This window comes from Rana temporaria, chromosome 12 (assembly GCF_905171775.1).
Source record: "Rana temporaria chromosome 12, aRanTem1.1, whole genome shotgun sequence".
Taxonomy (NCBI): Eukaryota; Metazoa; Chordata; class Amphibia; order Anura; family Ranidae; genus Rana; species Rana temporaria.
The window spans coordinates 129755564-129899742 of NC_053500.1; the positions used below are offsets into that span (position 1 = coordinate 129755564).

The 144179-nt window shown below is 42.5% G+C and overlaps 2 protein-coding genes across 2 annotated transcripts; one reads left to right on the plus strand and one right to left on the minus strand.

The window, feature by feature from the left end:
• Positions 1 to 3021: 3021 nt before the first annotated feature.
• On the minus strand, positions 3022 to 61781 carry TMEM100 (transmembrane protein 100). The gene is made up of 3 exons (XM_040330687.1): positions 61487 to 61781; positions 13470 to 13651; positions 3022 to 3904 (listed from the first exon to the last, which is right to left on the minus strand). The coding sequence occupies exon 3, from the start codon at positions 3835 to 3837 to the stop codon at positions 3439 to 3441; it is 399 nt and encodes a 132-aa protein (XP_040186621.1). The 5' UTR covers positions 3838 to 3904; positions 13470 to 13651; positions 61487 to 61781; the 3' UTR covers positions 3022 to 3438.
• Positions 61782 to 84407: 22626 nt separating this feature from the next.
• Positions 84408 to 114004, plus strand: LOC120918846 (phosphatidylcholine transfer protein). The gene is made up of 6 exons (XM_040330688.1): positions 84408 to 84614; positions 97928 to 98045; positions 102403 to 102482; positions 105634 to 105805; positions 108484 to 108548; positions 113143 to 114004. Exons 1-6 carry the CDS (start codon positions 84417 to 84419, stop codon positions 113212 to 113214), a joined length of 705 nt encoding a protein of 234 aa, XP_040186622.1. The 5' UTR covers positions 84408 to 84416; the 3' UTR covers positions 113215 to 114004.
• Positions 114005 to 144179: the final 30175 nt, after the last annotated feature.

Below are 144179 nucleotides of genomic sequence, written 5' to 3' on the forward strand. Positions count from 1 at the left end.
GAAATCAGATGGAATCAGATGAAAGGTTTAGCACTGGGAAACACTTTTTGATAGATAAAAAGTGCATTTTATATACATCTATATAGATCAGACCAAAATGAGGAACAAATGAGGAGAATGAGGGACAGAGGGACACTGCACTATCATAGTCCTGTTATAAGTTGCTGATCGCCGCCATTAGTAGTATTAAAAAAATATATATACTATACTTTTTTGGCCGCTATAACGCAAACCAATCAACATACACTTATCGTTTTTTTTATCAAAATCATAAAGCAGAATACATTTTGGCCAAACTTTATGAAAACATTAAATTTTTTTATTGGATATGCTTTATGGAAGAAAGTAAAAAATCTAGTTTTTTTTCCCCCAAATGTTTGGTCTTTTTTCGTTTATATCATAAAAAATAAAAAACACAGTGGTGATCGAACAAGAGAAAGCTCTATTTGTTTAAAAAAAAAAATTATATAAAATTTAATTTGGGTACATGAATTGTCAGTTAAAGGGGTTGTAAAGGTTTGTTTTTTATTTTCTAAATAGGTTCCTTTAAGCTAGTGCATTGTTGGTTCACTTACCTTTTCCTTCTAAGGGCTAGATTTAGGTAGATTCGCGCATTGTTACGGAGGCGTAGCGAATCATATTTACGCTACACCGCCGTAAGTAAGTGAGGCAAGTGCTGTATTCACAAAGCACTTGCCTCCTAAGTTACGGCGGCGTAGCGTAAATGGGGCCGGCGTAAGCGCGCCTAATTCAAATGAGGATGAGGGGGGCATGTTTTATGTAAATGATTGGTGACCCGACGTGATTGACGTTTTTTTACGAACGGCGCATGTGCCGTCCGTGTACATATCCCAGTGTGCATTGCTCCAAAGTACGCCGCAAGGACGTATTGGTTTCGACGTGAACGTAAATTACGTCCAGCCCCATTCACGGACGACTTACGCAAACGACGTAAAATTTTCACATTTCGAGGCGGGAACGACGGCCATACTTAACATTGGCTACGCCACCTAGGGGCAGCTTTATCTTTACGCGGCGTATCTCTTACGGAAACGGCGTATCTTTACTGCGACGGGCAAGCATACGTTCGTGAATCGGCGTATCTAGTCATTTACATATTCTACGCCGAAATCAACGGAAGCGCCACCTAGCGGCCAGCGGAAAAATTGCACCCTAAGATACGACGGCGCAGGCCGTCGTATCTTAGCTAGGTTTAAGTGTATCTCAGTTTGAGCATACACTTAAACTTACGACGGGCTTAGATTCCGAGTTACGTCGGCGTATCTACTGATACGCCGGCGTAACTCTTTGTGAATCTAGCCCTAAATGTTTATTTACTTTGTCTGGATTTCTCACTTCCTGTTTCTCCTCAGTAAACTTCACACCATCATTCGAGCGGTGTTTAGTCAGCCGGAGCAGCTTACTGAACAGCTTACTGAGGAGGAACAGGAAGTGAGAAATTCAAGGGAAATCGAAGGAAAAGGTAAGTGAACCAACAATGCACTAGCTTAAAGGAACCAATTTAGAAAACAAAAAACAAACCTTTACAACCCCTTTAAAGTAGCGTAATGCCATATTGAAAAAAAAAAAAGGCCTGGTCATGAAGGTGGTAAAATCTTTAGGGGTTGAAGGACAGGGGCTACCTACATTTCTTGAGTTTCCCTTCTAGGAACTATCAGCAGCAGCAAAGAACAATGTATAAAGAGGCAGGGAGGCTGCAGGCCACAGTAGACAAAACACACTGAAATTTTCAAGTAGAGTCCCATTTGTCATTCGATAAAGCATGCAGAGGCAATGACACTGATATCCTTTACGTTACCAATGCACATGCACTAAATAGGAGTTTAGACTTGTGGACTGTATATGCACATTAAAATAACAGATCGGAGCACAATAACTAGATTAACGACCAATCACACTACATTTTGTACACTAAAGATCCTTCACAATTTGAAATGTCAGGCATCAGTTTTTAGTACATTAGCTTGTGACTTAAAAGGAAAGCCTTTAAAATGTATGGTCACCCATTGAGGACGGCCTTCCCAGAAGACTTGAAGCTGTTATAGCTGCAAAGGGTTGGCCAACTCAATACTAAACCCTATGGAATAAGACTAGGATCTAATTTCCTCAGTGATTGGGTACTGTGATGTCCTGTACACACAATCGGAATTTCCGATGGGATAAAATCCGATGGAATTTTCCGTCGGAATTCCGTTCAAGCTGTCTTGCATACACACTGTCAGGCCCCGTACACACGACCGAGTTTCTCGGCAGAATTCAGCCAGAAACTCGATCGGATCCGTATTCTGCCGAGAAACCCGGTGGTGTGTACACTTTTGGCCGAGGAAGCCGACGAGGATCTCGTCGGGCCAAATAAAGAACATGTTCTCTATTTCCTCGTTAGTCAATGAGGAAACTTGGCTCGCCGAGATCCTCGGCGGCTTCACAAGGAACTCGACGAGCAAAACGATGTGTTTTGCCCGTCGAGTTCCTCGGACGTGTGTACGGGGCCTCAGACCAAATTTCGACCGTCCAAAACGCGGTGGCGAGAAAAATGAAGTTCAATGCTTCCGAGCATGCGTCGACTTGATTCTGAGCATGCTTGCTTTTTTCTCTGTCGGAGTTCCACACAGACGATCAGAATTTCCGATTTAATAAAACATGTTCTATTTCTAAACTCAGACGGAAAAAAGTTTGATGGGGCGCACACACGTCTGACTTTTTTCGTCGGAAATTCCGATCGTGTGTACAAGGCATGAGGGTACTCACTCACGTAGAATACGTGAAACCTCTTTCTTCCTCATTTGCAACACTTAGATTTCAGGGTAAGAAGCAGTTGTCCACAAGGTGTAAATCTAATGCCATGATACAAGTCCAAAGGAGATCGAAGATTTGCAGTCCAGGGACCTCGCCTGTGGAATGCACTACCAACCACCATCCGACTGGAGTCGGACCACTTGGCCTTCAGGAGAAAGATTAAAACCCATCTCTTCTGAGGTCAAGGGGTTCCTTACCCATGAAATGGATACAGCGCCCAGAGGCGATTCAGTTTGCATGTGTTGCGCTTTACAAGTCTCTCACTCACTCACTCACTCATGATGTATCCAAAACCTCCGTCCGCATACAGAGCACAATGGCCTTAGGCAAAGTAGCTGACTATCACTATCTATTGCAAGAACATATTACACAGGAAGGACAATTTATGGGATAAAAACTAAAATACTGACTGTCTGAATTCTGTTGAACCTCACTCATACCAAATATTACGACAATATTCTCCATTACATAAGCCTCCTCAGTCGTTTTACACTCTTGAACACGTCTGTCTCATAAGAGCAAAATCCCAAGAAGATGGAGGTTTCCAAGACCCCCCCTCCAGCTGGTCCAAATGACTAAAGCACATTCAGTCTCACCAATGTTCTCGCTGTCCTCCAACGCTCAAGCAAATAAACTCCTTTGATTTGCCACCAGCGCTGTCTGGCTCTCTCTCCTTTTTGCCCTTTTATTCCGTTGTCGAATTTTCCAGCATAGAGCGCTCGAGCAGACCAGCAGAAATCCAAAAGATAGTAAGACCAGCCCAAAAACAGAGATTATTGATCCGTGAGAGTTGAAGCTATAAGCCACTGCTGTGACAACAACGCCCACTATAAGAATAACCACTCCAAAGGGTATTGTGCAGCGATAGCAAGAGAGTTCAGCTCCACCCGTCGCTGCAGTTAGCTGGTTTTCATTGACTCTCGGAACCGTTATAATTACACAGTCATTGCGTTTCTCCATCATCATGGGATCTGAAGCCTTCGGAGGGCCCAAGATGTCTTTAATTGGCTGTTCCACCATTTTGTTGTAGGAAAAGTCTTAAATGATCTCTTAGAAAGCTTCGGTATTGGGTCCAAATTGTCTACAGCTGCATAAATACATGAAAGGTGTTTAGAAACAAGATGCAAATACATTTTTGCAATAAACAGATTAGTATAAAAAACTAAGACACAAACAGACCTTAAAAAAAAAAAGGGATTGCATTGCAAAATCCTGCGATGTCCCCCCGCTGTGTCTGTGGGATGTGTCCTCCGCCCTATGCCTCTGTGTGCCAGGCTCCGTTCCCTGCGAGTGTCGCAGCACATGGGGCGGAGCCCGGGGGGAAAATTCAAGTACAAAAAACATAACACATAGGGCCAGATTCTTGTATCCTGGCGTAAAACTATGCGGGCGTAACGTATCTCGTTTACGCTACGCGGCCGCAAGTTTTACGGGCAAGTGCTTGATTCACAAAGCACTTGCCTGTAAAGTTGCGGCGGCGTAGCGTAAATCCTCCGGCGCAAGCCCGCCTAATTCAAATGATCCAGGTAGTGGGCGTGGATCATTTAAATTAGGCGCGTTCCCGCGCCGATCGTACTGCGCATGCGCCGTCCCTAAAATTTCCCGACGTGCTTTGCGCTTAATGACATCGCAAGGACGTCATTGGTTTCGACGTTAACGTAAATGGCGTCCAGCGCCGTTCACGGACGACTTACGCAAACGACGTACATTTTTAAATTTCGATGTGGGAACGACGGCCATACTTAACATTGGTTGCCCCTCATATAGCAGGGGCAACTTTACGCGTCGCAAAAGCTACGGAAACGTCGTAAATTCACTGCGTCGACCGCGCGTACGTTTGGGAATCTCGCGTAAATAGCTAATTTGCATAGACGACGGGGAAAACAACGTCGGCGACACCTAGCGGCGGGAAAAAAAATGCATCTAAGATCTGACAGCGTAAGAGCCTTACGCCTGTCAGATCTAATGGATATCTATGCGTAACTGATTCTAAGAATCAGTCGCATAGATACGCCGAGCCAGATTAGGACTTACGACGGCGCAAATGGCGTTGCGCCGTCGTAAGCCCTTTGAGAATCTGGCCCATACAGTAAACTATAATCTTATAGATTACATTACTGTATAAAGTAATTTCCCCTCCCTTTTGTCCCTAGTGCTTTGTCCAGTGCCCTGAATGCAATTTTATATTATAAATACTGTTCTTTCTGCCTGGAAACTTGAAATTGTCCATGGCAAAAGTGTCCCTTTACGTCAAAAGTGGTTTTAGACCAGCTAGAAATTAAATTAGAATCCCTTGCAGAATTGTGGGGAAATTCATTTTATTATTATTATATTATTATTTTTTATAATTATTTATAGTCATTTATTATATTATAATTTTTGATTTTGTGTTTCAATTTTTATCATACCCGGATGCCAACTAGACTCTTTTTTGGACAGATCTAAGTGTGTTATTACTAAGAGTTATAGGCCTACAATATAATATGCCAGATTTATATGCAAAACAATGAACCACTTTGAGACGCAAAAATCTGACATAATCATACCGCTAGGGTAGCTACGGAGTTAAAGAGGAAGTAAACCCTTCCATTTAAAAAAAAAAGAGAAAGGCATAATAAGCTAGTATGCGCTAGTATGCGCGGAAATACGGCATTAACCCCGTTAATGCCATTAAGAAAAACAGCACGTTCAGTGCGCCTGCGTCGATGTCGACACTCGTCTCAATTGTAAATATCTCCTAAACCGTGCAGGTTTAGGAGATATTTCTTGTACCTACAGGTAAGCCTTAATCTAGGCTTACCTGTATGTCCAAAAGCTGTGCTTGGGTTTACAACCACTTTAATCCTGTGCATTGTGTAAAAAGGCCATTTTATCCTGTATGCATAGATCCTTCCCTACTGCACTGTCTATCTGGGGAAGGCCAGCTAACACAGGCAGGGTAGCCGACCTGCACATGCTCAGTTGTGTATTTTATGCTGGAGAGAACAGTTACTTGGAGCTAGCCAGGTCACATGATATTGACATCACACCTGTGGGCGTGTATACAGGCTGTAGTGGAAATCTCCTCCTATCGGAACTCTCAGCACTGGATAAACTGTGCAGTTTATGATGTAACCGTGGCATGCAGATCATCCAATAGAGTGGCAGTATTTTATTGTAAAAAGAAGATTTATAAGCTGTGGCCAATTTGGGGGGGGGGTGCAAATTAACTATTTTTCATATTACTGGGTTTAGTAACACTTTCAACTCTGTTTTAATATCCAAGCCAAAAACCTTTTTCAGTTTTGTAAATTACAGCTGGCCGTAGATGTATCAAAATTCAGCCAGTTCACCAAGGACCTGCTGAATTTCGATCCATGTATGGCCGCCCCAGTTCAGCAGAGCAGGAATGTTGGAAAAACTTTGTTAACGAGTGGCTGCATCTAATTGGCTGCAACCACTGATCAGTGTATTTTGACTGCGGAAAGTCACACTGCCAGAATACAATGTCCCAGCTTCAAGGTTTTCTTCCACCTATCTCACTTGGGTGGATAGAGAAAACTGTTGTTTTTCTTTCGATCAGCCTGCTAGCTGACTGATTAAAAAAAAGGGTGGGAGGGGTCATCTATGGACAGCTTAAATCTGTATCCCAAGTGGGCAGAATTACCTTTACTTCCTGTCTCATAGTCACAAGATGAGAGGAAACCCTTCTCCTAGACAATTATCGCCACATAAAGCAATACCATTGTACGATTTACCCCTATCCCTGTTCTGATAACAACTTTACGTGCCAGATTCACGTAGATCAGCGGATCTTTAGATCCGCTCGATCTACCTGATTTAAAGGGGCGGTTCACCCTAAAAACTACTTTTTCTTATTCCACTGCCCCCCCACATTACAATCCGATTAAGGCTCTTATTATTTTTTTCATGCTGTACATACTTTAGTACAGCATATTCACCCGTGCATCCGGGTTGCGAGTCCCGCGGGAGTGGGCGTTCCTCACATGCTGGTGATTGACGTTTTGCCCAAAAACGAGCTCCCCCCGTCGCGTAAGCCGCGTCACGGTTGGCGAAAGGAGCCGAACGGTGAGTCGGCGCTATACTGCGCATGCGCATCGCCGTTCGGCTCCTTTCGCCAATCGTGACGCGGCTTACGCGACGGGGGGAGCTCGTTTTTGGGCAAAACGTCAATCACACACATATGAGGAACGCCCACTCCCGCGGGACTCGCAACCCGGATGCACTAGGACGTCAGTGGTTTCGACGTGAGCGTAACTAGCGACGCGCGGGTTTCTGAATCGGCGTACTCAAACGACGTAAAAAAAATTAAAAGCGGCGCGGGAACGACGGCTATACTTAACATTGGCTGCGCCTCATAGAAGCAGGGGTAAGTATACGCCGGGAAAGCCGCTACGGAAACGTCGTAAGAACACTGCGTCGGGTCTGCGTACGTTCGTGAATTTGCGTATCTCGCTGATTTACATATTATTCAACGTAAATCAGCGGGAACGCCCCCAGCGCCATTTTCAAATTGAAAATAAGATCCGACAGTGTAACACAGTGTAACACTGTCGGATCTTAGCCATATCTATGCGTAACTGATTCGATGAATCAGACACATAGATAGGACCAGTTTAAGTCAGAGATACGACGGCGTATCAGGAAATACACCGTCGTATCTCTTTGTGAATCTGGCCCTATGTTTTTAGAATTCCCTTCACTTTCCATTATGATGACCGTGGTCCAGTAGTGTATTTAGGATTTGTGTTGCTCTAGGCCTGACTAAACTTGTGCACCCCCTAATTTAAATATGACCCATCCCTTCCTGTCAAGGCCACACCCCTATCTGTTTAAGACCCACCCTGAAATTTTTGAGTGGGGACACTAGTACTTAGGGCCAATGGATTCCCTTAATTTGCATAGACTTCCCCTCATTTCCTGTTTGGCTATAGGGCAGGAAGTGAAGGGAAATCTCTGCAATGGGACAGGGATGGTAAAAAAAATAAACCTCCCTTACTCTATCCAAAAGTAGCTGCCGATATGATTGTGAATATGCAAAAATATAACCACAACATTACTCAGCAATTGAACATGATCTACTTAAAAGCCTCCTTTGTTTCATATGCATTAAAAAATTGCTTAAAAACGATATATAAAAAAAAATTCTCCAATGTAGTGGGGCTGTGCCCGCACTGCATGGGTTAACTGCTCGTTTTGTCCAGGGGTGCACCAACAGGCTATACTTACCCGATCCTTTGATCCTCCCGAAAACTGCGCCCCTCCCGAAGTCCAGCAGTGGACTATTCCTGCCACCCTCATGTCTACAGCCGGTTTATGAGCGTGATGATGTCAGGAACAGTCCATTCACAAGATCGCTAGGGCCGAGGAGCAGGAGCAGTGGGTACCAGTCTTGCGCTCAGAGGATCGTGGATTAGGTAAGTATATCTCCGCTCAGAAATCCCCTAAACAAAAACAAGCAGTTAAAGTGGTTGTAAAGCCTTAACCACCCTGGCGGTATGATTATGTCCGATTTTTGAACCTCAAAGCAGTACATTGTTTTGCATAGAAATTTGCATAGAAATTTGGCTCGGGGGTTACCGCTAATGCTAGTGCTGAAATTTAACCCCGGGCCTTCGGGATTACTGCCAGGGAGGTTAAGGTTTTTCACCTTAATGCATTCTATGCACCTTCTGTGCTGCAGCTCCCCCCCCCCCCCCCCAGGTCCCCTCTTTTTCTTACCTGAGACCAATCTGAAACAGTGATGTGCACGAACGCAGCGGCTCCAGACGCTATCTCTCTCCTCCCTGGACAGATTGATAGCAGCAGGAGCCATTGGCTCCCGCTGCTGTCAATCAAAAGCTGTGATACAGGAACAGGGGGCAGGGCTGAGTCCCACTGTCTGTGTCAATGGACGCAGTTCTGGATAGATAGAGATAATATTGATAAAATTCCAATTCGTTAATTTTTTTGTAGTTGCTCCAGAGCTTAATAAATGAGGTAAACCTTCACTTTGCAAAGAATACCCAATCACATGCCAGCAAAGTGTAAAAAAAAATTAACAGAAAAGTTCTGGAGCATAGTTACCTTTAGTACCTTTAGTAAATCCACCCCAAAGGGATCAGAAATGTCTATAAAGAGAGTGGTATTTTCCTCTTATGCCCTGTACACAGATAAAATCTGATGGAATTTTCCGTCGGAATTCCGTTCAAGCTGTCTTGCATACACACTGTCAGACCAAATTCCTACCGTTTTACGGTGACGTAAAAGACTACGACGAGCCGAGAAAAATGTTCGATGCGTCGACTTGATTCTGAGCATGCGTGTTTTTTTTGCGAGTTCCACACAGACGATCAGAAAAAAATAAAACATGTTTTATTTCTAAACTCCGACGGAAAAAATTCCGATGGGGCCCACACACGGTCGGAATATCTGATGAAAAAATTCCGTCTGGCTTTTTTTCATCGAAAATTCCGATCATGTGTACAAGGCATTAGTCACCAGAACAGGTGCCCCTATTGGAAGATTTATTATCACCTACTTGTTCTAGTGATACCTTGGACTTATTATCACTTTCTGTCTTGGCAATAATCGTCATAATGGATTTGATTTATTGCATTTTTCATATCCTGTGCGCCAGGGGCCAAACCTTCAAATTACAGTTCCATTCTGGTATAGTGGAGCTGATAGACTTTTAAAACTATTAACTATTTAAATAGCGTTTTCTCTCACTTAGACTTATTATCCCTTAGGCTTCATTTCCATGGACGTTTTTACAGCCACTTTTTTTAGCCTTTTTTACAGCTTAAAAACGCCTGTCCATGTTTATTTCTTAAAATTTTTTGGAGCTGGAGCTCAAAAACACTGCGGTAGTGTTTCTGCGCGTTTTTGAGCGTTTTTAGGCATTTTTTTTGCGTTTTTTTAGCGTTTTTATTAACGTCTGGCGTTTTTACAGCTCTAAAGCTGGAGCTTCAGAACGCACTGGTCCTGGTTTTTTTTTGCAGCTTAAAAACAGCTCAGCCATCTACAGCTCAAAAACGTCATGGTGGGCATGAGGCCATAGACTAAGCTGCAAAAAACGCGCAGAAAAGTGCCTGTAAAAACGTCCAAAAACGTCCATGAAAATTAAGCCTTAAAATTTAGGATAGCAGTATGTTGCATTCCTGGAAGCTAAAAAGTAAAAGAGATCATTGGAATTCTTTCTTCTTCATCATATTCCTAATATTCAACCAACCAGTAAAACCTTGGTTTGAGAGTAACTTGGTTTGAGAGCGTTTTGCAAGACAAGCAAAATGTTTTAATACATTTTGCCTTGATAAACAAGCGATGTCTTGATATAAGAGTAGCGTCATGTCACAACTGAGTATAAAAGAGAAGAGAGGAGCCTCTAAGTGTAGCAATATGGTTACATTTAATGAAGGTACAACATTTAGCAACTTATTGCTACACTTAGAGGTGCCTCTCTTCTCTTTTATACCCTGTAAAAAAATGCTTTGATATACAAGTGCTTTGGATTACAAGCATGTTTCTGGAACGAATTATACTCGCAAACCAAGGTTTTATTGTATTTAGAATAGCTGCAGGTCACAGAAATGAAGATTGGAAAAAAGTTCAATTTAAAAGAAATAAAATGTATTATTTTTTTTATATGTTATAACAGAAATCGGAAATATAAAGCATATTTTATAATATTTTATAATTAGGTATTTTAGGTCACTTTAGTTTTCTAATACAGTGTTTTTTCAACGCCAGTCCTCAAGGTGCCCCAACAGGTCATGTTTTCAGGATTTCCCTCAGATGAAACGGCTGTGGTAATTACCAAGGCAGTGAAACTGATCAAATCCCACCTGTGCAAAGTAATGGAAAGTCTGAAAACATGACCTGTTTGGGGCGCCTTGAGGACTGGAGTTGAGAAACACTGATCTAATATAAGACAGGAGAAACATAAGAGATAGATAAATAGATGGATGGATGGTTGGATAGATAGATAGATAGATAGATAGATAGATAGATAGATAGATAGATACTGTAGATAGATACTCTGATAGATAGATAGATAGATAGATAGATAGATAGATAGATAGATAGATAGATAGATAGATAGATAGATAGATAGATAGATAGACATTAATATTTTGACACACACATATTAGCTGAAAGTAGTATTATAGCATAAAATGTTATAACAGAAATATAGAGTACTCCTTTATAATATTTTTAGGTCACTTTAGTTATCTAATACAGTGTTTTCTCAACGCCAGTCCTCAAGGCGCCCCAACAGGTCATGTTTTCAGGATTTCCATCAGATGAAACGGCTGTGGTAATTACTAAGGCAGTGAAACTGATCAAATCACCTTTGCAAAGTAATGGAAATCCTGAAAACGTGACCTGTTGGGGCGCCTTGAAGACGCGAGTTGAGAAACACTGATCTAATATAAGACAGGAGAAACATAAGAGATAGATAGATAGATAGATAGATAGATAGACAGACAGACAGACAGACAGACAGACAGACAGACAGATAGATAGATAGATAGATAGATAGATAGATAGATAGATAGATAGATAGGCAATATATCTACCTGTCTGTCTATCTATCTATCTATCTATCTATCTATCTATCTATCTATCTATCTATCAGACAGATAGATAGATAGATAGACAGACAGACAGACAGACAAACAGATAGATAGATAAATAGATAGATAGATAGATAGATAGATAGATACATGGATAAATAGATAGATAAATAGATAGATAGATAGATAGATAGATAGATAGATACATGGATAAATAGATAGATAGATAGATAGATAGATAGATAGATAAATAGATAGATAGATAGATAGATAGATAGATAGATAGATAGATAGATAGATAGATAGATAGATAGATAGATAGATAGACAGATAGACAGGTAGACAGATAGATAGACATACAGACAGATAGATAGATAGATAGATAGATAGATAGATAGATAGATAGATAGATAGATAGATAGATAGATAGATAGATGGATGGATAGATGGATAAATATATAAATAGATAGATAGGCATACAGATAGATAGATAGATAGATAGATAGATAGATAGATAGATAGATAGATAGATAGATAGATAGATAGATACATGGATAGATAGATAGATAGATAGATAGATAGATAGATAGATAGATAGATAGATAGATAGATACATGGATAACTAGATAGATATATAGATAGATAGATAGATAGATAGATAGATAGATAGATAGATAGATAGATAGATAGATAGATAGATAGATAGATAGATAGATAGATAGAATAGATAGATAGAATAGATAGATAGATAGATAGATAGATAGATAGATAGATAGATAGATAGATAGATACATGGATAAATAGATAGATAGATAGATAGATAGATACATGGATAAATAGATAGATAGATAGATAGATAGATAGATAGATAATTAGATAGATAGATAGATAGATAGGCATACAGACAGATACATTATTAGACAGATAGATAGATAGATAGATAGATAGATAGATAGATAGATAGATAGATACACGGATAGATAGATAGATAGATAGATAGATAGATAGATAGATAGATAGATAGATAGATAGATAGATAGATAGATAGATACATGGATAACTAGATAGATAGATAGATAGATAGATAGATAGATAAATAGATAGATAGATAGATAGATAGATAGATACATGGATAAATAGATAGATAAATAGATAGATAGATAGATAGATAGATAGATAGATAGATAGATAGATAGATAGATACATGGATAAATAGATAGATAGATAGATAGATAGATAGATAGATAGATAGATAAATAGATAGATAGATAGATAGATAGATAGATAGATAGATAGATACATGGATAAATAGATAGATAGATAGATAGATAGATAGATAGATAGATAGATAGATAGATAAATAGATAGATAGATAGATAGATAGATAGATACATGGATAAATAGATAGATAGATAGATAGATAGATAGATAGATAGATAGATAGATAGATAGATAGATAGATAGATAGATAGATAGATAGACATGAATATTTTGACACACACATATTAGCTGAAAGTAGTATTATAGCATAAAATGTTAGCTCTGTGATTCATCCCCTCTTGGCTGACTACTACTTATTTTTCTTGCAGCCATGAGTCATGTAATTATATTATTATTATTATTATTACAGGTATATAGCGCCGTCAATGTACGCAGTGCTTTACATATATATATATATATATTGTACATTCACATCTAAAGTAATTATTATTGTCACTTGTATATAACGATAAGATTTAATAAACTACTTAGGAAAAGTAATATAGAAAATCACATTTATGCAACGAAAACTGAAAAAGATAATAAAGATCTTTGATTAAATAAAAATATATCCGCTGAAATCATTACCAAACGTTAAAAAATAAAGCTAGAAGCATACTTTAACCTCACAATAAACTGCAGGTTTTAAAAAGATATCTATTTGTATTTTTATTTTTTTTAATGCAATCGTCTTCTTTAATATACAATGAAAAACAACATCATTTCAGCATTTTTTTATTTCCTCGAACTCTCTGCACGGAAGATGCCAGCAGTCTTTCAATACCAAGTGCAACAATTCTGAATTTACAAGCAAGCATTAAAATTTGAACCTACCGTGAAAATCTATAATCCATGGTATGACAAGTCCCCAGAGTGTTCAATCAACAAAACATGGGTTTTGACTCAGTCCGGTTTGTGTTTAGCAGGAAATATTCGGAGAGCGCCTGCTGGCTTTGAATAGCAGTGTGCGGCTCGGAGCCGAGTTACAGATGACACATCGTTAGCTCCAAGGTTTTCTATGGAAAGAAAAAAATTGGGAGGCAAATCAGAAGAGAGAGAATAGGCGTCTGTTTGCAGTTAGAACTGGGCTGTACAGAGGAGAAAGGGGCCAGGCTTTGGGGGGGGGATCTGCCTTCACAACTCTTTTAAGACCTAATTTCTTAGAAATAATGATGTGTTTTCCAGCTACATTGTCACCTGGTAGCACAATAAATTGTTCTGCATTTAAAGGCCATATCCTTTATAGTTTTTCCTAGGTATTTCCTAAGAAGCTCAACTCCAGCCAAACCCTAAAGCAGAACTTAAAGTGGTTCTTTTTTTTTTTTTAATCTTTTTTTTTAAGTGTATTTTGTGTGTGTATTCGAGAGAGGAGCCGGACTGCAGGAGTTGGGAGTAGGCAGGCCCAGGGCTGGACTGGGACAAAAATTTTGCCCTGGACTTCATCCAGACTGGCCCACTATGACAGGTCTCTCCCTCAGCGGCCGGACAACTCCCCCCCGGCCACCCAAGCACCCTCTCCCCCTTCACTAGCCACTCTTTATTAGAGTAGAACGGCTGGTACTGGTACTCTTATAGGCAGTACCAGTGGGGAAGCTAGACATTTAGGGGCAAAGAATCATTTTGGTGCCCCCCCCCCCCCTCATGGGACAAAATTAGGCAAAAGTGAGAAACTCCCAGGCCGCTGTCACTGAAACCGGCCCACTGAGCCATCGGCCCACCGGGAAACTCCCTGTAGTCCCAATGGCCAGTCCATCCCTGGGCAGGCCTCCCCCAGAGGCAATCTGCCACCTTTCTCCATGCCCCGAGTGGCAATGGTGGGTGGGTGAGGGGGTCCTCCCACACAGCCCGCCCTACCTGCTCCGCTTTGAAGACCAACTTGGCAGAGGGACTCCCTATAAGGGAGTGAGAGGATCTAGCCCGCTCAACCAGCCCCGTTAGTCCTTCGCCTCTCTTTTTAGAGACTGCGTGGTCAAAGTGCGTGCATGTTAACCCAATTTCGAGTGCGTGTAAGTGTGGTGGTTTTTGTGGGAGGGGGGTGGGCGTACTAAGCGCAGGCTTACCTCGCATAGCACACCCACCGGGAGCCGGGCTGAGACCACCAAACTCAATTCACATGTAGCCGAGATCGGGATCCAAACCCCTAGCTGCAGAGGTGAATGGCTTGTCAGCGCAGTGCCAATCGCGTTGAGCCACCGCAGCTCCAACTTAAAGTGGTTCTAAAGTCAGAAGTTTTTTTTTATCTTAATGCATTCTATGCATTAACCTCTTGCCGATCAGCCGCCATCATTACACTGCGTCGGTGTACGTCAGTCTGTGCAAGGAGGATAGCGGGTGCGTGTGCGCCCTCCGCGGGCCGTGGGAGCGTGCCCGCAAGTCCCGCAGACTTGATGTCAGCTGGCGACTAGGGTGACCACGTGTCCCGGGTTGCCTGGGACAGTCCCGCATTTTGCAGGTCTGTCCCGGGCACATTCATTCCAGGACAATACAGTGTCCCGGAATGAAACTGACCCAGCCACCCCTCGGGCCAATCTGATGCCCCCAAAAAAGGCCGCCACATCACCGCTTTACTCACTGACAGTACTTGTCCTGGCCGGGAATGCCTGGAGGAGCACAATCCCGCCCCCTGCTTGTGATTGGAGAAATCATAAATCCCACCTCTTGTGTTCAATCACTGTGCTGTGATTCGTTACAGCACAAGCTGATTTTTGGGAAGGTTGGTGTCCCTGAATGGTAGTTTGGAAATGTGGTCACCACGATTGTGTTGTACAGAGGCAGAACGGGGAACTGCCTATGTAAACAAGGTGATTCCCCGTTCTGCCTAATGAAACGACAGAGATCTTCTGTTCCCAGTGATCCCATCCACCCTACAGTTAGAACACACCCAGGGAACACACTTAAGCCCTTGATCGCCCCCCTAGTGTTAACCCCTTCCCTGACAGTGTCATTTTTACATTCATCAGTGCATTTTTTTATAGCACTGATCACTGTAATAATGTCACTGGCCCCAAAAAGTGTCATTTGGGTTTAGATTTGTCCGGCGCAATGTCGCTGTCCCATTAAAAATCGCATATCGCCGCCATTACCAGTAAAAACAAATACAAATAAATAAAAGTGCTGAAGGGTGGGCAAAGGGCGGGCACTGTGCGCCATTAGAAGCTGGCTACTTGCACCAGCTGAAGAGAGCCAAGATGAAGGTGTGAGACCCAGTACATGTCACTCAAACAGTGGATTACAGCGGGTCAGGACGCTCTCTACGTTGCAGATAGAGAAAGGAGCTGTGTGTTAGTGGGCGCCCTGACTCTCCTGTAGTCCAAGGGAGGGGACGAGCACGACACTCCACACCAGGGAGAAAGCCTCGCATTACGGTGTGGAGTTACAGACAAAAGAACAGGAAGTGAGGATTTCTCAGAAGAAATAAGGACATTTAAAAGCAAAATGGAAGGATGAGGTAAGTGAAGGAGGACTGCACTAAGGTAAAGGAAGCTATTTAGTAAAAGAAAAGTACCTTTACAACCCTTTTAATCCATCTATGTACTTCACTCTACGACATTGGGATTAAAATATTCCAGTAACCTGATTTCCTCAGGCCTCGTACACACGACCGAGTTTCTCGGCAAAAACCAGCAAGAAACTTGCTGTTTTTTGTTTTTTGTTTGCCGAGGAAACCGGTCGTGTGTACATTTTTCGACGAGGAAACTGTTGAGGAACTCGTCGAGCCAAAAATAGAGCATGTTCTCTATTTCCTTGACGGGAATGGAGAAAATTGGCTTGTCGAGTTCCTCGACAGCCTAACAAGGAACTCGACGAGGAAAACGATGTGTTTCGCCCGTCGAGTTCCTCGGTCGTGTGTACGAGGCTTGACACTTAACTTTAGTAAGAATTCTGCATAAACCCACATTTTTTCCTGCCTATGAAAATCCATTGGCTTTTCGGTGGTGGCAAACAAAAAGGTGTTAATTTTATCTATGATCTCCTTACAATTGATAGTATATAATATCTCAAAAAGAATTAGAAGCTGCCTGATTTTCAAACATTTTACTACACTCAAATAATATAATACATCAACGATCTTATTACCTATGGCACCGATTCCCCGATTCGAGTAACACTTTTTAAAAATCTTTGTCTAAAAAAAAAAACTCACTCCATGGGCCTAATCTCAACCATATATGCAGCCCTTACTGACACAACGATGCAGCCCTTACTGACACAATGATGCAGCCCTTACTAACACAACCGGCCCAGCAAAACTCCCCTACATAGATAAATGGGGAAAAAAAGACTCTTGATCAAACAGATTAGAACTATGCTAAGTGCCAACCTAATTCGCAATCCTTGGCATTACTACTTGGACCAGATTCAGATCTTCGCAAACACAAAAGAAAACTAGTGGAATTTGTAATCCCGGTGGCCAGGAAAACATTGGCTAAGGCATCGAAGCAACCAATCATTGATTTTTCTGAAAAAAACTGGGGTCATTGGTGCACAAGATGTTCACTGCTATGCTAAATGATACTCATCCCAAATTCTTGAAGATATGGACTCCATGGCTAGATTATAACAGTCATTTGAAGTTAAAGTGTTACTTAACGCACAACAGTAAAATCAGTCTGTGCCGTATTTGCCAGCGTATAAGACGACCCCCTAATTTTCCAGCTAAAATTTTGGTTTTGGGATATACTCGCCGACAGGTGATCCAATTTTGAAGGCGATTTCCATTTAAATCAATGGGTCCAAGTCGCCTAGAAGTCAGATTGAAGTAGTACAGGAATCTTTTCTGAAGTCGGAGCGACTTAAGTAGTGTACATAAAGAAGGCTCCCATTCACTTCAATGTAATTAGACATGTCGCGCGCCTTGGGGCGATTTCAAGTCGCCCCTGTGTGAACCAGCTCTTAAAGCGGAGGTTCACCGGTACAATATACCTTTTCCCCTTAGCTTCATGCTCGTTTTGTCTAGGGGAATCGGCTAGTTGTTTTAAAATATGATCCGTACTTACCCGTTTACGAGATGCATCCTCTCCGTCGCTTCCGGGTATGGGCTGCGGGAATGGGCGTTCCTATTTTGATTGACAGTCTTCCAAGAGGCTTCCGACGGTCGCATCCATCGCGTCACGATTTTCCGAAAGAAGCCGAACGTCGGTGCGCAGGCGCAGTATAGAGCCGCACCGACGTTCGGCTTCTTTCGGCTACTAGTGACGCGATGGATGCGACCGTCGGAAGCCTCTCGGAAGACTGTCAATCAAGAAGGAATGCCCGCTCCCGAAGACCCATACCCGGAAGCGACGGAAGAAGATGCATCTCGAAAACGGTAAGTACAGCGCATATTTTAAAACAACTAGCCGATTCCCCTAGACAAAACGAGCATGAAGCTAAGGGGATTGTTTAAAAAAATATATTAATGGGTGAACTCCCGCTTTAATGAATGAAGAAAATTATGTTTTTTTTTAAAGTTCTCAAAATAAATAAATAAGCAGCTCAGCCTGCAATACTCACCTTCAATCCAGGCTGCCCCCTGCAGTACCTCTTCTTCGCCACAACATGTCCTCAGTCTTCCAGTCTGAATGACACCCTGTAATTGGAGATTGGTGAAGGCAGGGAGCTGAGCCCACAGTTGGTCTTCAAAAATATTTCAGGAATGGAAGCTTTAATATATATATTTCTCTACTTCCCCTAAACATTAACTGACATAAATGGCATATTTTCTTTAAGAATGATCGAATAAAAGCTGCTCGTAAAATTGCTACATTTTAACAACTGTGCTTTTGTGACAGTAAATACCACAATGTACTATCTACAGCTTTTTATGGCGCTAGTCTTCTTTCAATATCTGAGGACAATAAACCCACACTGACTGATAGTAGATGGCAGTAGAATGTCCGCTGAAGGACAAAACTAGGCTTGTCAAATGATTTTCGTAATATGTAAAAGCATTTGCTCCCCCGGCTTTACATGTATACTGGTGGAATACTAAAGGAATATAGGCTGTGTCCAATCCCCCCTATAAGAAGCAGTATAAACCAAGGGGCATATCCACTGAGCGAGTACGCCGGCGTATCTACTGATACGCCGGCGTACTTTCAAATTTCCCGCGTCGTATCTTTGGTTTGAATCCTCAAACCAAGATACGACGGCATCTGGGTTAGATCCGACAGGCGTATGGCTTCGTACGCCTTCGGATCTTAGATGCTATACTTCGGCGTCCGCACGGCCGTCGCATTCTCTTATGTCGTCTCTAGTCGGCTTTTTCAGGCGTATAGTTAAAGCTTCTGTTTTGCGGCGTATAGTTACTAGACTTGCCATGTTAAGTATGGCCGTCGTTCCCGCGTTTATTTTGAATTTTTTAATTTTTTTTGCGTAAGTCGTCCGTGAATCGGGATGGACGTAATTCACGTCTATGTTAAAAAAAATGACGTCCTTGCGCAATGCACGGCGGGAAATTTAGGGACGGCACATGCACAGTTCATTCGGCGCGGGGACGCGCTTCATTTAAATGAAACACGCCCCCTAATCGCCGATTTGAATTACGCACCGTTACGCCGCCAGAGATAGACTACGCCGCCGTAACTTACGCCGGAAAATCTTTAAGGATTCGAACTAAAGCCAGGTAAGGTACGGCGGCGTAGCGTATCTCTGATACGCTGCGCGGGTGCAGATCTCTGTGGATCTGCCCCCAAATGTCTCTGAATCCTGTGCCCCTCAATGAAAGAAGAATAAATAAAAAGAAGCTCAGCCTGCAATACTCACTTTTAATCCTGGGCTGACCCGTGCAGTATCTCTTTTTTGCCACAACATGTCCCCAGTCTTTCAGACTGAATGACACCCTGTGATGGGTGAAGACGGGGAGCTGAGCCCACAGTTGGTCCCCAAAAATAATTCAGGAATGGAAGCTTCTATATATATATATATATATTTTTTTTTTTTTCCTCTACTTCCCCTAAACATTAGCTGACATAAATGGTATTTTTTTCTAGAAATGATTGAAAAAAGCTGCTCATACAATTGCTACAATTTAAAGGGGTTGTAAAGGTACATTTTTTTTCCTAAATAGCTTCCTTTACCTTAGTGCAGTCCTCCTTCACTTACCTCATCCTTCCATTTTGCTTTTAAATGTCCTTATTTCTTCTGAGAAATCCTCACTTCCTGTTCTTCTGTCTGTAACTCCACACAGTAATGCAAGGCTTTCTCCCTGGTGTGGAGTGTCGTGCTCGCCCCCTCCCTTGCACTACAGGAGAGTCTGCGACATTATGGCAGACACTTCGGACACATTTTTGGGACCATTGGCATTTTTATAGCGATCAGTGCTATAAAAATGCATTGGATTACTATAAAAATGCCACTGGCAGGGAAGGGGTTAACACTAGGCGGCGGGGAAGGGGTTAAGTATGTTCCCTGGGTGTGTTCTAACTGTAGGGGGGTGAACTCACTAGGGTAAATGACTGATCGCTGTTCATACATTGTAACTAGCGATCGCGGGTGCCCTCCGGCGGCGCGCGCGTGCCCCTATTGGCTACTGGGCGAGGTGACGTATAGCTACGTGCTCTCGTCCAGCAGAGCCGACCTGCCGCCGTATAACTGCGGCGGCTGGTCGGCAAGCAGTTAAGGTGACAACACTTCACTACTGTATCTAATATCTAGGGAGGGGGTATTCAGGTAACATCGTCACTTTAGGCTCCTCTATTGGTTTGCACTACAAACACCTCTATCTTTCTTCATCTCCATTACATAGGGAGCAGGTGTCTTGTCAATAATTAATGATAGGTAACTATTTAGATACTATTATAGCTAACTAAAGATATTGAATGAACTGCACTGCCACAGCACACACAGCTATGGCAACTACGGCATGCTATATCAATGTAAAAAAAAAATTGGGATGAAAGAAAAGGTGTTCAGGAAGTAGCGGTATCACCTCCTGAAGCACGGTGGTGGGAGTGTCATGGTCTGGGGCTGCATGAGTGCTGCCGGCACTGGGGAGCTACAGTTCATTGAGGGAACCATGAATGCCAACATGTACTGTGACATACTGAAGCAGAGCATGATCCCCTCCCTTCAGAGACTGGGCTGCAGGGCAGTATTCCAACATGATAACGACCCCAAACACACCTCCAAGACCACCACTGCCTTGCAAAAGAAGCTGAGGGTAAAGGTGATGGACTGGCCAAGCATGTCTCCAGACCTTAACCCTATTGATCATCTGTGGGGCTCCTCAAACGGAAGGTGGAGGAGCACAAGGGGGGTTATCTACAAAAGGCAAGGGGTAGATCTGAATGAGGGGGAAGGTCTGCTGATTTTATCATCCAATCATGTGCAAGCTAAAATGCTGTTTTTTATTTTCCTTGCATGTCCCCCTCGGATCTAAGGCGGCTGCTCTTCCAAGTGCACTTTCAGTGCAATTTCACCAGCTCTGTGATGTTGACATGGAAGCAACCTGTGAAGCTCTGGTGAACTCCATGCCCAAGAGGGTTAAAGGCAGTGCTGGAAAATAACGGTGGCCACACAAAATATTGACACTTTGGGCCCAATTTGGACATTTTCACTTAGGGGGGTACTCACTTTTGTTGCCAGCGGTTTAGACATTAATGGAGTTATTTTGAGGGGACAGCAAATTTACACTGTTATACAAGCTGTACACTTACTATGTTACATTGTAGTAAAGTGTAATTTCTTCAGTGTTGTCACATAAAAAAATGTAATAAAACATTTGCAAAAATGTGAGGGGTGTACTCACTTTTGTGAGATACTATATATATATACACAAACACACACAGTTCTTTAACCAAAAACAGGCTCTAAGCAGGGAAGGACAAATCCAAGTTAAAGTGGGAAAAAGGAAAAAAGAAAAAAAGAACGATGTAGATAAAATGGAATAAACTAAGACATTTCCCTGGCAGGAAGATCCGTAACTGGAGATCTCCATTAGGGAACAATGGTGTATTTCATCCAGGCAAAATGCTTGCTGAGCCAGAACTGAGGTCTGCTATCCAGATGTGCCCAGGTACCTCTTACAATTCATGGCTTCATGTAGTTCGGGTAAATACAAAACTAAGATAAAGGAATTTTCATGTATCCAATCACAATGTGATCAATCAAAATATAGCAGCGTATTTACTACCATAAATTACAGACTTTTTCCGCAACTTTCGTTTTTTAGTATAAACATCATGTGCCAGATTCACAAACGAGATACGACGGCGTATCTACTGATACACCGTCGTATCTCTGTTTCTAACTATGCGGCTGATTCTTAGAATCAGTTACGCATAGTTAGCCCTAAGATCTGACAGGTGTAATTGAATTACACTGTCGGATCTTAAGGATGCAATTCTAGGCCGGCCGCTAGGTGGCGAGGCCATTGCGGCCGGCGTAGAATATGCATATGAATACTTACGGCGATCCCCGAACGTCCGAACGGCCCGACGATCTTAATCTACGTCGTTTCCGTCAAATTCCGCCGCGTAAAACTAGGGCTGAGCCCTAGTTGTCCTAAGCCATGTTAAGTATGGCCGTCGTTCCCGCGTCAAAATTTCAAAATCAACGTCGTTTGCGTAAGACGTCCGTGAATAGCGCTGGACGCCATTTACGTTAACGTCTAAGCAAATGACGTCGGTGCGACGTCATTTAGCGCAATGCACGTCGGGTAATTTACCCGACGGAGCATGCGCAGCACGTCCGGCGCGGGAGCGCGCCTAATTTAAATGGGACTCGCCCCATTTGAATTGGCCCGCCTTGCGCCGGACGGATTTAGGATACACCGCCGCAAATTTCCAGGTAAGTGCTTTGTGGATCGGGCACTAACTTGGGAAATTTGCGGCGGTGTAACTTAAATCGTTTAAGTTACGTTGCGCCCGGGCTACGTGAATCTGGCCCCATGTAAATAACCTTATTAAGAAAAATATAGCAGCGCAAACCAAATTTTTTTATTATGTACAGTAAAAAATCATGAAATATCGAATCAAATGGTGTATCATACAATCCTGTCCAAATTGAACAATCCGCTCCTATACTCTGTATATGAATTCATATGTGACATCAAAGGAACATTTTTATAGATATGAAAGCCCAAAGTGTATCAAAGTTCAGTATTGATAGAAGAAAGCCTTGTTACCCCAAAAGATCACCAAGGTGTGCAAGCTGCATCCAGTACAGAGGTACAAATGCGCTTAAGTGGTGTACACACTATAAGAAAATCAGGCGAACGTTCATCCAATTTTTCTCGATGTTCCACAGCAAATCGGAACCGATGAAAGAGAATTCGTACAAAAATTCTTACGAATATTCTCGTACAACAAAGGCTTTTTTTGTTGTTTATTTTTTCTGACCATCCGCAGTCTTTCTTTTAAAAAATTTCTTGTAAGAAAACGGTACACATGAAATGAAAATCGTTGGGAATTTTCGTACGAACATTCGGAATTGGCTGTCGAAAGTTGTGTACGAACATTCTTTAGACGAACACATTTGTATGACTACAAGCAGTCGTGCCAATATGCAGTGGGCTGGCATGTCATATCCTGCTGTGGTCACTTGAGAAAAATTCGGAGGATCATCTGCTGCTGCTGGAAAGTGCACATATCCTATAAAGAGTCTAAAGGTAGGGGAAACTTTTTTATTTATTTTATTTTTTTCTTTTGTACAAAACATAGCACAATCCTGCTTTTCTTACAATTGTCTATATAACTAAATATTCTTTTTTTGAGAGTTTAGTTCTACTTTAATACATCACAGTTTTGACTACCTATTTTTTTTATGCCTTTTGGTGATTTCTTACATCACCATTTTAGCATTTAGAATTAATTCTTCTCCTAGTCTGTCATTAGTTTTCTTTTTTTAACTGCGTAAGATTTTCCCCCCTTTCTCTGTGGAGTGTAAATTATGGGACAATGAGGTCATGAGATAAATACAGCATGAATTTGAGTGAAAATAACTCATGCAATATTTATCTCAAACGTAATCAATTCACAAAAAAAAACATGCGTTATTTAAAGAATGGGACAATAAATTATGTTTTGCGATATTTATCACTTAAATTTTGCATTATCTTTGGCGTTTTTCTTCACAATTAGTTATTTTTTACATGCTAGCACTGCTCCAGAGGAAGAAATAATGCACACAGAAATACTATGAAATTGTGAAAACATTCTAGCATGCTTTTATTCCCAGAATAAGGTGAAATGTTACAATTTCTTTTCATTCCTGAGCTCAGGGCAAAACATTTCCACACATTACAAAAGGCAAATCCACTTTGCACTACACGTGCAAACTACAAGTGCAAATTGCACTTGAAAGTGCACTGAAAGTGCAAGGAAAATAAAAAAACAGCATTTTAGCTTGCACATGATTGGATGATATAATCAGCAGAGCTTCCCCTCATTTCAGATCTACTCCTCAGATTTACAGTGACTGCAATTGCAAGTGCACTTTGCACTTGTAGTTTGCACTTGTAGTGCAAAGTGGATTTGGTTTTAGTAAATAACCCCCTATATGTAATTTCCTGCTTGTGTGATTGGCTTACTGATTTTCACAGGGGTCTACGCTACAAAGCCTAAGACCCCTTTCACACTGAAGCGTTTTTACAGCGTTTTAGCGTTAAAAACAGCGCTATTAAAACGCTCATAAAACGCTCTCCATGCATCTCAATGGACCCTTTCACACTGAGTCCTGCACGCAGCATCTTTGGAGCAGCTTTTGGGCGCTGAAAAAAACGCTCAAAAAACGTCCCTCTCCATTGAAATGAATTTAAAGTGCTGTAAAAACGCCTTGCTCTTTTACACTGAGGCACTGCAAAAACGTCCTAAGGCCCCTTTCACATTGAGGAGTTTTTCAGGCCGGTACAGCGCTAAAAATAGCTAAAAATAACTCCTTCACTGCAGACTCAATGTGAAAGCCCGAGGGCTTTCACACTGAGGCGATGCGCTGGCGGGAGACAAAAAAATCTCCTGTCAGCAGCATCTTTGGAGCGGTGAGAGGAGCGGCATGTATACCGCTCCTTCACCGCTCCTTCCCATTGAAAACAATGGGAAACTGCGGCAATACCGCCCGCAATGCGCCTCTATAGAGGCCCATTGCGGGCGGTATTAACCCTTTATCGGTTAATACCGCACCACTAGCGGCTGATTCTCGCGGCAATCCCGGCGGTATAGCGCCGCTATTTTTAGCGGCGTTATACCGCCACCGCGTCTCCCACCCCAGTCTGAAAGGGGCCTAAAACGTTAGGGTCTTAGCGGTGCTTTACCAGCACATTGGGATTGCAGATGAGGCTTCGCTCGAATAACGCTCGAAAAACGCTCGAAAAACGCCCCAGTGTGAAAGGGGCCTTAATGGTGGAATTCCCTCGAGTACAAAAAGTTAATAATATAGTGACCAATGAAGAAATAATGTAAAAATAGAAAATGTTGGTGCTCTCCGAAAAAGTTACATTTCACAAGAGCTCCAGGCCTTGATCAGACTTGTAACAAAATACCGAATCCTACGAGTGGAATATGAATATCATATATACATTAATAGGACACAATTAATGAGTCCCCCATGTGCGGCAGCAAGATGTATAACAGCTTGATCAAAGCTCTTCTAGGGCTAATGCAAAGCAGACATACAATATTTCCAGCTGTGATTTCAGAGGATTTTACTGCATATTCCCTGAACATTGGAACCGGTCTGTCTGAGACAATATATTGAGAAATATACATTCCAGCTGTATAATCCCTGGAGTGCTCTATTTTCTAGCACTGTGATAACTTACATATATGCCTATCTGTTAGAACTTGAAGAATGCTTCTAAGCACCAGGCCTAGACCCCTATTATGTCAACTCTGGCAAATGCTACAAGGCAGGGGGCTCAAAACATTGTAAACAAAGGGCCAGTTACTGTTACTTCAGACTTTAGGGAGGGGGTCTTGACTGTGGTCAGTAGAAGTGGCCACCAGACTAAATAATGCCTCAGACTGGGTGGTCAGTGGGATAAAATAAAACAATATGGCGCCTGAGGCCAGTAGGAGGAGTAGAAGTGCCTTCATTGGTGTTGGTGGAAAGAATAATGCCCCATCGTTGGTGTTAGTGGGAGGAATAGTGACCCATCGTTGGTGTTAGTGGGAGGAATAGTGACCCATCATTGGTGTTACTGGGAGGAATAGTGTCCCATTGTTGGTGTTAGTGGGAGGAATAGTGACCCATCATTGGTGTTAGTGGGAGGAATAGTGACCCATCGTTGGTGTTAGTGGGGGGAATAGTGACCCATCATTGGCGTTAGTGGGGGGAATAGTGACCCATCGTTGGTGTTAGTGGGAGGAATAGTGACCCATCATTGGTGTTAGTGGGAGGAATAGTGACCCATCATTGGTGTTAGTGGGAGGAATAGTGTCCCATCATTGGTGTTAACCCCCACTATGCGGGCGAAAAAGGGTTAATACCGCCGGCAATGCGCCTACAAAATAGGGGATAGATTTATGACTAGTGTTGCTCACGAATATTCGCATTGCGAATATTCGGCTCGAATATAGCATATTCGAGAAATCGCGCTATATTTCGAATTTCGCGGTGAATATTCGCAATTCCGAATATTCGCATTTTTTCAATTTGATTTTTAAAACAGATCACATCCTATCGACGTCTAAAAGCATTGCTGGTATGATTAGAGACCCTGGGCAGAGTAGCTAAGCTGAGGCGATCCTTTTATGTTGCCAAATTGAAAAAAAAAATATTGCGATTTTTCGCTATTGCGAATGCGAAAATAATTGCGAATTTTCGATAACTGTGGTAGGAGAACTCTGATTGTCTCTGATGCAAAAGGGGGGGGCTTTGTGTATGTGTATGTTATGAATATTTGTATGTTTGATATTATTATTTTTTGTAAGAAGGAAAAAATTGCGCATACCTTAAAAAAGGGGAGAATACAGCAGCAACTCAAAAATGTTATACAACATAAATTAATACAAGACAGAAAATGGAGTCGCTCTACAAGAATAAAAAATATGTCTAGTGACAAGACATGTGGGCAAATTATAAAATAAGCAAGCGCAAATAACTTGTGAAATACACAGTGAAACAAATATATAAAGAAATATAGTCCCAATAATAGAAAAATAATCTTTCATAAAAATGTCTTTGATATGTGAAGTGAAAAAAAGTCCAAAGCATGCAGCATGAACGTGTTCAATCTTTAAGGTGTTTGATTGACAAACGGCTGTGACAGATGGATAGAGTAAAGAATCACCACCAATGCAAAACACTTTTTATTTTCTATTGTAAAATATCAAGAATATTCTGAGCCAATCAGAGTGCTCCTTCTGCATTTGCCGAATATTCGCAATTATTTTGTATTGTAAAATATCAAGAATATTCTGAGCCAATCAGAGTGCTCCTTCTGCATTTGCCGAATATTCGCAATTATTTTGTATTGTAAAATATCAAGAATATTCTGAGCCAATCAGAGTGCTCCTTCTGCATTTGCCGAATATTCGCAATTATTTTGTATTGTAAAATATCAAGAATATTCTGAGCCAATCAGAGTGCTCCTTCTGCATTTGCCGAATATTCGCAATTATTTTGTATTGTAAAATATCACGAATATTCTGAGCCAATCAGAGTGCTCCTACAGCATTTGTCGAAATTGCGCAATAAATATCGCATTCGCATGTTGCGATATTTCGATAAAATATCACGAATATTCTGAGCCAATCAGAGCGCTCCTCCAGCATTTCTCGAAATTGCGCAATAAATATCGCATTCGCATGTTGCGATATTTCGATAAAATATCACGAATATTCTGAGCCAATCAGAGTGCTCCTACCGCAGTTATCAAAAAATCGCAATTATTTTCGCATTCGCAATAGCGAAAAATCGCAATAATTTCATTTCGATAAAATATCACGAATATTCGAATTTAGCGAATATATCTCGAATATTCGAATATATATTCGAGATATATCGCGAAATCGAATATGGCATATTCTGCTCAACACTATTTATGACAGGGAACTGACTGGGGAGGTGACTGATCGGTGTCCCTATGTACAAGGGACACACTATCGGTCTCCTCTCCCTGACAGGACGTGGATCTCTGTGTTTACACACAGAGATCCACGTCCCTGGCTCTGTAACTGCCTATCACGGGTACTCGTCGGAAATCGCGGCCACCAGGCACGTGCATCATCACCCGTGGGACCATGGATGGCAGAGCCACCTTGTGGACGTCACGACAATACGCTGATATTGAAGTGGTGGGAGAATCGTACACAAAAAAAAAACAAGATTGGTTAACCTCACAAGTGCATTTTTTACCACTACTATACCTTTATATGCAGCAAATCTTTAATGCAGCAATTTAGAAACCAGATGAAAGGTTTAGTGCTGGAAAATACTTTTTGATAGATAAAAAGTGCATTTTATATACATCTATATAGATCAGACCAAAATGAGGGACACATGAGGAGGAAAGAGGGACATTGTTCCAAATCAGGGACAAACCCTTGAAATCAGGGACAGTTGGTAGCTATGCTAAAGTTCATTTCACGTTAATGACTTTTTTAAACCAATGTGTTTCAGGATAAAAAGCTTCCAGCTTCTTCAGGGCTTGAGCAGTCGATGTTAATAAAATCACAACAGCGTGAACTAAGAGGCCCGTGTTAAGGCTTGATGTAGACTAGGGTCTCCTAATAGCAATATAGACAGCCAGCTAAATCGGCAAAATTGGCAATATCCAATGCTCTTATCCAATAAATGTTTCAAAAAGGGAGACAAACTTTTGTACCAGGTGCTTCTCCAAACACAAAGAGTTTACTGTCTGAGGCCTCGTACACACGACCGTTTTCCCTGACAGAATCCATCAAGAAACTTGGTGGCAGAGCTTTTTTGCCGAGGAAAGCGGTCATGTGTGTATGTTTTTCATCGAGGAAAAACTGTCGAGGAACTCGACGAGAAAAAAAGAGAACAAGTTCTCTTTTTCCTCGACGGGAGTCTCAATTTCCTCGTCGTGTTCCTCGTCGGGCTGGTTTTCGACGAGAAACACGTTCGTGTGTATGCTTAGAAACCCGCGCATGCTCAGAATAAAGTATGAGACGGGAGCGCGCCTTCGGTAAAAGTAGCGTTTGTAATGGAGATAGCACATTTGTCACGCTGTAACAGACTGAAAAGTGCAAATCATCTCCTACCAAACTTTTACTTAACACGCAGTAACATGAGATTAGCAAAAGCAGCCCCAAAGGTGGCGCCAGTGGAATTGAACTTCCCCTGACGTCGTACGTGGTGTACGTCACCGCGTTTGAGAACGAGGAGATTTGGTCTTGACAGTGTGTACGCAAAGAAAGCTTGTCAAGTTTCTCCACAAGCCTAACAAGGAACTCGTCGAGGAAAACGATGTTTCATTTACGGCGAGTTCCTCGGTCGTGCGTACGAGGCCTGACACATTAAAATCTGCACACTTAAGCCGCGTACACACGACCATTTTTCATGTCATGGAAAAAAACAAAGTTTTTCTCAACATGATTCTTGTCAAGACTGCCTTGCATACACACGATTGTGAAAAGAAAAAGGTCGAGCAAAGCGCGGTGACGTACAACACGTACGACGGCACTATAAAGGGGAAGTTCCATTCGGATGGCGGCGCCTTTTGGGCTGATTTCGTGTTAGTAAAAGTTAGTAAAAGTTTGGTGAGAGACGATTTGCGCTTTTCAGTCATCTCCATTACGAACGCTAGTTTTACCAGAACAAGTGCTCCCGTCGCATAACTTGCTTCTGAGCATGCACGTTTTTTTTCCCGTCGTTAAAGCCTACACACGACCGTTTTTCACAAAAGGGAAAAACGACGAGAAAAATTATAGCATGTTCTAAATTTTTAATGCCCATTTTTCACGTTGAGGAAAATGCTCTGGACCCTACATATGACCAATTAAAAAAATGGCATTTTTCTCGTCGCGAAAAACGGTCGTGTGAACGCGGCATAATACAGGTGTCATGGTGACACCCTCTCAGGGCAGACCCATGATGCAATGCACTCACATTTTTCTCAGTAACCCTTAGTCAACGATCCTGGATGCCTGAGGGCATCTTGTGGAGAAAAGGGAGTGCTGCAGGGGACAGCTGCAGGTTGAACTTGAATATTGAAGAAAAAAAGTTCACAACGTTGTAGTATCAAAGTAAGAAATGGCTGCACCTCACGTGAGTTCCAAATGTCATTTATTGAAGTATCCAAAGTGACACCATAGGACACCAGCAGTGGTCTATGTAGACGGGTTTCACACAACAAAGATGTACTTATTTATTACCAGTGCATTATAGTGTTCTATAGCACAAGTCCGCTTTTTTTTTCTCCACTGTACACGTTTGCTGGATGCCATTCAATATAAATGGCAGCTTACATAATCCATGCATTATCATCCCATTGTGTTATATTTTTGAGTGCTTTATTGCATTTAAAGCCATCAACCTACAAAACAGTGTCCTTGTACATCGCACATAAACAAGCTGTATATAGGCAGCATAGTGGTTTGGGGTCAGCACTCCCGCTTTGCAACAATAGGGTCCTCATTTGCAATCCTACCAAGGACACCTGTTGATTTCCTTGCGCTGCTCTGGTTTCTTTCTATACTCCAAAGACTTTCTGGTAAGATAATGGGCTTCTGTCTAAATTGGTCCTAGTATGTGTATATATTTTTACACACTACAGTGGAACCTCAGATTGCGAGTAACGCGGTTAACGAGCGTTTCGCAATACGAGTACTGTATTTAAAAAAATACTAACTCAGTTTGTGAGTGTTGTCTCGCAAAACTAGCACGATTCAGGCCAAAGCGGTGTGCAGTACTGCATTTGGCCTGAGGTGGGGGGGGGGCGCCGGAAGCCGAGTGGACCCGAACGGCGCTGATCACAGACGATCGGCGCCGTTCGGAAATGCATGGAAAGGCCAGAGGACAGCTCGGCAAACCTCGGCACGGGAACGGAGTCTTTCCGAGGTTTGCCAAGGTCAGCCGAGGAGTCTTCAGGCCTTTCCGGCCGTTTCCGAGGCTCTCCGGAGCCCCCCACGTCTGGCCGCTTGCGGTATTGCATGCCATTAAAGTCAATGTGAGTGCGAGGCCTTAGGCGACCGCCTAATTTGCCTAATTAGAGAGCCGCCTCTGCTTAGATTGTAAGCTCCTCGAGGGCGGCGACCGATGTGAACGCACAATATGTAAAGCGCTGTGTAAATTGTTGCTGCTACATGAAATACCTGTAATAATATAGACTGCTGAAGTCAATGGGCCAGATTCAGAAAGAAGTTACGCTGGCGTATCTATTGATACGCCGCGTAACTTCTAGGATGCTCCGGCGTATCTTTTTTCTGTATTCAGAAAACAAGATATGCCGTAATTTTGCTTAGATCCGACTGGAGTAAGTCTCTTACGCCGTTGTATCTTAGATGCATATTTACGCTGGCCGCTAGGTGGCGCTTCCATAGATTTACGCGAGGAATATGCAAATTAGGTAGATACGCCGATTCAGAAACGTACGTCTGCCCGGCGCATTTTTGTATGTCGTTTACGTAAGGCTTTTTCCGACGTAAAGTTACCCCTGCTATATGAGGCGTATCCTATGTTAAGTATGGACGTCGGGCCAGCGTAGAATTTTCCGTCGATTACGTCGTTTGCGTAAGTCGTTAGCGAACAGGGCTGTACATAAGTTACGTTCACGTCGAAAGCATTGACTATTTGCGGCGTAATTTGGAGCATGCGCACAGGGATACGTTCACGGACGGCGCATGCGGCGTTAGTCAAAAACGTCATTTACGTGGGGTCAGCCTTCATTACCATACAACACGCCCACTGCATTGATAATTTGAATTCCGCGGGCTTACGCCGGACCACATACGCTAGGCCGCCTTAACTTAGGGCGCAGGTTCTTTCTGAATACAGAACCTGCCTCACTAAGTTACGGCGGCGTAGCGTATCTGAGATACGCTACGCCCGCACAAATTTACGCCAGGCTTTTTAAAATCCGGCCCAATAACCGCAAACTGTGCAGGAAAAATGTTAGGTCTTTCTCAGTGCCTACTACGTCCATTCCAAAATTGTACTCTCTCCATTACAATAAAGACATGCGTAAAGATATAATAAAACCGGAAAGCAGTGCCAGCCATTCATCATGTTAAGAATCAAAAGAATTTAGGGCAAATAAATAAAGCAGCCATTTATTAAGCCATCCCTACAGGAAAACATTATCTCACCAAGAAGAATTTCAGTTGACGGAGACGGCAGCTACAGAGGCATCCCATAGAGAAGAACAAGAGCTGGAGACTCGGATGACTTAGCAATAAAATGCATCTGTGCAAAACAACCTACCACCAAAAAACAAAAAAAACAAAAAAAAAACCTATACAGCGTGACCAGAGGAATATAAATCTGTTTATGACCCCTACAACTTTTTCTTGGAAAATAATAGTACATAACACTGCCTCAGTGCCTCTTATCTTTACAGCCTTGAAAAAAATATAGCATAAAACATCTATGAAAAAAAGGATATAAACTGCATGTTGCCATATAAAACCCAAACTATTCTCAGCAAGCCTATCAAAGCTAACCTCGTAGGAATCGAGGGATAATCTTTATAGGACCCAAACAGCTCTTCTACAAGGGAACACTGCTATCACCATAAGTGAAAGAATAAATACAAAGGCTTGTTTATGAAAGCCATTCACAGAGCAGCAATGTGGTTACCCATGGCAGCCAAGGTTCACCTATCCTCGGTAGTAAGAAAACAGTAAAGCCTCGGACACACAATCGGATATCTGATGGAATCTAATCCGATGGATTTTTTCGTCGGATATCCGATGAAGCTGACTTTCATCAGTCTTGCCTACACACCATCGGTCAAAAATCCGACCGTGCCAAAACGCGGTGATGTACAACACTACGACGAGCCGAAAAAAATGAAGTTCGAGGCTTCCGAGCATGAGTCGACTTGATCCTGAGCATGCGTGGATTTTTTCTCCGAGTTCCACACAGGTGATCGGATTTTCCTATCGGTTTTTTATCCATAGGAAAAATTTAAAACATGTTCTATTTTTTTTTCACCGATGGAAAAAAGACCACACACGATCGGTTAGTCCGGTGAAAAAGGTCCATTGGTCTGTTTTCATCGGACAAACCGATCATGTGTACACGGCTTAAAATAGTAAAAAAAACATCTGTGATTGGCTGCTATGGCTAAGGCCCCGTACACACGTCCGAGAAACTCGACGGGCAAAACACATCGTTTTGCTCGTCGAGTTCCTTGTGAAGCCGCCAAGGATCTCGGCGAGCCAACTTTCCCCATTGACTAACGAAGAAATAGAGAACATGTTCTCTTTTTGGCCCGACGAGATCCTCGTCGGTTTTCTCGGCGAAAAGTGTACACACGACCGGTTTTCTCGGCAGAATACGTCTCCCATCAAGTTTCTGGCTGAATTCTGCCTAGAAACTCGTTTGTGTGTACGGGGCCTAACTGTGCTTTTTTGACTTATGCTGCGTACACACGATCATTTTTCGGCATGAAAAAAAAACGTTGTTTTTAAAAACGTCATTTAAAATGATCGTGTGTGTGGGCTGCACATTGTTTTTCAGTTTCTGAAAAACGAAAAAAAAAAATTGCATTTTTTAACGTCATTTTAAAAAACGACGTTTTTCGGGTAGTAAAAAATGATCGTGTGTGGGCTAAAACGACATTTTAAACCCGCGCATGCTCAGAAGCAAGTTATGAGACGGGAGCCCTCGTTCAGGTAAAACTACCGTTCATAATGGAGTAAGCACATTCATCACGCTGTAACAGACAGAAAAGGGCGAATCGTCTTTTACTAACACGGAATCAGCTAAGAGCAGCCCAAAGGCGAACAGAATTTCCCCTTTAGAGTGCGGTCGTACGTGTTGTACGTCACCGCGCTTTGCTAGATCATTTTTTAAAAACGATGGTGTGTGGGCAATGTCATTTTTAATGATGAAGTTGGAAAAACATCGTTTTTTGGACATGCTGAAAAACGACTTTTTCTTTCATGCCGAAAAACGATCACGTGTACGCGGCATTACAGTAAAACCTTGGTTTGCGAGCATAATTCGTTCCAGAAATATGCTTGTAATCCAAAGCACTTGTATATCAAAGCATTTTTTTTACAGGGTATAAAAGAGAAGAGAGGCACCTCCTAAGTGTAGCAATAATTTACTAAATGTTGTACCTTCATTAAATGTAACCATATTGCTACACTTAGAGGCTCCTCTCTTCTTTTTTATACTGACATGACGCTACTCTTATATCAAGACATCGCTTGTATATCAAGGCAAAATTTATTAAAACATTTAGCTTGTCCTGCAAAAAGCTCTCAAACCAAGTTACTCTCAAACCAAGGTTTTACTGTATTTAAAAAGGACAGCATTTAATGAAGCCTAACATTTAAACGTGGACATTCCACTGTGACTGCCTAGCAACCAAACTGTTTACACATATTTGAACTCATTAAGGGCGCGTTGACATCAGATGCAGTTAGGTGCGTTTTTTTTTTAAATGCATCCTAAATGCATGCATGGTTAAATCAATGTTTTCTAATCATCCTGGTTCATACCGTTGCATTAAAAAAAAAAAAAAAAAAAAGCAGCATGCGTTCTTTTTTTACACTAAAATACACATAAACACATGTAAACTCAATAGACATAAAACAAGGTTAGCAAAATATAGATTTTTTAGTTAAGAAAAAAAAAAGAAAAAAAAAAAACTCAACGCAAACACATCACAACGCTATATAAAAGCACATGCACAACAACACACTGAAAGCAGGGATTGTGGTGTAAACAAGCCCAATAAGTAGGTTTACGCTTATTGTGCTTTGTATATTATGTACTTCATAAAAAAAAAAAATAGTAATAAAAATAATGAATTACATTTCTTTATAATACTAGGTAGCAAAAATAAATTAAAATAGGATTTAATTTAATTTTTAACTTCATAAAAAATAATAATAATAATAATAATAATAATAATAATAATAATAATAATAATAATAATAATGAATTACATTTCTTTATAATACTAGGTAGCAAAAATAAATTAAAATAGGATTTAATTTAATTTTTAACTTCATAAAAAATAATAATAATAATAATAATAATAATAATAATAATAATAATAATAATAATAATAATAATGAATTACATTTCTTTATAATACTAGGTAGCAAAAATAAATTAAAATAGGATTTAATTTAATTTTTAACTTCATAAAATATAATAATAATAATGAATTACATTTCTTTATAATATTAGGTAGCAAAAATAAATTAAAATAGGATTTAATTTGTTTAATGCTACGTATCCAAAATAAAATTAAACAGAGGAAATTAGTATAATGCTAAAGTAGCCAAAATAAAATAATTAGAAATATGTATAATGCTAAGTAGGCAAAAAAAAAAGAAAACAAAAGTAGGAATCTGTGTAATGCTAAACAGGCAAAAAAATAAAAAGTAAAAAACAGTGGACATCAATATAATATTAAGTATCCAAAATATATAAAAAAATAAGTTGAAATCTGCATAATACTAAGTATCCAAAATATAAATAAAATACATTGAAATCTGCATAATACTAAGTATCCAAAATATAAATAAAATAAGTTGAAATCTGCATAATACTAAGCATCCAAAATATAAATAAAATAAGTTGAAATCTGCATAATACCAAGTATCCAAAATATAAATAAAATAAGTTGAAATCTGCATAATACCAAGTATCCAAAATATAAATAAAATAAGTTGAAATCTGCATAATACTAAGCATCCAAAATATAAATAAACACGTCACATAACACAGTATTATGTAAGTAGCTACAATAGCGTATTTCCAATATTTGCAGCATTTGTTACATATTTTACTATGTGACATTGCAGAATTCAGCAACACATAAAAAATAAAATAAACTTACTTTTTTTATCTCTCAGTAAGTATCAGATGCACTTATAAATTTTTCAGCAAGCTTTTGATATTTTATATATTTTATGAATCCAAAAGAAATAATAAAAAAAAAATCCTTTGCAGAAATAATCTAACAGCAGGACATGCAAGTAGCTCTGCATCCTATATAGGGACAAATACAATAAGGCAAAACTGGCTGCAAAATTTAAAGCGCCTGTGCGACTTTTTTTTTTTTAAGTACTGCTTGAGAGAGCCTAGAATCGCTCCAGTCAACAACATGAGATCCTTACCTTTCCATAGCCAGACTGCAACTGAACTGAGTCAGACACATGTACAAAAAAAAAAAAAACTGCCAGTGGATGCAAATCACACACACTGCAAGGGGCTGTCTATAAATTGCAGGCTGGTCTGCAGGGGAAATCAGTAAGGGACGGCGTGTAAATGTACGATTAATAAGAAATCTGACTCGTTACGTACATCAGCAGATACAGTAAATCATTAAATTGTACTTGCTTATTATATTTAATGCCTGTGTACTTATATTTTTGTAACCAAAGAATTTTTTTTTTGTGAGGTTGAAAAATATATAAAATTTAGTATTTAGATTTACTTTTTTTTTTTTTTTTAAAGTGTATTTTTTGTGCGTGTATTTGAGAGAGGAGCCGGACTGCAGGCATTGGGAGTAGGCAGGCCTCCCCCAGAGGCAATCTGCCACCTTTCTCCATGCCCCGGGTGGCAATGCTGGGTGTGTGAGGGGGTCCTCCCACACAGTCCGCCCTACCTGCTCCGCTATGAAGCCCAACGGGGCAGAGGGACTCCCTATAAGGGAGTGAGAGGATTTGCCCGCTCAACCAGCCCCGTTAGTCCTTCGCCTCTCTTTTTTAGAGACCGCGTGGTCAAAGTGCGTGCATGTTAACCCAATTTCGAGTGCGTGTAAGTGTGGTGGTTTTTGTGGGAGGGGGGTGGGCGTACTAAGCGCAGGCTTACCTCGCATAGCACACCCACCGGGAGCCGGGCTGAGACCACCAAACTCAATTCACATGTAGCCGAGACCGGGATCCCAACCCCTAGCTGCAGAGGTGAATGGCTTGTCAGCGCGGTGCCAATCGCGTTGTGTGTTGCGGGGGATCATAGGGTCCACTGGAATCATTCCATACCTTGGCAGGCGATTTAAGGCACCGACAATTAAAAATCCCTTTTTTTACAGCTGCATTTGTTTTTCTATTTTTTGTTTTTTTTATTTAATTTATTTTCACCTGGTAATCCTGCACATAACACACTTATAAAAATGTTTCCAAGTTATTTATCCCACGAAACTGCATGTAAATTTGTTTTGTGCAAATATCAGCAAAATCAAATGTTTCTAGGCTTTCTTCTCTCCAGGTCGAATGTTCGTTCTTAAGAATATCAAGAAACAGGAAAATACTGCATTATCATCACTAGGTGGAGCTGACGATCTTAGTAAATAAGTATTTATTTGCTAAGATTATCAGCTCCATCTAGGGTCCATGATGTGGTATTTTCCTCATTCATGCTAACATTTGATTTTGCCCGTATTCACACAAACCAAATGAGCACTCAGTTTTGCAGGGCGAATAGCTCAGCAAATGTTTTACAAATACACCCTTTTCTGTCTTAGGGTGACAACACTCACTTATACCACTGTATCTTTGGAACCATGGTTATCACATTAACCACTTGAAGACCAGGCTTTTTCTGCTACTTTTTGTTTAAAAGTTTAAATCATTTGTTTTTGCTATAAAATGACTAATAACCCCTAAACATTATATATATATATATTAGCAGAGTCACTAGGGAATAAAATGGCGATCATTGCAATTTTGATGTCACACAGTATTTTTACAGCCATTTTTCAAACGCAATTTGTTTGGAAAAAATACATTTTAACCACTTCCCATAGTCAAATGACGTCCACAGATGGGATCATCCCATCCTGGGTAGACGTCATATGACGTCCTGGGCTTCCTGGCCGTCTAAGGGGCGTGCGCGGGACCCGGTGCGATGTCCGCCGGACACCGCGATTGCCCGTGATTACAGCAGGACGAGTGGATCTGTGTATGTAAACACACACATCCACGTCCTGTCAGAGACTGATGGGCTTTCCCAGTACAGAAGAACACAGATCAGTCTCCTCCCCTTGTGAGTCCCCTCTCCCTACAGTTAGAATCACTCCCTAGGGAACATATTTAACCCCTTGATCGCCCCCTAGTGTTAAGGGGACTGCTTCCCTGGCAGTCACATTTATACAGTAATCAGTGCAGTTTTATGGCACTAATTGCTGTATAAATGTAATTTTTCCCAAAAATGTGTCAAAAGTGTCATCGCAATGTCACGGTCACAATAAAAATCACAGATGGCCGCCATTACTAGTAAAAAAATAAAAATGCAATAAATCTATCCCCTAATTTGTAGACGCTATAACTTTTGTGCAAACCAATCAATATATGCTTGTTGCGATTTTTTTTACCAAAAATATGGAGAATACATAACGACCTAAACTGAGGAAAAAAAATGTTTAAAAAAAATTGATATTTATTAAATCACAAAGTAAAAAATATTGTGTTTTTTTCAAAATTGTTGCTCTTCTTTTGTTTATAGCGCAAAAAATAAAAACCACAGAGGTGATCAAATACCACCAAACGAAATTTCTATTTGTGGGAAAAAAAGGACGTCAATTTTGTTTGGGAGCCACGTCGCACGACCGCGCAATTGTCATTCAAAGTGCGACAGCACTGAAAACTAAAAATTGGTCTGGGCAGGAAGGGGGTAAAAGATGATGTTACACCGAGTAAATAGATATCTAACATGTCACGCTTTAAAATTGCACACGTTCGTGGAATGGCGACAAACTACAGTACCTTAAAAAAAATCTCCTTAGGTGAAGTTTTAAATGCCTTTTAAGGCTACCTGTTTAGAGATACAGAAAAGGTCTAGCACTAGACTTATTGCTCTCACTCTAACATTTGTGGCATTACCTCACATGTGCGGTACGAACACAGTTTGTATATGCGTGCATGACTTACGTATGCGTTCGCTTCTGCACGCGAGCACGGAGGGATGGGGGCACTTTACTTTTTTAAGTGTGCCTACGGATGTGTTCTAACTGTGGGGGGGCTGGGTTATGTGTGACACGACAGTAATCGCAGCTTTCGATTACAGGAAGCTGTGTACACTGTCCTGTCACTAGGAAGACTTGGGAAATGCTTGTTTACACTTCTTCCTCACCGTGACACGATCGCGGCTATGCCCGAGGAGATCGAATCCGCAGAACCCGCGATCGGAGTCACGGAGCTCACGGGCGGGCGCGCACGCCGTCCACAATGCCGCTTCTTAAAGGGGACGTATATATACATCCTTTTACCTGCCCATGCAGAATTCTGCTGACGTATATCTGTGTGCGGCGGTCGGCATGTGGTTGAAATAACAAAGAAATAAGACATTCAAACTGAAGCTGACAGGTGTTTTGGATAGAGTGGAGAAGGAACCCCCGTGTCACAGTCAGCTATAGCATTGAAGGTTCACACAGAAACCGGCAGGATAATGTACAAGCAGGTCCCCTCAGTGGGAGACGTGGGCTCACCTGAGGAGCAGGGTTCAAGCACTAGCTCCTCTTCACCAAGGCTCCTGATGGTAAAGATGAGCTGCATGCTAATACCAGGTCACGGTCCTCAGGATTGCACCAGCAGGAGGTAAGCAACCCGAGGCACGGTAGCAGATGTAGTAAGTAGAGTTCAAGGAGGAGCATAGTCAATAAACAAGCCAAAGGTCGGTAACACATGGTTGCAGCTTGGGTTCATGCAGAAGCACAGTCAAGAAACAAGCCAAAAATCAGTAACGAGTGGTGATGAATATACGGGCCGGCAGCAGAAGGTAAGGAAAACGATATTGCTGGAGAAAAGCATAACAATCTGGCAAAAAAGGAAGTGCAAAGGCATGGCTTAAATAGGAAGTTCATGGGAGGAGCAAGAAGTTTAAAGTTCACCAGAAACAAGATAGAAAGTAAGGGCCAGATTCACAAATGAGATACGACGGCGTTTCTCCTGATACGCCGTCGTATCCCTGTTTCTATCTATGCGACTGATTCATAGAACCAGTTACGCATAGATATCCCTAAGATCCGACAGGTGTAATTGTTTTACACTGTCGGATCTTAGGATGCCGCTGGGGGGAGTTTGCATCGTAAACCAGCGTCAGGTATGCAAATTAGGAGTTACGGCGGATCCACGACGGTTTTACGCGTTCGCTACGTCGCCGCTAGTCAAGTTTCCCGTCGCAAAGTTACACTTTTTTTTTGGTGCCTTTACTTTAGTCAGCAAGTGTATTGCTGTCTAAAGTATGGCCGTCGTTCCCGCGTCGAAATTTAAAAATCAACGTCGTTTGCGTAAGCCGCCCGGGAATACGGAAGTACGCTACGCGCGTCGCCGTTCAAGAAAATTAAGTCACGGCGCGCAAAGCACGGCGGGAGTTCGGAAACGGAGCATGCTCGGTAGGTCCGGCGCGGGAGCGCGCCTAATTTAAATGGCACACGCCCATTTAAATTGGCCCGCCTTACGCCGGAGGCCGCGGGCGTAATTTTCATTGCAAGTGCTTGGTGAATCAGGCACTTGCGATGAAAAATTGCGGCGGTGTAACTTATCTAGGATACGTTACGCCACCGCGATTCTACGTGAATCTGGCCCTATGTTTGTTTGTTCAAGAGATCAGGCAGGGAGCTGTCCAGCATCTCAGGTGGCAAAGTAAGATGAGCTACTACCAGACGCAACAAAGGTCCTGGATTCAGATCTGGGTCCTGATACCCTATCTGTTTTATTTGCTGCTGATGAGGGAAAGCCTCTTCAACAGAGCCCCAGGGAAAAAACCCACTCTATCACTGTTCACTTCCTGGATTTACACAGACACACAGAGGCACACCTCCAGCTCTGCAACCCTGCAGCTTTCATTGGCCCTCTTATGCCTCATCCTCCCTCCCTTCCTGGAAAACTCTCACAAGAGTGAGAATGAGAGCTGTGGCCTAGGCTAATGACCAGACAAGAAACAGGAAGTAGACCGTATAAGGGATTTACTGGCAGAAAAAACATATTTTACTATCCATAGTTAAAACAACAAGGACATAAGATTTAATACATGGAAAGTAAAGAAAAATGAGGTCTGCTTTAAGTGCATTTTATAGGAAACACAGTATGAAAGTGATGTGTAGGCTACTATTGCTGACCAAAACAATCATGCAGCCAGTGAAACTGGAGTGAAACCAGAACTCTGCACATCTGCTCTGAGACACTGACTCAGAAAGTAAGAAAGACATGGAAAAAGTAAATTGTAACTAGCATTGTCAAAGAGAGAGGTTGACAATGTCAACCTCCACGTTTCTCCGACTGCCCTATATTAGAAAGAAAATTGCCAAAGAACAAATAAGCTGAGATATTATCTTAATTGTTTTTTATTTAGTGATGAAATTCTATAGATTAGAGCAGCCAAAAACTGAATGCATTATAGTATTTTTGTTTTCTTCAATTTTTATGTTCAGGAAAAAAATACTTTTAAAAACATTATCTTTTTTGAAAGGGAAATAAAAATATTGCACATTAAAATTACGCAGCAGCAGCAGGTGGAACTAATAGCTCAAGCTGAAAATTTCACACGCAAGTAAATGGGCAGTGATTTCAGTAAACCCTGATGGATGTTACTTCCTCTTTGTTTCCCTGCAAAGGTAAAGCATAATGGGCTACTATGCATCACATAGTAGCCCATTATGTGACACTTACCTGCAGGAGAAGCCCACGATATTCCCGTCTTTCTCGTGAGTAGCGAGTATCCATTCTTCATGCGCGGGAGCCTCCACTCACGGCATGACCCGAGTTAGAAACAGCACAGCGTATGACGATTTTCATATATCTCCTAGACCGCGCAGGTCTGGGAGATGCACACCTCTATCTGTAGTCTTAATCAAAGAGTAATAGCCAGATTCAGGAACGTTTACGCCGGTGTATCAGTAGATACGCCGTCGTAACTCTGAATCTACTCCGGCGTTAATTTAAGCGTATTCTGGAAACCAGATACGCTTAAATTAGGCTAAGATACGAGCGGCGTAAGTCTCCTACGACGTCGTATCTTAGGGTGCAATTTTCGCGCTGGTCGCTAGGTGGCGCTTCCGTTAAGTTTGGCGTAGAATATGTAAATGACTAGATATGCCGATTCACGGACGTACGTGCGCCCGGCGCATTTTTTTTACATCGTTTACGTATGGCTTTTTCCGGCGTAAAGTTATTCCAACAAATAGCTGGCCTAGCCAATGTTAAGTATGGCCGTCGTTCCCGCGTCGAAATTTGAAAATTTTACGTTGTTTGCGTAAGTCGTCCGTGAATGGGGCTGGACGTAATTAACGTTCACGTCGAAACCAATACGTCCTTGCGGCGTACTTTGGAGCAATGCACACTGGGATATGTACACGGACGGCGCATGCGCCGTTCGTAAAAAATGGCAATCACGTCGGGTCACAAAACATTAACATAAAATACGCCCCCCCATCCTCATTTGAATTAGGCGCGCTTACGCCGGTCCCGTTTACGCTACGCCGCCGTAAGTTAGGAGGCAAGTGCTTTGTGAATACAGTACTTGCCTCTCTGACTTAAGGCGGCGTAGCGTAAATACGCTACGCTACGCCGCCTTAAAGATACGCGCCCCTACCTGAATCTAGCTATTAGAGTCTTAAAGGAAACTGTGGTTGCTGTGATATCACATACTGCTCTGGGAAGCTAGCGGTTTAGGTATAACAAAAGTATAAAAAATAAGATTGACCCAAAACTATTAGGCCCCGTACACACGACCAAACATGTATGCTGAAACAGGTCCGCGGGCCAGTTTCAGCATACATGTTCGGTCGTGTCTAGGCGCGAGCGGGCCGAATTCCAGCAAACATTTGCCCGCCGGGCCTTTTCCCAGCAGACAAATATTCCTGGACGTGTTTTAAAACCGTCCGCTGGAATCCTGCCCGCTCGGACATGTACCGTCGTCAGTACAGACCTACCGTACATGTCCGAGCGCCCGCCGTCCCTCGCATGCGTCGAATGACTTCGACGCATGCGTGGAAGCCTTTAAATGGCAGGCCCGCCCACGTCGCCGCGTCATCGCCGCGTCATCGTCGCGGCGACGACGCGGACACGCCCCTCGTATTGTTTACGCGCGGACTTCTGTACGATGGTTAGTACAACCATCGTACAGAAGCCCTCTGGCAGGCATGTACGGTGAAAACGGTCCGACGGACCGGTTTCATCGTACATGTTTGCTCGTGTGTACCGGGCCTTAGAGTTAAGAAAAAGTATTTTTTATTTTTTTTGTGGCCGAAAACAGCTGGGGAATTTTTGTATTCGCTATATACCAGAAGTAAAAACTGAAGTCTTGCCACAAAAATGCCTTTGCAGACCCAATTATTACTTTGTAAAAGTAGACATCATTACTATACATTGCCTCTGCAGAGTGCAGAGCATTGTGAGGGACTCAGGAAAGCATAGAGGAACCCTGTTCCCCATGATTTCCTCTCTCTTCTGCATTGCTGCTGCGGTTGAGCGCCACCTGCAGTGGAGACAGCAGACTGCACATACCTACAGGTCTTTTTTAGAGAGGCCCAGAAGTTCCACACTGGGTTACTGCACAAATCTGGAAGATATACACAGAGCACATCGAGATTCAAGGGAGAATACACATGCTTTGTGTATTTAAAAGACAAGTATGGGGAGGGGGGGGGTTTCCCCATCGTACTTACCTAGGTGGATGCAGCATCGGTCGCGGGGAGGGGGTCAGGGGGGCCCTTCATCGGTCGAAGCTGCATCTGTCCCCCACCGCCTCTACACTGAGAATGGAGCGATCGAACACCTGACCCCTCCCCACTACCATCCAAAGGGGAGGGAGGAGAGGGGCTGGAGGAAAAGGAGCAGATCGGCTCTCTCCTCTTCCATCCATTCCAGGGAGGAGGGAGGGGGTACTGTCAGTGTAGGCTCTAGGCTGTATGAAAGAGAGACGCTCTCAGCTCAGAGCCCTGCGGCCAGCAACCCCCAGTGGCGGAATGCCAGGGCCCAGTCGCAAGTGTGAACCTTCTGACCCTGGTAGTTCCACCACTGACAAGAGCCAATTATGCCAGAAAAAGTGGCGAAGCAGCTTTATTGAATTCTCCCCAATATGCTTAAAGGACATTTGTGAGTGGCACCTTCTAAGCCCTATGTATAATTATTTTTTTCTTGTAAAGCAGGCATGGAAAAAAAAAAAACTCTTTAGAATCTACCTGTCTCATTAACATTCCCCTAATTTCTTGTCTCTGTGACATGGGGATGGACAGATGAGTGGGAATCTCTACAATGGTATCACCAACAGCAATACAATGCCGATAGATTTTCGAACTTTCTCTGTAGTCTATAGTAGACCTCTGAGACAAATACATCTTGTAGTAAAAAAAAATTATAGACCTATTACCCTCTTGCAGTTTCAAAATGCAAGCAGTGCTATCCACATCCAGAAAGACTAGAACACAACAAATTAAACCTGGGAACATTATATTTTCTCAGAAAATTGAAAGAACTACCAAAATCTGCTGCCAATTTATTTTTTATTTTTTTCTCATTATGTTCACGGATATGCAAGCCAAGTCTTGGGACTGAGCATGAGGAAAGCTGAAAATAGAGGTTGTTATCATACAACATAACATTTTCATTAAGGCACTCATTCTGTACCAATTCTCTGTGCATGTAGTAATAATTCTCTTTCATAAACATGAAGATTTTTCTAAGAACAGTTAAGCTACATTACTAGGCACAGGCCCAGCCTTGAAAAGCCTTAAAGGGTTTGTAAAGAATTTTTTTTTTTTTTATCTTAATAGCTTCCTTTACCTTAATGCAGTGCTGTTTTCATGTCCTTATTGTTCGTTTTTGCTCTCAAGTTGCTGTAATTCTTCTCTGATCTCCACACTTCCTTGTTGTCTGTTTCCTGATGACCACAGTACTGGGAGCTTTCTCTCTGTGGCCACTAAACAAGGAGGTGTGATTACTGTGGCCCAGATTCTCAAAGGGCTTACGACGGCGCAACGCCATGTACGCCGTTGTAAGTCCTAATCTGGGCCGTCGTATCTATGCGACTGATTCTTAGAATCAGTTATGCATAGATATCCATTAGATCGGACAGGCGTAAGGCTCTTACACTGTCGGATCTTAAATGCAAATTTTTTTTTGCCGCTAGGTGTCGCCTCCGTCGTTTTCCCCGTTGAGTATGCAAATTAGCTAGATACGCGAATTCCCGAACGTACGCGCGGTCGACGCAGTGAAGTTACGACGTTTACGTTAGGTTTGCGCGGCGTAAAGTTGCCCCTGCTATATGAGGGGCAACCAATGTCAAGTATGGCCGTCGTTCCCACGTCGAAATTTATACATTTACGTTGTTTGCGTAAGTCGTCCGTGAATGGGGCTGGACGCCATTTACGTTCACGTCGAAACCAATGACGTCCTTGCGACGTCATTTGGAGCAATGCACCCTGGGATATTTTCCGGACGGCGCATGCGCAGTACGTTCGGCGCGTGAACGCGCTTAATTTAAATGCTCCACGCCCCCTACCTGGCTAATTTGAATTAGGAGGGCTTGCGCCGGGTGATTTACGCTACGCCGCCGCAACTTTACAGGCAAGTTCTTTGTGAATAAAGCACTTGCCTGTAAAACTTGCGGCGGCGTAACGTAAATGAGATACGTTACGCCCGCAGAGTTTTACGCCCATCTACGAGAATCTGGGCCTGTGTGTCTAAAACCTCTCAGCACCAATCAGTTTCGTTTCCAAACCATCACTGCCCTGTATTGGCTCTATATGCTCTGTACAGCAGAGAAGCAGGAAACATGCAAAAACGAAACTAGAAATTACAGGTACATTATATGATTGATTTTTATCTATTTTTAATCTTGTTTTTAAAAGGAATCAGTTAACTATTATGTCTCTATACCCTGTAAACAGTCATTTCAGCAAAAAAAATTTTTTTTTATTTACAACTCCTTTAACTTTGCTAATTTCCCATACACAGAACATGGCTCTGATTATTTCTGACCATTAAAGTAGATGTAACTGAAAGACATTTAGGTTTTGTTCATACATGCGGTCTTGGGATGGTAAAACCAGGTGGCGGTTGCACTGCCCTTCGACCATCCACCTGAATACTAACATGCAGCTGCTCAAAGCCGAACTTGACTCCCAAAAGGGAGGTACTCCTGCTTTAACACACCTTCCTCTTTTTTCTATTTTTAATATTATTTTAAATTTTAGCAGAGCAGTGTTAGCAGCTAATGCACATGCTCAGTTTTCAGTGTATTTCTACCCTGAGCATTTCCTTCCAATCACATCTGAGCAGCCCATGTGACTATAGAGTCACGCATGTGGTCATATATAAAGTGGTAATTGACAGCTCATTCCTCCCATATCCCCACTAACCAGCTAAACACAATGGGGGCAGGATATTACATCTTGATTGATGGAGGTTTCACCTCCATGTTGTTCTAATGCTGCGTACACACGATAGGTTAGTCTGATGAAAACGGTCTGATGGACCGTTTTCATCAGACCAAACCGATCGTGTTTGGGCCCCATCGGTTATTTATCCATAGGTTAAAAAAATAGGAACTTGTTTTAAAATTATCTGATGGATAAAAAACCTATAGAAAAAAAACGATTGTCTGTGGGTACGTCCATCTGTTAAAAATCCACGCATGCTCAGAATCAAGTCGACGCATGCTTGGAAGCATTGAACTTCATTTTTTTCAGTACGTCGTTGTGTTTTACGTCACCGCGTTCTGACACGATCGTTTTTTTAACTGATGGTGTGTAGGCACGACGGATCATCCGTCAGCTTCATCAGATAACTAATGGAAAAATCCATCAGACCGTTTTCATCAGACTAACCTATCGTGTGTACAGGGCATAAGACACAGACAGCCTGTGACACAGGCTGTGACTGGCATAAATCTGCCCACACCATGTTATTGCGAAAATGTATCAAGATGAGCTTTCAAAAATATATATGGTAGGATAATTTTAAAGAGTTTATTGATATTAATTATTTATTTTTACTCTGTATTCCAAAGGCTGTTTTTTTTTAACATGTCACCAGCAGCAGAGGACTAGAAGCTCCTCCTGCTTATGTTTCCCTGCAGCCAGGCTGGAAAAGAGCTGGGTCATGTCACAACTGTATATTGATTAGGAAAGAATATACTTAGATTTTTTTTATTAAAGCGGAGGTCTGGTGAAAAAAAAGTCAGCAGCTACTAACACTGTAGCTGCTGACCTTTACTAAGGAGACTTACCTGTCTAGGGTGCCCGCGATGACGGTAGCCGAAGCCGAGCAAACGCTTGGGTCTCGGCTGCCCTGCCGCCATCCTCGGTCAGGGAATCAGGAAGTGAAGCCTTTGCGGCTTCACCGCCCGATTCCCTACTGCGCATGCGCGAGCCACGCGGCACGCCGTGAATGGATGATGTCTCCTTGGACACACACAATGTCCCAGAAGATATCGCTCCACCATTCCACAGGAGGCAGTCGAGGAACAGAAGAATGAAGACGGACCGTGGATCGGGAAGTGGCAGATTAAGACGATCTGCCTAGCAACAGGCACTCAGGTATATATAAAAAAAAAAGAATTTTTTTTTTCAGCATTTAAAAAAAAAAAGTTTTCATTGGTGGAGCTCCGCTTTAACATGTAGTACCCTCTAGTGTGCTAAAAGTTATGTTGACTCATTCTTACCTTGTGAGTCTTAATTGGGTCATGTGTATACTTTAGGTTAAAGCGGTTCTCCACCCTAAAGTGGAGTCCCGCTGATCGGAACCCTCCCCCCCTCCGGTGTCACATTTGACACCTTTCAGGGGGGAGGGGGGTGCAGATACCTGTCTAAAGACAGGTATCGGGCAAAAGACGGGCATCCCGTCTGTCGCCCGTTGTGTGCTGGGAACACTCGGCTCCCAGCACACAGCGTGTGAGCCAATCGGCGGGCGCAGCGCGACTCGCGCATGCGCCGTAGGGAACCGGGCAGTGAAGCCGCAGCGCTTCACTTCCTGGTTCCCTCAGCGTGGATGGCGGGGGGAGCAGCAGAGTGACGAGCGATCGCTCATGCTCTGCTGCGATCGGCGCTGGACTCCAGGACAGGTAAGTGTCCTAATATTAAAAGTCAGCAGCTGCAGTATTTGTAGCTGCTGGCTTTTAATATTTTGTTCCCATGGCACATCCGCTTTAAGGCTGGGTGACTCAAACAGGCAGCTCCCTGGTCCCTCCCCCTGGATCTGGTAAGTTGGAGAATGTTCTGGAAACTGGAGGGTGGAGGCTAGGAAGGTTGTTCTGCATACTCAGGGGAACTTGGCCAATCTGCAGGCAGTGGGCCTGGCATGATGGGGTTAAGCCCTTAAAGGGGTTGTAAAGCTTTGTGTTTTTTCACCTTAATGCACCTAGGCATTAAGGTGAAAAAACACCTTGCACTCTCGGGCCCCCCAGCCTGAGCCACAAAACTCAGTGGGCGCGATCCCGTGATGCTTTACCCCAGCGTGAGGTGACTCTTCATTGGAGATTGATAGCAGCCAGCAGCCATTGGCTCCCGCTGCTGTCAATTAAATCAATGACGCGGCGCGCCGGCAGAGTGATACACTTGGCGGCTATGGGCATCACTGTTTTACACCAGAGCGCGCCCCCAGGCTAATCCCCTTGGGAGAGCGCTTCCAAGAAGGGGGTTAACTCTTGCGGGGAGGAGCCGAGACAGCTGCCGAGGGACCCCAGAAGATAGGGATCGGGGTAACTCTGTGCAAAATGAACTACACAGTGGAGGTAAGTATGACATGTTTGTTATTTAACAAAAACTTTTTTTAACCCTTACAACCCCTTTAAGTATAGATGAGTCATGCTGGCCAGGGGAGTCGGGTGGAAGATGGAGATGAAGTGTTGAGGGGACTGTTGGTGGCCCTTGAGGTGAACCCCTTAGTCTGGCAGGGTACTCTGCCTCGGGCTGGAGCTCGGGTGCTGGCCTGGGAGGATTTTGTTGCTATCAAGTTGGGCATTCCAGTTCAAGTTATTACCCCTAATAAAACATAAAAAAACAAGCTTAAAGGCTGCTCCTTGTTTTTGGATAAAAGCTGGAAAATGCTATTTGCTTGGCTCTGTAGGAGTGGGGAACCAAGTCATCTGCAACCCCCACAGGGGTATTTCTACAACCTTAATTACGGTCTCATCATCCATATACAGATAGATAATGGATAATGTAAATGAAACAGTGTGTGCTTAGTATCTAAAATTCAACAAAATACAAATGTTCTCCGTTTTTGTTTTATCCTTTGGACATAGAGAAATTGGTTCTGAGGTCCCCAAACCAGAGAGCCAAAAAAAAGGGGGGGTGGGCCATTGTTGGACTATCGCGGTACTGGTAACATACATATAAAATGTACAAAAACAATTATAAATATAATTTTTTTTATATTAAATACAGCATCAGTAAAGAAACGCAACACCAGTATGGTAATGCCCAGGAGGGGGAGAAGGATAGTGGGTTGGGAGTCATGACAATATCTTGACTAGTTTCGCGGCTTTAGCCGCTTCATCAGAAGCATGTCTAAAATTAAAATGACAAACAGTCAAACAGTTATACATTGAAAAACTTTTACAGAGCATAAGTTGGGGAACAAAGGGCTCAGCTGCTCACCTAGAAAACCCCACAGACGAATGAGGCGGGTGCCACCACACAGGGTCCCGTATGGCGACCATGGGGCACGCGTGAGTATGGATGGACCTACTTGTCGGGTAAAAAGGGTAAGTATGGTAATTAGTATAATAAACCCAGGCCTTAGATAAGGGGGGGGGGGGTTAGTGCAAAATGTGTGATGTCAACCGGTGCTGAATAATGTGATGTGAGGATGGGGACATCTCAATGTAGTAATCTCCCGGAGTCACTTCCACTCTACATGCACTCCAACAATGTCCTCATGGCATTTCTCAGGGTGAATTTTCTATGACTATGTCTGTGTAATGTGCGTAGTGTCTTTTATGCCTTGTACACACGGTCGGACTTTTGCCTGTGCAAAAGTCCGCCGTGAGTCCGTCGGAAGTCCGACGGAAAGAAAGAGAACAGGTTCTCTATCTAAGGTCCGTCGGACTTCCAACAAAAAAAGTCCGCTGGAGGCTACACACGGCCGGACTTTCCGAGCCTGTCGGACGCTTTTTCTCGGAAAGTCTGGCCGTGTGGACAAGGCATTAGAAGCACGTGTGGGAAGGTGACAAGACGGGAACGCATTTCGGTAGAGCTGCACGATTAATCGTCAAGAATTGTAATCGCGATCTTTTTCCCGTTGCGATTCTTGACACAGGGTTTCACGATCTTTGACATGGAATGAATTTTCTCTCTGCACTTTGGTATGCAAAGAATTTCCTGTCTGCTCTCAGCCAAAAGTCAAAGTCTGGGCAGCCTGCCAAGTTTTGAAAACATTCTTTATCAGTGGAAAGTTAAGTCTAAACATTGTATCACATTGACTTGTACATCAAAGGAATAAACTTCTGTATGTAAGTTAGGAACGTTTAACCACTTAAACACCAAACCTTTTTCTGACAGCTCTTTTCAAGTTAAAATCATTATTTTTTTGCTAGAAAATTACTTAGAACCCCCAAACATTATATAATTAATTAGTAGAGACCCTAGAGAATAAAATGGCGATTGCTGCAATATTTTATGTTGCACTGTATTTGCGCAGCAGTCTTTTTAAATGCATTTTTTTTTTAATTCTAAAAAAAAACTAGCCAGTAAAGTTAACCCATTTTTTTTTTTTGTATAAAAGTAAAAGATTTTACGCCGTGAGAATCGTGAGAGAATCGTGATCTACATTCTAAGCAAAAAAATCATGATTCTCATTTTGGCCAGAATCGTGCAGATCTACATTTCGGAGACAGGGGCACAGCGTTGCCACCCTATAACAGGCAGTGTCTGAAGACCTTCTTGGCAGGATTACCAAGTATTTTTTTTATTGAAAGCTGAAAATTTATAAACATTGAGAATCTTTTAAAATTACATTATCGTGTTAAAACGTACATGAGATTTTAATCATCAGGCGTGTGTATACTTAAAAAAAAAAATCATTCTGTACCTATTTTTGTTTATTTATAAATATTTCTCTTTAAAGATCATGAACATTTTTGTTAGAACAGCTAAGCTTTGTCACCAGGCACAAGCTGAGGGCTGTACAATGCGTTCCTTCTCCTCGCTAGGTTCTCAGACACAGAACATGGCTCTGATCGTTCCTGGCTATGAAGCACTTTGGGATCATCGGGTCATCCTCTGATCTTGGTGTTTTTGAGATGTGTTTATTTTTAACTCAGGAAATATAAATTGCCTTTAATCATGCCTCATGCCGATGTTGTGATGTTGATATTTCATTTTTGCTTCTACAGCTGTGTAAAGTCCTGCGTTGCTTGTAACAGGACAGATCGGCTTTTTGTGTTCTCTTTTTTTATGCTGATTTCAAGGAACACAGGGGTTGCACTTGACAACAGCATATTAAATGAGAAGTACAGCCAAAGCTGGTTTGTGGGTCACAGGAGTGCAGTTCGTTCAGTGACCCGTTTTCAGCAGCCGCTAGTTGGGTCCTTTGTTGATGGCCTTGACCTTCCCAAATACCTCAACCCCTCTGACGCACCAGGAGTACTCAAACCCACAATTTCACTGTGAAGTAGACATGTGCGTTCCTGTTCGTAACAAATGGATTTTCGTATGAATTTGTTAGTATTCGTACATTCGATTCAAATCGAACATCCGAAAAGCTGAAAGAACCAAAATACGAAGATTACGAATAAGCAAAATAACGAACGTATGATTGGACAATCTTACTGAAAAACTAAACACCGAAACAGCAAAAGAACAAAAATGACATCTATAACGAACGATTTGCATTCCGTATTTTAAATCCTTTGTCTGTTCGTATTTTCATTTGTATGTTCGTATTTTCATGTGTGTGTTTTGTAAATCCGTTTCTTTGTCTGTTTGTAAATTTGTGTACTCATATCATTCGGACTCCCAAAATACCAAATCACTCGTCTGCAAGTCGTTCAAAATACGGCCGCTCGACTCGTGACTGGGCAAAAAACATGGGAATCCATCTCACCTTCACTGAGATCCCTTCATTGGTTGCCAGTAAAAGACAGAATCACTTTTAAGGCACTCTTTCTGACACATAAGTTCAAGGAAATGCCCCCCAATATCTATGCGAAAAATTAAAATGTCACAACCCCAATCACATTCTGCGATCCACCAACCAAAATCTACTCTAGATACCCAAAGCCAGATACAAGTCCAAAGGAGAACGAAGATTTGGGATCCAAGGACCTAGACTATGGAACGCTCTACCAACCAGCATCCGGTTGGAGGTGAATCACCTGGCCTTCAGAAAAAAACTCAAAACCCATCTTTTCTGAGGGCAAAAGTACAGTAGGGAAAGGATACTAAGCGCCCAGAGGCAATTCAGTTGGCATGTGTTGCGCTATATAAGTTTCTCTCTCACTCACTCATTCTTTCGATTGGACACTGGGCAGTGTAGTTAGTGAGTGATTACTTAATATCTTAGCCAATCAGCTTATCTCTTTTGTGCTGAGTCACAGTGTAAAGCCTCGTACACACGATCGGACTTCAAACAAACTTTTCCGTGGATTTTTGTCCGAAGGGAGTTGGCCGGACTTTTGAAACCGAAAAAGTTTGTCCGATAGAGCGTACACACGGTCGGATTCTTTGGAAAACGCTCATTTTGAAGTTTGTTGGCAAAAAGTCCGACTGTGTGTACGGGGCTTAAGAGAAAGTCTATCTTAATATGGATTAGCCGCGCGTTGCGATGTATTTACGAAAGTACAAAATTACAAATCCATTGAACGAAAATTATTATCTAACAAAATTACGAATTTCTAATCAACGAAAATAAATTAGACAGAATTACGAATCATTCAGTATAAACGAAAACAAAACTGTTACGAAAATACGAACGGGTCCGAATAGGAAAAGTTGCGTCTTATGAATCTACGGAACGAGACGAAACGAAACAAAAAAAAGTGTAATTTTTTGTTGTGCACATGTCTACTGAGAAGTCTCTGACAGTGACATCATTACCCAGCTATAATGCTATTTTGAAAAACGTAAGCACTATACAGTACCATTTAGTAAAACAAACTAAATATTAGACACGTGCGGTTCGTTTTGTTCAGAATTTAAATTCGGACACATTTTTTTGTTATTCGGGAATTCGGATTTCTGAATTACAATAGTAATGAGTTTAAACAAATCCAAAATAACGTAAGTAACTTTTCAAATCGAATTCAAATACTTTTTTGAATTCAAATAGTTTTCACATTGAATTCGAATTTCTAAAGAGAATAGAATAGAATAGAAAATAAAGGAATAGAATAGGAAAAAATAGAAAAATAAAATAAAGGAATAGAATATAAAATAGCGTAAAACAGAAGAGAATAGGAAATAAAATAATAGAATAGAAAATTAAAGAATAGAAAAAATATAAAGAATATAACTATCATCTAATATTCAAATTTCAATAGAAAATAATAGAATAAAAAATTGAATATAATATAAAAGAATAGAATAGAATAGAAAAAAACAATACAATAGAATACAATTCAAAGAATAGAATAGAATTTAAAGTTAGCAAAGAAAAAGCGATACTGAAAAGTGGGCAAAGTGCTGCACACCCCCAAATTGTTGCAGAAGAGAAAGGAAATTTACCCCGGGGGGCTTTCTATTGCAGCAAAAAATAGATATTATTTAGTTAATACAACATTTTTAATGTAGTTTTGTATGTCTCACAAGGAAACGTATCTGATATATTTTTTAACCAAAACACAGTCAAGTAATGGCAATAAAAACATGTACATACATTTAAAATCTGTAGAATAGAATAGAAATAATATAACCATTTCCCAAAATTTGAATAGAATACATTTGAAATGTAATAGAATAGAATAGAAAAGAACAAAATAGAATATAAAATAATAGAATAGACTAGAATAGAATAGAATAGAAAAACAATATAATAGACTATAAAGAATACAACCATCTTCTGAAATTCCAAATTTGAAATAGAATAAATTTGAATAGAATAGAAAATAATAGAAAATAATAGAATAGAAAATAATAGAACAGAAAATAAGAGAATATAATAGAAAAGAATAGAACAGAACAAACAATAGAATTGAAAGAATATAACAATATAACCAAATCATTTGGTGGAGGGGGGATTATGGTGTGGGGGTTGTTTTTCAGGGGTTGGGCTTGGCCCCTTAGTTCCAGTGAAGGGAACTCTTAAGACGTCAGTATACCAAGACATTTTGGACAATTTCATGCTCCCAACTTTGTGGGAACAGTTTGGGGATGGCCCCTTCCTGTTCCAACATGACTGCGCACCAGTGCACAAAGCAAGGTGAAAAAAGACAAAGATGAGTGAGTTTGGGGTGGAGGAACTTGACTGACCTCAACCGGATTGAACACCTTTGAAATCAATTAGAGTGGAGACTGTGAGCCAGGCCTTCTCTTCCACATCAGTGCCTGACCTCACAAACGCTCTTCTGGAAGAATGGTCAAACATTCCCATAGACACTCCTAAACCTTGTGGACGGCCTTCCCAGAAGAGTTGAAGCTGTTATAGCAGCAAAGGGAGAGCCAACTCAATATTGAACCCCAAGGACTAAGACTGGGGTGCCATTAACCTCTTGCCGACCAGCTGCCGCAGTTTTACGGCGGCAGGTCGGCTCCCCTGCGCAAGAGCATGTAATATAAGCATGTAATATATTGTCGGCTCTCGCAGCCGCGCACACGCGATCGCTCGTTACAGAGCGGGGACCGGGAGCTGTGTGTGTAAACACACAGCTCTCGGTCCTGTCAGGGAGAGAAAAGCTGATCTTCTGTTCATACAATGTATGAACAGAAGATCAGTGTTTCCCCTAGTGAGGCCACCCCCCCTTACAGTTAGAACACACCCAGGGAACATACTTAACCCCTTCCCCGCCCCCTAGTGTTAACCCCTTCACTGCCAGTGGCATTTTTTATAGTAATCCAATGCATTTTTATAGCACTGATCGCTATAAAAATGCCAATGGTCCCAAAAATTTGTCAAAAGTGTCCGAAGTGTCCGCCATAATGTCGCAGTACCGAAAAAAAAACGCTGATCTCCGCCATTACTAGTAAAAAAAAATATTAATAAAAATGCCATAAAAATACCCCCTATATTGTAAACGCTATAACTTTTGCGCAAACCAATCAATAAACGCTTATTGCGATTTTTTTAATGAAAAATATGTAGAAGAATACGTCTCGGCCTAAACTGAGGAAAAAACATTTTTTTATATATTTTTGGGGGATATTTATTATAGCAAAAAGTAAAAAATATTAATTGTTTTCAAAATTGTCGCTCTATTTTTGTTTATAGCGCAAAAACAAAAAAACGCAGAGGTGATCAAATACCACCAAAAGAAAGCTCTATTTGTGGGGGAAAAAGGACGCCAATTTTGTTTGGGAGCCACGTCGCACGACCGCGCAATTGTCAGTTAAAGCGATGCAGTCCCAAATCGCAAAAAGTGCTCTGGTCTTTGACCAGCAATATGGTCCGGGGGTTAAGTGGTTAATGTTCATGTGCGCGTAAAGGCAGGCGTCCCAATACTTTTGGTATTCTAGTGTATATATAAATGCTACACAAGCCAGGGAGGGGTGTGAAATTAACCTTATTAAAGGAAAATATTTTTTTGCCATCTTTTATTATCTCTACATCATGCGAAATGATTATTACTGTAAAAACACTTAACGCTATTAGTCTGCTTCAATACCCTTCTTATGGACACTAATAAGAAGATACATTTATAATGCTTGAATTACATCTTTAAAAGCTTTTCTTTCCTTTTATTCGTCTGAACAATGTAGGAAGCTGGCTGACTCATTCACGGGCTTTGTGGTCTAATAGCTGGAAGAATTTATTCCATGATACGTGACATGAAATAAGCATTATTTAGTGGAAATGTGATTTTACCAAGGAAATAATCATACTTTCTGAAAGGAAAATTATAGCCCGTTGTTTGTGCCAAAATACAGCTATTGTTTATGTAGAAATGAGAAAGGCTGAACTGACTCAGTGGCGTTGGTGAAAGGGAAGAGACGGGTGGCTTTAGGTCATTACCAGTGAAAGAGTCCTGCATTTGCTATGAGGTGTATGTGGATAGTCATTTGGGTATCACTGTGTTACAACCTGCAGTGTAACCGGCGTTGGGGTGGGCCGGTTAAAAGTCCTCCGCGGGCCGTAGTTTGAGGACTCCTGTTCTACAGGGTAGTTAGGATAGAAGTTGGTTGGGAGGTGGGAGCAGGTTTAGGCATAATTAGGAATAGCCTGGACTTCTACCTTAACCCCCCTGGCGGTATTCCCGAGTCTGACTCGGGGTTAGATTTTCCTGCTGCGAGCGGTAACCCCGAGTCAGACTCGGGCTCGCCTCGCTGGATCCACAGGGAGTGTTTACTTACCTTGTCCCTGGATCTAGCGATGCCACCGCGCTGTGTGAGCGAGCGGGACCTCGCTCGATTCACACAGTGCCTCTGTGTGACGCCGATCTCCGTTCCCTGCGACGTTACGACGCACGGGAGCGGAGAACGGCGCCAAATTCAAAAAGGTAAACAAACACATTACATACAGTATACTGTAATCTTATAGATTACAGTACTGTATGTAAAAAATACACACCCCCCCTTGTCCCTAGTGGTCTGCCCAGTGCCCTACATGTACTTTTATATAATAAAAACTGTTCTTTCTGCCTGCAAACTGTAGATTGTCCATAGCAGCCAAAAGTGTCCCTTTATGTCAAAAATAGTTTTAGAGCAGCTAGAAAACAGCGATAATAAATTATAATCACTTGCAGAATTGTGCGGTAGTGATTTGTGGGGAAATTCGTCATAAAAAAATAAAAAAATGACAGCGACAATTCTGCAACTGAGCAAATTTCAGTGATTTTGATTTGATTACATTATTGAATCATTTTTATTATAATTATATTATTACTTGTTATAATTATTTATAATTATTTATTATATTATAATTTATAATTTTGTTTTTAAAAAAATGTCATACCCGGGATGCCTATTAGAATCTTGTTTGGTCAGATTTAAAGGGTCACTAAAGGAATTTTTTTTTTTAGCTAAATAGCTTCCTTTACCTTGCTGCAGTCCTGGTTTCATGTCCTCATTGTTCGTTTTTGCTTTCATGTTGCTGTAAATCCTCTCTGTTCTGGACACTTCCTGGTTGCCTGTTTCCTGATGACCACAGTACTGGGAGATTTCTCACGGTGGTCACTAATCAAGGAGGTGTGAGTAAAACTAAACTGGATTGGTGCTGAGGAGTTTTAGACAAAGTATCACTGCTCTCTATTGGCTGACTGCCCTCTAGTGGCTCTCTGTACATCAGAGAACCAGGAAACAACAGCAAAAACGAAACTACACTGCAGGCACATTATATGATTGTTTTTTTTATCTATTTTTAATCATTTTTAAAAGGAATCAGTTAACTATTATGTCTCTATGCCCTGTAAACAGTCATTTCAGCAAAAAAAAAAAATTCCTTTAGTGACCCTTTAAGTGAGTTATTTCTAAAAATTACAGACCTACAATATAAAACGCCAAATTTCCTTGCAAATAATGGCACCGCTTTCAGCACCTTTTTTCTGAAAGAATCATACCGCCAGGGAGGTTAACCATTAATAAAATGTAAACAATTAACTTCTAATAAGAAGTGGTTGGCTGCCCATCAATTTAAAAAATCAATTTTAGAAAGGGTGTTGTAGACAAAAAAAAAAAAAAAAAAACAATTTCAACAGAACAGAAAATATAAATTGGCAGTTTACTAAAAGCTTTGAAAACCATACTGTTTATCAAGAGGGGATTGCGTTTTGTTTTAAATTGACATCAAATCTAAATTTTAAGAACTGTTTATACATATAAGGTCATCTTTAAGGCGTCACAAAGCACACATTATTTCCTAAAACGCCCATCTATGTAGCTAGATTGGCCAAACATCTACAGCAACCTTTTTACTCACAACAAGACAAAGGGTGTAACCCGTTTAGGTTCCAGCCAGCATATTAGAAAATGTCATCTAACATTAATGCTTTTCAGGCTCAAAGTATGTTGAAAGACTTAACATGACAGATACAAAGAGACTGAGGTTGAGATCCCAGGTGGCTGTTGATCATTTCCTGGATTATAAGACTACTCCATGTGTTACACATATAGGGCCATATCCTCAAAAGAGATACGCCGTCGTATCCCTGTTTCTATCTATGGAACTGATCCACAGAATCAGTTTCCAAGAGATAGACAGAAGATCCGACATGTGTAATTGAATTACACTGTCAGATCTTAAGGATGCAATTCTAGGCCGGCCGCTAGGTGGCGAGGCCATTGCGGCCGGCGTAGAATATGCAAATGAACACTTACGGCGATCCACAAACGCTCCGACGGGCCCGTCACTCTAAATCTACGTCGTTTACGTCGAGTTACGCCGTGTAAAAATAGGGCTATTTGACTAAGTCCTATTTGACTAAGCCCTATTAAGTATGGCCGTCGTTTCCGCGTCGAAAATTCAAACTCTACGTCGTTTGCGTAAGACGTCTGTGAATGGCGCTGGACGCCATTTACGTTACCGTCTAAGCAAATGACGTCGGAGCGACGTCTGTTAGCACAATGCACGTCGGGTAAGTTACCCGACGGAGCATGCGCAGTACGTCCGGCGTGGGAGCGCGCCTAATTTAAATGGGACTCGCCCCATTAGATTCGGCACGCCTTGCGCCGGACACATTTAAGTTACACCGCCGCAAATTTCAAGGTAAGTGCTTTGTGGATCGGGCACTAACTTGGACAATTTGCGGCAGTGTAACTTAAAGCGGTGGTTCCCCCTAAAACTAATTTCTAACAATAGATTCCTAAGACCCGTTACACTGCGGGTAGGCTGGCTTTTTTTTTTTTTTTTTTTAGTACATACCGATATCTCCCCGTCTCGTTCCTTGTCGGTGGGCGTTCCTAGTTGATTGACGTTCCTCGGAGGGGCGCGTACGTGACGTCACGACTTTCCGAAAGAAGCCGAACGTCGCTGCGCATGCGCCGTATAGAGTCGGCTCTATACGGCGCATGCGCAGCGACGTTCGGCTTCTTTCGGAAAGTCGTGACGTCACGTACGCGCCCCTCCGAGGAACGTCAATCAACTAGGAACGCCCACCGACAAGGAACGAGACGGGGAGATATCGGTATGTACTAAAAAAAAAAAAAAAAAAAGCCAGCCTACCCGCAGTGTAACGGGTCTTAGGAATCTATTGTTAGCAATGTGTTTTAGGGGGAACCACCCCTTTAAATGGGAAAAGTTAAGTTACGCCCGATATTTGTGGATCTGCCCCATAGTCATCCTACCCACAAAATGTATTTCTTTTCATTTTCAAAGTCATAAAATAGGACAGCTAGATTTAAAAACATTGGCTCGGATTCACAAAGCACTTGCGCCGACGTATCTCGAGATACGCCGCGTAAGTGCAACTATGCGCCGTCGCATCTGTGCGCTGGGCCCACAAAACTAAGATACGCCTAAAAACAGGCTTCATTCCACCGACGTAACTTGCCTACGCCGGCGTAGAGTGGGCGCATATTTACGCTGGACGCATTTGGCGCTCCCATTGATTTTCTATTAAAATATGCAAATGAGGGAGATACGGCGATTTACGATCATACGTGCGCCCGATGCAGGCTACGCGATGTGCGCGTAAGTCGTACGTCTGGCGTAAAGTTAAGCCCCATAAAGGAGGTGTAACTCAGCAGCAGACATGCAAAGGTCTGCACCAGGGAACACAAGCCGACGTATTTTACGTAGTTTACGTTGGCCGTGAATATGACTAGGCGTAGGTTACGTTCACGCCGTAGGCAGTGATCTGGCGTATCTTAGGCAGTTGTTCCGACGTATTTGTGAGCATGCGCACTGGGATGCGTCCATGGGACGGCGCATGCGTCGTTCATAATACGTATCTGTCTGGCACTTGGCCCATCATTTGCATGGGGTCACGCCTCATTTGCATGACTCACGCCCACTTCCACCTACGCCGGCTTACGCCTAGGAAACCTAGCACAGTTTTGGGAGCAAGTGCTTTGTGAATTCCATGCTTGCCTCTCTGCGCTGCATCAGCGTAGCGTACAGGAGATACGCTACGGCGGCATAAATGTGCGCCGCTGTCTGTGAATCCGGGCCATTAACTTTAGAGATTCCCAAAAACAATAAGACCTCTTTGCATAAATGTTTGTTGCTCCTTATGGGCACTTATACAGAGAATATTCAACACAAATGCTTCTCTGTTGGCCGACGGCCGTTGAGGTGCTCAGACTGGAGTGTAAAGTTGGCCATGCAAGGTTAGATTGGTGCTCAAACATTTCTACAAAATTCTAAAAAAAAATCTCCATTAGAGCACTGGATGATACCATCATGGAGTCAACTTTTTTTTTCCCCGAAGGTCTTTGCGATAAGTTATTTATTGAATAGAAATTGAAAAGCAAAAGAACAAACACATGTCTTCTCCAATTACAGTATGCATTTGAGCCTTCCATAAAGGACGGGTATACAAAAAAAGTAACATAAGAGAAATAAAAAGTAACAAGAGATCGCAATACAGCAAGGACTTTCAAGTAGTAATGAATTAAAAGTAACATAAGAGAAATAAAAAGTAACAAGAGATCGCAATACAGCAAGGACTTTCAAGTAGTAATGAATTAATCGATGTGATGTAAGAAGGGGGAAGTTATACCCACATTAATCATGGCAGTGACAGAATTGCAAATCAGCCAAGGCCAAAGGTCCGTAAAAAATGTATTTAAATCTGCTACTTGAATGGATTCCCAGACGTATTAATCAGTTTTATTTTATTGCTTAACGAACAATGCAAAGCAAAGCTTACTAAAAATGGCCAAGAAATCATAAATTCTGCCAGGGTATGTAAACTCATGAGCACAACTGTATATACAGTATATAGTTTTATATCACAGAGAATGTAGGAGATGGAGTAGAAACCTCCTAATCTGTATGTAAATCCATAAAACTCTAAGCTGAGGCCATAATGGATCATAGGAATAGGATCAAATATATTGGAACGCATAAATGGGATCAAAGGGAATGGATCACAGGCAGATCCCTTAGCTTGGAGTCCTGAACATTAAGAAGCTATCACTGACTGACCGAGCCCAATACATTTCACCAATAATAAAAATATTAATTTTGGGTACAAAACAATCACTGTGTTCACTCTGGGGGTTATTTATGGAAGCAAATCCACTTTGCACTACAAGTGCACTTGAAATTGCACTTGAAAGTGCACTTGGAAGTGCAGTCGCTGTAAATCTGAGGGGTAGATCTGAAATTCAAGCGCACTTTGCACTTGCAGTTTGCACTTGTAGTGCAAAGTTGATTTGCTTTTAGTGAATAACCCCCTCTGTGTTCTATATAATAAACAGCGAATTCTGTATAAATCTGCTACTTCAAAATGTTAGCCAAAATGGTGAGATAATTTGCAGCAGGGCCAGTGCCTAAAATGACAGCAAAGTGACACACCCAATCTGAACGCTTCTAACAATTGGGCAGTCCCAGAAAAGGCAATCAAGTGCTTACAAGCATCAGAATCATTCATTATCATACATTGAGCTTTAAAATATTTGTGCATTTGAGTGCCCATTATTGCTTTTACTTTGTAAATCACCACCCAAGTTGGGAAGAACAACATGGTAGGTCCCAATCGCATGTCAATGCAAACATGAAAGAGCAGCCCATAATTTTGGTAGCATTTCTATGGCATTTCTATGGCAACTCTTTTACAACACAAACATTTTGGTAAATCTTATAGTACAGTACCTTGAGAAGTATTGGTCTTACACTGATTATTCAGCTACAGAACATCCCCGTCTGGCATGTTGGCACAGATCTGAAGCCTTGATCCAAGAAACGTCTTATTTTCCTATGTGTTCTAGGAGGATTATGTACGACGTGAAGCCCAACCGCTTTCCCTGTGTTCTTTTCGGCAGAGCTTGTGCAGCTTCTATGTTGTCTAGTGAATCATACGAAAAGTAGTGATTGCAGGAAAGGAATATGTCACTGCTCCCTCACCTCTCTAAACATCAGTAGAGCTGGAAGTAACATCAGCCCTGAAAAAGGAAACGTTTGGAAGCCAGACTTCATCCACTTGCATGTCTTTGATGGCTCTAGGGTGTGGAGTGGGAAACGGAGGGGATTTGCCAAACCAAATTGAGATGTGAACTCCATTGTTTGTCTTCCAAATCAAGCCCTTGAAGAGATGGCAGGACAGACTATTCATGCCCTCACCTTACCGTTTGAGGAGATATTTTTTTTCCTGGAAAAAACAGACTGGTCTCCACGTCTCCTAGTTGTTTAGTTAATTCAACTGCACAGGAAGATCTTATTGTTGTCCCTAGAGGGGGGCTTCCTCCTATGTAATTAATCTGTAATAAAGCATGGGTGTTGCCAGGTCAATGGAGACTACTGTTTGTTCTCAATCCAAATATAAAGGTTAAAGCTTTATTTCAGGCAGATAGAAAATACACAAGTACATGCAGCTCTATATTCACAAAGACAGTATGTCAGTAAATGTATTTTTATAGGCAATCAACTTAAGTACTTGAATTTGACCTGCAGGTTGTAATATGTTGGCCTTAAGCCCCGTACACAGGTTAACCCAGGGCTCGACAAATCCCGGGCGCCAGGTCGCCATGGCGACTAGAAATGGTGTCCTGGCGACTTGGCTTGGAAGGTGGGCAAAAAAAAAAAATGTTGGTGAGCTGGCGCCATCTGGTGGTGAGCCGTTGGTATTACAAGTTATTACCACCAGATGTGTGAGCTGGCGCCATCTGGTGGTGGCTGTTGGTATTACAAGTTAAGCATTACAAGTTAAACAGCAATTCTAATGTAATTTTTCAAGATTTTTCACTATTTTCACTGCCATCTTCTTCCCTCTAATTAGAACCCCCAAACATTATATATATATTTTTTTATCTTAACACCCTAGAGAATAAAATGGCGATCGTTGCAATACTTTCTGTCACGTCGTATTTGCGCAGCGGTCTTACAAGCGCACTTTTTTGGGAAAAAATCACACTTTTTTTAATTAAAAAATAAGACAACAGTAAAGTTATCCCCATTTTTTTTAATATTATGAAAGATAATGTTACGCCGAGTAAATTCATACCCAAAATTGCGTCCACTCGTGGAATGCCAACAAACTTTTACCCTTTAAAATCTTCATAGGCGACGTTTAAAAAAACCTACAGGTTGCATGTTTTGAGTTACAGAGGAGGACTAGGGCTAGAATTATTGCTCTCGCTCTACCAATCGCGGCGATACCTCACATGTGTGGTTTGAACACCGTTTACATGTGCGGGCGCTGCTCACGTATGTGTTCGCTTCTGCGCGCAAGCTCGTCAGGACGGGGTGCGTTTTCTGGCTCCTAACTTTTTTAGCTGGCTCCTAGATTCCAAGCAAATTTGTCAAACCCTGGGTTAACCAGAGGACAACGGTCTGAAGGACCGTTGTCCTAGGTTAACCGATGAAGCTGACTGATGGTTCGTCACGCCTACACACCATAGGTTAAATAACCGATCGTGTCAGAAAGGGGGGACGTAAAACACAACGACATGCTGAAAAAACGAAGTTCAATGCTTCCAAGCATGCGTCGACTTGATTCTGAGCATGCGTGGGTTTTTAACCGATGGTCGTGCCTACTAACGATCGGTTTTGACCTATCAGTTACCAATCCATAGGTTAATTTTAAAGCAAGTTGGCTTTTTTTTACTTAAGGTTAAATAACCTATGGGGCCCACACACGATCGGTTTTGACCGATGAAAACAGTCCTTCAGACCGTTGTCCTCTGGTTAACCTATCGTGTGTACGAGGCTTTACTGAGTTAGTGGCTGACCCAGGCCATGGATAAGTGTTAAAGTGGAACTACACATCTGAGCACCACAAACCAAAAATGCTATTTAATTTATTTTTAATATTCCAAGCAAACTCTTCCATTCATCCATGTCTCAATGCTTTATTTTTTTTGAGAACTCTTTTTGAAAATCACCCTTTAGCATTTCTAGCCGTGGCCATCTGGAGTAAGGGTAGAGGATTCATGTAGCATATACTTACTGGAATTTGCTTAGCTGAGAAAGCTCTCCTCCCCTCCTGAAGACTTCTGGGATGTATGTATGACATCATTTGCATAGGCATGGGAACCAGAAAGTAACTAAAGAAATGTAAAAAAAAAAACAAATACGTTTAAAACAAGCAAATATGATATACAGGCAGTCCCTGAGTTATGAACACCCGAGTTACGAATGTCTCCTATTTACGAACGGTCTCCACGCTGGTCCTGGATACCTCCAAGCAGCTATCTTGCCACATTCGAGCAGCTATCTTGCCACATCCCACACTGCAGTACTACATATACTGCATGGCCAGAAGAGCCCCAGAAGCGCCTGGAACATCCCACATCCATGCACAGGCGTAAGTTAATCTTACAAGCAGTGTTCCGACTTACACACAAATTCCACTTACAAACAAACCTACAGTCCTTATTATGTCCGTCGGAAAAAACATCCAAGGTTTTTCAGTCGAAAAATCCGACCGTGTGTACGGGGCATTAGTCCACTGGTTCTGTCCAGTGATGCTGTGACCATAACTATGCTTCCTCTTAAGAAACCCAATGGTTCGATTGAACCCTGGTTGAGAAAGACTGGTTTAGAAGATGGAAGGGGTAAAGCATTGACTTTTGAATAGTGTTGAGCGGAATACGCCATATTCGATTTCGCGATATATCACGAATATATAGCTGAATATTCGTGAAATATTCGCTAAAATCGAATATTCGTGATATTTTATCAAAAATAATTTTTTGCGAAATTTCGCTAATGCGAATGCGAAACTGATTGTGAAATTTCGCTAATGCGAATGCGAATGCGAAATTGATTTGCGAAATTTTGAAACATTCAATTTCACCTGCCCTTTGGAAAAAGTGTGGTTTTACGTAATGGACCCTGCAACTAACAAGGTATTAATAAAATAAATGCATTATTATATAGATTTGAGGGTTTACTTTGACCAATTTGTATATTGATTAGTTTAATAAATATTGAATAACCATAGATTTGGAAAATACAAGTAAACCGTTTACGTTGACATCTCTTAAATGTCTTTATGTTAAACAGTTATTATTCTCATTAAAGAGGTGAAATGCAAATGATGATGACACGGGACAAAAGATGGAAAATTCTTGAAGATGTGATACACTGGAAAAACGCACAGAAACACTCCACTCTCTCCCATGACAACTGTGGTAGGAGAACTCTGATTGGCTCTGATGCAAAAGAAGGGCGGAGAAAGTATTCGCGAATATTCGAAAATCGAATATTCGCGATTGCGAATATTCGGCAACATAAAAGGATCGCCTCAGCTTAGCTACTCGGCCCAGGGTCTCTAATCATACCAGCAATGCTTTTAGACGTCGATGGAGATCACTAGGATGGGATCTGTTTTAAAAATAAAATTGAAAAAATACAAATATTCGGAATAGCGAATATTGGCCGCGAAATTCGAGTTATTCGCGAATATTCGAATATGCCATATTCGTAACGAATATTCGCAATGCGAATATTCGTGAGCAACACTACATTTGAAGGTAAAATTAAGATGTGCACATAAATGCAGCTGCCTATGTACAGTCTAGAATAGATCGTCTGATCATTTTGATTTGTGGTTTTCACAGCATTATCAACTAGATTTGTTTCCTTCTAGACCCCAAGGCGTGTTGGTTTGTTGTCTTTGTTATTTATGGGATTCAGAGATTAAATAAATACACCTGAACCCAGGGCTGCAGATAGGGGGGTATTACAGGGCCTCCTCTAGGGGGCCCAGGCACACAATGGGGCCCAGACAGCAGGGGAATCAGTGTGGGAGGACAACTACAGAACAATGCACTGTGTCTGCGTCTCTACCTCCAGCAGCTGAAAGCCGGTTTCTCCCACTCTCCCTCCCACAGCTGCTGGAGGGAGAGACACAGTGCATTGTTCTGTAATTGTCCTCCAGTCCTGCCACACTGATCCCCCTCCCTGGGTTGCCCAAATCTGATTCCCCCTTGTGTGCCCAGGCCCCCCTTCGCTCTCCTGAAGCGCTGTCGGCCACCCTCTACCACTGGCTGCTGCGGGCACACAGGTGGATGGAGGGTGGGGGAGGAGACTGGCAAATATGTCATTAAACGGCCCCTTCCTTTTCTGAATAAGACATAGCGAGTGGTCAGTTCCAATCGCTCCTGTGTCCATCCATAACTGAGCATAGTAAACTGTGTTTACAGGAATCCTCTGTGTCCTGTTCATTCATCTACTGTATAGTGCGATTGAGGCTACAGAGAAAAGAAATGGAATATAAATTCCTTTATCTGTCTCAAAGGTGAGGTGTCAGGGGTCGCTTTAAAAGTGGATGTAAACCCCTCTCATCCTTTCTGAACTACTGCCATAGTGCTGATCTATAAGGATATAGATGCCTCCTGCATGTATCCTTACCTGTCACATGTCTCCCCTCTGTCTGTTACAAGAACTGAAAAACTCCAGATTCTGTGGGTGGGTCTGTTGTCTGGAGCTCGGTGGGTGGAGTCGTGATGTCACTAGATTCCCCGCCCTCCTCTACACAACCCTGACACTGAATTTTGCTATGATCACTAAAATCCAGTCAAAATCCAGAAAAGTAACCACATGACTTCAGAAAAGGAGTGGGGGTGGGAATTAAAAAATAATGCCTGTCTCCAGGCTAGTGTGTGAGATATGTAAATAACCTGTCACTAACAGAAAGGGGGCGGAACGGACTAAGGTTTTTCTCTTTAAATCCGTTTTATATCCTGAACAATAAAAGAGGATTGCTCAGAGCTGGATTAACTCTGTGTGGCAAGACTGGCCACAGATGATAGGAAATCTTCTACTGTACATTGTGACATAAAAAAAATAAACAACTTCAGGTTTACATCCACTTTGAAGCTACTGACGTACACCTACGGCGATTCGCCCAGCAGTGCCAACCTGCCACGGTATAATGATCTGCGGCTGATCGGTAATAGTTTAAAAAAAAATTTGCTTTTAGAATCACGTTATGCATTTTTGTTCACCACTACTTTTCTTTTACACTCTACTTTAACCACCTGAGGCCCGCGCTATAGCCGAATGATGGCTACAGCGCGGACCTAAAAAAAACAACTGGACGTCAATTGACGTCCGCCCCTTTTGGCGTTCCCCGCGCGCGCTCCCTAGCGCGCAGCGGGGAAACTCTGTGTTGGCCTTGTCCCTTGGACACAGCCAATCACAGATCGCGGCAAACGGCCAATCAGAGTGGCCGTTTGCTATGCGATCTGTGCGGCCAATGAGAGATGATCTCAAATGTAAACATTTGAGATCATCTCTCATTGCCGGCTCATACAGAGACAGCGTCCTGTCTCTGGAGAGGAGACCGATCTGTGTCCCTTGTACATAGAGACATAGATCGGTCACCTCCCCCAGTCACCCCCCTCCACCTACAGTTAGAACACACCCAGGGAACACATTTAACCCCTTCCTCACCCCCTAGTGTTAACCCCTTCAATGCCAGTCACATTTATACAGTAATTAGTGCATATTTATAGCACTGATCGCAGTATAAATGTGAATGGCGCCAAAAATGTGTCCGATGTGTCCGCCATAATGTCGCCGTCCCAATAAAAATCGCAGATCGCCGCCATTACTAGTAAAAAAAAATATATAAAATATAAATATAAAAAACAATTCTGTCCCCTATTTTGTAGGCGCTATAACTTTTGCGCAAACCAGTCACTTATTGCGATTTTTTTTTTTTTTTACCAAAAATATGTAGAATACGTATCGGCCTAAACATTTTTTTTTTTTTTTTTTTTAAATTGGGCTATTTATTAAAGCAACAAGTAAAAAATATTGTATTTTTTTTCAAAATTGTCTCTCTTTTTTGTTTATAGCGCAAAAAATAAAAACCGCACAGGCGATCAAATACCACCAAAAGAAAGCTCTACTTGTGGGGAAAAAAGGACGTCAATTTTGTTTGGGAGCCACGTCGCACGACCGCGCAATTGTCAGTTAAAGCGACGCAGTGCCGGAAGCTGAAATTTCACCTGGGCAGGGGGGGGGGGGGTATATGTGCCCAGTAAGCAAGTGGTTAAAAGAAAAATAATAATTAGAAGTGCAGTATAATCATTTTTTTATAGAGGTATACATATTAAATAAAGTGGGACAACTGCAGAAATAAGGAAGGAGAGATCGATTTCTTTGAAAGAAGGGACAGTCCTTCCAAATGAGGGACAGTCGGGAGCAATGCTGAACTTGGGCTTAGCAGCAATCCAGACGGGCACAGTGCATTCTAAATACAGTAGGACATCTGCTGCGGGCAAGTCCAGCTACTGTACGTGTCTGTGTAATGTTTTCGTCTGCTTGCTAATCCCTTCTCTTTCCTTTCACTCGCTCTTTTTATTAACTTGCTAACTCCTCTCTCCAGGAAAACATTCAGGCCACTTCCGCCCATGCTTCCTCTGTGATGACGTCTGATCATGCCTCTCCTGCCCGGCCAGCAGTGGGAAAATAAGGTTTCTTCTGAAAATATGAGCTCTGTCAGAAACAATAACTGCCGCCCGTGCTGACAAATGGGGATCTGACGGCCGACAGGTGTTCCAAGCTGGAACGGACTGACATTCCGCAGCTCATCGCACTAAGCGTGACAACCGCTTTGCACTGTTTACATTTTTATCTAAACACCGGCAGGGGTGGGCTAAGCTGTTTGTCGGCTTGGTCGTGGGAGGGCGATCACTACGGCCTGATGCACACTGGGCGTTTTGTACAGCTGCTCCTAGGGGCATCTGGTATTTTTTTTATTTTTTGCCTCTAAACTTTCTCGTTTTTCACGACGAGAAAAAAAAAAAATTTAATTGGTCGTGAAAAACCGTCCTGTGTAGGCTCCAGAGCATTTTTCTCGACGAGAATAGAACCTGCTCTATTTTTTCTCGTTGTTTTTCACATTGTTCTATTTCTCGTCGGGAAAAACGGTCGCGCATACGCTTCAACGAGGGGAAAAAAAACGTGCATGCTCAGAAGCAAGTTATGAGACGGGAGCGCTCGTTTTGGTAAAAGTAGCGTTTGTAATGGAGATAGCACATTCGTCACGCTGTAACAGACTGAAAAGCACGAAGACTAAAAAGCGCGATTTGCCTCTCACCAAATTTTTACTAACACATGGTAACACAAAATCAGCAAAAGCAGCCAAAAGGGTGGTGCCATTCGAATGGAACTTCCCCTTTATAGTGCCGTCGTACATGTTGTTGTACGTGTTGTACAGCATTTTTTTTCACAATCGTGTGTATGCAAGGCAGGCTTGAGAGGAATCACGTCAAGATAAAAGGTTGTTTTTTTCCATGATATGAATAACGGTCGTGTGTACGCGGCATTAGCCTAGGTGTCCATGCACACATATAGGCAGATTCACAAAGACTTACAATGGCGTATCAGTAGATACACCGTCGTAAGTCCGAATCCGCGCCGTCGTATCTTTAAGCGTATGCTCAAATTGAGATACGCTTCTCTGTTGCTAAGATACAACCGGAGTAAGTCTCCTACGCCGTCGTATCTTAGCTGCATATTTACGCTGGCCGCTAGGGGCGTGCACGTCGATTTACGCCGAGAATATGTAAATGAGCAAGATACGCCTATTCACGAACGTACGTACGCCCGTCGCAGTAAGCTACGCTGTTTACGTAAGGCGTTTTGCAGACGTAAAGATAAACCACCAAAAAGATGGCGCAGCCAATGTTAAGTATGGATGTCGGAACAGCCGTCGAATTTCACGTCGTTTACGTCGTTTGCGTAAGCCGATTCAGAATGGGGCTGGGCATGGGTTACGTTAACGTCGAAAGCATTGACTATTTGCGATGTGATTTTGAGCATGCGCACTGGGATACGTCCACGGACGGCGCATGCGCCGTTCGTTAGGCGCGTCATTTACGTGGGGTCACGAGTCATTACCATACAACACACCCACTACAGCCTGCTTTGAATTACGCACGCTTACGCCGGCCCATTTACACTACGCCGCCGTAACTTAGGACGCAAGTTCTTTGTGAATACTGTACTTGCCTCTCTAACTTACGGCGGCGTAGTGTATATGAGATGCGATACGCCCGCCTATAGTTAGGCACATCTACCTTAATCTGTTTAATAGGGTTTTAGCCACGTTTAGTGGTATAAGGCCCCGTACACACGACAGAGTTTCTCGGCAGAATTCACCGAGAAACTCGGTCAAAACCCGGATTCTGCCGAGAAACTCTGTCGTCTGTACAGTTTTGGCTCGATGGAGCCGCCGAGGAGCTCGACGAGAAAATAGAGAACATGTTCTCTATTTTCTCGTTGTTCTATGGGAGAAGGCGGCCCGCCGAGCTCCTCGGCGGCTTCATCCCAAAACTCGACGAGGAACTCGACGTGCCAAGCACGTCGAGTTCCTCTGTCGTGTGTACGGGGCCTAAGAGTTTAGCTACTTGTCTGCCGGGTCCAATTCTGACACTTCTCTCCTACATGTATAAATCATCATTTTTTTGGGGCTAGAGAATTACTCAGAACCCCCAAACATTATATATGTTTTTTTAGTGACCGTAGGGAATAAAATGGTGGTCGTTGCAAATCTTTATCTCGCATGGTATTTGCGCAGCAATTTTTCAAACGCGTTTAAAAAAAACTGTTTCATTAAACTGCATTAAAAAAAGTCAAAAAAGTAAAGTTAGCCCAATTATTTTATATTTGCGAAAGATGATGTTATGTCGAGTAAACAGATACCTAACATGTCACGCTTTAAAATTGCGCACACTTGTGGAATGGCGGCAAACTTCAGTACTTCAAAATCCCAGACGCTTCAATTTTTTTTACAGGTTACCTGTTTAGAGTTACAGAGGAAGTCTTGTGCTAGAATTATTGCTCTCGCTCTAATATTCGCTGCGATACCTCACATGTGTGGTTTGAACGCCGTTTACATATGCTGGCAAGACCTACTTATGTGTTCACTTCTGCAAGCAAGCACACGTTACGGGGGCGCTTTAAAAATATTTATATTGTTAATTTTATTTATTTTTTTCTATTTTGATGCTTTCTTTTCACTTTTTTTTTTGTATTACTTTTTTTCCTATTACAAGGAATGTAAACATCCCTTATAATAGGAATATAGCATGACAGGTCCTCTTTACGGTGAGATCTGGGGTCTATAAGTCCCCATATCTCACCTCTAGGCTGGGAAGCCTGAAATCAAAAAAGGTTTCAGCTTCCCAGCCGAGGCGGTGGCATTTTTTCAAATGCAGGGGCCGGGCATGACGTCATAACATCGCGCCCGGCCTCTGAAAGATCATAGAGACTTCGGGGACCATCTGGCCCGCTGGAAATCTCTATCGTCAACATCCAGCGCCGGGCAATTCCTTCGCCGGCTCACCGAGTCAGGAGAAGCACCAGGGTGCGGCGGCTGAACAGCCACTATGATTGTTCTTGCGGTGCAGGGAATCACCAGCTGTAAAAGAAGATATCTGAATGATGCCTGCAGCTTTCTTTTGGTGGAATTTGATCACCTCTGCGGTTCTTATTTTTTGTGTTATAAACAAAAAAAAAATGACTATTTTGAAAAAAATAACAACATTGTTTACTTTTTGCTATAAAACATTCACAATAAAAAAATGTAAAAAAGCAAATCTCTTCATCAATTTAGCCCAATATGTATTCTGCTACATATTTTTTGGTAAACAATCGCGGGTGCCCGGCGGCACCCGCGATTGCCCAGTAACTGAGCAGGGACGTGGAGCTCTGTGTGTAAACACAGATCTCCACGTCCTGTCAGGGAGAGGAAACCGATGCTGTGTCCCTTGTACATAGGGACACAGATCGGTCACCTCCCCCAGTCACACCCCTCCCCACACAGTTAGAACACTCCAAGGCTACACATTTAACCCCTTCCCCGCCTCTAGTGGTTAACCCCTTCCCTGCCAGTCACATTTATACAGTAATCAATGCTGTATAAATGTGAATGGTCCCAAAAATGTGTCAAAAGTGTCCGATGTGTCCGCTATAATGTCGCAGTCCCGAAAAAAAAAACGCAGATCGCCGCCATTCCTAGTAAAAAAATAAATAAAAAAAAAACATTATGTCCCCTATTTTGTAGGCAATATAACTTTTGCGCAAACCAGGTTATTGCAATTTTTTTTTTTTTACCAAAAATATGTCGAATAATACGTATCGGCATAAACTGAGACATTTTTTTTTTTTTTTTAATTGGATATTTATTATAGCAAAAAGAAAAAAAATATTGTGTTTTTTTTTCAAAATTGACGCTCTTTTTTTGTGTATAGCCCAAAAAAAAAAAAACGCACAGGCGATCAAATACCACCAAAAGAAAGCTCTATTTGTGGGAAAAAAAGGACGTCAATTTTGTTTGGGAGCCACGTCGCACGACCGCGCAATTGTCAGTTAAAGCGACGCAGTGCCGGAAGCTAAAATTTCGTCTGGGCAGGAAGGGGGTGTAGGTGCACAGTAGGCAAGTTGTTAAGCTAGTAGGAGCGGCAGAGCGGGGTGTATAATTCAGATTTTTTTTTTTTTTTTATTTTGCAATGACTGTCTTTGAAATTGCCCCAGACCATGTTCAAACCCAATCCGGGGACAGACTTGGTCCGGGGACAGTGTCCTCAACCCGGGGACTGTCTGGTCACCCTAACATAGGCAGACTGCTGTTCTGTCTCTCCAGCGAACGATCGTGGGTGGCCGACGGCCATCACAGCCGCCAGACCCGCTGATTGGCTCCCGCTGTGTCCAGAAAACTTTTTGGCTAATCGTAGGCTTTTTTTAAATGGAGTGTACTTTTAACTGTTATGTGAAATATTTAGGTTTACCTATATCTAGTATTAAAACAATATTAACCCAAGAAGCCTTATTTCTGGGCACCTTCTATTGCTTCACTTAGTTAGTTCTCTTATCTATCAGACTAATTATTAAGGCTCACTTCCTCGAGGAAACATTTAAGTATCCTCCCAAGTAACTATTACATAACCCGGACTGCCGTAACAATGCACTTCCTCTGTAACGCAGACTGCTGATGCCCTGTTAACTCTCTACAACACACAGGGGATGAATTACTGAAAGACAAAAGTTTTACACCAGCTTTGAAAACTCACGCTTGGTGTTGCTGCTGTCCATGTACATTCAGATCATGAAACAACTGTTCTCCAAACGTTCAACATGGATCCCTACCAGCCAAAGTCAAGACACTTGTTGGTCCTCATACTGTAGGTTTAGTCCCCTTTCACACGGGCGGACCATTCAGACATATGGCGATACGTTGCCATCCGTCCATGGCGGATCGGATCGGGTGAGATCTGATGAAAACGGACATGCTGTCTGTTTTCATCCGATCTCTCCATAGGAGACAGCGGGGCTCGACAAGCAAATCCACTTTGCACTACAAGTGCACTTGAAATTGCACTGAAAGTGCACTTGGAAGTGCAGTCGCTGATTTTTCATCCAATCATGTGCAAGCTAAAATTCTGTTTTTTATTTTCCTTGCATGTCCCCCTCGGATCTACAGCGACTGCACTACCAAGTGCACTTTCAGTGCAATTTCAAGTGCACTTTGCTCTTGTAGTTTGCACTTGTAGTGCAAAGTGGATTTGCCTGTTGTAAATAACCCCCATTGTATTTCTAAAATACGTTTCTAAGCAGAGTTACGAAAACTGTTTAGAGGTTCCAGCTGAACAGTGGCTGCAGCTTCTGCTGTTAGGCCTCATACACACGACCGCGTTTGAGAAGGATGAGATTTTGTCTTGACAGTGTGTACGCAAGGAAAGCTTGACAAGATTCTCGACAAGCCTGACAAGGAACTCGTCGAGGAAAACGATGTTTCTTTTACAACGAGTTTCTCAGTCGTGTGTACGAGACCTAATAGATAGAAAGTCCTGGCTGCCATTTTGACTGGTGAGATTTGCCAGAAAAATCCCCCGGAAAGGAGCAACAGTAAAAAAAATATATAGTTTTTAATTGTGTATATAGCAGGCTCAGTCCACACGTGTTTAGAATACAGGGAACACAGGACTTTCTCCGTACTTCAGGTTCTTATTCAGGATGTGGATCACCAATTCAACCAATTCCCTTTTGTTCGTTATCTGGTAATTTGGTAAGTCCTGTTTATGATGGCAGAGAGATATTTACTGATGACTTCCTTCTGTATCCTAAATATAGAAAGCTTTCTGTAAAAATAAATGTCCATAGACATTTTTCACAGTCATAAAGCAAATCCAAACCTGTTTTGGAAGTTTGCAAAGATGCAGGAAGTAGAGAAAGTAGTAATATAGCACAGAGCTCAGAAAGTACACTCTGAGTGACATTGACTCCTGGGCAGGAGATAGAAGAGAGGCCGCCTTCATCATCTCACTCTCCTATCATCATGACACCAACAATTTTCCCTGGTTTTTGATGTGTACAAAGTTCCGGGGACATGTGATTGTGACAGGAAGGGCAGAAGAAAAAGAACTGGCACTTCCTGTGAAGAAACTATATATCCCACAATACCTGGGTTTCTCAGTCTAGTGCTTTGAAAGTGAGAGCTAAATATTAATTAAATCTCACAAACACACAAACAGGCAGAGCAAATAACAGATAGCTTACCAAGCTGGAAGATATATATATATATTTTATCACATTAGCACCCCCACATTTGTGATGCTACTCAGAGGAAATGGGAAGGCATGGATTGGATACTGTGTGACTCAGAACAAGAATTTTCCTGTCCCTTGAGGCCGGGTTCACACTATTGTGAATTGGATGAGGGATACCCACATCCAATACGCAATAGCAGGAGAATGTGAATGGCTCTCTATGGCCCCGTTTCACATATCTTCGATGCGGCTCTGGTGCAAATTTTCACAGGAGCCCTGTGCGTCTTTTGGTCCATTTTAGGTCCATTTGGGCTGAAATCGGACCTGAAACAGTGAACCAGGACACACTGGATCCCTGCTGGGAGCCACATCGGCATTAGGTGTGAAAGGACCCTTAGTGAATAGAGACAAGTTAGGTGAATGAATATATGGACATAGGGGAATCAATCAGCCATGACACTACAAACTGAAGCCACAACATGTGAGCCCATCATTACAAGATAAGGCAAACAACACAGACCCAGTTTTACCTGGATCAGAAATGGATGAGAGAATTCTTTGATGGGTAGAAGCTCTGTGGTGATGGAAGGGCCTTTGACTCTTTGATGGAGGGACTCTGTAGTAACAGGGGGCCTCTAATATACAGGTGGGACTTTGATGTGATGGGGGAATCTGACATGCAAGGGGGACTTCTGACATGATGGGGGCCTCTGGAGTTAAAAGAGAGCTCGGATGTGATCGGGGAACCTCTGATGTGATGGGGGGGGACCTCTGAGGTGGAAGGGGGACCTATTAAGGGATGGGTGACTTCTAATGTAAAAGTGGGCTTTTGATGTGATGTTAAAGGAGAAGTATGGGTTTCCAGGTTATTTGAGATTCATACTTACCTCGGTGGATGGAGCATCAGACCGATGCTCCATCTGTCCCCCGCCGTCTGTGCACTGAGAACAGGGCCACCGAACATCGCCGCTAGCCCGGTTTTCACAGATCCCTGAGAGTAAAGAGGCTGACTGTCAGTCAGCCTCTTTCCTCTCTGCTTCTCCACACTCATTGGAGAGCTGAGCAGTGGAGGGGCCGAGAGAGGCTGTCTCAGCTGAGACTGCCATCAATCAGGGCAGCTGGCGGATCCCGACTTGGGAAGTCGTGATGACGCGATGTCCCGACTGATGGCTCTCTGCTGAAAACGGGTCACAGGAGTGCAAAATGAATTGCACTCCTGTGACCCAGAGGAGAAGCCCAGCCGAAAAAGCTCAGGCTGGACTTCTCATTTAATTTAATGAAGGCGGTTTTAGCATCGTCCCAGGCTTAGGTTTCCCATTGATAAGTAACGTATGTTTTTTACTTTGTAGACTGGGATGTCTTGAGGTTTTGCATACTGTTAAAGTGTGCTGTGACTGAAAAAGTATTAGAAAATGTTTCATTACACAACAGGATGGACAGTTGTGAAGGTGGGTAAGGCCGAATGGTTTAACCCCAAAAAAGTATAGGTTTGTGGCTACCGGAAAGGACCAAGTCATCTTCATACACATGGCGCTCTTGGAGTCTGCACCAGTCAATGAAACTGGCCATTGCCACCATTTAGTCTTGCTGGGACATGATCTAGACATCACGCACTTGTTATTTAAAACATGACCAAACTTTACCCTCCACTGGCCACTCGGCACGAATGCCAGCAGAAATATGTCTAAAAATATGCTCAAAGGGCAATGGACTTCCTGTGATTTACAAGAGTCAATCAGCTTCATTTAACCTACCAAACATGCCTCTGTCCTTAGATCACTCCTGTCTCAGGTCATCTCTTAAGTGTCCCTGTCAATCACTGGCGTAAAATCATTAGAGGCCCAAGCATGTTCATTTCTAATATAAGTAACACCGCCAAACACATCATTACAGGGCTATACACTGAAGTCAGGGCTCTATTCAAGTACTTATGAAGCATACAGTATACTGCTGCACTTCCCGTTTGTCAGCTAAATATTAGAAGCCTGAACACTATCACTGATATTCATCAACTATCTGGGACAGCAGCTTACTGGCGTGTAAAAAAAGTCTTATGTCCTGCACACACGATCAGAATTTCCGATGGGATAAATCCCAATGGAATTTTTCGTTGGAATTCCATTCAAGCTGTCTTGCATACACACTGTCAGACCAAACTCCAACCGTCCAAAATGCAGTGATGAAAATTAGTATTTTACTACAACGAGCCAAGAAAAATGAAGTTCAATGCTTCCGAGCATGCGTCGACTTGATTTAGATTGTAAGCTCCTTGAGGGTAGGGACCGATGTGAATGTACAATGTAAAGCACTGCGTAAATTGACAGTGCTATATAAGTTCCTAAATAATAATAATAAATAATAATTATAATTAGGGTTACACCTAGGGTTGCCACATCATCTCTTTAATCCAGGACACACATTAATTACACAGGTTCTGTGGCTGATTAAGGTGGTAATTAAACTCACTTGATGTCCTATCTGCATTAAATAAGCCTCAGAACCTGTGGAATTAATATATGTTCTGGATTATAAAGGGATGATGTGGCAACCCTAGTTACACCTAGTAGTAAGTTGTAAGTAATAGTACTGAATCATCCTGGATTTCAAACTACATTGCAATAACCTGTATTTACTTCAACATGGAACGCAGTTTTTCCTGCAGTTTAGATGTGGATGGCTCTTGACACCTAGAGTCCTTGGGTGCTAGGACAAAGTCGGCCCAGCAAACCTCGGACAGGAGCTTGTGATCGCCTGCCCTTCCTCATCCTTCTGCAGCCATTCAGAGCATGTTCTGTACACGAAGCGACTGTCCAATCAGTGTATGAAAAAGGGAGGTTTCACGTTAGGACTGAACTGAGCTGACCAATAGAAGGAGCAGAAAGGAGTTTGGAAGGCTCAGCAGTGAATGACCCCTATCAGCAGAGAGTGACAAAAAACACAGTCACTTCCGGCGCTAATAGGTCTTTCAAGGTGTGATGTAATCGATATCAGATAAAATGGTGATGTGAAAGGTTTGGTATCCCAAAACTAGGTGGATCAGTTATGCCGCGTACACGCGGTCGTTTTTTATGATGAAATAAAACAACGTTTTTAAAAACGTCATTTAAAATGATCGTGTGTGGGCAAAACGTCGTTTTATGTCTTCTGAAAAACGACAAAAAAAAAAATTCGAACATGCCTCAATTTTTTATGTCGTTTAAAATGATAGTGTGTGGGTAAAACAAAGTTTTTAAACCCGCGCATGCTCAGAAGCAAGTTATGACGCGAGCTTGAATGGAACAGAGTGCCGTCGTACGTGCTGAACGTAACCGCGCTTTGCTAGAGCATTTAAAAAAAACGATGGTATGTAGGCAACGTCGTTTTTTAAAAAGAAGTTTGAAAAACGTTGTTTTTTTTCATGAGAAAAAAACGACGTTTTTTTACAAGACAAAAAACGACCTTGTGTACGCGGCATTAGTGTAGGGGTCAAGCGTTTGGGTGTTCATTCACTTCACTGGCTAATATAATAATTTATTCTGGCTATTGAAATGAATCAACACTCAATCGTTGAATGCACCTAGCATTTAGAGTGCGTGAAAGTGAGTGAATAACTTGTATAGCGCTACAAATGCGAACTAAATCGCCTCAAGGCGCTTTGCATCCAGTGACGTCCTAAACCTTCAGAAGAGGTGGGTCTTAAGTTTTTTTCTGAAGGCCCGATGGTTTTCTTCCATGCGCATGTCTGTGGGTAGAGCGTTCCACAGCCGTGGTCCTTGGACTGCAAATTTACGTTCTCCCTTCAATTTGTAGTTGGACTTGGGGATGTGGAGGAGGTTTTGGTTGGTTGATCGGAGAGTGCGATTGGGGGTGTAGTCAGGGCCGGCCTTAGGCCTTAAGGCGCCCTGTGCGGGAAAGATTTACAGCGCCCCCTAGTGACCACGCCCCTCAGTAACCATGCCCCTCCATAACCACGCCCCTCCATAATTACGCCCCTCCATAACCACGCCCTTTCAGTGTCCACACCTTTCTCCAATACCGGCTCCATTTAAAGCCTTCCATTCCCAAAAAACAGATTACAAGCTATGATAAAAATACAACTTTTATTCACATAATAACGCCATCTATACTGTATATCACATGGTATAATAACGCCACATATAAAATAAATCACATGGTATAATAACGCCACATATAAAATAAATCACATGGTATAATACCACTACCTGTAAATTTACTATCAAATATCAAACATAATTACAATAAAGTATTTTTTAACTTTTGTATTTACTGTTCCTTTTAGAAACACCCTATTTAAATAAGAAAATACAAAAACAGACAATAAGCAGTACACTGCATTTATAAAAAAAGAATTTACTTACAGAAAAAAGTTTTTACATCCGCTGCCTGCTTCTGTGGATTCTTGCGCTCCTTTGTCTTCAGTGCGCATGGCATATGAGCTCCTCATTCCTGCTCCTCATAGCAAGGCAGGGACAGCCGCCCACGCCGTCCTTCCGGCAGAATACGCCTGTGGCCTGCCAGTACTTTGTCCAGTTTTAAAGATGGCCGCTGCACTGTTGCCGAGCGGCGGCAATCTTAATGAGTAACCCACAGACTGCCAGTGACAGTGATCTCCGACTCCTAACAAGGCAGGGACAGCCGCCCACGCTGTCATTCCTGCAGAATCCGCCTATGGCCTGGCTGTACCTAGAGCATTTGGCACCCGGGACGGATCCTATATCTGCCCCCACGGTAAAATTTAAAATCCCACTGTGCCCCCTGCATCCTTCAATATCTCTGTCACTACTGTGTACTCTCCACAACTGCACCTCTGGACCCCTTTACATTATACAACACCCTGCATCACTTTACAATTCACAGCCCCCCACAGCTCTAGACACCGATATGTTACACAGACACCCCCCTAACCAATCTGGACCCCTTGCATGTCACGCAGACCTCCCTACAGTCCCCCCCTACAGTGCAAACCCCCCTTACAATACAGACCCCCCACACACACAATACAGACCCCCCCACAATGCAGAACCCCCCCCCCCACACACAATACAGACCCCCCCACAATGCAGAACCCCCCCCACACAATACAGATCCCCCCACACACACACACAATACAGACCCCCCCCACAATGCAGAACCCCCACACACAATACAGAACCCCCCCCACACACGCAATACAGACCCCCCCCACACACACAATACAGACCCCCCCCCCACACAAAATACAGACCCCCCCACAATGCAGAACCCCCCCCACACAATACAGATCCCCCACAATGCAGAACCCCCCCCCCCCACACACAATACAGACCCCCCACAATGCAGAACCCCCCCCACAATACAGACCCCCCCACAATACACAATACAGACCCCCCACAATGCAGAACCCCCCCCACACACACAATACAGACCCCCCCCACAATGCAGAACCCCCCCACACACACAATACAGACCCCCCACAATGCAGAACCCCCCCCCACAATACAGACCCCCCCACAATGCAGAACCCCCCCCACACACACACACAATACAGACCCCCCCCCCCCACAATGCAGAACCACACACAATACAGACCCCCCCATGATGCAGAACCCCCCCCACAATACAGATCCCCCCACAATGCAGAACCCCCCCCCCACACACAATACAGACCTCCCCACAATGCAGAACCCCTCCCTGCATGTCACGCAGACCTCCCTACAGTCCCCCCCTACAGTGCAAACCCCCCTTTACAATACAGACCCCCCACACACACAATACAGACCCCCCCACACACACAATACAGACCCCCCCACACACACAATACAGACCCCCCCACAATGCAGAACCCCCCCCCCCACACACAATACAGACCCCCCCACAATGCAGAACCCCCCCCCCCCCCAACAACAAAACAGATCCCCCACAATGCAGAACCCCCCCCCACACACACACAATACAGACCCCCCCACAATGCAGAACCCCCCCACACAATACAGACCCCCCCACAATGCAGAACCCCCCCCCCCACACACACACAATACAGACCCCCGCCACAATGCAGAACCACACACAATACAGACCCCCCCCCCCCACACACACACACACAATACAGACCCCCCCACAATGCAGAACCCCCCACACACACAATACAGATCCCCTTACACACACACTATAGATCATCTGAGGCACGTGCTGCACACACACAGCACAGGAAAAGGGGGAGGCGGCTGCACTCAGTGCACTGTGCTGGGCTGCCTGTGACTGAGACAGACAGTCACAGGCAGCTGAGACTCATCAGACCCGCGGCGCTGCAAAGGGAAGGGGGATTATTGCTGCCGGGTCCCGGGTGTGCTGATGACGGCTCGCTCGGGTGCGACTTGCACCCTCCATGCCTGCTGTGTGTCTGCCACTGCCTCCCGGCTGTCACCAAGCATGCCACCCGGCGCCCGCTAACGGCGCTAAGTCGTATTCAGTCACGCAGGGGGGAGGGGGGGGGGGGCGCCGTGCCGCCGAATCTGACTGTGACCATCGGAATTTGTGCAGGTCGTCAGGCGCCCATGTTGCTATGGCGCCCTGAGCGACCGCACAACCCGCACACCGCAAAGGCCGGCCCTGGGTGTAGTGTTTTATTTTCTCGCATAAGTATTGAGGAGTGTTTCCTTGTGTGCACTTGTGGGTGAGACAGAGGGTCTTGAATGTGATCTAATCCTTTACGGTTAGCCAATGAAGGGTCCTCAGTGAAGGGGTGATGGATTCCCAGTTTTTTTTTTCTCATTACCAGTCTTGCTGCCGTGTTCTGGACGGCTTGTAGGCACGGAATCTGGTATTTAGGTAGTCCTATGTAGAGGGAGTTTGCGTAGTCGAGTCAGGAATTGATGATAGTTCCAACTTCTACTGCTATTTCATCTTCTGGGATGAAGGGGATGAGTCTACGCAGCAGGCGGAGGAGATGGTGCGATCCTATTTGTGCATCCATCCACATCTCTGAGTCAAAGATGACTCCGAGACTTTTGACTTTGGTGCTCGGAGGAGGTTTTAGGAGGTTTAGACACGTCTACATGAGTTAAAGGGGGGGTTCACCCGTACAGAACACTTTTTAGCCTTAGATTCCTGCTCGTTTTGTCTAGGGGAATCGGCTATTTATTTTAAAATATGAGCTGTACTTACCGTTTACGAGATGCATCTTCTCTGCCGCTTCCGGGTATGGGCTGCGGGACTGGCGTTCCTTCTTGATTGACAGTCTTCCGAGAGGCTTCCGACGGTCGCATCCATCGCGTCACGATTTTCCGAAAGAAGCTGAACGTCGGTGCGCAGGCGCAGTATAGAGCCGCACCGACGTTGGGCTTCTTTCGGCTACTAGTGACGCAATGGATGCGACCGTCGGAAGCCTCTCGGAAGACTGTCAATCAAGAAGGAACGCCCGCTCCCAAAGACCTATACCCGGAAGCGACGGAGAAGATGCATCTCGAAAACGGTAAGTACAGCTCATATTTTAAAACAACTAGCCGATTCCCCTAGACAAAACGAGCATCCATCTAGCATCCATCTAAGGGGATTCTTTGAAAAAAATGTTGTATGGGTGAGCTCCCGCTTTAAGACGTGTCAGACATTTTTTTTTTTGGTGCTTTCAGATTTCTTCCCCTAAATGCCACTGCCTCAAAATGGCAAAAAAAAAATTTTTTTCCTTTCGGTATAAAGGTTTTACATAAAAAAAATTAAAGCAGATCATTGTTAAGCAGGCCATACACGGTGGAATTTCGTGGATGCACGTTAATCAGTGGAAAGTGGTGTTTGGTGCACTTTAACTTGAGTACTCACTATACAGACACACTCCACTGACACACTACAATATACTGCAGTAAAACTTGCAGTAACGCGCAGAAATATACTGTGTTAAACTTGCAATAACACACTGAAATATATGGAGTTAAACTTGCAATAAAGCACTGAAATATACAGCGTTAAGTGTGCACTAATACACAGAAATGTACTGCGTTAAACGGCACGTAACACACGGAAATATATGGGTGTTAAACTTGCAGTAACGCACAGAAATATACTGCGTTAAATGTGCACTAACGTACTGAAATATGCAGCATTAAACTCACAGTAACTCGCTGAAATATACTGCGTTAAATGTGCACTACAGCACAGACATTTACTGCGTAAAACTGCATTTAAGGCACTGACATATACAGTGTTAAACTTTCAGTAAAGCACTAAACTATACTGTGTTGAGTGTGCACTAACACACAGAAATATACTGCGTTAAATGTGCACTAACGTACTGAAATATCCAGCATTAAACTCACAGTAACTCGCTGAAAAATACTGTGTTAAATATGCACTAAAGCACAGAAATATACTGCGTTAAATATGCACTAAAGCACAGAAATATACTGCGTTAAACTGCACTTAAGGCACTGACATATACAGTGTTAAACTTGCAGTAAAGCACTAAAATATACAGCGTTAAGTGTGCACTAACACACAGAAATATACTGCGTTAAATGTGCACTAACGTACTGAAATATGCAGCATTAAACTCACAGTAACTCGTTGAAATATACTGCGTTAAATGTGCACTAAAGCACAGAAATATACTGCGTTAAATGTGCACTAAAGCACAGAAATATACTGCGTTAAACGGCACTTAAGGCACTGACATATACAGTGTTAAACTTTCAGTAAATCACTAAACTATACTGCGTTAAACGGAAGGTAAAGCACTGAAATATACAGCGCTAAACTTGCAGTAACGCACTGAACTATACTGCGGTAAACGGAGGGTAACACACAGAAATATACTGCGTTAAATCTGCAGTAATGCACTAAACTATACTTTGTTAAACGGAAGGTAAAGCACTGAAATATACAGCGTTAAACTTGCACCAACGCACAGAAATGTACTGCGCCAAACGGCATGTAACTCACTGAAAAAAAACCTCCCCTGCTCTATCCAAAATAAGAATATCAAACCTGCATTTCAGTGCGATGGGGGGTAGCTGGAATTGAAAGACATCTGTGAACTTAGTGATACTTTAAATCAGTGACAGGGGCCCATATTCTCTCTAAAAATCCGCGGGCTGCGCTTAAGGCACTTACACTCCGCTGTCCCAACTTACAGGAGCAAGTGTTGTATTCCCCAAACACTTGCTCCATAAGTTGGGACGGCGGAGTGTAAATGCCCCGGCGTAGCCTGGCGGATCTCCAAGGGGGCGGCTTGTATTCAAATTAAGCGCGCCCCCGATTCTAATGAACTGCGCATGTGCCGGGCTTCAAAAAGCCCAGTGCGCATGCTCCAGTTCTCGGCGGAAAATGTCAATGACGCCGACGTGTGCGTCATTGACGTAAAGTCGTATTCAAGAACGACTTACGGAAACGACGTACCCGACGAAAAAACACGACGCGGACAAGACGCCATCCGTAACATGGCCTACGTGGGACTTGCGGAAATTTACTCCTCATATAGCAGGACTAAATTTCCGCTTACGCAAACGACGTTAGCGACGGTTACGCGACGCGAACTCGTTCGGGAATCGGCGTAGAAGGATCATTTGCATACGCAAATGAGTCCTTCACGTAAATGCCATCTAGCGGCGGCCGGCGTCATTACATTTAAGATCCGCCAGTGTAAGTGACTTACAGATGGCGGATCTTAAGTGTATCTATGCGAAAATTATTCTAAGAATCAGTCGCATAGATACACGGGCCAAAAAAGAGAGATACGATGGAGTATCCTGAGATACTCCATCGTAACTTCTATGAGAATATGGCCCAGGGTCTCTTTAGAGTGTCACTATAATGTTGCACCCTCTATTAATTTGTTTTACAATCTGTGAAGAAGTTCAGACCCCCCTCCCTTCTTTATAATACAGGTTTCAGCCCTTATTTCAATATTTGCAGACCACATAGACTTTTCCTATGGGGATGTGCGGAGTCAGCACACTGACTGACACTGTCAATCCTCTCTCAGTAAACACGAGGGGGAAACAATAGATTGCTGGAGCGGATTCCACCGCACTGCTAATGCCGCAACAAACCCGGAAGCGCCTCGCGAAGTCTGATTGGCTGGCTGTCACATTAAAGCGCGCTGATTGGCTATGGCGCGCTGCGATCGGCGACGCGAGCAGGGCACTGACAACAGCCGCTGCTGTGCCGGATCCCGGGAAGACATGGAGCGCGGAGCAGAGGATCAATTCCAGGAGGCTTGGAGGGAGCTGGATGAGCCGGTCCTGTCCGGGGGATGGGAGCTCTTCACCGACACCATGGGCGTTCAGATCTACCGGCTCTATGACCAGGTGAGGCGGGATAGGAGTGCTGATCACCTGGGTGTCTGTAACAGAGCTTCATAAGTTTCAATCATCATTAATAATGAAATATACAGAACTCCATGTATGAACTGATCCTGGCCATACTATATACAATCTGATTGCACCGTCTCCTTTAAGTTCCCTACACACATTACACTGTGATGGAACTTGCCATTCACTATTCAATCTGATTGTACAATCGCAGCGCCATCTTCAACTCTGTTGTATAATGATGTTTTTGTTGATCAACCTTCATAATTAATTTATGTTTATTGCACCCTTGGGTCTTGTTCGTAAGGTTGCCCGCAGGGGGAAGGGGTTTACTGCCCCCCCCCCTTAACCTTACGCATTACCCTTTGTACAGATGACCCCCCCTTTGTACAGATGACACCCCGGCAGCCATTGTCTGGCGCTGCTGTCAATCACAACCGATGACGCGGCGCGCCGGGCCGAGTGATACAGTTGGCGGCTATGCCTGCTGCTGTATCACGGGAGCGCGCCCGCAAAAGCTTTCCACCATGCGAGCTAGCTCACATGAAGGTGGAAAGCTCTTGTGAGGATGAGCCAAGGGACCTCAGAAGACAGGGTTCGGGGACACTCTGTGCAAAACGAGCTTCAAAGTGGAGGTAAGTACTACATGTTTGCTATTTTACAAAAAAAAAAAAAAAAAATTCCTTTAGTGTTCCTTTAAGAGAAGGAAGGGGTCGGTAAATTAAGTAGAACAACCGATCCCCCTCCATTTCCCTCCTTCAGCCGCTGAATGTCTGCAGGAGGGAGAGGGGGAGAAGCAGACATTCAGCAGCTGCAGGAGGGAAATGAAGGGGATCGGTTCCTCTACATGCCGCTGCCCCTCCCATTCAGGTGTACAGGGGTGACAGATGGGCTGGGTCACAATCGCGACCCCTGTAAGTACACCATTGCTTTCTTCACTAGAAGGCATTTTGACAAAAGCACATCAGAAGTATTTCTCTTGAAATCCTACGTACCTATTCACATCCCTGCGCTGCATTTTGAAAGTCCTACATGCAGCATCTTTTGTGCGATGTGGGAAAAAAGTACACAAGAAACGCCCCTTCTATAGACAGAAATGGAAATGCATAAAAAAAGCATCAAAACACACCGTTGCATTTTTGGTGCGTTCTTTGCTCACATGGTTATGATGATGCACCTGGAAGTCAGTGATGACAGCGCAAAGACAAAGACAGCGCATTAAAAATGCTAGATGCATTGTGCTGAAATTTAACGCAGCGCCTTAAAAAAGCTCTAAAAATGCACTATGCATTTTTATAAACCCCATACAGCGTTTTTATGCGCTATAGCGTGAAAGGGCTCTAACTGTCATATCGATGGGTTTAGTTCCACTTTACATATTATGGGGCAGATCCTCAAAGAAATTACGCCGGCTTATCTCTTGATACGCCGCGTAATTTAAAATTTTGCGCGTCGTATCTTTGTTTTGGTATCCACAAAACAAGATACGACGGCATCTCGGCTAGATCCGACAGGCGTACGTCTTAGTACGCCGTCGGATCTAAGCTGCAATTTTTCGGTGGCCGCTAGGTGGCGTTCCCGTCGAATTCCGCGTCGAGTAGGCAAATTAGCTAGTTACGGCGATCGACGAACGTACGTCCGGCCGGCGCAGTTTTTTACGTCGTTTGTGTTCGGCTTTTTTTCCGGCGTATAGTTAAAGCTGCTATTCTGAGGCGTACTCAATGTGGCAGTTCGTTCCTGTGCACAATTTTACATTTTTTGCGTAAGTCGTTCGCGAATAGGAATTTGCTTAGAATGACGTCACCGTCGTAAGCATTGGCTGGTTCCGGTTTAATTTTGAGCATGCGCACTGGGATAACCCCACGGACGGCGCATGCGCAGTTAAAAAAAAACATTGTTTACATCGGGTCACAACGTATTTACATAAAACACGCCCCCATTACATCCATTTGAATTCCGCGCCCTTACGCCGCCAGAGATACACTACGCCGCTGTAACTTACGGCACAAATTCTTTCAGGATTTGAAATAAAATTAAATAAGTTACGGCGGCGTAGTGTATCTTAGATACGCTGCGCCCGGCGCAAAGGTTTGTGGATCTGCCCCTATATCTATACATTTATACAAAAAAGTTGAAATAAGCAGTTTATAACCAGACCAGACTTTTCTGGGGCTTTTTGTTTACAAGTTAAAATCAGAAATTTACTTATAACCCCCAAACATTATATATTTTTTTAACATCCGTTTTAATATTTAAACAACATTGGAATGAGCAACAACAAAGTTGGAATAAACAGATTATAAATACCTAACATCATGTGAAAGGGGATTTGTACTCAGAGAATTATGAAAGCTTATCATTGCTGACCTTTAAAAATGCTGTAGAAAGAAACCCAATTGGGGGATATGGGATTTTATCGGTGCTACTAGACAGTGAAGCTTTGTCACAACTCATAGAGTATAAAAATAGATTTTATTACAAAATTGAAAGGCAAAAAAATACATGAAGCTTGCACCTATAGAAAACGAAATACATTTCCTCTATGCAATGTTCCACACTTATGTTCTACATGTTTCGCCTTACGGCTTCCTCAGGAACACGCATGTATATTCTTCTCTAGTGAATAAATGCAGATAAAATTCAGTTTTGTACGTCAAAACACTTTTGAAAAAATGCACCTAAATTAAAGCGGGGGTTCACCCCAAAAAAAAAATTTTAACATTACATTCCGCTGAGTTGTTAGAATGACAATCGGCTGTTTTTTATTTTTTTTATTTCCTTGCCGTACATACCATTTTTATATATATATATATATATATATATATATATATATATATATATATATATATATATATATATATATATATATATATATATATATATATATATATATATATATATATATATAATATATAAATATTTCACCGCGGCTCCCGGGTATAATCTGCGGGACTGGGCGTTCCTAATTGATTGACATGCTTCCGACCGGCGCATACAGCGCGTCACGAGTTGCCAAAAGAAGCCGAACGTCGGTGCGCAGGTGCCGTATAGAGCCGACTCGCAGTCCGGCTTCTTTCGGCAACTCGTGGCGCACTGTATGCGCCGGTTGGATTGTAAATTTTCATGGTTTTTCACCTTCATGCATTCTATGCATAAGGCAGGGGTCTCCAAACTTTCTAAACAAAGGGCCGGATTGCTGTCCTCCAAACTTTAAGGGGGCCGGACTGTGGCCATCAGGAGTACAAAATTCCCCATCATTGGTGTCAATGGGAGGAATTCTGCCCCATCACTGGGAGGAATTCTGCCCCATCATTAGGAGAAATTCTGCCCCATCATTGTTGTCATTGGGAGGAATTATGCCCTATCATTGGTGTCATTGGGAGAAATTATGCCCCATCACTGGGAGGAATTCTGCCCCATCATTAGGAGAAATTCTGCCCCATCATTGTTGTCATTGGGAGGAATTATGCCCTATCATTGTTGTCATTGGGAGGAATTCTGCCCCGTCATTGGTGCCATTGGGAGGAATTCTGCCCCATCATTGGGGTCATTGGGAGGAATTCTGCCCCATCATTGGTGCCAATGAATAAAAAAGCACCCCAAGGGCTGCATAAAATCTGGCCCCCGGGCCACAGTTTGGAGACCACTGCATTAAGGTGAAAAAACACCTTGCACTCACGGGCCCCCCAGCCCTCCCGTTTTACTTACCTGAGCCACGAAACTCCGTGGGCGCGATCCCGAAATGGTTTCCCCCCAGCTTGAGTCAGCTCTTCATTGGAGATTGATAGCAGCGCAGCCATTGGCTCCCGCTGCTGTCAATCAAATCAGTGACGTGTTGATCCCTCGCTTTTTAGACGGTTCAATGTATGGCCTGTTTAAGATGTATGGATATAGTACAATCTTCTAACATATGGATATTTAGCCAATATGACCCAAAGGTGGGGCATCTAAATTAATACCAAGGCAAATAGACATTTTCCAGAGAATATTATTAGATAAAAAGCCTTCTATCATTTTACATGACGTAGAAGGAACCTGCAATGTGTCTGCTACTGAGCTACATTAAGATGGATTATCCCTTCTTAGGAAACCATCGCTAATTGTATAAACAGATTTCCTGCTCATGATTAGATAGAACTTGTTGGTGTCATGGCCAGCCTATATTATCTATCTATGCTGGAGGAGAGATTCCATGACCATCAGGGTGAGAGAATTGAAGTGGCTAAGCGAGTATGGGAGACAAAGACCCGGGACAACTAGGCCAGTCCAGGGGACTGAGGGAATCTGCAAGTCCCAGAGGAATGAGAGAGCCACCATATATGACAGGAAAACCCTTGTTGAGAGAACAGGACTTGGCCCATTCAGCAGAGTACTGCAACTACAGGCTATGGCCCCGTACACACAACTTGATTTTAAGGGCAAATATATATATATATATAATAGTGTGTGTGTGTATATGTAGTTTTTTTTACTACAAACCGATAGGCTAATGAATACATGGAGGTCTATTTATAAAACATTTGTTGGACAAAGGTCACAAACATTCGAGCAGGCTCCACGAATTTTGGCAGTAATTTTAACCACTTATTGAATGACGGCTGTAGCGTGGCCTGACAGTTTCGGGAAGGTGTCACATGATGTCCTCCTGTGATTGTGCCTGCTAGTCAGTGCCTCATTGGTTCCCTTCAGTGCCACCCATCAGTGCTGCCTCGTTGGTGCCCATCAGTGCTGACTCTTTGGTGCCCATCAGCACACATCAGAGAAAAATTACCTAACTATGAAAAACTTTATTTTTATTTTTTTCAGTGTTCTTTTCACTTAGTTAGAAAAAACCCAGTGGTGATTACATTCTGCCTAAAAGATTGCTCAATGTTTGTTTGTTTTTTTATAAAAATGTCATTTAGGTACAGTGTTGCATGACCGCGCAATTGCCATTCAGAGAGTGAGAGCTCTGAAAGCTGAAAATTGGCCTGGGCAGGAAAGAGAGTGAAAGTGCCCGGTAGGCAAGTGGTTAAGGACCTTCTAACAAAATTAGTAGACTGAATGATGGCCTTATCAAATTCTCTGAGGAACAATTGTGTAATGCCAGCTTTAGTGTCAAATTGGCTCAATTAATGCTATTATTCCTCTATACAAGTCAAGGTGAATACATGGCAAATGTCCAAGTCCACCAGCCCAAGGGATTGCACTGGCCCCCTTGGTTGCGGTGTAGCATCCAGCATTAGAGCCATCAGTGAGCCTCACAGAACGTCATATCGAAGACCAAGTTCAGGTTAGGGAAGCATACCCTCTTGACTTGTGCCGTGTCGATGTCTTATTTGTTGGGCCGTTCTTTCCTTTGAGGAACAAATATAGAGAAGGCAAACATTCGGGTCATCCTGGTGCGTGTGAAAGGGAAATGGGAGGAAAAGTAATGATTCAGTACGAGTTCTCAAAGTCAGAGTCTATGAATTGTCCTGTGACATTACGTAGGTGGTCTGCGGGCCAAACTTTGAAGTTTTGTCTTCTCAAGACACATGTGGGCATATTTTAAAAATTACGTCTTCACAGTTTTTAGGTGTGTGTGTGTGTGTGTATATGTGTGTATGTGTGTATGTGTGTATGTGTGTATGTGTGTGTGTGTGTATATGTATGTATATATGTATATATATATATATATATATATATATATATATATATATATATATATATAGTGTGTATATGTATGTGATCAGGCTAATTTACTTTTCCTAGAAATGCCCATGAGACATGGGGAACAGGATAAGTCCAGAGCCAATTGTAAGTTCAAAGCACTTCAGTTTATTGGACATAAAACCATGGATAAAATTGCAGAATCTACAAACGTTACCACGCTATTTCATGGGCACCGATGGGTTGCTGCGTCCGAGTCAACCCAGGAGAATCTATGGGGAGGCACGAACCACAATGACCCAGGGATAAGATGGGCTACTACGATGCTCTAAGACGGACTTAGCTGGCGCTTGCCAATGAAGTGACTCGAACAGGCAGACAGAAGACACGCCATCCGGAAGAAGCCTTGTGAAACACAAGCATTCATGTTGGTGTGACAATGTGTTTCGCACGCATGCGCTTGGTCAAGTCACCTGAGAGCGCTAAACGGATGCTGATTGGCAAACATTTTTCGGGCATGCCCTTCAACAGAAGCTGGCCGAAGAGCTGGCTTCTGTTGGACCAGATGCCATACACACAGTCCAAATGTAATCCAGTTTCTAATGAACTGGCTAATGCCTCCTGATATTTGGCCCGTGCGTACGGATTGGGCTTTACCCTTTAAACTGCATTGAGGAAGGATAAGTATATTGTGCATGTATTTCTATAACTATCTCTCTGGAAGCTCGAAGTGCAATGACGCATTGTTCCAAAACTTGACAATAGGTTCTAATCAAGCAACAGATAAGTAGTTTACATAAGAGGAAACTTTTGGAAGGGAAAGAAAAGACAAGTGAAATGGAGAAAGTGATTCCCACACTGCTTAATGCTTTTCTGTCCTGATAGATTTCACTAAACCATGTTTTCCCAAAGACCTGGTCCAACACATTCTTTCATGACTATTCTGTGTATATAGGCATCAAAATCCACTCTTTTGAATGTAGATCTTGCATTCAAATTTTAGTATAACAAATACCTAATTAGGTTCATGCTAAAATATTCCATGTTTCTGTTCTCGTGATCTTGGCCATGGCCAGGGCTTTTTTTCTCAGAGAATAGGTGCAGGAACTCCCTACTTCTGAGTCACCTGTTGTGTGCACCCCCACCCACCTCCGAGCACCATACCTTGGTTCCAACCCTCTACCTACCTCCGAGCACCATTCGTTGGTTCCACCCCCTACCTACCTCCGAGCACCATTCTTTGGTTCCACTCCCCACCCACCTACGAGCACCATTCCTTGGTTCCACTCCCTACCAACTTCTGAGCACCATTCCCTGGTTCCACCCCCTACCCACCTCTCGGTAATGGATTCAGAACCAAGTATCAAGTTGTGGTACTAAGTAATTTGTATATGATAGGAAGTAAAAAAGATCACCTGTAGCCAGCAACAATAGACTCTGACCAGCTAACATCAATAGACCCCTCCTTCAAAAGTTGATGTCTCCCAGCAACGATTGTCTCCCAGTAGCATAAGAGCCCTCCAACAACAATAGATCCTCTACCAGCAACAATAGACCTCTCCAGCAACAATAGACCTCCCCAGCAACAATAGATCCCCCAGCAGCCAGCATTAATAGACCCTCCAGTACACCCCAGCACCCCTTGCCATTACATACATTCAGAGCTGGAGGTGCCGGAACTGCTTTCCCCCATGTTCCTGCTGAAAAAAAACCCTGGCCATGGCATAGGTCATTTTCCTACCATAAAAGTGAACTTGTCACCCGATTTAACATGTCAGAGATGAAGGCTCTGCCTAGCGTGTATTCCCCTCTGCTTTTGTTTTTTCTTTGTTACTAAAAGTTCTACTTCTTCCACATGAGGTTTAAACCTGCCAAACCCCGTCCAAGTACAGCACATTTGCCAGCACTAACATGCTCTCATTGGACCAGGGTATGAAGAATGGATGGAGCTTGGTTTTGGGGTGGGAATTTGCCTGAACTCAGGGAAGCTGAGCCCTTCTGTGCCTTGTGGTGCATGCTATTAAAGGGTTACTCCACTGTCACTGAAAAAATAAACCAATTGGGGGGGGGGGGGGGGAATGTAATGGTATTAAGTCAGGCAGCACAGGTTCGAAGTCAGGTCACAAGCCAGGGCCAGGGTAGGTGGCACAGGTTCCTAAGCAAGGTCCTATTCCAGGATCAGGGTAGGTGGTACAGGTTCCTAGGCAGGTCCTAATCCAGGATTAGGGTAGGTGGCACAGGCAGAGGCAGCTCTAGGCTTTGTGAGGCCTTAGGCAAAACTTAGACATGAGGACACACTAACGCCCATTATGGGAAAAATAATTAAAGCAATAAAAATGAATACTACATTGCAATGTACAGTGTAAAATGAACGGATGGTAATCTACCCATGGCCAGTCCTCAAGGATTCCAGAATGGTTTTGGATCATATCACACCAGCGAGCTCACCCAGACCATCCCTCCCTTTTCCAGACTGTGCTCTTCTCTCCGCTGGGTGTGTCTTGTCAGAAGATCCCCGTTTGTGAGCTGCACATAGAGATAACATTGACAGCTCAAGGTGGCAGTGCCATCCTTCTTACCGATGCTGGGCTCTCCCCTCCAGTGGCATAGCACGGGTTGTCAGTGTCTGGAGCAAGCAAGTGATTTGTGCTCCCTAACCTGTGGACTTTTAGCTCTGGTCTGGTCACATGATCCCCTGTGTCAGTCAGCGGTGGCTGCAGAGGAGAGGGTCTTGCCAATGGATGGTAGAGCCTGGAGCGGTGACATCACCCACAGGTTCCCATGTCCAATCTGTTGTTGACGGTTTTAAGGTCACATACCTCGTAACCCCTAAATCTTGGGTGCTCCATTATGCAAATCTTGACCTGCCACTGTTGTAGAATGCTTGGGCCCGCCCTCTCCACCCTACTGGTAAAGGAGGCCATCCATCAAAGTTATAAGCCAATAACAACCATTGGAGCCTTACCACTCTGGCTGGTCTAGATCTGTATATGATAGAGCTTTTGGGGACTCAAGTCTCCTAAATGTTCCACCAGGTAGGTAGAAGGAATACAGCACCTACAGGGCCTCGTTCATGCCCTGAGATAATTTGGAAGGCTTAAAGGGTAAGTTCACTTTTTCACAAAAATGTTGAAGCTGAACTAACTCCAAGTATCCTGGCCACCCCTCTGGCCCTCGCTGTTCATAGTGCCCATAAGACCCCATGCTTCCGGTGTAGAGTTCTGTGGTCTTTACAAAATTCATGACCCTGGAGGAGGAGGGACGGTGAACCTGATTGGCTGAGACGCGTGTCAGTGTTAACCAGGGAACGCACACCCTGTGCGTCCCCTGGTTAACTATTTGGAAGCCGATTAGAGCCTGTGGGCTGTAATCAGCCTCCAAAAACCAACCAACTGCTGTTATTCAGATGGCCGGCGCACACCAGGGGGCCGGCCATCTGAATAGTGGGTGGCAGCGGCGCCGGTGACAATACATAGATTCATGCAATGCATGAATCTATGTATTGTTGACTTCAGTGACGGTGCAGGAGAGAGAGAGGGGGCGGCGCTCCTGCGCCCACTATGGATGCACCGCCACTGGTTAGAGGGCAGAGGGAGGGGGGATAGAGGGAAGGGTAGGAAGAGGGGGAAGAGCTGCCGTGATAATTAGGATAGGTGGGCAGTGTTGTACCACTGTAGATTCGTAGACAGTGGCGGCCCGTCCAATAGGGGCTCACGGGCGCCGCCCCCCTATCCATGTGCCCGGCCCTCTGATTTACATACAGGGTGCTGAATGCATGGATTCCAATGGGGGTGTCTTTTTTGAAGCACGTGATTAGAGCTGGAGGTTCTAATAAGCTTCAAAAAAAGGTGGTCTTGGGGCGCAGAGCATTGCGCTCCAAGCCCACCCAGTTGTGTGAGAATAGTGAATGAAAAGAGAATGAAGTTCCACTTCAAGGTAACCTCCCATCGCTGCAGAGCCTTTACAATAAATACACCCAGGTGTGTCCAGTTCCTACTGGGTGTAGGGGTCCACTCTGCCTGTTTATTTCTATAGCTTGGTCCATAGTCGTCTTGATGGCTGGGGTCTGCCATGCGTACAACCATAGAAATGAATGAGCCGAGCATCTGGCATGCACTAAAAGTGAAAAGGTCCTTTAATGTTCTATGCACTCTATGTAAATCAGGTCAGCCATGACAATCTGGGTTGTTACACATTGTACCTGAGTTGAATACTTTCAAATTGTCCAATCACCAATATGGCATTCTCATTCTTTTACCTCTGCTCTAGATTCTAATTTTAAGCTTCTTGTGGAAAGCTGTTATTACCTACTTACTGCATGACAAGGGTATTTAGCATTTTCTTATGCTTTGTAAAACAATATTTGTTGCAACAGACTCCTTGTTATAGCAAGACGTGGATAACAATATCTTTATAAGCTTTTTTAAAGTGGCTGTAAACCTCAGACATGAAATATGACCAAAGCATATCTCTCTATAGTGTGTACTTGTCTCAATCAAAAGCACTAATAGGTAGATTCAGGTACATTGGAATAACTTTAGGGCGGCTTAGCCTAGCCTGTTTAGGCTACACCGCCGTAAATTAGCTAGGCTAGTAGTGATTTTCAATCTACTTACCTACTAATCTACGGCGGCGTAGCCTCAAACGAGTTGGCGTAAGGGCGCCTAATTCAAATGACTTGGAGGGGGGCGTGTATCATGGTAATGAGGCTTGACCTCACGTTTTCTACGTTTTTTGTCACTGCGCTTACGCCGGGCGACTACATTTCCCAGTGCGCATTGCGGCTAAGTACGCCGTACGGGCCTATTGATTTAGACGTGGACGTAAACGACGTAAATCCCGATTCGCGGATGACTTGCGCAAACGACGTAAAAATTTCGAATTTCGCGGCGGGAACGGCGGCCATACTTAACATTACTATTCCACTAGAGCCTAGCTCTAACTTTAGGCGGCCTATCTCTTACGTAAACGGCGTAAAAGTACTGTGTCGGCCTGGCGTTCGTTCGTTCGGCGTATCCCCTCATTTACATAATCTACGCCGGCCGCAATGGAAGCGCCATCTAGCGGCCATCAGCAACATTGCAATCTAAGATAGGACGGCGCAAGCCGTCGTATCTTAGATATGTTTAAGTGTATCTCTGTTAGAGAATACACTTAAACATAGGTCGGTGCAGATTCAGAGTTAGGTCGGCTTATCTGTAGATAAGCCGGCCTAACTCTTTCTGAATCTACCTATTAGTGTCATTTCTGTCTACTGCTTTGCTATCAGCATAAATCACTTCTGACATGTTTTCCTGACACCTGGGCAGAAAATTTAAAGGGACATACCTGTACACCAATCTGCCTGCCTGCCTGTGCCATGTTGTCGACGTACATAGTCGTGCGGCGGTCGGAAAGTGGTTAAAATCAACAAACTGGTTGAAAAAAGTTTAAATCGTTTTAGGAAGGCAGTTACTGCAATCCATGGAAAACAAAGTTTTGATAAAACCGTGTCTTCCAATTTTAAGGTCAGGAAAATGAACTCTAATATGTTTTGTAAGAGAGGATGATGGCTTTGAAGGGCCTTCTTGGAAAAACAACAAAATTATGTTTTTCCACAACTGATGGAATTATTAAGTCGGGGTCCACAAAACTCCAAAAAAAGGTCTCCACTAAATCTTCTCAAGTACGTCAGAACATTGTTCGGCCTTCACATCTTCTGAGGCCCTGGAAATCCTATAGCCTTGTGCTCCAAATATCATTCAGATAGAAATATTACACTGTACTTTATAGAGTTGTGTGGATTTTAATAAAAGGCTGCCAGAATCCTGGAAAAAACAAACAAACTGTTTGAAAAACTGCAAAGAACTTTCCCAACTATGGGGTTGATTTACTAAAGGCAGTTAGACTGTGCACTTACTTTTCAAGTGCAGTTGCTCCAAAGCTTGCAAGGAAGGATCATATACAAGGAAAGTTTGAAAAAAAAATGCATTTTTGCTTGCACATGATTGGATAACGGAGGTCAGCAGAGCCTCCCCTCATTTACTAAGCTCTGGAGCAGCTGCACTTGCAAAGTGCACAGGCTTTTTGCCTCTAGTAAATCAACCCTTATGTGTGAAGCCTCGTACACACGTCCGAGGAACTTGACGGGCGAAACACATCGTTTTGCTCGTCGAGTTCCTTGTGAAGCCGCCGAGGATCTCGGCGAGCCAAATTTTCCCATTCCCGTCGAGGAAAAAGAAGACATGGTTTCTTTTTGGCCCGACGAGATCCTCGACAGGTTCCTCGTCAAAGTGTACACACGACCGGTTTCCTCGGCAAAAAAAAAAAACCCAGCAAGCTTCTTGCTGTTTTTTGCCCGGAAACTCGGTCGTGTGTACGAGGCCTAAGAGTTCCTGCAAGAAAAGAGAGCTCTTTAGGGTTGATGATCGCACTGGAGTGACTCAAGGAGTGGTAGGTCAATGGGTAGATGATTGCAGGGGGCAGGTTGGAAGAGTTCCCTTCCGATGATTTCTGCCCAAATTAATAGGAAGGTGGTGGAGAGACCTTTTTTGGGGGGCTTTCGGCTGCTACCCCTAGCTACGGTCTTGAGGTAGTTTTTGCGTGTACTAGTAAAGGTAGTTGTAGTAAGGAGCGCTCCATATCCAATGAAAGGCAAGTTGGAAGGTGAATTTGTAGTCCTTTATTAAAAAAAAAACAAGATTCTTTTTTTTTTTCTTGCATGTGATTGGATATTTTTAGAAAATGTATGCTTCGCCTCATTTACTAAACTCTGGAGCAAGGGCCCCTCCAGAGTGCAACTGCACTTACACAAGGGCACAGTCTATTTGCCTTTTAGTGAATCAACCCCACAGCCTCAAAGGAATCATTTGCTGAGAGAAATATGCAGCGTAGTAAATCCTCCTTAACCGCTTGCCGACCGCGCCATGTAGATATACGTCGGCAGAATGGCACGGCTGCGCAAAGCAACGTTTATATACGTTGCTTTGAATTTTGCGCTGTGCGAGCACACAGGCGCCCTTGCCGCGAGCTCCGTGACCGCGGGACCCATGGACTCGATGTCCGTCTGTCTCTCTCCTTGCTGATCGTGAGACACTAAGAGACAAAGCAGACAAAAAAGTTTTAATTATTAATAGTTTCTAAAATAGAAGTAAATAAAATAAAAAATCAGCAGGAAAATATTACTTAAACGGAGAAGGAGAATAATGAGTTAACAAAAGCTGATTAGAGTGAATTAATGGTTAATAAGAGGTTAAACAAAGGACCAATTTAATAAGAACCAAAAAAAAAACTTTTATTTTTTACTTGACAAGGTTGCTTTAAACTGACATAATTTACAGATTGAAGTTCATCCCTTTGATCTGTAAATGAACTGAAAGATGCAATGTTTCTTTTTATCTCACATTCAGTACCAAGCAATGTTGTTGATAAACCTTGCCAGTTGTGTTTTTTTTGACTGCTGTGAGCAGGGGACTGCTCTGTACTTGTTACATGAATCTCGAAAATGCTGGATTAAGATCGTGGGGGGTTTGAACCGAGATCACAATCTTTTAACCATTAATCGTGCCGTTCTGATGCATGGTTTTTTTTTATTGCAATTTTCCCAGTTTATGTTCTGCTTGATCTGCCATTAATCTCAAACCAAGCTGTATGATTTCCTTATCTTTACTGATGATACTTTTCCCTTTTGTGCATTACAGCAAACAGGCTTGTATGAATATAAAGTCTACGGTGGTCTGGCTGACTGTCCTGCAGACCTGTGTGCAGATGTCTACATGGACCTGGACTACAGAAAGCAATGGGACACAAATGTGAAAGGTTTGTACAATGCTGGCGTGGGAGACCACAGTCAGAGATGAGAATATTGTTAGGCGCTTTACCAATATTACAGAAAATCTCAGGACAGGATCCATAAAATTGGGCTAAAATTAAAATGCCATATTGGTCAAAAGACTAAAGCTGTATTCACACGATCGGTTTGTCCGATGAAAACAGACCTGATTCATAGAATCAGTTACGCATAGATTTGGCCTAGATACGAGTGGCGTTAGTCTCCTACGCCGTCGTATCTTAGGGTGCATATTTACGCTGGCCGCTAGGGGCGCTTCCGTAGATTTACGCATAGAATATGCAAATGAGCTAGATACGCCGATTCAGAAACGTACGTCCGCCCGGCTTTTTTCGGTGTAAAGTTACCCCTGCTATATGAGGCGTAGCCAATGTTAACTATGGACATCGGGACAGCGTCGATGTTTGCGTAAGTCATACGCGAATAGGGCTGTGCGTAAGTTACGTTCACGTTGAAAGCATTCACTATTTGCGACGTGATTTCGAGTATGCGCACTGGTATACGTTCACGGACGACGCTGTTCGTTAGGAGCGTGAATTACGTGGGGTCAAGGCTCATTATAATACAACACGCCAACTGCCTGGACAATTTGAATTAGGCGGGCTTACGCCGGTCCATTTACACTACGCCGCCGTAGCTTAGGACGCAAGTTCGCTATGAATACGGTACCTGCCTCACAAAGTTACGGCGGCGTAGTGTATCTGAGATACGCTACGCCCGCCTAAAGATAAGCAATTCTATCTGAATCTGGCCCTCATTGTCTAAGGTAACTAACCCATGCATCAATGACCACTGATCACCAAGAGTTAAACGTTTAACAATATTCTCGTTCTGTGGTCCAACAATTTTTTTTTTTTCAAGGACTAGCATAACTTACAACAATAATAGCAAAAAAATCAGGAACAGATACATGTGTATTGTATGAAAAAATACAACGTGAGAACATATAAATGTCATTAATTTCATGTCCTTGACGGTTCAGTATAAGTGCCGGATGCGTATCATTTCTGTATTGATGTTGTTACAAAGCAAACGGCTTGCTGCTGCCACCTGGTGGTACTGTTTTCTACCAAGACTAGGTAAAAGGCAATTTATCGTCTTAGAAATTCACGGAAATAAGATATAAAAACATTTATTCTTATGTATTAATGTTTTGAAAGAACCTTGGATTTATGTGTTATTATATTTATATATGTGGTGTCAGCCATATTTTTTCATCACGTACACTTTCTACTTTGCTACACCGTGTCCGTGCATTGCTACTCTTTCTAACAATGCTAAGTCCTTGAGCCTGCAAACAATGTACTCCAGTGAGGATGATAATTTATCTCGGCCGTTGTTCAGAGAGAATGAGGTGTAACTGTTTATGGTCAATCCATAAACTTCAACATTAAATACAATACTAAACATAGGACAACAGAAATGTTACGTCACACCTTGGAAGACCTATTAGCGCTGGAAGTGGCTGTGTTTTTTGTATTTCTACAATACTATACATATTGAACACATATATGGGAAAAAAATACAAAATGAGAGAGATCTGCAAGTACAGTTGCTCCAGAGGTTTGTAAATGAGGTGAAGCTTCACTTTGTAAAATATCTATAAAACAATTACTGCAGTGCACAATAAACTAAACTAAAGATAAGAAATAAATGCAAGGTGCTCCATCAATACAATGGATTACTCAATTTCTGCAGCAATGCAATGTAGAAGAATAAATTAATGCCTGCAATAAAGTGCTGTGTTATCACACACACCATAAATTAGTACACCCCTTTTGAAAAGTACGATTTTAACCTTCCTGGCGGTATGATTATTTCAGATTTTAGGCGCTGAAAGCGGTACCATTATTTTGTAAGGAAATTTGGTGTTTTACATTGTAGGCCTGTAATCCTTATGAATAACTCACTTAAAGCGGATGTTCCGCCAAAAAAAAATATTAAAAGCCAGCAGCTACAAATACTGCAGCTGCTGACTTTTAATATTAGGACATTGACCTGTCCAGGAGTCCAGCGCCGTCCGCAGCAGATGACGAGCGATCGCTCGTCACCCTGCTACTCCCCCCTCCATCCACGCTGAGGGAACCATGAAGTGAAGCGCTGTGGCTTCACTGCCCGGTTCCCTACGGCGCATGCGCGAGTCGCGCCGCGCCCGCCGATTGGCTCCCGCTGTGTGCTGGGAGCCGAGTGTTCCCAGCACACAACGGGGGGGGGGCGACGGGATGTGACGCAATGCCCGTCTTTTGCCCGTGAATGCCGGGCCGGAAGTGGGTGCAAATACCTGTCTTTAGACACCGGAGGGGGGAGGGTTCCGATCAGCGGGACTTCACTTTAGGGTGGAGAACCGCTTTAAATCTGTCCAAACAAGAGTCTAGTAGGCATCCCGGGTATGAAAAAGTTTGAAAAATAATATAATAAATAATTATAACCAATAATAGTATAATTATAATAAAAATTATTCAATAATGTAATCAACTCAAAATCACTGAAATTTGCTCAGTTATGTGCATAATTGTCGCTGTCATTACTTTTATTTTTTTAGGACGAATTTCCCCACAAATCCCTATCGCTCAATTCTGCAAGTGATTATAATTTATTATCGCTGTTTTCTAGCTGCTCTAAAACCACTTTTGACATAAAGGGACACTTTTGGTTGCTATGGACAATCTACAGTTTGCAGGCAGAAAGAACAGTTTTTTATTATACAAAAGTACATGCAGGACACTGGGCAGACCACTAGGGACAAGGGGGGTGTGTATTTTTTTACATACATTACTGTAATCTGTAAGATTACAGTATACTGTGTTTAATGTGTTTATTTACTTTTTTGAATTTGGTGCCGTTCTCCGCCCCCGTGCGTCGTAACGTCGCAGGGAACAGAGATCGGCGTCACACAGGGACACTGTGTGAATCGAGCGAGGACGCCGCTCGCTCACACAGCTGGGAGGCATCGCAGGATCCAGGGACAAGGTAAGTAACTCTGTCTGTGGATGCTGCGAGGCGAGCTCGAGTCTGGCTCGGGGATACCGCTTTTGGTACAGAAATCTTACCCCGAGCCAGACTCGGGAATACCACCAGGGGGGTTAATAAAAGTCCTAATGAAAAAGAAAAAAAAAAACAATGAACACAAGAACAATTTCCCAAATTTTGACAAAACTGATTTTTATAGAACATTTGTTTGGCTCATTACATGAAAGTAATGTTAATACTAAAACTTAGATTACAAAATCTTAATTTTTTTTTAAATTGGTTGATGCAAAAATGAATACATCCCACAACAAAAACTATCACTTCCAGTATTTTGTATGGACTATCTAATTTAAGCCTGAAATGATACCAATACTTGACATATAAAACTAATATGGGTCCCTCTAACGATCTTATCAAATTATGCATCTGTAATAACAACACTCTCAGTGGCCTGAGCCAGTCTAGGGCTCAAACGAGATTTCAACACCCCCTCCCCCAGCAGGAATATTAAGACATTGTGTACAATAGACATATAGATAATATTATTATGCCACAATACAATTCGTAAATCATAGGTAAACTACATAAAAACCTTAAACTGATAAAATTACAAAATTGATAATAAACAATTGTTCTAAGCCTGGGCCAAAATTATCATTATCTAATAATTAATGATGAAACAGTTAAGATCTATGTCTACATTTAACTCCTTAAGATTCAAAGTCTCTAAATCATAAACATAATGATTCATTGTGTTTATTTTTTTTAAACATCTTTTCTCATATTAGTTCCCCTCCTTTCTCTATTTTGTCAATCCCATAGACGGTTAATCCCCTTGGATCTCTATGATGGCATAGTCTAAAATGATTGGACGCATGAAGGGAGATTTATTAAAACTGGAGCACTCAGAATATGGTGCAGCTGTGCATGGTAGCCAATCAGGATGAGGTTATCCACCAGGCCCAACAGGCAGACATCCACAGCCAGTGGGACCCAAGTCAACACAAATGCATTAATGATGGATATTACATCCTTCCAGAACTCAACAATAGGGGAACAGGTCCAAAACATATGAGTTTGGCCACATCTCCAGCACTCTGGGGAATGAGATGTATTAATCTTATGAAGTCTAGAAGGAGTATAATAATCTCTGTGCATTATTTTTAATTGGATCATTCTATCATGCAAGGAAACAAATGTCCGGAATGGGAGGTCCCAGACATCCCAGTCATCGTTGTCTAATTGTTGAACATCCCCATGCCACGGGCCCTGAAGGAGTCTTGATGGGACATGTATTATTTTTCAGTGACTGAAACAAACTGTGTTTAAATTACAACCGACTTTCTTTTTTTGCAGCTCTTCAAGAAGAGGAATCTGGAGAAGACAAAGTGATCTATTGGGAAGTAAAATATCCGTTCCCTTTATCTAATCGGGATGTATCCTTTTTTTTCTTTTTCAATACATTTTTATTGAGTTACAATAAAACAGGTTTCAAGATACAATTGCTAAACAAAGAATCACAATACAAAGTAAATTATTTATACAAATCATTTATACGAAGATCAGTTTAATGTATTTAAATTAGAAATAGATTAGTATATAACTACTTGTCAAATAGATAGAAATCATAGCATGGGAAAGGTGTTAAAGCAGGGTTTGCCGAATTTGCTTGGAATCTAGGAGTCAGCTAAAAACGTTAGGAGCCAGAAAATGCGCCCCGTCCCGACGAACTCGCGGGCAGAAGTGACCGCATACGTGAGTAGCGCCCGCATATGTAAACGGTATTCAAACCACACATGTGAGGAATCGCCGCTATTGGTAGAGCGAGAGCAATAATTCTAGCCCTAGACCTCCTCTGTAACTCAAAACGTGCAAGCTCTAGAATTTTTTTAAACACCACCTATGGAGATTTTAAAGGGTAAAAGTTTGTCGCCATTCCACGAGCTGACACAATTTTGAAGCGTGACACGTGGGGTATCAATTTACTCGGCGTAACATTATCTTTCACAATATAAAAAAAAATGGGGATAACTTTACTGTTGTCTTATTTTTTAATTAAAAAAAGTGTATTTTTTCCCCAAGAAAGTGCGCTTGTAAGACCGCTGCGCAAATACGGTGTGACAAAGTATTGCAGAGACCGCCATTTTATTCTAGGGTGTTAGAATAAAAAATATATATAATGTTTGGGGGTTCTAATTAGAGGGAAGGAGATGGCAGTGAAAAAACACATTAGAATTGCTGGTTTACTTGTCATGCCAAGGGCCACCACAAGATGGCGCCACATCACAGAAGGAAGCTTAGGCCTGCAGAAGGCCACGGCCTCAATTACCGTCCGGCACGGGCCCGCTGCGATCGCGCGGCGGGGGCGCACGGAGACACAGGATCCTGTGTCTCCGTGCGCCCCGCCATCGCGTCGGACGATAATTGAGGCCGTGGCTTTGCTGGCCTTCTGTAGGCCTAAGCTTACCCGGCGCCAGGTCGCTATTTCTTGTCGCAATTGCGACCGTGCACCTGGATTTTGTCGAATCCTGTGTTAAAGCATTGTAAACAAAGTATTGAATATAACAATAACGTCAATTTTATTAAATAACTAGATAAGAAATAAAAAGAAAATATAAAAAGGAAAAAAACACTATAATAATAAAAAAAAGAGAGAGAGGTTAAGGAATAGAAAGGAAAAGAAAGAAGGGGAAAGATAAATGAAAGAAAAAGATGTATCCTTTTATTTATGTTAGAACAGTGTTATTTATATACCCCTGCAAGAAGTAATAGGATCTAAAGTATATTTAAAGCGGAGTTCTAGTCCTCTTTGTGTTTATTAGAAATTGGCAGCTACAAAAAGTGGAGCTGCTGACTTTTTTATAATCAGACCCTCACCTGTCCCAGGATCCAGCGATGTGGCCGCCTTTACCCCTGGTCCTCTCCCTCTTCTCTACCCCGTTCCCGGCATTACAAGTGTGGGCACCTGGTTGTGACAGCTTGCGGCTACAAAACTAGGTGCGCACTGCGCATACGCAAATCGTGCTGAGCCTCCCCAATGGTCGGGAAATCTTATGGGACCTGTGATGGGAGGAGGGAGAGGAGAAATTCCGCTCAGATCGCCTAGGTGACCCGAGCAGAAGTGGGATATGAGAACCTGTCAAATCTAGGTACCCGCTCCTCCCCTAAAAAAATGACATGCCAAATGTGGCATATGAGGTGGGGATAAGAGCTTAAAGGGGTTGTAAAGGAATTTTTTTTCCCCCTAAATAGCTTCCTTTACCTTAGTGCAGTCCTCCTTCACTTACCTCATCCTTCCATTTTGCTTTTAAATGTCCTTATTTCTTCTGAGAAATCCTCACTTCCTGTTCTTCTGTCTGTAACTACACACAGTAATGGGAGGCTTTCTCCCTGGTGTGGAGAAAGCCTCTTGAGGGGGGAGGGGGCAAGCAGGAGTGTCAGGACGCCCACTTAACACACAGCTCCTTTCTCTATCTGCAAAGTAGAGCCCAGGTCCTTATATATTAATTGTATGTAATTTTTTTTTTTTAAGTTTATCTAACCCCAAGATCAAAAATTGTATATATGACAGTCTACCAGTAGATGTGGTTGCTGCATTAGGTTTTTTTTATCTTCAGACTTTTTTTTCTGTATTTTCACTTGGTGATCCTGTCAATAAAGCTGGCCATACATGGGTCATTGTTTTTCGTTCAACCAGCGGGTTGAAAAAAAAAAAAACTGACCTGATTCCCCAATTCACCTTGAATCCTCCTGCTGTTGTTGTCGTCTCAAAGAGGTGAGACCTCCCCGCCTTCAGAACTCACAGCTCACATTATCGTTGTGCTGCTTCTCCTATCACTGTCCAGTCACAGACTGGGGCAGCTCCAGGATGACCTAGGCTCAGAGGAAGTACTGTATTTATCGGGGTATTGCGTGCTCCGGCGTATAGCGCGCACCCCTAAAGTGGACCCGCATTCCTGTGGAAAAAAGATTTTTGTACTTACAGTTTTGGTGTCTTGCGCGGCGTCCATCGGCGGCCTCGTCGGGTCCGGCGTCCGTCTTCAGCTTCGGGTGTCCTCTTCGTCGGGTCCGGCGTCCTTCTGCGGCGTCCTCCTCGCTCGTTTCCCGCTTTCCCGCGCTGAGTTTGAATACTGCGCCGGCATATACCGAGCGCAGCACACTCGTGTATAGTGGGCAGGCTCGGCTACTCTCGCGCTCACGTCCTGGACGTGAGCGCGAGAGGAGCCGAGCCTGCCCGACTATACACGAATGTACTGCGCTCGGTATATGCCGGCACAGTATTCAAATTCGGCGCGGGTATCGGCGTATATCGCGCACCCACGTTTTTGCCCTGATTTTCAGGGCAAAAAAGTGTGCGGTATACGCCGATAAATACGGTAGATTAAAGGTTGCTGGCCATCAGACTGAGAACATCTAGCAGCAGAGAAATGTCAAAAATGAACTCTCTGGATTGATGGTGAATATTGAAGCAAAAGCTTTTTTTTTTGTTTTTTTGTTTTTCTTGATTTAAAGTATCTTGATATTTTTGGCTAGAGCTCTGCTGTAAGAATTGCATTTACAACTATCTTCCTTAATCAGTAAGTGTAGTATGTTTATGTCCGGGAAAGGCAAGAGCTAGACATCGGTGAGAGGAAGATCTTTGTAATCCTAGCAAAAAGTGTATCTGCTCCCCGTTGGCCAGAGAAGTCCGGCATTATTAGAGTCAATGGTTACAAGCAAAGCCTTGCTATAGAGAGCGATGGAAAAAATGGCTGCAAAAGTAAGTGTTGGTGGGTCAGGATAGTCGAGTGTAAATTTAAAATTGTAACTGTCATATTGCATAGAGAAAATAAGATGGTAGTGACAGAGGGCCAGATTCTCATAGATACCGCGTTGGCGTAGTGTAAGCCATTTACACTACGCCACCGCAACTTACTGGAGCAAGTGCCGTATTCTCCAAGCACTTGCTCCGTAATTTGCGGCGGCGTAGTGTAAATGGCCCGGCGTATGGCCGCGTAATTCAAAGGGGGCGGCTTGTATTCAAATTAAGCGCGACCCCGTGCCGATCGAACTGCGCATGCACCGGGCGGAAAAAGTGCCCAGTGCGCATGCTCCAGCTCACGACGGAAAACGTCAATGATGCCGACGTGAGCGTCATTGACGTAAAGTCGTATTCGTGAACGATTTAGTAAAACGACGTAACCGATGGAAAAAGACGACGCTGACCCGACGCCATACTTAACATGGCATACGGCGGACTGGCGTAAGGTTACCCCTTATATAGCAGGGGTAACCTTACGCTTACGGAAACGACGTTAACGACGACTAAGCGACGCAAATTCGTCCGGGAATCGGCGTATCAGGCTCATTTGCATAGTCAAATGAGAACTTAATGTAAACGCCACCTAGCGGCCAGCGTCGAATTACATCTAAGATCCGACGGTGTAAGTGACTTACACCTGTCGGATCTTGGCCGTATCTATGCGAAAATTATTCTAGGAATCACTCGCATAGATACCCGGGGCCAAAAACAGAGATACGACGGTGTTTCCTGAGATACACCGTCGTAACTCTTTTGAGAATCTGGGCCATAGTGTTTCTCTTAGGCCGCGTACACATCATCAGTTCAAAAACCAATCGGGTCAGAACGCAGTGACGTAAAACACACGACGTGCTGAAAAAAAACAAAGTTCAATGCTTTCAAGCATGCGTCGACTTGATTCTGAGCATGCGTGGGTTTTGAACCAATGCTTTTGTGTACTAACCATCGGGCAGCGGTCCATCGGTTCGATTTTAAAGCAAGTTCTAACATTTTTGACCGAAGGACAACGGACCGATGGGCCATACACACGGTCGGTTTGGACCGATGAAACTGGACTTCAGTCCGTTTTCATCGGTTTGGACCGACCGTGTGTACGCGGCCTTAGGGTCTCCGCTGGTAGGCTCTCCCCACCAGTCTTCCTTGCTCTGCTTTCTTACGCGATAATATTTCACCTAGATGAGAAACCCCTAGTAACCTCTTGAGGAACCCTGGTTGAGAAAACCAGACTTAGAGCTTACCAGGTCTGAGGACTCTTTGCATCGCTGTGTGATATCACTGGGTGACTGACTGGCCAACTGCCAAGGTCCAACACTGTCACATAAGCGTAAGAAGAGTAAGTCACAGAACTCCTAGGCATGAAAGTATTCAGTAGCTAAATGGTGTGGCGGAGGACTAAAGGGGAGGTTCAAGAGGAACTTCAATCCCCTGTCCCACCCCCACTTTTCTATGCTGCTTTCTTTTATACCTGTTACATGCTTACTTGCCCAGAAAATCCAGCATTGTCCTGCTACAATGTGCAATTTGCGTAATTAAACTCAATGTGATTAGGATCATTAGTGATTGCAAACCTGTAAAAAAAAAAAATATATATATATATATATATATATATATATATATATATATATAATCTATATCTTCTTACTCATTCGTGCCCTTGTCAACCTTGATTTCAATATGATCAATTTATGCCAACCATTTTATCCCTGCCTGCTACAAAATGTTGCGTCAAACGGGGAATCTTTATAATGCATTCATTAGCTTTCAGCTTCATCATTCCACACTAATGTAGAATTGTTTTAATCTGCCAACTCTATTGATTTTATTATGAGATAATACAACATTTAGGGGTGAGCAAATTGCATAAACATTGCAGTGGAAAAAATTACGAGACACTGCTAAAATGAAAAATGCTCTAGGACTCAGAGTTAGGCCCCATTTACACTTTGGCATGCTGGAAACATGCACAGAAATGCGCAAAAAAAAAACGCTTCAAAATGCACATCACACTTGTGGTGCCATTGATTGCTAAAAACGGGGTAAAAAAAAGGCGGGGACTCAAGTAGTTAAAGCGGAGTTCCACCCAAAAGAGGAACTTCCGCTTTAAGCACTCCACGCCTTCTTACATGCCACATTTGGCATGTTTTTTTTTGGGGGGGGGGGGGGGGTCTTAGGTGTGGGACTTCCTGTCTCACTTCCTCCTTCTGCCTAGGTGACTCCTCCTCTCCACCCTCTAGGCGATCTCCTGGGACACGGGACAGGTCCCAGGAGATCGCATGTCCACTCGGAGTGCGCAGCGCAACTTGCACATGCATAGTGCATGCCCGGCTGTAAAGCCGAAAGCTGTCACGGCCAGGTGCCCAGAGTGGCAATGGAGGCTCTGGCGGAGAGGAGGGGGAGAGGAGCCGCATCGCTGGACCATGGAACAGGTAAGTGTCTGTTTATAAAAAGTCAGCAGCTACACTTTTTCTAGCTGCTGACTTTTAATAAACCTAAAAAGCCTGGAACGCTTTAAAATGTAAACCTGTAAATCCACAAATGGCGCCTCCTCGGTTTGTACATGCGATAAAGTGAATAGGATACATTGAATTGGAATGTATGTATTTAATTAATATTTCTACATTTTTTTTTTTTTGCAGTTTTTATGTATTTTGACAATCCTGGTGGAATGATCCCTTTATGGCTTATTAACTGGGCAGCCAAGGTAAGAGTCTGCATACTTTTGTTCATAATGTGTCTAGTCTTTTGAGGCCTATTCTGCTGAAGAGGAAAAACAATGGAGGTGGTGTTTAATCTGATTACAGCATAAATAACTGTAACCTTCAATAACGTTGTGTTAACAAGTGGTTATTTGAGTTACTGTTGCCTTTCTATCATCTCAAACCAGTCTGCCCATTCTTTCACACAACTGCCACTCACTGGGTATTTTATTTTTTTGACCATTCTCTGTAAACCCTGTGTGTGAAAATCCCAGTAGATCAGCAGTTTTTTAAATACTCAGACCAGCCCGTCTGGCACCAATAACCAAGACATGTTCAAAGTCACTTAAATTCCTTTTCTTCCCCATTCTGATGCTCGGTTTGAACTTCCGCAAATCATCTTCATCACATCTAGATGCCTAAATGCATTGAGTTGCTGCCATGTAATTAGCTGATTAGCAATTTGTGTTACCAAGCAATTGAATAGGTGGCCGGTGAGTGTATGGTAATATTTTTTTTTCATGCCTAATGACATCTGAGCAAAATGGGCAGAGAGGGATAACATTGGTGGAGGACAGGTACTAGTATTCAGAATGTAAACACCAATTGATGCAGGAATTGGCAGTGGTGGCAGGTGAACACCCATTAATGGAATGCACTACCAACCACCATCCGACTGGAGTCGGACCACTTGGCCTTCAGGAGAAAGATTAAAACCCATCTCTTCTGGGGTCAAGGGGTTCCTTACCCATGAAATGGATGCAGCGCCCAGAGGCAATTCAGTTTGCATGTGTTGCGCTTTACAAGTTTCTCACTCACTCACTCATTAAGCGAACAAAATCAAAATTACAAGTGGCCGTTGGGAAGACCAATATCCCATGCATCAGAGCGCAGACAGAGATGACGGGTCTTCTCCAGCCCTAGCATCCCAATAGCTAAAAATGATTGCTGCACTTTGGAAACACACGCCTACTACGTGAGGTGCTTGTAGATGAGCCATCTAGTGTTTTAGGGTTAAATCCAAATATGAACTTTAATACCTTAATATAGTCCTGAAAGCTACGATACTATTTGCCTGTTACAGTGGTAGGGCTATAATGGTAACCTAACCAAAGGGTTATCCCATGCTCAGCTGTCATATAGAGCCTTATGCCATGTACACACGGTCGGAATCTCCGACAACAAATGTTCGATGTGAGCTTTTGGTCGGATATTCGGACCGTGTGTGGGCTTCATCGGACATTTGCTGTCTGAATTTTCGACAAGAAAAATTTGAGAGCTGGTTCTCAATTTTTCCGACAGCAAAAGTTCTTGTCGTAAATTCCGATCGTCTGTATGCAATTCGGAAGCACAAAAATCCTACGCATGCTCGGAATCAATTTGACGCATGCATGCTCTGAATCATTGAATTTAATTTTTCTTGGCTCGTCGTAGTGTTGTACGTCACCGCTTTCTTTACGTTCAGAATTTTCGACAACATTTGTGTGACCGTGTGTATGCAAGACAAGTTTGAGACAAAATTCCGTCGGTAAAAAATGCACGGTTTTGTTGTCGGAAATTCCGTTAGAGTATACGCGGCATTAGAACATAAAACCCAAACTGTCTTCTCCGCTCCTCCCAAGACCTCCTACTCTCAAGCTCCCTCGTCTCCTCCCATGCTCGTCTCCAGGATTTCTCCAGAGCCTCTCCCATTCTCTGGAACTCACTACCTCAACCTTTCCGGCTATCCTCTACTCTTGCTATCTTCAAGCGATCCCTGAAAACTCATCTCTTCAGGGAAGCCTATCACCCCTCCAACTAACCTTTTACCACTTTCATCAGTTCATTCCCCACAGTTACAACCTTTTGTACCACCTGCCACATCCTATTAGATTGTAAGCTCTTCTGAGCAGAGCCCTCTTAATCCTCTTGTATTTTATTGTATTATAACTGTATTGTCTCCGTTTTATATTGTAAAGTGCTGTGTAAACTGTAGGCGCTATATAAATCCTGTATAATAAGAATAAGTCATACACCATCATTTTCCTTAATCCTACCTTCCTTCAGGTGCCATATACAACATGGGTGGTGCCATATTCTAGAAATATATAATGGGGGTGGGCAATAACTTTATAAATACTTTAAAACCTTCATATTTAAAAAAAAAGCTATATCTATTTTTCTACTTGTATGACTCAATTATGGCAAACAGTTTTTTTCAAAACACCAGGTGCATTTTCTTAGCTCTTTTACAAAGAGGGAAATGGCACATATTTTGTATTGCTGGCCCTTTAAACAATGTTGTTATTATTATATTCATTTTTTTTTTTTTGCCTAAACCTATTTCCTCCCAGGCCTCCCCAAAGTATGGGGCCGAAAAAGCAGTTGCGTATTAATTTTATTACCATGCCCTAAGACGCCAATTAGACAATTCACTGCACTGATGTCACTTCTCCTGCATCCTGCTTCTCCGCAGTCAAGATAAGGGATTGACGTAAGGAGACAAAGGCATTGTATAAGATCTGATTAGCGGAGTCCCTGGTTTTGGAGAAGGGTGTGTGTTCAGGAGGAGCGATTCTGGAAATACAAACATCTTTTTATATGTAGCTCGAAATCCCAAAGGACTTTAATTGTTCCAGGGATTGTTTAATCTCCTTATGATATCTACTTACATTTCAAGGTATTTTTAAGGGTCATGGGAGGAAACGACATGTACATAAATAAAGATTTTTTTTTGTGTGTGCAAAAATGTGTTAAAATTAATGTTTTAAAGACGTGACACTTGTTGCGTCAGTTTTTTTTATTTTCTTGAATTTTGTGTGTGTGTGTGTATATATATATATATATATATATATATATATATATATATATATATATATATATATATATATATATATATATATATATATATATATATATATATATACACACCCATGAATCCCTGCCAAAAAAAAAAAATGCAATGATTCGGTTTAGCTGGTCATCTGATCCAGTGGCACCTGCTAGTCAACAGTGTCTAGCTTGCTGACTGGACAGCAAAAAACTGCAGTCCATTACTAGTCCCACAAGCACTTAATTGTACCCTTGCAGCGTTTTTTCCACTTTTGCAATCAATATTTCCAATATATCCCACTATATGTTATGTGTTCCCATTTATACATAAGGCCTCGTACACACCATCGGACATGTCCGCTCGGAGAAATCCCCACGGACAGACAGCGCGGTGACGTTGCCACGTCACCAAACCAGGAAGTAAAATACTTCCACGCATGCGTCGAATCCATTCGACGCATGCGGGAGATATCTGTCTGCTGGTTAGGTGTACTAACCAGCGGACATGTCCGCCGGACAGCTTTCCAGCGGACATGTTTCTTAGCATGCTAAGAAACCTTTGTCCGCTGGAAATCTGTCCGCTAGCCTGTACACACGATCGGATCTGTTCACGTACCAGTGTCAGCGGACATGTCTGGTCGTGTGTACGGGGCCTCATGCCTAAAAAAAATAAAATAAAAAATAGTATCTTTTATATATTTCTCGGTAGGAAGTTTCATAGCTGATTGGATGTTTTTTTGAACAATATTAGACTTTTGCCTTGTACACACGATCGGTTTTCCCGGCGGTAAAAAGTCTGCCGGGAAAACCGAGAACCTGCTCGGTAGCCTTTTCCCCCTACACACGGCCAGTTTGAGAGCTTTGGTTGGGAAACTCAGCCGTGTATATGCTCCACCGCAGGCTTTCCCCATAGAAAAACTGTCAGCTTAAAAAAACGCCAGGAATCCCGGCTGGCTGGCTGGCACGGCTGGCTTTCCCGGCCAAATGCTGTCATGGCAGTTTTCCCCAGCGGAAAAACCAGTCGTTTGTACGAGGCACGAGCCTGTCCCAAGTCTGTTCTCTTTGACCTACAATGCAAGAAGCCCAGCCTCTACACCTTTAACACTTTAGTAGGTGAGACAGTGTTAAAAATCTAGTTACAATTAATAATGAAGATCTGCCTGCGCAGTATAGAAAAGTACATTTTGGCAAACACTGCTGCCCAGCCCCCTCATCAACTATCTAGGTTTTTTTTTTTTTTTCTTGCTGAAGGGTTCAGATGAGAACATCTTATACTCGAGTCAATACGTTTTCCCAGTTTTTTGGTGGGAAAATTAGGTCCTCGACTTATACTCGTGTTGGATTATACTGGAGTATATACGGTACATAGTTTTTTTAAACATTACAAAAATAAATATACAACATTAAAAAAGGTCTTAATTAATGGGTAACTCCAGTTTCGTGAAAAAATAAAATGATATACCGGTAGCATATTCAAATTGATACACAGCCTATTTAATTTAATGTTATTTTAAATGGTCTTTTCAATCTGCAGCCACTATAATCTTCTGTAACATTCAATGCAATGTGGCAACATGTACACTGCTGGTGTATGGAACACCCGCATAAATTTTAGTTTCTCGTTTCTGTGATTGGCTCACTCCCTGAAATAGGAATTTCAGATAGTCCCAAGGATTAAATACATTTAAAGGAATGCAGACCCTGCATCTTTTCTCTTTAGAACACTGAAGTGCACCAGCTGATTTATTATTTTCACATTACATTTTATTATTATTTTTTTTATTCCAGAGTGGAGTTCCAAACTTCTTGAAGGACATGCAGAAGGCCTGTAAAGGATATAAACATCATAATAATTCATAAGTGAACCGGTGCTTTGCCTGCATAGAGCAAAGGCTCACCTAATGGCCTGACCTGGACCATCTCCCCTCCACCCCCTTTTTACCCCCAAACAAAATCCACATACATTACTGGAAATTTGTTTGATTAAGAAAAAATGTCATCCTGATCTTTCAAATTTTCTCTTCACTGTGACTGAAAGCAAAATCAATAGCACATTCTTAAAACAAAAAAATGTGAATTAATTTCTTGTAGTGTATGGATAGCTTTAGTCAATGAGTGAGTTTACTCGAGGACTCTCTTCCTGCCACCCATGTGACAGCACTTGGGTATGACAATTGTCTGGTCAGGCATCCAGTATATGATGTGTGGACCACCTGGACAGGTGAACCAACAAATAGGATGTTGGTGGATATCAAAACGACGAATGAGATGGAAGTCTATCTCGGTGATCTTATTCCGCAAGGGTAGGCATTGGTTGAAGTCTTGGGGCTGCTACTTGTCTGATATAACAGGCATAATTTCAGAAGGAGTACCTTGAGTGGGTATTAAAGAGTGCCCGGTAACAGTAGATCCTCTATCGATAGTTTAACTTAGAATTTTATTGAAGATGACAAAAGACTTACAGCTGAGGCCAACGCATTTCAAGCGCACATCCTCCCCCTTCTTCAGGGCTTGTCAGCAAATGAATAAACATTAAATATCAGATACATATGGAAACAGTGATCTGTAGAAAACATCTGTATGGATACATCTAAATTAGGGCTGGGGATATTAAAGATTAATTCCTTGATTAATCTTTAATTTTTATGATCGATCAAAATTCTTTTGATCGATCAAAATTCTTGACGTCACCGGACAGCCTGGACAGTGAGACTTACCCTGCTGGATGCAAGCAAACTGCACCCATTGGATTGAGGTACCTTTGCATCTGTGGAGCAGGAGGATGCATCAGACTCCATCAGGGGAAGGGGGCAAAAATAACCATCGTTTTCCTGTCCTGAGCAGTTTTGTGCAGACAATTCTTTGTGTATCGACAACATCTGTTCCGTGCGAAAGACTGTTCAGTTCTTCAGGGTATATTGTCAATAAAATGCGATCGTGTCTGGCTAAAGTGATGCCTACTTGCCCACTATAAAGTGACTGACACTCAATATACTAGATACGTTTTATAAAGTAAAGTAGGGCCGAAACAACTAATCGATTAATCGACAACTAATAGATTATGAAATTAATCGATTACAATTTTCATAATCGATTAATCGGCCGGTAACATAATGGGGTTAAAAAATCTAAAATTAGCCCTTTATAGTACAAAAAAGCAAATCTCTACTGTAAATATTACTTTCACTGTCCCACAGTAAAAAAATTAACTACTTACAGTAGCGATTATTTGCTCTTTTTGTACTTATTTTTTTTTAACCTCATTATGTTACTAAACATCTCAGGCTGGGGGGTCACACCTCTGGTTTTTGGTGCTTTTTGCAGAAACACACTACAGTTCATTTACATGTTTTCCTATGGGACACGTTCACATCCATGATTTTTTTTTTCAGCTTCTGCGTATTTGGAAAGGGCTTCAATGGAGAAGCTGCAGAAAATGTAATGTGTTTTTGTGGCAATTTGTGTTTTGTAATCTGTCCAATTACCCAATTTGGCCCAATTTTTTTTTTAAATGCCATTATTTTATTTTTTTAAGGCTATTATCTGATTAATCGATTAATCGAAACAATAATCGGCCAACTAATCGATTATGAAAATAATTGTTAGTTGCAGCCCTAAAATAAAGTTAAACTAACTTTCTATGTTTTTCTTAAAGTTTAATAAGAAAAAATTACTTACGTCAGTGCTACAGTTGGAATTTAAAACGAATTTGTGTGAACTGTTAAGTCATGGATTGTGGAAACTAACTAGTGTCGGGTGATTGTATATCGTGTATACCACATTTACCACTGACTAATGCAGAGTTGCAATGCAAGGAGATCAGCTAAAAGTAGGCTCTGTATGTGCGTTATAATTAATCGAAATTAGTCGATTAATCAATTTTAAAAAAACGATTAATCGAACACGAAAATTTGAATCAGTAACAGCCCTAATCTAAATACATGAAGCTCATTACATGTGCTAAAAAATATATAAAATAAAACATCGATAATAAATCATGAAATCATAAAGGGTGCTGAAGAGTTTGTGTAGTGATGATGATGATCATGATCCCAATAACAATTAACACAATAATCATAATAATAATAATAATAATAATAACACTTATGACCTGAAAAACCGATGTGTGTGCCGCTCAGGCTAGGCCTCGTTGGAGTCCAGCCTGAGGTTGCCACTCTCTTCAACTCTATAGAATATCTTGGATGTGTGACTTCCAGGGGCCACCCTTTCTCTTTCGTAAGAATAACACTAATAGTAGTGGTAATAGTCGTAATAAAAAGAAAGCAATGATTATATTAAAATTAATAAAATGGATATCATAATAATTATAACAATGGTGATAATCACAATAATAACAAATAATGTAAAATTATAAAATGATAGAAATGATACAATACAATTGGGTGATATCCATTTTATAAATGTTATTACTATTATTATCGTTGTTATAATTATTCTGACTATCTATTAATGGATCACTCTTTCCATGTGTATCTGATATCGAATGTTTATTCGTTTGCTGACTTACTAGCCCTGAAGTAGGGGAAGGCTGTTCCAGCAAAATGCATTGGATTCATCTATAACCTTTGTCTTTAATGAGGCTCTAAATTAACCGCCTAAGGACCGCCCCACGTACTGCAGCAGGGCAGCCCACATACTCGCTGATTGGATACAGTGGGTCCAGCGGACGCAATGTCTGTCGGGACCCACCGATTGTTCTGAGGTAAACAAAGTCCATAAATCCCATAGTTTATAGACACACTGGGCCAGATTCAGAAAGAGATACGACGGCGTATTCCTGCCGATCATTTCAGTTTACTGGTACAGTGATGAGTGGAGTTTCATACCATAACAATAATGTAGGATATAGAACATAAATAATTTTATTTTTAAAGGGGTCTTGAGGTAAGACCACATAGGCTCAGGTCGCAATTTGCACATTAAAGTGCCCCTGATCTTGGTGCTTCCGACACACTATTTAAATAAACAAACAAAATTGCTGCACACTGCCATAGACAGTTAAAATGTCTAAAAATCCCATCAGGTTTACGTTACATAAAATATTACAATCATGCATACTTAGACTACTGTTATATACTATTCACATCATATATACTGTCCATGTCTTGCATCAAATGTTAGCTTGTTTTTTCTAGTACATGATCATTTATTTTCTGTTAAGTGGAGACATTTTTCTTTTGTATTTTCAAATCAATGACGTTTATTTCTTGGATATTTCCTGATTTATTAATTTATAGTGTTTAATATGTAAATTAATATATTTTGACTAACAAATAAATTTGCCTGCAAAATAAACTTGCTGAGATACAATGAACTCTTGTATAATCATTTATTTGAGAGGAAATGGAACAAAACTGTATTCATGAATTAATCTTCCTGGTAAATGTGTGGGTGGGAAAAGGGACCAAATGTTCATTATGTATATTTGGTTAGGCAAACCTAAGCTGTAAAATACCAGTATCTGGTCACATGACCAGTGCTGAGAAATTGACCACAGAGGGCCAGATCCACAAAGAAGTTACGCTGGCGTATCTATTGATACGCCGCGTAACTTCTAGGTTGCTCCGGCGTATCTTTGTTTTGTATCCACAAAACAAGATACGCCTGAAGCTGGGCTAGATCCGACTGGCGTACGTCTTAGTATGTATGATACCCCCACGGACGGCACATGCGCCGTTCAGAAAAAACGTATTTTACGTTGGGTCAAGTAAAATTAACATAAAACACGCCCACATCTTTATCATTTGAATTCCATGCACTTACGCCGGCAGATTTACGCTACGCCGCCGTAACTTTAGAGGCAAGTGCTTTGTGAATACAGCACTTGCCTTTTAAAGTTGCGGCGGCGTAGCGTTACTACGATACGCTACACCTGCCGAAAATTACAATGCGCTACGTCGATCTGGCCCATGGTCTCTTGTGAAGAAGATAACCTTTGTTCCATCAGATAACCTGACCTCTTCCTGTCATTACATCAAGCCTCTTTGACAGAAACCACAGGATTTCACCAGACACCAGAGAGGGCTGGATCATCATATTGTATGGGGGAAATATATCCCAGCCTCTTTTACCATTTATGACTGTTGTCTGGAAACTGTGGCCCTTTGCTTGCCTATGACCAGCCCTTGGGGCACTGTTTTTACCACTAATAAGAGGTACAATTCCTCCCACTGACACCAATGATGGGGCATTATTCCTCCCACTGACACTAATGATGGGACACAAGTCCCCTCACTGATATAAATGATTGGGCACTATTCCTCCCACTAATATCAATGCTGGGGCACTATTCATCCTCCTACTGACCACAAGTACTATGTTACCCAAAACTTACCATCAAGCTTGAGACATTTTCTACTCCCATTGATACTTGGACATTTTCTACCCCCAACAGCCACAGTCCAAAGAGTGAAGGATGGTAAACTAGACTTTGTTTAGAAAGTTTGGATTCCCCTATTTTTTTACATAAATGGAGAAAGATGGTCAAAATAACCAATGTTAATTGAGTTTGGGTCTACTTAATCTCATAAATGGGCAAATCAGTTGGACCAAGTGCTGCTTGCATAACTAAAAACCTAGGCCTGTGGTCACATTATCTCCACTGAAGTAGCAGATCAACCACTCTTATCCCTTTTCCTTTTGTCTCCAACATAAATCAAGTAACTTAAATTGCCTTGGCTCTGGAGGCAACCTGGAGTAGCATTTTCTCAGCAAAATCCATACCCATAGCAGCAAAGCTGTTGCATTGCATGGTAAAATCAAAATACAGAACCACTATAAATACATGTACACACAATTTCATCAAAAGACTTACACACGTCAATTCACTCTACCATCACTATAAATGACCTTTTTAAAAGTTGAAATCTAAGCTAAACGATTATTATCTAAATACAAGAGGCACATGAATCTTTATATTCTTTCTGTATTTCTTCCAACTCTGTGCAGTAATCCGGTGTCACCGGGGTAGTGGACCTGCTGCGCCATCAGGTGAATGTAGGCTCTAATGCAGGGGTGGGCAATCTCGGCCCTCCAGCTGTGGTGAAACTGCAAATCCCATCATGCCTCTGCCTCTAGGAGTCATGCCTGTGATTGTCAGGGTCTTGCAATGTCTCATGAGACTTGTAGTTTCAAAACAGCTGGAGGGCCGAGTTTGCCCTCGCCTGCTCTAATGGCTGAGGCACAGGGTCTAAGAAAACTGTCCAGTGTCCATCGGACCACCTCACAAGGAATCATGGGCTTTGCTCTGCACAGTTCCCAGGTTGCAGCCCTCACCTACAATCTGAGTGACAACAACTGACAGCAGGAAGAAACGAGGTGTGGTACAGAATCGGAAAGCAAGATCAGGGCTGGCAAGTATCAAAGACTGTCAAGAAACAGTCAAAGGCCACAAATGGGTATCAAAACTGGAATAGAGATCACAGGTACAGTAGCATAGGAACTTATACTTAAGAGGTCTTTGCTCAGGTGAATTATTGTAGATGGCTTTCTAAGGACATCAGTGGAGGTGTCCAGATGCACTTCTCTCTAAGAATCTGCAGAGAAAGAGGGCCTAAACACGAAATCAGTAAAAGACCGGGGGCATGTTTCTGGGGTATTATAAAGTGGTTGCAGAGATGAGCAGGCATCAAGCACAGGACAGCAAAATGGTAGACTTATCCTGCAGAGACTCAGGAGCAACATGAACAACTGCAGACAGCGACACAAGTTGATTTTGAAGATGGTGACATCCAGCATGAAACAACTCCTGTACTTTGCTTCTATGAAGGAATTTTGTGTTCTAAAGACCATTTATGTATCCTTCATGACTATAAAGAAATATACATATGCCATTTTTTGTGCCTGCAATATAGCTTTAAGGGCCCCAAAACTTTATTTGTTCTTAATTATTATTATTGCCTGTATACCCATTGATATTTAAATCGAATTTACATTATTTAATACCAGATAAACAATGTATTACTTAATTTTATTATCCTATAAATATATAATTAAAATATAATATTATTTAAAATAATTTAAATACCCAACTTTTGAATCCTCGATTCTTTGTTCATGTTATGGCTGCAATGACTTGCCCCCTTCCACTTCTGCATCCTGTTGGCTGTAGACTCGCTGACTGTAATGATCCAATCAACTTCTGTCTGGAATTTTTGCCAAAATGTCTGTTTCATTAGGAAGAGAAAACTGTGCAGTGTGGAGAATAATCCAGGTGGATTGGATTAACCCAATGTCAAGTTCAACACCCAAAAGAAAAGTGAGCAAAATCCATCCTCAAAAACTCTAGATAATACAGAGGAAAAAAGAAAGCCCAATAAAATGCAGACTATTTTGCTTTACTAGAGACAAATCCATATTGTCCCCCTTTTTTCTTTTTTGATAAAAACTTTAGAGACCCTGGGCCAGATTCACATAGAACTGCGGCGGCGTAACGTATCGTAGATACGTTACACCGCCGCAAGTTTTCATCGCAAGTGCCTGATTCACCAAGCACTTGCATGAAAACTTACGCCGGCGGCCTCCGGCGTAAGCCCGCGTAATTCAAAGGGGCGTGCTTTGCGCGAAGTGACGTCATTTTTCGAATGGCGACGTGTGTAGCGTACTTTCGTATTCCCAGACGTCTTACGCAAGAATTTTTTTTTTTTACATTTCGATGCGGGAACGACGGCCATACTTTATACAGCACATACGTGGGTTGTGTAAAGTTAGGGCAGGTAAAACGACGACTAAAATTGCGACGGGAAACTAGACTAGCGACGACATACCGAACGCGAAAAACCGTCGTGGATCGCCGTAAAACCTCATTTGCATACCCGACGCTGGAATACGACGCAAACTCCACCCAGCGGCAGCCACGGTATTGCATCGTAAGATCCGACGGTGTAAAACAATTACACCTGTCGGATCTAAGGGCTATCTATGCGTAACTGATTCTATGAATCAGTCGCATAGATACTCTGAGAGATACGACGGAGTATCTGAGATACTCCGTCGTATCTCTGCTGTGAATCTGGCCCCCTGTCCCCAGCTTAAAAAATTGCAGGTAAAAGTACAGAAAAAAATTATTTTAAATCCATACCTGCTGTGTTATTCTTTCCATAAATAATTATTTGCTTGCAATGGGCCTTTAAACTTGTGTTGTGGTACTCCCGCAGGAGCCGTTTGGTAATTTGGGTTCACTTTTCAGAACCTTGATTCCAAGAACAACTTTAGCCCCTCTGACACACCTGGTTGAATGAAAGAACACGAGTATAGATACAGTACCATTAACCCCAGAAAACCCAAATATAGAAGAAAACTGTGAAAAAAAGTTTTCACATTTTAGATATTGTTGTTGGAGGCCTCTAATGCAGAAATCAATGGGTTTTTACAATTTTAGAAATTTTAGAACGTTTTTAGGCAAACATTGTAATTTTGCCACATTGGGCCTGTTTGGTAGCAGAATTTCAGTCATTTTACTCCTACTGTCAGAACAAATGTAGAGGCCAACAAAGGGTTTATTTGAAGGGCTTTCTGCTTGATAAGTCCTTCAACAGTAGCCTATATATCTATACAGTAATTATCACAAAATAATAATGATACAAGTCATATTTTATATTAATAATTATTTATTATAAAGCAAAGTTCAAACTGTTTTTACAAAGCCTACTGCATTGAATAAAAACTTTGACATTTATTATGTTTAGCTATGTTCATAGCCAGGCTCAGTTATGATAGTTATGATAGTCCCAAACGCAGTTCTTGTCCTCTGAGAAGCAGAGGCAGACATTGCACTTGCTGCAAAGATTGTTGGTATCTCCTTTACCACATTGTCTGCAGCGTCCTCTACTTGTTTTTATAGGGAAATGTCTATATATGTCCTTTGGCTGGGGTGCCATTTGAAGGACTCTTTTTTTCAGTGTATAGTCTCTTACTGTTATATATATATATTTTTTAAATCACTTCTTTTTATTCAGAATATTTCTCTTGTGATACACTTTGTGCATTTATTAAAGATACAAAATACAGTACATATTAAAAAAAAAAACATATTAAACCCTAATTCCCCAAAGTACTACCTTTTTTTTAACTATATATTTTTTTACTATATTTTTTAACTATAGCGACAGAATGGCCCTACCTCCCGGGTTGTCCACCGGCATCTGTGGATTCACAGAGTCGCCGGATATTGTCCGCCGTAGAGCGAGATGGTATGAAACCAGACTTACCTATCACCTGTGATAACCTTGTGGCCAGAATTCTGGCCAGGAGCTTAACATCGACATTTAGCAAAGAAATTGGGCGATAGCAGTCCAGCAAAAGTTTATCCTTCCCCGGCTTTAACATAACTATAATTATCGCTTCCTGCATACTTTTCTGTAAGGTGCCTGTTTCGATTACCTCCTGCAGAGTCTGTAGCAGAGGCGGCAGAAGAATCTCTCTCTTTTTAACTGTAATCTTTCCATTTATATGTTCAATAGGGGAAACCTCCTCCCTGTCTACTTTATCTGCACAACCCAGGAAGACTATTCTACATTTTGTTTCACAGCTCTCTAATATACCGTATATATGTACCGTACGTTTATATGTGACAACAAATACAAATCCGTTTTAACATTTATAACATTAAACTTTCATTATAAAAATGGCAGCAATTACAGTTTCCCTTTAAATTGTTTTTTTTTTTTTTATTATAGGCTTTTGAACAATTGTGTTAGACAAAAAAAAAAAAATCAAGACTGTCATGGAAAATGCAGTTCTGCAGACAGGAGGGAAAAAGTAAAGTGAAATGAAGGATGTTTTATATGCACAGCTGATACTGCTGACTGGAAAAGATGAATAATTTGCTTGTTGCATCTGTTCAAGTACTGTATGTCTTCAGCTCACATTACTTCATGGGCTTTTCATTATACAAATGTCCTTTCGAAATATGGATTTTTTTCTAAACCTGGCAAGAATGACATGTTTTATTAATTGCATATAAAAGCAGAGTCTATCTAAAACTAATGTCATTCTCAGGTGGATATCATCATATTAAAAATCACTCATCTACTTAATATCTCAGAGCGCAGATAGCCAAATATTATCAGTGGAGTTTCTATCCAATAATAATATAATAATATTATATATATATATATAATTATATATATATATAATTATATATATTGGCCCGGATTCAGAAAGAATTGCGCTCTATTTGCGGAGGCGCAGGGCAACGATTTTGCCCTGCGCCCCCGCAAATATTTTGCACTGCCCTCGATTCACGGAGCAGTAGCTCCGTAAATTGCGAGGGCGCGCCGGCAAAATTGCCTGGCGTAAGCGCGCGCAATGAAAATGATCCCGCCGGGGGGCGGGAATCATTTAAATTAGATTGGGAGCAGTATAACCAAAATGGCATAAACAGAAAAGCAAAAATGATCAGTGAACAATACTGGTGCAAATCATATAACTCCACAAATTTCTCTTAATGTGGTAGAATATACTATAAATAAAGTGATAGATGGTGCAAAAAATTATGTGTAACACAACGCCCAAATAACTGTGATGGGTAATAGTATTAAACTGGTGATAAACAGTCCATAAACAAAGCTTGAGCTATGTCAGCAAAAAATATATAAATATTTTAAAAGTCCAAAAAATAGAAGTGCTAGTGTAGGTCCGCAATGTGAAGTGGAAGGGGGATGGGTATCCAGTGATCCTTTTGAGATGAATAAGGATGTCCCCTTACCTTACTGCTGTAAGGTAACAGCATATAGATCCAACCACATTAGATGGTTATCCAGATGGGCTCTGATCCAGAAACGACAGGTCCTCCTTGGAAGTCTCGTCCCAGATTGATCAGTATATTCTACCACATTAAGAGAAATTTGTGGAGTTATATGATTTGCACCAGTATTGTTCACTGATCATTTTTGCTTTTCTGTTTATGCCATTTTGGTTATACTGCTCCCAATCTCAGTTATACCATCTTCCATTTTCTTCCCTCACTTGCCCATACACCTGTCCATCCACCACCTATTAGCGCAGCACTACCTTCCCCATTATCAATTACGTATGGTTTGATACACCTTTCAGTGCCGCAGCTGTACCCCCACCCCTCTTCACCCCCCTTCCCCCCCCCCTTCTTTCTCCCCTGATAAGCGCGGTAATATTCACTTTTTCAATCATTTAAATTAGGCGCGCTCCCGCGCCGAGCGTAGAGCGCATGCTCCCGACGTGCATTGCGGCAAATGACGTTGCAAGGACGTCATTTGCTTCAAAGTGAACGTGAATGGCGTCCAGCGCCATTTACGATTCACTTACGCAAACGACGTAAAATTCGAACGTCGCGTATAGTTTAGCATTGGCTGCCCCTGCTATTAGAAGGGGCAGCCTTACGCTAAACACTCCGTACGGAAACGACGTTACTTGCATACGCAGGGGGCGCGCAACATTGTGAATCGGCGTAAGTATGCAATTTGCATACTATAGGCTGACCACAATGGGAACGCCCCCTAGCGGTCATCGCAAGAATGCAGCCTAAAATCTGCGTGGCATAAGAGCCTTATGCCACGCAGATTTTAGGCTGCAGTCAGCGTAACGAGTTCTCTGAATCAGGAGAACTCGTTACGCCGGCGCAAGTCAGCAATTGCGCTGCGTAACTATGGTTACGCAGGCGCAATTGCTTACTGAATCTGGGCCATTGTTTTCTCCTGATTCCATTGCTTCCTTACTTTAATGCTATTTGTCTATACCCAAAAATAAAATACATTTTCGGTCTTTAAGCACTTTGTCCATGTACGCCATAATATAAATATAACACTCCTCCTCTATAAACTAGTAATCTATTCAAAGTAATTGGGAGCAGAGTAACTACTGCAACATGCATATAACATTAACCACATGTATATAGGTACACACCAGTATAGAAATAATATGAGCTATGTATAATAAAAGATTAATAATAGTACGGGGCTAAAAGGTATTATCAGCAAGAGGGCCAAAAGAAGTCCTGCTGGAATTGTGCACATATCACTGGGTATATATAGTTATTAATAAAACATACCTCCAGATGAATGTTGCAGCAAAGTTCAGTTGCAGGGGTCTCTGAAGATAAGATCAGTGATGTTATGGAGATCCTCCACCTGCTGTCCAACTGACCTGGAATGCAGCTTCTCACCAGCAGGAACCATGGTGTGATACTGGACCTCAAAGTTATCCAGCCAGCCATACAACCGGACCTCTAACCACTTGTGTGCCATTTAATGCCTAATCTGGCTTTAGCCTATGCTGGCTGAGCCCTAAGCTAAAACTAGCCATATAAATCCAAACCAGAATGTGCAGGGTTAACTAGAACAACAGGAGCTGCATATAAAGACATGCTGGTAGGTAAATTGGATCTCGTCCAAAATTGGCCCAGTATATATGTATATATGTGTGTATGACTGTGTGTCCCTAGTGTGTCATGATCCTACGGGGTAAAAATGACCGCACCAGCCAAGCAGATACTGGCTGGAAAAAGCGCCCAGAGGCGATTCAGTTCGCATGCGTTGCGCTATACAAGTCATTCATTCATAAACTCCAAACTCCATATGTTCACCTACTAACATACAGCAAGGTGACTACTACATATGCCCGCTGGGGTTGATTTCCTAAAACTGGAGAGTGCAAAATCTGGTGCAGCTCTGCATAGAAACCAATCGGCTTCCAGTTTTTTGGTCAAAGCTTAAAGTGGTTGTAAACCTTTTTCAAGCACTTTAAACTACAGGCAAGGCCTGATTTAGGAGATATCCCTGTATTTGCATGTACCGACGTCGCACGTCACATGCGCACTTAAGCTAACTGAAGCAATGGCATGTACGTTCATTTGTACTGTGCCGTTCATCGCGGCTCTGGCCAATCACAGCACCGGAGCCGCGATACCCGGAAATAACCTCCGGCATAGATGTCGCCGCTGGAGGGGGAGACGAGGATGGCTGCGGGGGCTTCGTTCTTGGGTAAGTAATTCATAATGCGCTAGTATGCCATGCATCATTATGCCTTTATCTTGCAGGGTGTTTTTTTTCCAGGAGGGTTTACAACCACTTTAATTGAACAAGCTGAAGTTATAAGCTGATTGGCTATCATGCACAGCTGCACCAGATTTTGCACTCTCCAGTTTTAGGAAATCGACTGATCTATGTCACAGACCAATCCAACTGGTTTAGTGCATCTAAGGGGACAGATATATTTTCTGTCACCAGTCTTTTAATATATATAGGCAACAATAGTAAACATAGAAAAACTTGCCCAATAACGTCTGCTTCTGGCCTAATAACTCTTCTTGCTGAGATACTGGACAGCACCTTATCTGATCCATTGGGCAACCTTGCCTTGTTCCCTGACTTCTGCTGAACCTTGAACTCTTTGTTTCTCTCATGAACTCCCTGTTTCAAGCCATGTCTCTGCACTTTCTGTTTGCCAGATTGTTGTGCTCTCTTCAGCCAGTATCTCACTCTTGTTTTCCCTGCTGCTGTCCATATTTTGCTACCACTTGTTATCGACCCTCGGATTTTTCCTCGACTAAGCTTCTGTCTGACCCCAACCTGCAACTACTCATTACTGACTTTTGGCTTGTTTACTGACTATGCTTCCATTTGATCCTTACCTGCTTATTCGCTACTGTACCCCAGCCTGCTCACCTCCAGGTAGGGCAATCCTGAGGACCACGACCTGGTACTAACATGAAAATCTATAATAGTGAAAACTGGTTAGAACTTAGACTCCACGCCTCAGGTGATCATGTATCATCTGCCCTGGTGACTGCCTGTGTACCTATCCTGCTGATTGGTGGTAGTCCCACTACTGCTATAGCAACTGGTCTTCGAGCCTGACCTCTGATTGTGACAAGCTCCTTCCAAGTAGGACATGCAGTCTCAGTCCCTCTCTCTCTATTTACTTCTGCCCTCAGGGTTTCTAACTCAGTTGCACAGAGGCAGTAAGTGATTTTTGTGTCCTATTGACTATTGTTACTGTTTTGGAAGGTGATGGGAAATCCAACATTTGAGTTGTCCCCAGAAGAATAGAGGGGGAATCTTTGAATGGTGACATCTGTTTTAGTGACAACTAGGTGAGGAATTCCCTCCAAAATGAGAGGAAAAATTAACAAGGGTTTTAACCTTAATTCGAGTTCCTGCGGGAAGACTATTTTATATATATGTGTATATATTTCTGCAGACCAGAGGATTTTTTTTTTTTAAATGAAATGAAATATGTTTTATATGCCCAGCTGATACTGTTGACTGGAACAGATGAATAATTAGCTTGTTGCATCTGTTCAAGTACTGTATGTCTTCAGATCACATTACTTCCTTGGCTTTTCATTATACAAATGTCCTTTCCAAAAAAAAAACATTTTTCTAAACCTGGCAGGCACGATATTGATTATTAATCACATTTAAGAGGAAAGTCTATCCAAAACTAAGGTCATTTTCCTAATCAGTTCCCTTAATTTAATCCCACCTGTCTATTAAAAAAAAAAACTTATTTTCAGTTGAGATGTTGTTTGCTTTTATCCTAAAGCCTCATACACACGATAGGTTAACCAGAGGACAACAGGCTGAAGGACCGTTTTCATCGGTCAAAACCGATCGTGTGTGGGCCCCATAGGTTATTTAACCATAGGTTAAAAAAAATCCAACTTGCTTTAAAATTAACCTATGGATTGGTAACCGATAGGTCAAAACCGATCGTTAGTAGGCACGACCATCAGTTAAAAACCCACGCATGCTCAGAATCAAGTCGACGCATTCTTGGAAGCATTGAACTTCGTTTTTTCAGCACGTCGTGTTTTACGTCACCGCGTTCTGACACGATCGGTTATTTACCCTATGGTGTGTAGGCGTGATGGACCATCAGTCAGCATAATCGGTTAACCTATGACAACGGTCCTTCAGACCGTTGTCCTCTGGTTAACCTATTGTGTGTACAAGGCTTTATAAAGCACCTACAGCCAAGATTTTTATCATTTATTTTCCTCAGTGGGGTTTAAGCCCTAAAACCACACCCCTTTTCTTTCCCTTGTGTACTACTTCATGGCTTGTCTCTATTGGTCACTGGCCATATGCAACTCTAAAGGCCCGTACACACGGTTGGACTTTTTGCCAACAAACTTCAAAATGAGCAAGTTTTCCAAATAGTCCAACCGTGTGTACGCTCCATCGGACAAACTTTTTCGGGTTTCATCGGACAAAAGTTCGGTCTGCAAACGGGCAAACTTTACTTCATCCAGAGTCCGATGGTGCCTAGTCCGACCGTGTATACAGCAAGCCATCGGACTTTTGTACAAAGTACAAACGTGCATGCTCAGAAGCAAAGACCAGCCGGAAGCGTTCTGTCTGGTAGAACTAGCGTTCGTATTTGAAAGAGCCCAACACTAAACCTTCCTGTAAAGCCAACATTAAACTTCCCTGTAACCCAGCACACTTGTCCTGTGTCCCTTACACCTACCCTCCCTGTAACCTTTGCAATTACTTTTATTTTAACCCCAACACTAACCATCCCTTTAATCCAAACAGTAAACCTCCCTGCCACCCTCACACTAACCCTCCCTGTAATCCCAACACTAAACCTCCCAGGAACCCTCATCACTTTTCAGAGGTGCGCAAGTGACAGTTGCATTTGTAAGCATAGCCTAATATACAATAAGTTGGAAGGCTCGCCCACTTTTGCATCTAGGGAAGCGACAGAGCTCTGAATGAGCAGACTGTATGTGTGGTCCCCTGCCCCTGCTCAGTTCCTCCTTCTGTCAGCAATGAGGAGACCAAACAAAGAGAAGTGGAGCAGCTGTCCTGAGACAGCACAGGATGTGCAGCAGCAGTATCTGTGTAATCCCCACCCTCCTCCCAGCTAATCACAGGAGGACCAATCAGTAAGGAGAGAGGAGGATGATGGGACATGTAGTTCCCTTGAGAGAGCTGACCATTGGAAACTAACAGGGTGTAAACTACAGCCCCCACCTAGCCCTGCGCTTGAGAGGAGGAGGAGAGATCCTAGAAGTGTGGGGAGAGCCTGAGAAAGTATGCTTAGGTGCTTTGCAGCGCTATCCCATAGAGGGAGGGACTGAGACACTGGAGGGCCACTGCTGTGTGGGGAAGCCAGAGAGGACAGAGCTGTGACCTGAATATGGAGGGACAGAGCCACTGCCGGGATACTGACTTTGCTGTGCTGCCTACCGGAGTCACTATAGGCAGCTAAGAGCAAGCAGGCACCTAATCAGAGGGACCACTGCGGCTGTGTCACTGGGTCTGGCTGGTTACAGGGCCTTGTGGCTGTTGCTTGATACCACCGCAACAGATGAAGACTTTAGGAACTACTTAACCAGCTACCTTATAGCTATATTACTGACTGTAGACCTTGTTGACCATATCTAAGTGCGCCAACGGTTACTGGTTACCCCAACATTTAGCCGACGAATCAGGGCTAAAGACTGCCCCCTAAAAGTTGCTCCCTCGAGACATTTGCCCCTTTGCTTAGTTAAAAAGATACCCCTTAGGAAATGCTGTACCAAACCTCCAGCCAATTTCTTAGAGTGCACTCTAAACCAGGTGTGTCAGAGGGGCTGAGGTTGTTCTTGGAGTCATGGCGCAGAACAGAAAACCTAAAATTACCAAGTGGCTGCGTCGGAGGTGGTGCTACATCTTGTATGTAAATACCTACCTCACCCACCCAACAGCATCATAAGTGATACAGCACCACTAAACTTGCAGAGAATAGAGACTGTAGACCGATCTGCTTGTTCACAGGATTTTCAGAAATTAATGGGAAAAAGTCTAAGCGTTTAAGCCTTAGAAATACCTATAGCAGTCAGACAGTGAACTAAATGTATGTTTTTTTAATTATTCAGCAGATATTTTTAAACATTTATCTGAACACTTTTCAATGTGAATGTAATATGATTGGTTGCTGGGGGTTACCATTGCATATCATTATTCCTCTTTCTCTATACGGTCCTATTTAATGGGGCCCTAAAGTTTTGCAGAAGTGTCGTAAGCAATGAATGTTTCATACATACTGAATATTAACATAGCTTTCTATTTTTTACCCAAAAGGTCAACCATAAAATGATTATCATGATTTGTCTGCGTGCTGTTAAGTAAACCTCTGATTGTTCAGCTGTTCTCTCCTCACATGAACTTCCCTGTCTGGTGTTTGACTTCCTCCTGAACATTTCTGATATAATAAGGCAAATGCATTAACGGACCTCACTCCCAGACAACTTGTACTATATTTTAGCATTTAAAAATACAATAAAAAAATCTGATTTTGTTCACTCTTCTTGACATTTGATGTTGACATCTCTGTTTTGTAAAAAAGTTGCCTCCCTTCCCTGGACATTTATGAAGATTAAAGGACTATAATGCCTCATACACACTGGGTGGGCAAAAGGCTCTAGATCAGTGGTTCTCAACTCTTGTCTTCAGGACCCACTAACAGGCCAGATTACCTTGGGGAGATGCAAACAAGAACACCACAATCACTGAGCAGCAAATATCACCTGTGATGTTTTTCAGTTATCTTGCAAACCTGGCCTGTTGGTGGGTTCTGAGGACACGAGTTGAGAACCACTGCTCTAGGGCTTAAGGGTGGAAGGTAGAGTAGGGTGACCAGATATCCCCGGTTTCAGGGGACAGTCCCCGTATTGAGGACACTGTCCCCGGGCCAAGTCTGTCTCCGGATTAGATTTGAACCGGGGCTGGAGCAAATTTAAAAGACAGTCCGTGCATAATTAAAACATTTTTTTTGAATTACACCCCCCCACTACGCCGCTCCTACTAACTTAGGGGGTGTATTTTCTTTGATTATCTGTACCCCTTTCTGATAATCATGTGCTGGTCGGAGCGGAGGAAATATTTCTTCAGTTTTGGGTGAAGGCCCATTCAGCTCCTCTCGCATGTTCTTCCTCCACTCCCCATCCAGGGCCCGGAGAGTAAGACTTGACAGGCTGTGAGGTGGTTGGCGGCGATGGGCAGGGAGTCGCTAATTCCCGCCATTATTAGTAAAAAAAAAATGTCCGGATTTCATTATACAAATCTGGTCACCTTACGGTAGAGGTCCATTGTCCAGTCCAACTGCCGTCAGCCTGTCAAACCCTATGCTTCTCTTCAATAAAGTCCAGAGGTTGCAACATATCCAAGAGGCAGGACCAGTGACGTCTCCACAAACGAGGAGGCAAGACAGCAGCTCTACAGCTTTTCATAGCGGTTATTTCTGATCTACTTGTATACACTGCATTGTATTGGAAGGTGTAATGTAAGTGCGGTTTTATTAAATATGATCCAATAAAATTATGGTTTACACTATGAGATCTTCCTCATCCCTATGAACTTACCTGAGGATTTGTGGCATTGCTGTTTTGTAGGTTGATGAAAAGAACTCCTTGAGTCAGCTGGAGAGAGGGCTGAGATCCCCGCTGGAGTGGTACATGTAAACAGGGTTTAGGCTCCCTTTTAGAAAGACCCTACCCTAAACCCTGGCAAGTGGGTATAACAGAGGTAACCAGAGCTTGAGGAGAGGGCTGATGGAAAGACAAAGCTGTAGAGTCCTCAGGATGTGTAAGCAAAGGGCCACCAGTGCTTTCCCCTGTTTGCAGGACATTCTGGGTATGCAGGAGTAAGAGGAGGAATGGAGTGGGAATGCTGGTCACCAATCCCCCTCTGCTGGTCGCATTTCTCTGTAGCGGAAGATGTTCTTTGAGCTTGGGATGTATTATGTTGTGGATTTCAGCAAAATGTTGAAAAGGCAACACTGACTGGACATTCTTTACAAACATCACTCAAATATTGTGTCTACTACCAAGGAAAGGCCCACAGACTCCTCACTCTCTCTTTTTCTCTATAACATGGTGGAGGTGTACTGTAGTTGTGGTATTGGGGGTGGTTATAGTCACGTGGCAAATGGATTTTTCCAAAAGAGTTGCACGAGTGAGTGAATAACTTGTATAGCGCTACAAATGCGAACTGAATCGCCTCAAGTGCTAAACCTTTCATCCAATTTGTAAGTTTGAAAAGCCAATATAAAGGAATAGTAGTGGTAAAAAAAAAGCACTTGTGGGTTTAACTAATATTTTTTTTTTGTATAATTCTACATAGGGTGTGGCCTATGCCTACATATTTTTGCTAATAGTTGTCCCTCGTTCCCATCTCAAAAAGTTGGGAGTCATGCCGAGGTGAGACCTTCTATCTCCAATATGGAAGCTGTCTCCAAACTGTATATAACAACCCTGCACACCTATGTACTCACACAGGCTGCAGGCACCTGATAAAATCCAGACACAGGATTGAAGGTTTTGTCCCATCCAATACACTTTTGAGCCTTTAACCGCTTCCAGACCGACCACTGCATATATACTATGGCAGACTGGGCCGGCTTCGCGAAATCACGTACCTGTACCCTGTCTGCCTATGTAAACAAGGCAGATCACCGTTCTGCCAGAGAGGAAATCTCTAGCAGAAACACGGATCTCTGTTTACCTCCAGCCACAGGATATTTAACCCTTTAATCACCCCTGATGTTAACCCCTACCCTGCCAATGTCATTTATACATTGACAGTACATTTTTTTAGCACTGATCACTGTATTGGTGTCACTGGTCCCCAAAAAGTGTCACTTAGTGTCAGATTTAGTGTCCGTCTTTTTTTTCTAGTTTGGGACAGAGTGGGGAAAGTTTGGCACCCCTGTAAAATGTTACTGTTTTTCAGGACTCCATTACAGAGCTTCAAGCACACTGAAAGTTTTTAACGCTGGTCTTAGGGGGTGTCAGGCATTTTATTTTTCAGCCTTTTAACGCCCCTGCATGTCAGCCTATGTGTCCATGAACTCATAAGGATTCAATTCAGAGGAGTTTAGAGAAAGGGGAATCTAGAGGAGCAGCAGCAATTCGTTATTTAGTTAGTGGTAAACTGCTGCCATCTGCAGGTATCTTAGTAATAAATGTTTGAAGTAGTTTATCTAATGTATTCTTTTTCAATGATGATTTTCTCCAGAGGTTGCTGGGATTTTCTTAAGAAAAGAGCAGCCTAAAGGTGCCTGGATAGTTTGGGGGCCACTTGTCAGAACCAGCAGTATAGGACCAGTGGAGCCTCTTTTATTATTTCTAATAATCAGTGACACCATAGGTCTCTTTAGCTGTCTGTTCGATTGGCATTCTTCCCACTGACCACCAATGTAAGCGCCATTGTGCTCACTCACTGGCCACCAATGTAAGCGACTTTCTTCTCAATGATCACCAATGTAAGAGACATTCTTCCCACTGATCACCAATGTAAGGGACATTCTTCCCACTGATCACCAATGTAAGGAACATTCTTCCCACTGATCACCAATGTAAGGGACATTCTTCCCACTGACCACCAATGTAAGGGGCATTCTTCCCACTGATCACCAATGTAAGGGACATTCTTCTCGCTGATCACCAATGTAAGGGACATTCTTCCCACTGATCACCAATGTAAGGAGCATTCTTCCCACTGATCACCAATGTAAGGGACATTCTTCCCACTGATCACCAATGTAAGGGACATTCTTCCCACTGATCACCAATGTAAGGGACATTCTTCCCACTGATCACCAATGTAAGGGGCATTCTTCTCACTGATCACCAATGTAAGGGACATTCTTCTCACTGATCACCAATGTAAGGAACATTCTTCTCACTGATCACCAATGTAAGGAACATTCTTCCCACTGATCACAAATGCAAGGGACATTTTTCCTACTGATCACCAATGTAAGGAACATTCTTGCCACTGATCACCAATGTAAGAGACATTCTTTCCACTGACAACCAATGTTAGGGGCATTCTTCTCACTACTCACCAATGTAATGGGCATACTTTTCACTGACCACCAATGTAAGGGGCAGCCTTTCCACTGACCACCAATGTAAGGGGCAGCCTTTCCACTGACCACCAATGTAAGGGATCTCATGGGTATTGGACCATGAAGGTTCATACTGGATAGTAAATATATAAAACAGGAAGAAAAAACTTGCACTACCCACTTCTTCCTATCTCAGCGCTATGGAGTTTAAAAGTAACATAAACACAGGTGATTATTATTTTTTTATATTCAGTAATTTTTTTTATTGATTTTACATTTCAATGATGCACATTACATATTCATAATTTTCCAGATACAGTTGTACACATTTTTATGATAACATTGTGAAGATAAAAAAACTCCCAATTTCCAATTGTCTTTGCTCGTTTACTCCCTCACCCTTGCCCACCCTTCAACCCCTCCCCTACTCGCACACACCACAGATCAGTGTTTAAAGTTAGTGTATTGCATTGATTGAATCCTCCCTAAAAAGGGATGACTGGACAAAGATTAAAGTCGACATACTAAATTAAAGACCCAAATACTCTCTTCTTTATATAGGACATCCTATTTCATCTAACCAAGGTTTCCACATCCTCTCAAACTTCCTATAGTTGCCCTGTCTGGTGAGTCTCACTCTCTCGCTCCAAATCATTGTGTTTATGGTTTCAACCCAGGATTTTACAGTGGGTGGCGTTTTTTGCGGCTACCACCTCCACGCAAATAACTTTCTTACCTGGAAGAGGCATCTCAGCACCACCTCGAGGGAGCCGGCTGGCACTCTATCCTCGTCTATACTACCCAATATTAATGTCTTGGACTCAGGTTCTAACTTGGTTTTAAAAGTTCTATTTATTATGTTTACCACCTCCTCCCAGTATCTAAATAGCTTTGGGCATTTCCATAGCATATGGATGAGGTTGCCTGATGATCTACACCTGGGACACTCATCATTATGTCTCCACCCAAGGTTAAACATCCTCTTGGGGGTGTAGTAGACTCTATGCAAAAGGTCCATCCTTCCCGATGGACTGTTTTCATCGGTTAACCGATGAAGCTGACTGATGGTCCGTCGCGCCCACACACCATCGGTTAAAAAAACTGATCGTGTCAGAACGCGGTGACGTAAAACACAACGACGTGCTGAAAAAAACAAAGTTCAATGCTTCCAAGCATGCGTCGACTTGATTCTGAGCATGCGATTTTTAACCGATGGTCGTGCCTACTAACGATCGTTTTTTCTCTATCGGTTAGGAATACATCAGTTAAATTTAAAACAAGTTGTCTTTTTTTTAACCGATGGATAAATAACCGATGGGGCCCACACACGATCGATTTGGACCGATGAAAACGGTCCATCAGACCGTTCTCATCGGTTTGACCGATCGTGTGTACATAGCCTAAAGTAGATATTATCCTACTTTAGCAGCAAAACTGGAAATATGCTTTAAGTTGCTTTGTACTGTATTTGTATATAAAGAATGTAATACTCTCTATTATACACAAGATGGCAGAATTGCTTTGTGTATAAATTCTCATTGGCATGAGTTTCCTCTTTCATAGAGACTAATTCCTTGTCTGTTCTCTCTCTTTCTGAATGCATACAATATAATCATCATGCCATCAAATTCTTTAAAACTTTATAAAGTACATGTGACCATTTGTCATCGCTCCACTAAATCTCACAGCGTAATGTACACCTTAGTACAAGGTATATATTAAATATATGAATTAAATTTGATACATATTGATCACTCTTCAGCCATATAAAGTAAATATAAAAGGTACTATATTTGATGACATACTTGGTAATATTTTCAAAGACTAAAATAACAGTACACCATTGCATTGTAGTAATGTGTGGTAAAACTCACCAAGCTCGCTGTAATGCAATACGGAGTTATTCATTTTAAATAACACTTTGATGTATCTTGAAAACACAACTTCTTTTACAGCCCTATTATTTTATGTGCTGGGGTGCTTTAACAGCCCATTTTTTTCTTAGACCCGAAGGGTCGAAGGAAATATCCAAAGGGGTGGATAAGTTGGCTGAGGATCAATAAATGATGGAAGGTTGACTTGGGTCAATTAATATTTTGAGGTCTCTGCAGAGCATCACGCCACTCGTCAGTCAATCAATCCCATGCTAATCACCAGTTTGAGTAGAAAAGGTATGATAAATCTTACAATAAATTACAAAATACGGACACTGGTATGTTAAATCTTACATTTTTCATATTTTAAATATTAACCATTCCAATTGTTTTTTTTTTTTTTAAGTTAAAATTGATATTGTTATTTATACGCTGATAAATACGGTGTATCCAAATAACAAGCCTGAGCTCATCTCTTCACCACACACAGCCACAAAGGCAAGAGAATTCTTGTTGGGCTTGTTGTCTGACTATCTGTTCCGGTTACCAAACTCTGGCTATGATTTGACTACGTTGCTCTGTTTACCTTTTACTATTATTATTATTATTATTATTATTATTATTATTAATAAACAAGTGTGATTTAACTGCACTTCTGTCTCGGTCTGATTCATGATTTCTGACACTTCCACAGTCCCCAATCTATCTGCTGATAAAACATAGACTTGGGGGCAAGCTGCACATGCTCAGTAAACCTAAAACTAAAAAAATCAGTTCCGTTGTGCATGTTTCTAAGTGACTCTATTTTTGTGTTTTGTGAAGCTGAATCAAGTTGAAATACCTGGAATTCCTGCCAGTCTTCTATATTTATCCCTTCTTGCTGCGTTTTCATTTCAACACTAGCTGCAGGTTCAAACCCATAGTATCCTAGGCAGATATGTGCAGTACCAATTTTAATGGGAATGGGAAGAAGGACACTGTGAAAAAGCTTTTTTATTGTGATATAGGTTTTGCTTGACAAATGAGGTAGATTTTAACCTTGCCAAATTTTCTCGCAGGCCTACCCCCGAAGGGGCTGCTGTCATTTTAAGAGATTCTTTCCCAAGACAGTTCAGAGGCAGCCAGACACACAGGGTCAGATTCTTTTAGATCGCCGCATCTTTGCGGCGGCGTAACGTATCTCATTTACGTTACGCCGCCGCAAGTTTTACGGGAAAGTGCTTGATTCACAAAGCACTTGCCTGTAAAGTTGCGGCGGCGTAGCGTAAATCCTCCGGCGCAAGCCCGCCTAATTCAAATGATCCGGGTAGGGGGCGTGGATCATTTAAATTAGGCGCGTTCCCGCGCCGAACGTACTGCGCATGCGCCGTCCCTAAAATTTCCCGACGTGCATTGCGCTAAATGACGTCGCAAGGACGTCATTGGTTTCGACGTTAACGTAAATGGCATCAGCGCCATTCACAGAGGAGTTACGCAAACAACGTAAATTTTCAAATTTCGACGCGGGAACGACGGCCATACTTAAAATTGACTGCGCCTCAATGATATATGGGGCAACTTTACGCGTCGCAAATCTTACGTAAACGTTGTAACTTCACTGCGTCGGTCGGGCGTACGTTCGGGAATTCGCGTATTTTGCTAATTTGCATACTCGATCGGGAAAACGACGTCGGCGACACCTAGCGGCAAAAAAAAAATTGCATTTAAGATCCGACAGCGTAAGAGCCTTACGCCTGTCGGATCTAATGGTTATCTATGCGTAACTGATTCTAAGAATCAGGCGCATAGATACGACCCAGTTTATACACCCCGGCTCATGGAACGGTCAATGTTGTTTGCTTGTAGAACTGGTAACATGAGGGGGATTGGGGTGGTATGGGATATATCAAAATGTTTAAATGCAGTTAAAAGAGGACACTCTTCTCTCAGTAAAGGGAGCACTATCTAACTCTCACAGCTGGGAACCATGGGATAGTTTGCAGAACAGTCTATTGGTTTACGGCTGGGGACCATGAGATAGTTGGCAAATTAATTACTGTCTCAAAGCTGGGGACCATGAGATAGTTTGCAAAATAGCCTCTACTTACCAATCCTATAGCAGATACTCCCACAGGCTTGATCCCTTGGTGGAGAAATCCAGCACCCTGTCCAAAGTTGCCTTAAGAGGCAGCAGCACACTGGAGCTTACTGACCCATCCCTTACGGGGTAAAATAAATACTCCAGACTATTTAACAGCATCTCAGCTAAGCACACCCTGCTGCCTGCATCAGTGGGGTACAGGGGGGTACAGGCAGTACACCTGTAAGGGGCCCGGATGGCAACCCCCTTTAAAATAAAAAAATAAAAAATGTATTTTTATTTTTTTTAGGGGTCCGGAGGTCCCCAGGGCCCCAGATGGAAACCCGCCTTTTTTTTATAAAAAAAAAATCTTTTTTTTATATATATTTATTTTATTTATATATATATATATATATATATATATATATATATGTAAAATATATTATTATTATTATTATTATTATTATTATTATTATTATTATTATTATTATTAAAGGGCCCAGAGGTCCCCAGGGCCCCGGATGGCAACCCTCCTTTTTTTATAATTTTTTTTTATTTTTTTTATATTATTTTATTTATTTTTATTTATATATATATATATATATATATATATATATATATATATATATATATATATATATATATATATATATATATATATATATAATATATGTATATTTTTTTTATTAAAGGGCTCAGAGGTCCCCAGGGCCCCATGTGGCAAACCCCCCTTTTTTTTTTATTTTTTATAAATGTTTATTTTTTTTTTTTTTGTTTATATATTTTTTTTTTATTAAAGGGCCCAGAGGTCCACAGGGCCCTGGATGGCAACCTCCTCCCCCCCCCTTTTTTTATATAAATGTTTATTTTATAATTTTTTTAATATATTTTTCTTTATTAAAGGGCCCAGAGGTTTATTTTTTTTATTTTTATTAAAGGGCCTAGAGGTCCCGGATGGCAACCCCCCTTTTTTTGTAATTTATATATATATATATATATATATATATATATATATATATATATATATATATATATATATATATATATATATATATATATATATTATTATTATTATTATTATTATTAAAGGGCCCAGAGGTCCTCAGGGCCCTAGATGGCAACCCCCTTTTTTTATATATATTTTTCTTTATTTCTTCTTTTTTTTGTAAAGGGCCCCCGCTTCTCAATTCGCGGCAGCCCCCCCGCTTCTCAATTTCAGGCGGCAGCACCCCCCCTCCCGGTTCTCTGCTCCAGGGGGCCCATGCCTGAAGCTGTGTAAGGGGCCCCATAATTCCTGATGGCGGCCCTGCCTGCATGCCTAATCTACGGACAGGTGGATTCCAGAAAGTAAATTCTGCATGAATCACCTGTCCTTACTCAAGATGGCCACAGCCAGAAATGCTAGGGGGGATGTTTTTCAAGGTGATTTCTAAGCAAAATAAAGCATGGAGATTTGGAAGATGAATGGGTAAATTTGCTTTGAATACTAAAAATGAATTAGATAGTCTTTTTGGTTGTGTTGCTCAAATGCAGTGTAGTTCCGCTTTAATTAACCTTCATTTTTTTTTAAACTGCTCCTATGTTCCTGGGAGTTTACCAACCCTTCTGTCCTTTTGATTAATTGCAGTGAAGACTCCAGGATCTGGTTGGATGTGTTAGTGTCTCGGTGATACATTGGGGGAAGGATAAACCAGGCTGCAAGCAAGGTATTTAACGATTATCTGTCAGACTGCTGGAAACAGCTCGATGCCATGGGAGGTGTTGCTTGTTACAAAACAAATGCAAGTCTTAGCAGATAATGATAGATAAGGCCTTACATGAACAATGTCATGGAACTATCGCTACAGTGAATAGTAGGATAGTTATCGCATAATCCCAGCTCCTAATGTAGTTGGAAGAGGTTACTACCAACCAGTAGAGATGAGCTACCGTATTTATCGGGGTATACCGCGCCCCGGCGTATAACGCGCACCCCTAGCTTAGCAAGGTAAAAAAGGAAAAAAAATAAAACTAAAATTTTTGCCCTGCGTCCATCGGCAGCCTTGTCCGACGTCCGTCTGCGGCCTTGTGGGTGTCCATCTGCGGCTTCCTTGCGAGGTGTCCGTCTGCGGCCGTCCATCCAGGTGTCCGTCTCCATCCAGCGTGTCCATCTGCGGCCTACATCCAGGTGAGCGTGTCTGGTGTTCGTTTTGGGATTTTGGCGCGAGCCGAGAGGAGCCGAATTTCCTGTGTGTTCGGCTCCTCTCGGCTTGTCTCGGCTTGTCTCGGCTCCTCTCGCATGGCTGCGGGCGGAGCCGAGCGTGGCCAAGCCTAGCCAAGTGCGTAGTACACTCGGCTCAGCTCTAGGCTGCGGCGGGCGGAGCCGAGTCTAGCCGAGTGCGCAGTACACTCGGCTCGGCTCTCGGAGAGACAGCGGGGATCGGCGTATATCGCGCACCCACGATTTTCCCCTGATTTTAAGGGGAAAAAAGTGCGCAGTATACGCCGATAAATACGGTAATTGATCTACAATGTTTGAGGTTTTGGGCATGTCTGGCCTTTTCATAGTTCGAGTAAATTCATCAATAAATCTATTTTCTGCCAGACTGGCTGGTATTCTTTTGTTTGTTTTTAAAATGTGTGGCCCATTTCCTTAAAGGATACACCAGTAATACAAGCAGCATGCATGTGTTCTCCACCACAGGAAGGGTGCTTCAAGAGAAGACCAAACAATGGGGAGACTCTTAAGGGGGGCCGGCCATCTGAATATTCGGCGGCAGCGGCAATAAACAGATTCATGCAATGCATGAATCTATGTATTGTATCAGTGGTGGTGCGGGAGCGAGAGGGGGCGGTGCTCCGGCGCCCTCAATGGACGCACCGCCACTGTAGGACACAGATGAAGAAAAAAACTGCAGGCTGGGAAAATACAGTGATGGTTACTGGTCTCAAAATTTGTGAAGCTTTCAAAAATATAACACGTTGCCTTTAAAAAATGCTTTCAATAGGAATATTAATGATTACCTATTTTACAACCCTTTTTTTCTTTTACAGGTCTCCTGTACTAGATCTCATTTTGTAATAAAAGCAGATGTACGGCGATGACAGGAGAATTATCCTTTAACTAATCTGTTCTGCAAGTTAAATAGTCAGGAATTGTTGCGGATTAGGCCATGAATGTCATAGCGCCCGTAATGTACTATCATTTTTATTCTTTGAAGGCTTTTGGGATATGTTTTGTGTCTTTTATGATACAATATTAATCTTAGAGCACTCAAGTCTACTTTCTGCTCAACAATGGTACAGTTCATGAAAATATTTACTTATTATCTCTTAAAGGAGTTGTAAATTAAAAAAAAAATTCACCATAATGAAATCTATGCATTAAGGTGAAAAAACATCTGGTGTTGCTGCCCCCCCCAGAGCCCCCGTTTTACTCACCTGACCCGTCGAATGTCCCGCGCGGTCCCGATATCCTATTCGCCGCTCAGCCTGGCCTCTGGCTAGAGTGCATGGATGGTTTGAGAGCAGAGCAGCCATTGGCTGGCACTGCTGTCAATCACATCCAGTGGCGCGGCGCGCCGAGGGGCAGGGCCGAGTAATACAGCTAACGGCTATGGCCGCTCGCTGTATCACGGGAGCGCGCCCGCAATTACTGACCACCATGCGAGCTCTCGCATGACTGTGGTGAGTAATTGCGGGGAGGACAGAGACATCCGCCGAGGGACCCCAGAAGACGTGGATCGGGGCCACTCTGTGCAAAACGAACTGCACAGTGGAGGTAAGTATAACATGTTTGTTATGTTAAAGGAAATTTTTTTGAAAAAAAAGCTCTGACTTTCTTGTGCCTTGAGCCTCATAGTTGCAAGGACCCTACAGGCAATGCCGGTGACTAGTCTTTGCCCTCTTCTTGCCATTTCTTGGGCATCACTTCCACAAAGGAGGCTTCGCTTTAAAGGTTTGTTTAATTCTTCAACCTCCTCACAATATATTGTTTTTCTATTACTTTCACAGAGGTTCAATGTCAAAGAGAATAGCATGCGATTTACTCCATATGACAACACAGAGTCAATCAATATCAGATGCTGATTGTTTTTCTGCTACTGTTGATCTTCTTTTGTTTAGTGGCTTCTTTTAAAAAAAAAATTAGCAACATAATCAATTTAAGTGTGTGTTAGTTTTGAAAGTAGAAAAGACTGCAAAAGGGGAGAACCTGAGGCCAGAGTATGAAGAAGTCACTAGACTGGAGGAGAGACAGTTGTGGGATAAGCGGAGGTCACACATTGATTAGTGTTTGGACATTAGACATGAAATGTATGGTGAGAACAAATCGAAGAATGTTTTGTAGGTTAGAGTTTTGATTTTTGAATTGTACCAAGTGTAGCACCCTCCTAACATAGGATGCTAGGTACATTTAGTTTTTGGCTCCTTCTGAGTAGTGGGGCAGTGGTTGTTTGGTCTAGTCTAGGCATGTCCAAAGTCCGGCCCACCACGGGCCAATCGTGACCCGCGGCCCGGTTTTGAATGGCCGCCTGGTTATCTAAACATATATATCTTTTGTGGCCCCGCCGATCTCCCAGCGTAGGGGCCACAAAAGATATATAGGCTGGCTGCCTTGGAGGGGACAGGGAGGAGGCGGAATGAGTGCCATGCATACAGAAGGAGAATTTCCTGTTTACAGGCGGCCTCTGTAATAGGAAGTCCCGTCTCTGGCGCTGCCATTAGACGACTGTTCTGTCCATCAAAGGAGGCGGGACTTTCTATTAAAGAGGCCACCGTGTAAACAGGAGATTCTCCTGTAGGTAATCTTTGGCGTTCGTCCTGCCCCCTCCCTGTCCCCTCAAGGCTGCACTGATGGCAATGGTGGGTGCTGCGTTCCTGGCAATGGTGAGTGCATTCCTGGCAATGGTGAGTGCCTTCCTGGCAATGGTGAGCGCATTCCTGGCAATGGTGGGTGAGTGCATTCCTGGCAATGGTGGGTGCTGCATTCCTGGCAATGGTGGGTGCTGCATTCCTGGCAATGGTGGGTGCATTTCTGGCAATGGTGTGTGCATTCCTGGCAATGCTGGGTGCTGCATTCCTAGCAATTGTGGGTGCTGCATTCATGGCAATTGGGGGTCTGCAGATGGGCACTGACCCTTATTTTGCTTCACAGTTCTTCATTTAAAATGTTAAGTTTTTTTTCCTGAAGCTTCCCTCTTAAAGTGAAGGGGCGTGTTATACGCCAATAAATACAGTATATTCAAATAATACACCTGAGCTCATCTCTTTACTCACACACAGCCACAAAGGCAACAGAATTCTTGTTGGGCCGTGTATTAGTTGCTCGAACAAACACACCAAATTTTAATGGTTCAAAGAATGTCAGGCAAAATGGTCGGCCCTCATGCATGTTCACTTCATCAAATCTGGCCCTCTTTGAAAAAAGTTTGGACACCCCTGGTCTAGTCTGTTCAGGGTTTTACACGCTGAAAGTTTAATTGCTTGCCCTGCCTCTAGAAGAAGCTTCTTATCTAGAGCATAAGGAGGGAGAATAACCAGTCTAAATATTGATCTGGTCCTAACCTATCCCTGGGGAGATGTGCCCAGATGGTGACTGGGGAAGCTGCTAAATAGTCTAAAGCCCTGGAGAGATTGCCTCAGATACTGGCCATTCCCCATCCTTAGCAGTGTCCTGGACTGTGAGCTTAGAGAAGAGTGCCCTCCTGTACTTTACAGTGTTCCTGAAATTGCACCGGGTACCAGTAGCTATGCAGTGGTAACCTGATGCCATATAGAATTGCCTAATGGTCCCAAGCAGTGAGGCCTTAGAGTTAGACTGTGCAATATTCACAGTTGCTTAAAGAGAATATTGTCCTTTCACAGCCAATTGCTAAGCATTTTGGAGTACCCATGCCCCCAATCCCTCTTCTCTTAGGCCTCGTACACACGATAGGTTAACCAGAAGACAACGGTCTGATGGACCGTTTTCATCGGTCAAAACCGATCGTGTGTGGGCCCCTTAGGTTATTTAACCATCGGTTAAAAAAAAGCCAACTTGCTTTAAATTAAACCGATGGATTCGTAACCGGTCAAAACCGATCGTTAGTAGGCACAACCATCGGTTATAAAAATCCACGCATGCTTAGAATCAAGTTGATGCATGCTTGGAAGCATTGAACTTCGTTTTTTTCAGCACGTCGTTGTGTTTTACGTCACCGCGTTCTGACACAATCGTTTTTTTTAACCGATAGTGTGTAGGCGCGACGGACCATCAGTCAGCTTCACCGTTAACCGATGACAATGGTCCTTCAGACCGTTCTTATCGGATGGACTGATCGTGTGTACGAGGCTTTAGAAGTTTTATCAGCAATAAATCACAAAAAGACAACCCCTAGACTGTTTATTGGAGACGGAGTGAATGGACTGTTACTTGGGTGGCTGGTAGCCTCTTTGCTGTTTGGGGACAACCAGTTAAACTCAGCATAGCACTACACAAGTTTAAGTACTAAAATAGAGCAAAACCACTTGTGGAGTAAGAAGAGAATTGAATGAGTTCAAATGGAGTTCTGACAGTCTGTTCATTGGTAGGCCACAAAGGAGGGTGTTACAATGGTCAAGTTGGGATATGATGAAGTCATGCACAAGCATTTTAATTGTGTCAAGTGTGAGGAAGGGACAGATGAGGGAAATGTTATTACACAGGAGTTAGTTTAGTTAGTTTAGTTTAATTAGAGGGCAGATTAAAATGTTATTCCCAAGCAATGCGCTTGGTGACTTGGGATATCAACATTAATGGCTTTTGCAGACAGGGAAGCAGATTATATTTTATCTATATTAGATGTATTTAAAGTCAACACTTACTTTCTTTTAAGCTTTTGATAGTATATGTAATCGTAAATAATAAAATAAGACAATGGGACTTTTCAGGTGCTAATCATGGATACAACCTATACAACCAAACATATTGTTAAAATGAATAATCTTTTTTTTGTATTATTATTTTGATTATCTTCGTTTAAAAACCGTGTTAAAGATTAGGTAGGGTTAAGAAATTTTAGTCACATAAATTCATTCTCAAAGTTTTGACCATAACG

Coding starts and splice junctions, on each gene's coding strand:
- TMEM100 (XM_040330687.1), bottom strand. CDS start 3,837: ATGGTGGAACAGCCAATTAAAGACATCTTGGGCCCTCCGAAGGCTTCA.
- LOC120918846 (XM_040330688.1), top strand. CDS start 84,417: ATGGCGCGCTGCGATCGGCGACGCGAGCAGGGCACTGACAACAGCCGC. Junction 84,615..97,927: donor TCTACCGGCTCTATGACCAG/GTGAGGCGGGAT, acceptor TGTGCATTACAG/CAAACAGGCTTGTATGAATA. Junction 108,549..113,142: donor TTATTAACTGGGCAGCCAAG/GTAAGAGTCTGC, acceptor TTTTTATTCCAG/AGTGGAGTTCCAAACTTCTT.